Source organism: Staurois parvus, unplaced genomic scaffold (assembly GCF_062004578.1).
Source record: "Staurois parvus isolate SC_StPar_1 unplaced genomic scaffold, SC_StPar_1.0 ptg000715l, whole genome shotgun sequence".
Taxonomy (NCBI): Eukaryota; Metazoa; Chordata; class Amphibia; order Anura; family Ranidae; genus Staurois; species Staurois parvus.
In genome coordinates, this window is record NW_028318511.1 from 12128138 (window position 1) to 12265780 (window position 137643).

Genomic DNA, 137643 nt, shown 5'->3' on the forward strand with positions numbered 1-137643 from the left:
GATGTATATTATCACATTATGTCATTGCTTTGCAGGGTATTGTTTTTTTTTTCCTTTTTTTTAATGCCAGAGTTTACTAGCACTTTAAACAGTTATATAGATAGGCTCACTACAATTTCATATACCTCTTTGGCTTGGTGGGAAAATTGATGAGCCTGATTGGACTGTTTGTTTGAGGGGTGTTTTCCTTCTATTACCTCCACTTCTCCTTTCATAAACAGGCAAGATTTTGAGTGCACATGTTTATGGGTTTTAATCCATAAAAATCTTTTGGTAATCAAAAGACCGGTGGAGTAGAATGTCAGTAGGCCAAGATTACTTGGGCTCTCCATTTTCCTAAGCCATTATTGGAAATATATAAACATAGGCCCCAGTGACCATAAAGTAATTCACCTTTCCCTTACTCCCACACCACTTTTCCATTGCAAAAAGCTCAGCCCCTCTGGGTATGGGGACCATGATGTAGTTCTTCACACTAGCAGCCAATCACTAGACCTGAACAATGTCACATGATGGAGATGAGCTCCACATGATTAAATTAAGCATGGTAGTTAACCACCTCCCATCCGGCTGTTGTATATAAACGGCCGGACGGTGGCAGTGCAGGGTCGGGTGGCCGTTTATAAGCTGCCTCCCCGCACCCTGCTTGTGCGTACTCCCTGGGAGTGCGCACCACCGCGATCTGGTGTCTGCTGTGTCCTCCGGACACAGTGAAACACCAATCGTCGGACGGGACCTCTGTGTGAGGTCCCGATCATGTGATCACTGATTAGCCAATCAGTGATCACATGCAGAGTAGTAAGCAAGATGTCACTTGTGATATCATTGCTTACTACGTGTGAAATCTGTGAATGATCACATGGTACACAGCTATTCACAACAGCCTTGTACCATGTGACAAGCTGTGACTAATCACAGCTCACTCAGTAGTTCTCAATGGCTGCAAGAATGCAGCTAGAGAGGAGAAATGATTGCTTTTACATCCTTTATGGGTGTAAAAGCAATCAGTGTAAAAATAAAAAATCTTCATCACCCCCCACAAGTAGTACAGTGTCACCATGGTGACACTGTACTGCTAGGGTGACAGTATGTAAAAAAAAATAAATAAATAATATAAAAAAATAAAAAAAAATGTTTAAAAATTATAATTATAAATTAATTTGGGTTATTTTTTTTACTAAAAATATAACGGAATAAATTTTGGCCAAGATTTATGATGAAATAATATTATTTGCAAAATTTTATAAGAAAAACACTTTTTTTTTTCAAAAATTTTGGACTTTTTAATTTACATAACAAAAAAAATAAAAATCCCAGTGGTGAATAAATACCACCAAAATAAAGCTTTATCTGTCTAAAAGAATGCTAAAAAATTCATATGGGTACAGTGTTGCATGACCGCACAATTGCCATTCAAAGTTTGATAGCACCGAAAGCTGAAAATTGGCCTGGACAGGAAGCTGGTAAAAGTGTCCAGACAGGAAGTGGTTAAGTAAAGCTGGGCACACACTGTTTTTGCAGTCTGAACAAAAAAAAAATGTAAAAGATCCCTCCATCCACACTATACAGCACTGATGGATAAATCTCCCTCTGCAGCTGTTGTATTTTGACCTAATTGGGTGCAGCTGATCTTTGGCCAACAATTTTCCACCCAGGCTCCTATGGTTTTAAATACAAGGATTTTGGACCAGGAGTGGGAAAACAGGGCCATCCACTAAGCAAACTGTGGCTGGTTCATTAGAAACAAGCCAAAATTTGTACAGTGTATGGGGAGCTTAAACATTTGGTACCAAATTTTTGCCTGACATTCTTGTCCAACGACTTTGATTATGCAGATCTGTAGTTCTGGCATCACTCTGATTTTACTGACTGCACACTTGATCTGGTTAGCAACTCAAAAGTTGTAAAAGCAAATGACAGCCAGACAACTAGGTTTATCAGAAAATTATCAGTAGCATGCATTTCTTACAGACAGGTTTCCTAGAAATCTGGGTGGGGATAGACTACAAATTATTCTGGTTTGGTCTGGTTTAGAAGATCAGTTATACTGTGTATTAGCAGCCCTCCCAGGTTTTTTTTTTAGTAAATCTGTTTTAATATTTTGCACTAAGTAGTGCATAAGACACATAAAGTGGGCAGACACGCACATTTTGCCCACGCAGGGGCACTATCCTGCAGAATCAAAAAGGTTCAGTATAGGTATTATACACGTCTTGAACAATATAAAATATAAAAGTAAACAAAAAAATAAATAAATTGTAAAAATAAAAACAAAACCCTACTACCACAAATGAGGTACAAAAAAACAACAAACTTTTGCCAGTGGTGCAAGGCTTCAACACAGTAATACTTTATACTACGCCCATTTTGAATCCCACATCAGCCTCAACATAGTCATGAACTTATAAACATAGGATATAAACAAGAGCAAGGTATAAAGCTGCTAGCATCAAGGTAAACCTCCAACCCTCTAAAAAGTCTGATAAAACAGGGATGCAGCACTAAAATTATACAAGTGAAGATATGTGCAGGCGCCTATAGGCATAAAGGTGAAATCACGTGAATCGTCCAAATGTGACGTAAATACTGTAAATGCTATCCAATAATAAATGTACTATAGTCATGTGACTATGGTGATGACTATGAAGTCCACTGAAGTGATAATCCAATTCCGTCAATTCCGTGAGTGCTTACGGAATGGTAATGTGAACACACTAACCAGAAGCGCAATCTTTTTGCGCTTTTGTGTAAATGGTATAACCCATCATGGTCATCTGGATGTTGACAGGACCTAGGCAATCATCTGGCACACGTCAGCATACAAGTAGATTAGCGGATCCTACGCACACTTTCCAAGGACATCTCCTCACATGTACATGACCAAATGGAAAGGGACCCTCAAGGCATGTAGTGGTATCCACCCTGGAAGGCTCGTGGAATAACAAGCCAAGAAGGTACTTGATAGTGCAGTATTTTATTTAAAGAATGGATAATTCATGTATATATGAAATGCACTCATATCTGGCTGAAAACAGCAAATACACAGATTTCCAAGAAACAGATTTGAATGGGGAGAGAGCATTCCTCGGTCTCAACTTCGGTGCTAACTTGCTAAAGAAGTCCGATAACTGCTTGTATCTCCAGCCTGAGAGTGGCAAGTTTTCATATGAGGCCCAAAGCATAGTCAAGGGCAATAATTTACCAAGAGGAGCAAATTTTTGCGCAAGATATGTACCCAAGAGCGAAAAAATTTAAGATCTTCCCCAGGAGGGAACCAAGGAAAACCCCCCAAGGGCGCCAGCGGAGATGTCATTGGGGCTAGGTCAGCAGTCAAGTTCATTCTGTCCCAGACCACCAAGGTGTTCCACGTCAATGGGGAAGTTCAGTCTGAAAGGCCTCTAGAGGCTGCAGGGAGCCACGGGGCCCCCCGCCAGGTCTTTACCAGCCATTGATTTCTCCAAGGGGACCCGAATTGGAGATATCATGGCGCCAGTTCAAAATATGCACTAGAGTCATGGCCTTGGTAATACAAGGCGATGTCTGGAACACCAATCCCACCATCCAACTTATGTCTACGCAACAAATCATAAGATAACCTCGGTCATTTCCCATGCCATATAAAAGTAAAAAAGGCCCAGGGTACATTTGAAGAATAAGTAAGGCAGTGAAATTGGCATCGCATACAATAAATACATAAATCAAGGAAGGATCGTCATTTTAAGTGTATTTACCCTCCCAGATCATGTCAATGGATAGGTCTACCACAGTGTCGGGTCCCCCACCACTCTGTCCAGCAAGGCCCTATAATTGAGTTCATAAAGAAGTTTTGGGTCCGGGAAGATGTGATTCCCCAAATACTGCAAAGATCCCTTTTTCCACACGAAAGAGAAAGTGAGATGTAGGGACTACATCATGGGAGAGGAAACATAGATAGACAGAATAAAGATTTATTATAATTAATTTTGAAATTGGACAATAGGCCGAATTTACGAGGTTCGTCCATGAGGACTGGAAGGGAAGTTTGGGAATGGGAGAGGTAAAAAAGGAGATCATCAGCGTAGGCCTACCATTTGTGTTTAGTAGAACCAATATTGATCCCCTCAATGTGCCTATTACTACGGATTTGTCGTAGGAAGGGTTCCAGGACAAGGGCAAATAGCCGAGTCCCATTACCAAGACTAAAGTAGTCAGACAGCGAGCCATTTACCTTCAACTGAGCCCTGGGTTTCTCGTACATAGCCCAAATCCAGCCCAACATCTGTTTACCAAGCCCCAATTTATGAGTTTCCAGCATATAAGTCCAATTCAGCCTGTCGAATGCCTTTTTCGGCATCCATCAGGACCACACTGGATATTTGAGCAGGACCATGTTGGACCCAATGTAAGATATGTAAGGAACGGATGGTTTTTATCTCTGGCCTCGTGGCCTACCATGAAGCTCGTTTGGTCTGTGTGTACAAGGGCCGATACATGATCATGAAGTCAAACAGCCAAGATGTCAGAGTTCACAATGATATTGGTCTGTAGTTAGCACAAAATTGGGGGTCTTTCCCTGGCTTCAGAAGCACCGTGATATAGGCCAAAATTGCCTCCGGAGGCAGGGGGTTAGCAGAGGTAAAGGAATTGAAATAATGACATAGGGCTCAGCCAGAATGGAGAAGAATGTTTTATAGTATTGACCAGAAAACCTGTACCGTCCTGGACTTTTGCTCAATGGGAGGTAAGTAAGCTCGAGTCTCAGCAATCTGGGTCATATCATTCTCAATAGGGGAGCTGGGCGGGAAGCGTAAAAATGCTGAAACGCATCGGAAATTGACCACGTGTCCACTATTTGTTTACCTTGTACTGTCAGGCTAAGAATGTGACATAGTGCTTGTCGTTTTCTCAACTATCTGGCCATAAGGTGGCCACACTTATTCCCGTGTTCATAAAAACGGTTGGGCATAAAATCTAAGCTTGTTGCGGGCCCTACGGTCTAGGCTCTGAGATAAAGACGTGCACAAAGCCTCCAGCTGCTGAGAGTCTACTGTGGTAAAATGGGCCTTATGTTTAATTTCTAAAAGATGGATCTGAGCTAACAAGTCCGCTTTCTCCTTCTGCTTCTCTTTCTTAGGTCTGGAACCATGGGCAATCTATTCCCCTCTGATCACTGCGTTATGAACTTCCTATAAAGCAGTGTGTAGAAACCTCCCCGGATGAGTTGGTTGCAAAGTAGGACTGCAAAGAAGTTGTCACAGCTGCCACTATAATGCGGTCATCTAAAAGATTATCATTCAGTCTCCATACTCTCTCCATCTGGTGGGCAGTCGGGGGACAGATGGAAATCGTCACGGGAATGGTCTGATATCGTAACTGATCTATGGAAGAAAAAAGAGCATTGCTTAAGTAAAATCGATCCACAAAGATAAGATCAAGACCGGAATAAGTATCAAACATCTTTGAGTAATAACTGAAGTCTTTGACCCGGGCATGAGATATCCTCCAGCTGTCCACCAGATGTAAATCGTGCAGAAGCTTCTTGACATGTTTAAGTGCCCGGAAGAAGAACAAAGTTTTACCCGATGAGGTGTTTAGGGAAGGATCTAGAGTAATAATAAAGTCACCTCCAAGAATTACCATACCTTCTTTGAAAGTTAGCAATTGCTTTAGAGTAGTCAAAAGGAAATTGATAGCACAGGAGTTTGAGGCATAAATTGTGGCAAAGGTGTACTTATGACCATAAATCAACCCCTTGAGAATAGCAAATGGCATTCTAGGTTAATGCAGACTGTAGGGAAAAAGGGCAAGATTTGCAAATGGCAATGGACACTCCTCTCGCTTTAGATATGGGGGATACACTATGATACCATTGATCAAAAGGCTGAAGAGGCAGGCAGGGAGTTGAAATGCGTCTCCTGCAGAAATAAAATATCCGGAGACAGGTGATGCAGTTCTTGCTAGAGTCAACCCCTCTTCTGAGGGGAACAAGGTTCCCTAACATTATAAGACATGATTTTCAGTTTGGAAGCCATGGTGAAAAGGTACCTGATAACCCGGACAGAAAACACCCAGAAAAGTAGTCAACACTATAACACACCCCCAGGGATAGCAAAAAAAATTACCAACAAATAAACAATGAACTGTGAAAAATAAACAACAGCATCCAAAAAAGGATGGGTCTAGTAGAGGGTTGACAACCTTGAGGAGGGGGGAGATTCCCCTCCCCCCTCCTGCAAGGGGGTCAGCCCTGCTGCAAAATTGCAGAAGTCAAGTCCTGCAAAAGTGGACCGTCCTACATGGGAGGTGGTGACTGACTGCATGTAGTCCAAGACGCTCAATACCCTGACCAATGATAATAACAGTCAGTAGAACAATGATAAAAATGTAAATATTCAGCAACAAAAGAAGAGAAAAAAATACATCTGAATGTGTCCCTGATATAAGAACAACAAAAGATACATCAGCTCATAGGGGGACACAATGGCTAACAATCTCCATACCCACTGCTTGGAACAAGGTGGTAGTGTCAAAGTAGCCTGACAAAATATTCAGGTAAGAGTGAAGTAGAAGCATGGCTCCTGCTGCCCATGCGGTTCTTCTTGCGAGAGCCCATGGAGACTTGTTGCCAAAGTTCTGGATGTTGCAGTAGAGGGACATCACTGTGAAGCCGCCAGTCAGAGATATCAGTCGGAGGGAGATCCAAAATATCAAGAAAGTGGGGTAAGTCATCTTTGGTACGCAGTGTCGCAGTCTAACCATTGCGCGTGGCTGTGAGGCAAAAGGGGAATCCCCAGCAGTAAGAGACTTCTACCTCATGCAGGGCATCCAGTAGAGAGCGTACTGTTTGTCTCTGCATGAGAGTTCTCTGAGACAGGTCTGGAAAGAGGGAAATATAAGCACCATCGAAAATAATTTTCGGTTTGTCATGGGCCAGTCTCATAATCGCCTCCTTCATCAAATATTTATGTAGCCTACATATGAAATCTCGTGGACGTTCCGTGTCTTGAGGGACCAGTAGCAAGGCTCTGTGGACCCTATCCACATGGTCTCTGGTGCCAAGTCTCCCAGAAGTTAGCAGAAAATACCTTGAACCTGTTTTCATAATCATCAAGCTGGTCTAGTAGAGAATTTAACACTCTCTCATGACACTTAGAATTTTCATGCAGAGCACCAATAGTATGAAGAGAGTCAGAATGTCTCATCTCTTAGACCTCCACTCTGTTTCCCAACTCTACTGTGTCTGCAATGAGACCCTCAATTGCTTGTTTAAAGGAGGTCTCAACAGTTGCTAATAGTTTCTGCATGTCCTCTCTAGTGGGGAGGGTCTGAATGTGATCCTTCAAATCCCAATCCTGCTCCACCGCTTCTATCTCCTGTATAATAATAATAATAAACTCCGAATATGGGGAGAGCGAGGGGCTATGGCACTGTACCTGAGAGGTGGCCAGTGATGCAGGGGATCCACCACTGCTGGCTAATGGAGAACCCTGGGTCCCCTCATGGCTGGGCACCATCTTGGCAGGAGGCCTGGAGCTGCCCGTGAGCGGGCCAAAGAAGGAATGTATCCTGCTCGAGCGGGAGCTGCCACTGCCAGGTGGCTGAGAGGATGGGCGGCGTTTGGGAAGCATGCCTGGTGTGGTAGCTGAGGATGGAGAGCGTTGCTGCCGTGGTGTTGTACCCAGGGGTAGCGAAAGCTAAGAGAAGAACGTCCTCACGCCATGCCAGTCAGACCACGCCCCCTTTTGGTCTGTTTTAATCTGAATATTAATTTTAAAAAATTTTGTATTTTTAATAACAATTCTTGTAGTGTCATTTTGGTGTCTCAACAAAGCCCCATTCCATATGTTATGTAATTTATAATACAACGGAGGAGTTAAATCTGATCATCATTCTCCATAAACAAAAAAAATCAGCTCTAAAGAAAAGTCATACTTGTTAGATGCTATTTTCAAAGGGCCAATCTTAATCAAAAATGGGTAAAAACCACTGTGGGACCACATATTGGAAATGTGGAACAAACCAATATTGGTAAAATAAAATGGGTGAATGTTGAGTTAATTTCTTGCCAAATCACTGATAAATGCACCCCTTGTCTTTTTGTAAAAGACGATCTTTATTATAACAGCAAATGTTAATAAATAGGATAAAATGCAGCATCAAATGTAGCATTAGCTAGCTTTCATGCTGTATGTTTTTTTCACTTTGGGTTTTCTTAACTTTACAAAAATATGTAATCAGTTTTCTGAATAAATAACCAATTACAACCCATATGAGGGCTGTTTAACACATAATCACATGGATCAAAGGTAGAAATTCTTGTATACAAATCTACATGGTCTTGAAAATCCTAATTTAATTGGTTTATAGCAGTATTTTTTTATACTCCCTTGTAAAAGATGTCACTCATGGTACTGAATAATATTACATCTGTTGGTATGTGCTGCACTGTGTAACCTCTGTAGCATTTTATCAGGTTCAAAGCCATACCTAATAAAAATTAACAATGTCCTACAATAAATGCTGTAATATCTTTATCCTATTCTAGCAGACTTACTTTGGGCCAAAGGACAGATTTGATCACTAAGACTGCCAAAAATGCTTTACAGCTCAGTTTTGATAATGTGTAACATACCTGTTATAGAAGGTGCTGAAGACCATACTCCATAATCTAGAGGCGGGTCAGGGCACAAGGTCACAGCAAGATTGTACTTTATAAAGTGTCCTGAGCCCTGAAGATGTTCTTTCCTTAGTTACCTTGGATCATCAAAGAACCATGAACCTGTGGAAGATTGTAGTTGGCATAGTCGCTGGAGCTGTAATACTGGCCAGTGGATTACTCATTGGTCACTTTGGTATCTCAAAAACCCCATCCTGGGCCAAAGATCTTTCTCAAGATGTAGATGAAAAGTTTATCAGGGAGTTCATGAAGGAAGTTGACAATAAAGCAATAGAAGCTAATCTGAGGTAAGTGCCAAATAGTACATGAATAGAATGAGTTTCTCTTTAAAAAGGAACTTTAGTCAGAAAATTAAGTCCTGCTAGATAACTTCATGCTGACCCCTTTTGCATAAATAGCTATGTAAAACATAAAAAATAAGTGCCTATACTGTTTAAAATCAAGTAACACATTGTATCACCCTGCTCTGCACATGCTCAGTTGCTTTATATTTTTTGGCACTGTGCCTAAAACGTAGCTTCAGCAAAATGGCAGCCACTGGCAAGAAGAAACAGGAACAATGCTGGAGGCAATTTATAACACACCCGAATTTTGGTAGCATAATTATTAATGTCAAATGTATGTTCCTTGTTAAGGAACATTATTTTTTATCAAGTTGTTATGAGTAAAGTTCTGCTTTAAAGTCTAATTCCAGCCAAATCCTCCTGTGACCCGTTTTCAGCTGACAGCGAGCTAAAATCTACTGTTGGCTGACGTCACACAGACAGTCCAGGCTGGGGAAAGATCGCGACCATATACTATAGTCAGGAACTAACCAGGAGCCTACACCGCCACCTGGCTCAGCCTCTCAACGATACACATAGATATGCTATAACTGGCCATATATGGATGGAAATTCAGCTGGTTGAGCAGAGACCGGACAAATTTTGATCAATGTGTCGCTGTTCCTGTTTGACAGAAACAGATCATTAAACCAACGTCTTTCAAATGGGAATGTTGGAAAAGTATTGTCAATCAGCGTCTGCAGGCAATGGGATGCAGCTGCTCATTGGTATATTCTGACTACAGAGAGTCCAGAATACAATGTCCCAGCAGAAGGGACAACTCCATCCACCTTACTTGTGAGGAATCTGTTCATTGTTTTTTGTTCAGCCTGCGGACTGACCAAAAATAAAAATGATCCGTCTATGGCCAGCTTAACACACAGTGGGGTTTTCACAAACCTGAATGCAAAAGGGTTAATTCAGAAGTAGACTTTTGCTCAAAAGATAAAAAGACTATTTGCTGAATGATCATATTAACTGATAAGATAAGAAACAACTAATAAACAGACCTTACCAACAAACTGCTCTTAAGTGTAATATTTAAAGGGCAAGTATTTGTATTTTCAGCGTGCACACAGAGTATATTGAGCTATTGTTGCAGTGTATATTTTAAAGTTATTTTTTATGTGGGTAACATTTTAAATCCATGGTCTTCTATATTTTTGCTTTCATACTAAATATAGCTATAACTAGTTCAACCAATGGATTGAGCAAAAAAGTTTCAGTCGCTCTGCTTCTTAAAGTATATCTCCAGCCAATTTTGTTAGCTTTGGATAGAGTGTTGAAGGGTTGGAACTTCTGCAACTTTTCACTTTTCTATTGTGGTCCCCTACAAAGAGATTTTCCCTCACTTTCTATGCCAGCGACAATGTTTCAACAGGATTGAAAGATAGAAAAAATCTCCTGAAGTGAAACACAGATAGCAATATCTTTTTTTATTTGATTAGGAGAGGACTGGAAAGAATGCCAGCTTTTTACAGCTCTCTGTGTCCCTGTTGGAGGTTTTCCATATCCTTCCTATTATATATTTATAATCTGAAGGGTTGCATAACAAGAGGTTTACAGACAGCGATAAAGCAATATTTATAGCAGTGTGGGGAAGGTTTGGAATCTCTGTTAGGTTTTTAGTGCAGTCTTTATCCAGTTTAAAGATGTAAATGAAAACAAAGTACCCCATTGGGACACAATCAGAAAAAAACTAAAAACCTGATTGAGGTTCTAACCCTCCCTTACACCATCCAAAACTAAAAATAAACTTTTTTCTGGAATTGAGCTTTACCCACTTCAATACCGGGCACTTTTACCCCCTTCCTGGCCAATTTTCAGCTTTCAGAGCTCTCACACTTTGAATTACAATTGCGCGGGCAAGCAATGCTGTACACAAACTAAACTTTTCTCAAATTTTGCAAATAAATAATTCTCCGTTATAAATTTAGGCCAAGATGTATTTTGCTACATTTCCTTAAGTCAAAATAAACCCAATCAGTATTTATTATTTAGTCTGTAGGAAAGTTATAGAGTTTACATACTATGGTATATATCTGAAAATCGATCAATCCTGAAGTAGACAGTCTGAGGTATTTAGTAAGAGGCATGGCAAGTTTTTTTGAAGTTGAAATTTTTTTGTCATAATTTTTTAGAAAATGTAGAAATTACAAAAACAATTTTTCCCAATTGTTTTGTACATACTGTCACCAGTGCAGTACAGCATCATTATATACCTGGTGAGGCAGTGATCAGGGACGCTGATTGGTGACAGTAAAAAATAAATAATAATCCATATTTTTTAAATTTTTTTAAATTTATTTATTTTTAATTAAATTTTTTTCTTTTTTAAAGATTTTTTTTTCATAATAAACTGTGATCAGAGTAGTGTAATGTTACCATAGTAACATTGTAGTACTCTGGGAAAGTGATCAGTATTTTTTTTTTTTTTTACACATTATGATTGCTTATAGCAAAGGATTTCTTTGCTATAAGCAAGCATTTAACTGAATGAAATCAATTCATTCAGATTTTTTTGTTGTGATTAGCTGTGATTGACCCAATCTGCACATATGATCACTGTGACCAATCACAGCTAGTGACAAAATTGTATACAACAGATGGCATGAAAGGAAGCCATCCATTGTTTACAATTATGTAACCTGCTATGATTGGTCACAGCAGGTCACATGGTACTGGCAACGGGTCGGTACACAGATCTGTCATCGGCTGTGTCCAAGGTACACAGCCGGTGACAGATCTTGCCACTGCACGGCCCCGTAGGCACGCGCAAGGTGCGATCTGGGAAGGACGTCATATGATGCCACCCGCTTGGCCGTCATTCTGCTATTGACCAGGCGTGAACAGGTTAAGTGTTAGGGTTAATGTTTAAAATGTTAAGGTCTTAAGGGTTAGTTTAGAAGTTGCTTGGCCTAGGTAAGATTACATTTTAGAGGTAGGGTTCAATTTAAAGCTAGGATCTGCATTCGACATGTCCAGGAATTTTGGATGCAAGGTATCCCCCACAGAGCTTTGTGGTTTCACCCTCAAGCCCCTACTTCCCTACAGAGCACTGCAGTGATGGAACCAGAACCTTAGCACGCAATGGGGGACCAGGCATATTACACACCCAGTTCAGCAGCATGAGCAGCAAATCATGTAAGTATCATCCATGTGCTTTGCAAAGAAGTTTTAATTTCATCTTTTCAATATAGGGAGAGAGTTGTTTTTCATATTGGGGGGAGGTTGGGGGTTATGGGCTTGTTTGATGGTTTAAGATGGGTGTTATAATTGTTACAAGGGTTTGAGTAGGATGAAAGTTAACTGTTAGGTTGCTATTTGGTTTTACAAATATTTCAGACGTTAGGGACACTTAGTGGAACTTTGACATTTTGACTTATTTTCAGCACCACAAGCCCCATGTAAATAATGTACCCCAGCACCAGGCTCCCAGAACTGAAAAATCCTTCTTATTTGAGGCTTTTTTCGGTTGGCGGATGATATTTATTAAGATTGACACTGGATTTACGACAAGAGACATTTTTTTTTACTTTTCTTTCAAATAAAGGACTTGTCAAAAACTATCTCTGTTCCTATTTACTTTGCACATTTTTTTGATGAATGAGTAGGGGGTTACATGGGGGGGGCAGATTCTGATAAGTCATCGTCCTGAACCCCCCACAGCTGCTGGGCCAGGGTTGTGGGGAAAAGGCCCTTGTCCTCATCAACATGGAGACAAGGTGCTTTGGTGGAGGAGTTGCCCCCTCCCAAAGCATCCCCTCCAAGTTGAGGGCATGTGGCCTGGTATGGTTCAGGAGGGGGCATACTCATTTGCCCCCCTTTCCTGGCCTGTCAGGTCTGGTAAGGATTTTGGGGGGACCCACACCATTTGTTAAAAATCATTTTGTCATGGGGTTTCCCTCAACCTCCGTACCAGACCCAAAGTAGGCTCCTGTGGCTGTCAGAATGCCCAAACTATGCAGACACTGTTTGGCTGAGAATTTTCTGTCCAGCTTTTTTTACAAAAAGCCAAAATTTCAATTTACTTTTGTCAAACTGGGTGGTGCCAACAGGACCCCCATGGAACAACTTCAATATGTGTATAGACAGCTTTAGGAAACCATAGCTTGATAGGTATTATTGATACACATATACTAGAATAGTGAATGGTTTCTACAGTATCTCTATGTAAGTTCCTGTAACCATACACTTAATAAACAAAAAATAGCTTCTAAATATTTTACATTTAGGTAGGTGGCTTGCCTTGCGTTCTTTATACTGCATCCTGGTGCCATCTCTTCCCCAGGTCAGCAATGCACATGCACCTGGCCATCCACATGATGCAGAAGAAAATGTGATTCTTCAGACCAGGTCAACTTCTTCCATTGCTCCGTGGCCCAGTTCTGATGCTCACATGCCCTTTGTAGATATTTTTGTTTGTGGACACGGGATAACATTGACACCATGACTGGTTTGCAACTACGCAGCCCCATACACAACAAACTACAATGCCCACTTTTTTCTGCTTTCAATACAACTTCAGGAACAGCATGTTTACTTGTTGCCTAATATATCCCACTGACTTTCAGATGCCATTGTAACAAGATGATATTCACTTTACCTTTCAGTTGTCATCTTGGTATGGTCAATCAGTGTATATCCCATCAACCTAGTACTTATTTGAATGAATCTACAAAAATTAGAACATTATTTTATAAAACATGCCCATATTGCTATACTTTGCTCTGTGTTTACAGCACTAGGACAGTGTTTCTCAACCTTTTTACGTTGGACTAAGCCCTGCAAAAACTGAGATCTCGCGGAAGCCCCCCCCAAAAAAATTTCAGAGCTAAAGCTCACGAAACATTGGATCTGATCAGCAAGCTATAGATATACCAACAATTATTTTACAAATAGCCTTAAATAATAGAATAAATATTAGAAAAAATGTACCTCCTTAATGTAATAATTGAGCTTGCTTTTTTATGCCCACATATTTTCTATCAATTTTAATGCGCATATGCTGTGAACAAGGTCTTGCTGAACATGAACAAAACTCCCAAATATTGTGATTCACAAATAAGGCAGCAGAACATGGGAACAATTGGCCCTTGTTCACAACATATGCATAAAAATTGATGGAAAAACAGTGCAGACTTGGCCGGCAAAAAATACTTTGGGTATAGCAAGTATTGTCAGTACATATTGATACCTTCTGTAGTTCCAGCTCCTGTGAACTCACAAGGTGGTGCAAGGAGGAGAACAGAGAGCAGGAGCACATGACTGAATGTTGCTGGAGGCCAGATCCTGTGTATGGTAGCAGCTGAAAGCAGAGTGCAGGGGTGGGGAGCACAGAGCGGGACCGCACAGTTGGATTATGCTGAATATAGCAGAAGGTCAGATTATAATAGCACTATGTACAGGTATGGCATAACATAAAGTTATTATGATCTCACCTCCTGCTACATTTAGTCTGATCCAGCTGTGTTGTCCCACTCTCTGCAGTCTTTATTCAGTGCTGCTATACACAGGATCTCATATCCTGATCCAATCATGTTCTTCTTTTCTCTGCTCCTCCATCCACAGTGTGCATCACTGCTACTATTCAGACAGTATCTCACCACCTCCATGGTCTGCATTCCTGTCTACTGCTCTGTGCTCCCCACATCCATGGTCTGCATTTATGTATACTGCTCTGTGCTTCCCACCTCCATGGTCTGCATTCATGTCTCCTGCTGTGTGCTAACTTCCTCCATGGTCTGCATTCACGTCTCCTTCTCTGTGCTCCCCACCTCCGTGGTCTGCATTCACGTCTCCTGCTCTGTGCTCCCCACCTCCATGGTCTGCATTCATGTCTACTGCTGTGTGCTAACTTCCTCCGTGGTCTGCATTCATGTCTCCTGCTCCTTCCTCCCTACCTCTGTGGTCTGCATTCACGTCTCCTGCTCTATGCTCCCCCCTTCCATGGTCTGCATGAATGTCTCCTGCTCTGTGCTCCCCACTTCTATAGTCTGCACTCATGGCTCCCACTCTCCGCATTTCTCCCGTTGCCACTCTCTTAGTTCACAGGAACCAAAACTACAGAGGAGGCATCTGGTATTAATATGCACTGACAGTGCTCACTGTCAGTGCGCATTGAGGACAACACTGGAAACAACATGGGGTGGATATACATCTGCCACAATGTTGATTTGTGTCAAAACCCCTGGGACTTCTTGCAGAACTCTAGGGTTCCAATTACTTAATAACAAACTTGTATTTATACTACTCCATGCCTAGCTGGTCAAGAAAGTTTTTGATAGTAAAAATACCTTTATCATGGACTTACAGACTGATATTACTGTTGTGGGTTTAGTAACACTTTAATAAATAAGGTGGAGCTCTGATTACTTCCATCATCCAATCATGTGCAAGCAAAAATACTATTTTATTATATTTCTGTGCTTGTGTGGGGGATTCTTTGCAAAGTGAGTTTTTACCACATTCCCCAGACCTGCAAAGTGAAAATTCTTTTTTGCAATGTGAATATGCTTTTCCCCTTCAGTAAATCAACCCCAATGGACAGGTCAAATATACTCCTTGGAACAAAATTTGTGCCTAGACTGGAGGTGCTCTTTTGTCTTAGCTCCAGCTTTCAATTCCAATGAGAACTTTTTTATGGCAATCTGAGGAAGACATAGTGGGTTAAATCTACCATTTTCAGTCTGGCTTCATAAAATATCCAATATTTGATTTATAGATCTCAAAGACATCTATTTGTGTAAACCTCCTTTTCTTTTACTTTGACAGAAAATGCAGAGAACACTGGCACTTGCATTGATAACAGTAATATTGCCCCAATCTCTAACAAGACAAAGGACAATATCTCTGTCTTTATAGTTAAGGCACTTCTTTTATTAGAGACGACTGCTGACAAGAATAGAGTGCTGCACATACAGGAGAATTAAAGTGTAGTTCCACTTTTGCAGGCAAATTGGGATAACACCTACTTTAAAGTTGTCACAAATGCTCATTCAGATAGCATAACTTCAATTCAAAAATTGCTGTTTACTTTTTACTTTCTCTTTTCTGAAAACTCCAAAAAGAATTCCAGCATACACTAACTAGTCTTAAAAATGTTCCCTTCCCCCTGCAGCTACCTATACTGCCTACCTTATGGAAAAACATATGTGACCAGAACAGAGCAGACTAAAAATATGTGGGTACTGTATACAAACCTTAAAGTGGTTGTAAAGGCTCAAGGTTTTTACCTTCATGCATTCTATGCATGTAGGTAAAAAAAACCTGTGTGCAACGGTGCCCCCAGCCCTCTCAATACTTACCTGAGCCTCATCGTGATCCAGCGATGTGAATGACAGCCTTGGCTGCCCTGGGTCTCTGTTTCCTCAGTGGCTGAGACAGCAAGTGGGAGCCATTGGCTGTCAATCACAGCCAGTTAGCCAATGAGGAGAGAGAGGGGGTAGGGGCAAGCTGCGACTCTGTGCGTGAATGGACACATGGAGCAGAAGGTGCCCCCATAGCAAACTATTTGCTGTAGGGGCACCAGACAGGAGGGAGGGGCCAGGACAGCCTGCGAAGAGGAGGATCCAAGCTGCTGTGTGCAAAACTACTGCACACGGCAGGTAAGTATAAACATGTTTGTTATTTTCCAAAAAAAAAAATTAACCTTTAGAATCGCTTTAATTACACAGCACAGGTAGCAGGAGGAAGGAAGAAACATTTTTAAGCACAGTTAGTGTTAGGCTGGAATTCTACTTTAATGTTTACCATAATTAACCCTAGCTGTACTGTGCTGGAAGATCTCAGTATCAGTTGTAAAATGGATTTGAATACTGTGGGGGAGATTTGCTAAAACTGGAGCATGCAAAATCTGGTGCAGCTCTGGTTTTATTGTAAAAGTTTTATTTGAACAAGCTGAAGTTAGAAGCTGATTGGTTACCACGCACAGCTTTACCAGATTCTGAGTGCTCCAGCTTTATTAAATCACCCCTGTCTGTCCTACCAAAGGATTAAAAAGAGCTGAAAACTGGGTTGCTTGTTATATGTTAATGAGGGGAAACTCGGTGTATTCCTCTTCGTAAGTGGGGCATAACAGAGTTTCCTCTCCTGGAAAGATAAGACATATTTTTAAAAAATAGTATATTCTTAGGTATGCCACTGATGGCTGCTACTGTGAATGGCTCAGAGCAGAAACGCTTATTTACTAGGATGGTAGATTATGTTTCCATAATACATTTTTGAAGGTCTTTTTTGCTTTGGTGTTCCTCATGCTGTTTCTCACTCTGTGTCTATATATATATATATATATATATATATATATATATAAAAATAATGAACCTTTCTTTCCAACAGGAAACTCAGTGAATCTCCTCACATGGCCACAACAGAAGGGGATGAAGAATTAGTGAGGTTCATACTAAGTCGCTGGAAAAATAGTGATTCTGGTCTTGATGATGCTAAAGAGGAAAGATATAATGTGTATTTATCATTTCCTAATGCAGAAAGGCCAAACAATGTGCAGATAAGTAAGTTTGATTTCTGACATCATTTTGTTAGTAATCTCCCTGACATAACCCTGACATACTCATTGAGATTGATTACAGCTAATATTTAAAGTGGTCACCACTATGAAATGAGTACTAAAATTGTGCTTGATATATCAATAATTTGTTGCGTAAAATGTAATATAAGCTGAGCGAAAGCAGACAGCAGGATACAATTAGACCATTTTGCTCCTTTGATGGTCATACTCATTGTGTTTTATAGAAAACCGCTGGTCACTGCACTATATGTGAACAAGCACTTAAAATATGTTTAAAGCCAACATTTTATTTTTTTTTTTTGCTACCTGTATCCCATCTGAGAGATTTCTCTTCACTTCACACAACAGTTAGTGGAGGGGTTCGCTCCAAAATGAGGGAAATGCCCTCTTCGTCACCAAAACAAGTATTCCCATAGGAATATTTTCCTGTCCCTGCTGACCTTTCCCATACTTTAATTTCCAGTCAGAGTGGTCACCAGGACAAGCAGAGACAGTATGTCTCCCTTTATTGAAAACTATAAAGAGTCACTGTTGCCCATGTAAGAAAAAGTGGAGGGTCCCCTGTCTCCCTCACTTTACCTGGGTTAACCCACCAAATCTTCCTTCCTCTGGTGACAATAAGCAACACTTTTGGGATATGGAAAATCATGTGACCTCCTCCCCTGTGAAAATACTTGGGTCTAGCATAGGTCAAGGCAGTGATATGACCGGTGGTGTGACATCACCTTTCGACTGGGTCACCAAAACCAATGATTGTATAGCAATGTTATAGCTAGAGATGAGCGAATCGAACCAGGCGAACCGGAATTCGAGTCGAATTTCAGGAAATATTCGATTCGCGGCGAAACCGAAATTTTGCCTACTTCGGGTGCGCGAATCGAACATTTCCCGATCAGCCGGCAAAAGTGTCCCTGCAGTGAGCTCCGCTATTTCTGACAGTTCTCTGACAGAAGGAACACATGTTTAGCGGTTGAAACATTGTATCTATTAGTTTACATTTAGGATACAGATGTTTCAACCACTGTTCATGTGAAGAAGCTGTGAGAGAACTGTCAGAAATAGAGGAACTCTGCACATACACTTTTTGCCGGCTTGGAATTATTCTTCTTTTCATCCTACTTCTTCTTCTTCTTCATCTTCATCCTCAGAAGAAGAGGATGAGGATGAAGAAGAAGAAGAAGAAGTAGGATGAAAAGAAGAATAATTCCAAGCCGGCAAAAAGTGTATGTGCAGAGTTCCTCTATTTCTGACAGTTCTCTCACAGCTTCTTCACATGTACAGCGGTTGAAACATCTGTATCCTAAATGGAAACTAATAGATACAATTTGTATCTATTAGTTTCCATTTAGGATACAGATGTTTCAACCGCTGTACATGTGAAGAAGCTGTGAGAGAACTGTCAGAAATAGAGGAACTCTGCACATACACTTTTTGCCGGCTTGGAATTATTCTTCTTTTCATCCTACTTCTTCTTCTTCTTCTTCTTCATCCTCATCCTCATCCTCTTCTTCTGAGGATGAGGATGAGGATGAAGAAGAAGAAGAAGCAGTAGGATGAAAATAAGAATAATTCCAAGCCGGCAAAAAGTGTATGTGCAGAGTTCCTCTATTCTGCAGATACACTTAGAGGAGCTCTGCACATACACTTTTTGCCTGTTTGGAATTAATCTTATTTTCATCCTACTTCTTCTTCTTCTTCTTCTTCTTTATCCTCATCCTCAGAAGAAGAAGAAGAGGATGAAGAAGAAGAAGAAGAAGAAGAAGAAGAAGTAGGATGAAAATAAGAATAATTGCAAGCCGGCAAAAAGTGTATGTGCAGAGTTCCTCTATTCTGCAGATACACTTAGAGGAGCTCTGCAGATACACTTAGAGGAGCTCTGCACATACACTTTTTGCCGGCTTGGAATTAATCTTATTTTCATCCTACTTCTTCTTCTTCTTCTTCTTCTTCATCCTCATCCTCATCCTCAGAAGAAGAAGAAGAGGATGAGGATGAGGATGATGAAGAAGAAGAAGAAGTAGGATGAAAATAAGAATAATTCCAAGCCGGCAAAAAGTGTATGTGCAGAGCTCCTCTAAGTGTATCTGCAGAGCTCCTCTAAGTGTATCTGCAGAATAGAGGAACTCTGCACATACACTTTTTGCCGGAAACCGCTGTATGGAGGGAATGTCCCAGAACTGTCATAAATAGTCTATTTCTGACAGTTCTGGGACATTCACTCCATACAGCTGTTTCAACCGCTGTATGGAGGGAATGTCATAGAACTGTCAGAAATAGACTATTAATGACAGTTCTGGGACTGTCCTTCCATACAGCGGTTGAAACATTGTATCTATTTGTTTCCATAAATGGATCCATTTATGGAAACAAATAGATACAATGTTTCAACTGCTGTATGGAAGGACAGTCCCAGAACTGTCATTAATAGTCTATTTCTGACAGTTCTATGACATTCCCTCCATACAGCGGTTGAAACAGCTGTATGGAGTGAATGTCCCAGAACTGTCAGAAATAGACTATTTATGACAGTTCTGGGACATTCACTCCATACAGCGGTTGAAACATTGTATCTATTTTTTTCCATAAATGACATTCTGCAGATACACTTAGAGGAGCGCTGCAGATACACTTTTTGCCGGCTTGGAATTATTCTTATTTTCATCCTACTTCTTCTTTTTCTTCTTATGAGGATGAGGATGAAGAAGAAGAAGTAGGATGAAAATAAGATTAATTCCAAGCCGGCAAAAAGTGTATCTGCAGCGCTCCTCTAAGTGTATTTGCAGAATGTCATTTATGGAAAAAAATAGATACAATGTTTCAACCGCTGTATGGAAGGACAGTCCCAGAACTGTCAGAAATAGTCTATTTCTGACAGTTCTGGGACATTCACTCCATACAGCTGTTTCAACCGCTGTATGGAGGGAATGTCATAGAACTGTCAGAAATAGACTATTAATGACAGTTCTGGGACTGTCCTTCCATACAGCGGTTGAAACATTGTATCTATTTGTTTCCATAAATGGATCCATTTATGGAAACAAATACATACAATGTTTCAACCGCTGTATGGAAGGACAGTCCCAGAACTGTCATTAATAGTCTATTTCTGACAGTTCTATGACATTCCCTCCATACAGCGGTTGAAACAGCTGTATGGAGTGAATGTCCCAGAACTGTCAGAAATAGACTATTTATGACAGTTCTGGGACATTCACTCCATACAGCGGTTGAAACATTGTATCTATTTTTTTCCATAAATGACATTCTGCAGATACACTTAGAGGAGCGCTGCAGATACACTTTTTGCCGGCTTGGAATTATTCTTATTTTCATCCTACTTCTTCTTTTTCTTCTTATGAGGATGAGGATGAAGAAGAAGAAGTAGGATGAAAATAAGATTAATTCCAAGCCAGCGGCAAAAAGTGTATCTGCAGCGCTCCTCTAAGTGTATTTGCAGAATGTCATTTATGGAAAAAAATAGATACAATGTTTCAACCGCTGTATGGAAGGACAGTCCCAGAACTGTCATAAATAGTCTATTTCTGACAGTTCTGGGACATTCACTCCATACAGCTGTTTCAACCGCTGTATGGAGGGAATGTCATAGAACTGTCAGAAATAGACTATTAATGACAGTTCTGGGACTGTCCTTCCATACAGCGGTTGAAACATTGTATGTATTTGTTTCCATAAATGGATCCATTTATGGAAACAAATACATACAATGTTTCAACCGCTGTATGGAAGGACAGTCCCAGAACTGTCATAAATAGTCTATTTCTGACAGTTCTGGGACATTCACTCCATACAGCTGTTTCAACCGCTGTATGGAGGGAATGTCATAGAACTGTCAGAAATAGACTATTAATGACAGTTCTGGGACTGTCCTTCCATACAGCGGTTGAAACATTGTATGTATTTGTTTCCATAAATGGATCCATTTATGGAAACAAATACATACAATGTTTCAACCGCTGCATGGAAGGACAGTCCCAGAACTGTCATTAATAGTCTATTTCTGACAGTTCCATGACATTCCCTCCATACAGCGGTTGAAACAGCTGTATGGAGTGAATGTCCCAGAACTGTCAGAAATAGACAGAAACTGTCACAGAACTGTCCTTCTTCTCATCCTTCTCCTTCTTCTCATCCTTCTTCTCATCCTTCTTCTCATCCTTCTTCTCATCCTTCTTCTTCTCATCCTTCTCCTTCTTCTCATCCTTCTCCTTCTCCTTCTTCTCATCCTTCTCCTTCTCCTTCTTCTCATCCTTCTCCTTCTTCTCATCCTTCTCCTTCTCCTTCTTCTCATCCTTCTCCTTCTCCTTCTTCTCATCCTTCTCCTTCTCCTTCTTCTCATCCTTCTCCTTCTCCTACTTCTCATCCTTCTCCTTCTCCTTCTTCTCATCCTTCTCCTTCTTCTCATCCTTCTCCTTCTCCATCTTCTCATCCTTCTCCTTCTCCTTCTTCTCATCCTTCTCCTTCTCCTTCTTCTCATCCTTCTCCTTCTCCATCTTCTCATCCTTCTCCTTTTCCTTCTTCTCATCCTTCTCCTTCTGCTTCTCCTTCTCCTTCTTCTCATCCTTCTCCTTCTTCTCATCCTTCTCCTTCTTCTCATCCTTCTCCTTCTCCTTCTTCTCATCCTTCTCCTTCTTCTCATCCTTCTCCTTCTTCTCATCCTTCTCCTTCTTCTCATCCTTCTCCTCATCCTTCTCCTTCTTCTCATCCTTCTCCTTCTCCTTCTTCTCATCCTTCTCCTTCTCCTTCTTCTCATCCTTCTCCTTCTCCATCTTCTCATCCTTCTCCTTCTCCTTCTTCTCATCCTTCTCCTTCTTCTCATCCTTCTCCTTCTCCTTCTTCTCATCCTTCTCCTTCTTCTCATCCTTCTCCTTCTCCTCATCCTTCTCCTTCTCCTTCTTCTCATCCTTCTCCTTCTTCTCATCCTTCTCCTTCTTCTCATCCTTCTCCTTCTCCTCATCCTTCTCCTTCTCCTTCTTCTCATCCTTCTCCTTCTCCTTCTTCTCATCCTTCTCCTTCTCCTTCTTCTCATCCTTCTTCTCATCCTTCTCCTTCTTCTCATCCTTCTCCTTCTCCTTCTTCTCATCCTTCTCCTTCTCCATCTTCTCATCCTTCTCCTTCTCCATCTTCTCATCCTTCTCCTTTTCCTTCTTCTCATCCTTCTCCTTCTGCTTCTCCTTCTCCTTCTCCGTCTTCTCATCCTTCTCCTTCTCATCCTTCTCCTTCTTCTCATCCTTCTCCTTCTTCTCATCCTTCTTCTCATCCTTCTCCTTCTTCTCATCCTTCTCCTTCTTCTCATCCTTCTCCTTCTTCTCATCCTTCTCCTTCTTCTCATCCTTCTTCTCATCCTTCTCCTTCTTCTCATCCTTCTCCTTCTCCTTCTTCTCATCCTTCTCCTTCTCCTTCTTCTCATCCTTCTCCTTCTTCTCATCCTTCTCCTTCTCATCCTTCTCCTTCTCCTTCTTCTCATCCTTCTCCTTCTTCTCATCCTTCTTCTCATCCTTCTTCTCATCCTTCTCCTTCTTCTCATCCTTCTCCTTCTTCTCATCCTTCTTCTCATCCTTCTCCTTCTTCTCATCCTTCTCCTTCTTCTCATCCTTCTCCTTCTCCTTCTTCTCATCCTTCTCCTTCTTCTCATCCTTCTCCTTCTTCTCATCCTTCTCCTTCTCCTTCTTCTCATCCTTCTCCTTCTCCTTCTTCTCATCCTTCTCCTTCTTCTCATCCTTCTCCTTCTCCTTCTTCTCATCCTTCTCCTTCTCCTTCTTCTCATCCTTCTCCTTCTTCTCATCCTTCTCCTTCTCCTTCTCTTTCCTCATCTCCAAGGGCATTTAAATTAAAGGTACAGTGTTCTGCACTAATTTAAAGGCTCTCTGAAGCCTAGAAACCCTTTTTATAAGTCATCTTCGTAGCGAAGAAATTCGCATCGAATCTAATTTCACACTGGAATTCGCCGAATCAGCCGAATCGAATTTTTGAGAAATTCGCTCATCTCTAGTTATAGCTATACCCGAAGGATGTATACATTCAATTTATCTAGAAGTTTTCGTCAAATGCCATTTCTACCTACTTAGATTACTATGTAGTTTGGCATAGCAATCACATGGTTTGCTATAGCTATAGATATACCGTTTTGTGCTAGATTGAGTATATACATAAATTCAAGTGTTGTCCACACAAACCATATTCTCTCTTTTATCATTCCAGTACAGAATGGGATAACGTAAAAGAAAATTGGGTGGACTTCTATGGGAAACAAAATAAATCCTGCCTTCAGACACATTTGAAAATGACCAGTGTGAGAGGGGGTAGAAGATATAGAAGAATGCAAAGTAAAAGGTCTCCCAAGGTCAGGCTACAGTGGTCTGCCACACCTCCCATGCCTTTAGGGTCCATTTGTTATATGATCCTGCTAAAATCACAAGTATCAAATAATAGGGTCCTAATGCCCATGTGCATATTTATTTAGGAAGTTGTTCCTCCCTAGTTTTTTTTACATATATTCTGTGTCACTTCTTTTCTCATCAGTTACACCAAGTAATGAAATCACCTTTACATCACGTGAAACTGAGGAGGGCATAACACCAGAACAGAAAGACCCAGCTGTAGTTAAACCATATGCTGCGTATGCTCCTCCTGGGAATCCAAAGGTAAGCTGAGGGTAGGGTATAGAGAACATGTAAGCCCAATATTTCATATACCTGATATGTGCCTACTGTACTTATTTGAAAAAGTATCCTGTTCTCTTTGTATTGCTTCCTTTGTGTGAAAAACTTGGTATTCCTGCCAGTCCCTCTGCTTTCTTATTAAAAACTGACCACACTGGGGGTGCTTGTGAGTAGCGTCCGCAATGGCCGCACAGTAGGATCGCTCCTCGGCCACCAGACGCAGGGGGGTTGATCGCCTTCCCACCAGCCTCCCCCAGATTGCTGCCACCCACTGCCCTGATGGGCAAGAAAACAGGAGCCACCAGCGCTCAGCAGAACTTGCGGCCTACCCACCAGAGGCCGCATCTGAAGCCCAGGCTTCAATTTCGGGGCTGCTGCCACCTCTACTCATGGGTGAACCAGACCCCGCCAGCGAAGGGGACCTGGCATGAGAGGCACCCCTGCAGTCACCCGCTCTGGCTCTGAGGGTTGCTGAGCTCCTGTGTAGCTTTAAGTCCATGCTGCAGACGGAATTGTCCTCCGCTACCTCCAAGCTGGCAGACCGTCTCTTGCGAGAGATTCGAGAGCTGGGAAATCGAACGAATGATCTTGAAGATTAAATGGACACCGCGGCCACGGTCATTGAAGGCCCTGAACAGGATCTGTGCCACGTCAAGAAAGAACTGGCAGACGCGCTGCTCCGGCTTGAGGATTTCGAGAACCGTACCCACCGCGGCAACTTATGCGTAATGGTATCCCAGAAACTGTTATGGATCTCACCTCAACCGTTACTGCCCTGTTTCAGGAGCTGACGCCCGCCATTCCCATTGACCGGCTTGAATTTGACCACATACACTTTGCACTGGGCCCCAGATGACTGGAGGGGCCCCCAAGAGACGGCCAGAAACAACCCAGATCTCAGTTTCCAGGGGCATCGCTACCAGATCTTCATGGACCTCTCCCAGATCACTCTTCAGAAGCGCTGCCAATTGAAGCCCTTCACTTTGGTCTTGGTGAATCACAGAATTAAATATGCATGGGGCTTTCCATTCCGCCTCACCTTCGCCTACCAGGGTCGAAGCCACTTGGTTGCCACGCCAGAGGAGGCCCACTCTCTCCTAGAATCCCTACACCTTCTTCCACCGGGAGGCGCTGCGCAGAGTCCGGCACATTCATCTGGATCTCCAACGGGGCCGCTTCCTCTGGGCCGCCTCTGGGAGAAGACATCAGATTGGAAGTGGGCCCTCCCTCAGACCGCTCTACGATCCAGTCCATCCTGCTCTTCCGTGGGCTGAAGTTGTGTCCAGGACTCCTTCCGTTGTGTTTCACCGTTGGATATTTTTGACAGGACTGTGATTTTGGCCTTTTAGGCTTTTCCAGTTTGCTAACGTTCCATGATTGGGCCCCACCCAGCCGGCTCCCTTGGGTTCCATGTTTGAGTGGGGGGTCACCTCCTGGACTTGAGGTCCCTTACCTTTTGCCACTAAAGAATGTTACAGGTCCCGGCGACTTTGGTTGGGTTCCTGTTAGCGGACCGGGCCAATAGTTCCCTCGGGCTCCCGGGAGGAAGGTTGGCTCCGGTGGGCCCTTCTCTGTGCTAGATTGACAGCCCTGCTGGGACGCTTGTGTGGGAGAACACCTGGGCTATGTTGTTTAGGTTTCATAATGGCCTGTAGTCATCCCCCCAGAGGGGGGTTGGGCCCCCGAGCCTAGCTGGGTTTCCAATGGGGAGGCTTCCACGGATGTCACCCACTTCTGGGGACTCATGTATCTGATAATGTGGGACTTTGTTATATTATGTTTGTTGCCATTTTCTCTCTGAGGGCTTATGTTTCTGATGTATCCATTTGCAGCCATGTGTCCGGTGGTAGAGCCACCCCCAACTTGTATCCTTTGAGTGTAGGATGCACTTCACCATTGGTGTGATACGATTGTGCTATTGTACAATTTTTCTCTGTTCTTTTCCTCCTTTCTTTTCTTGTCTTCTTTTCTTTCCTGGCTTCTTTGTTTTTGTTTTATGCAGGATTTTGGGATGCCATGGTTGGACCAAACATAGATTTTATACCTGTGCTAATAAGCCGGGTCCAATGCTGGCTAGGAAACTCAAATCAGTGGGGAAACCCCACAAACTAGTCTGGTTATGAGGGGCTGCACTTCCAATCCCCAGCAGATCATTTCACGCTTCGCAGACTCTTTTTCACACCTATACTCCAAACCAGAGCCCTTCCCTGTGGCTAAAGCAGAAGCGTTCTTTCAAGATCTACGACTTCCTGGATTGTCCGAAGCGGCCCAGGTAGCCCTCAATGCAGGTGTAAACGAAGTACTTCAAACTATCAAATCTTTATGGTCCACCACAGCCCCGGGCACTGATGACTTTTCAGGCCTCCATTATAAGAAATTTGTGACCCTGTTGGCTCCCTTTTTGGCTGGTTACTTCAATGAGTTATTACAGGGTTCTCTGCCCTCTCCGGACGCACTCAGAGCTCATGTCTCAATTATTCCTAAGACAACGGTTGATGTGCAGGAACCATAAGCCTTTCGGCCCATTTCTCTTCTTAATGAAGATCTGAAGATATTGGGCAAGATTCTCAGTGTTTGTATCAATAAATATTTGCGTAGTTTGGTCCATAGGAATCAAGTCGGTTTCATCCCTGGGAGACAGGCGGGTGATAACGTTCGTAAGGTGGTCCACCTTATACACCTTCTACAACAGCGGAAAATCCCAGGATTCTTACTGTCCCTAGATATATATAAAGCTTTTGATTCCCTATCCTGGGAATACCTACAGTTCGTGCTGTCCTGTTGGGGCTTTGGAGATTCTATTCTTTCTTGGATTAAGGCCTTATATTCTTCCCCTTCGGCTTCGGTTAAATATGCAGGGTACTTCTCATATCCCTTTTCCCTAGGACAAGACAGGGATGCCCCTGTCCCCGGCGCTCTTTGTCCTGGTGCTTGAGCCGCTGGCTTTAGCGCTGATTGTAACGTATCCGGTATTCCATATGCAGGACAGGAATATAAGTTGAACCTTTTTGTGAATGATGCCCTCTTGACTCTCACTAATCTCTTGACAATGCTCCTGAATTTGCAACAGGTCCTTGCGCGTTTTTCCCTGATTTCGGGTGTCCATATTAATTTGGATAAGACCGTCGCTTTCAATATTACCTTGGCCTCAGATTTGGTTTCGCACTTACAGTTTCACTTCCGTTACAAATGGGCTTCCTCTTCCCTTGAATACTTGGGCATCCGCCTGACCCCTACCTATGGCTCTTTGTTTGCCCGCAAATTATTATCCCTTGCTTCGTTCTGTGTCCTCTCTTATACAGTCTTGGCAATTCCCACACCTGTCCTGGATAGGATGGATCAACTCAGTGAAAATGATCATCCTGCCTAAATTGTTATATTATTTTCGCACCCTCCCAGTACGGGTTCCTCCTCATATTCTCCGACTGATTCAGGTGAGGATTATGCGATTGATCTGGGCTTCTAGAAATATGCTTTTTATCCATAGACTCCAGGGAGGTCTTGGGGTGCTTAATGTAGCTAAGTGTTACCAGGCGAGCCAGATTGCCCCACTGTCTATGTGGCACACTTCCTCTGATGTTCCTCTTTGGGTCCTTTTGCAACTGCCTAACTGTGCCTCCATTGCAACATCGACACTTTTATGGCTGCCCCCTGCCTTCTGCCCACTAACACTGAGTCTGATTTTGCTCCATGGCTTACGAGTGTGCGATTCGGTACGTTATTCCAGTGGCTTGATATCTCTGTTTCTGCCTTTGCTCCCAGTTACTAATAATCCTCTTTTTCTGCCGGGTTTCGATCAACCAGGGGTGTTCTCCTGGTGGTTGGCCAATGGTTTTTCACAAGTGCGACACTTTTTGACTTCTCGGTCCTTCCCCACTTGGAGCTCTCTTCGGGAGTCACAGGATGTTCCTCAGATGGGATTTTTTCATTATCTTCAACTGTGGCACTGGCTGACCTCATTGTGGGGCAATTCCACTTTCCATATCATAAATCTGCCTTTGAACAGCTTTGCCAACAGCGTCTGGGAGCTCTGGGCCTTGTTTCCCTACTTTATTCATCCCTGTATAGGTGCTCAATGCGTACCTCTCTATCATATGTTGCCCAGTGGGAGCGTGACTTGGGGGCAGTCGTGGATTTAGAGGACTGGAACAGGGTCTGGTTGTTTATAGCTAAATGTTCATTCAAAACAGCCACGCTGAAGGCAGGATACAAAGCACTGTTTCATTGGTATTGGGTCCCGGCCCAAATAGCCCAGGCGAACCCTGCTTATAGTGATCGCTGCTTTCGGGGTTGTGGCCATCGTGGAGATGTGTTGCATATATGGAGGTCATGGTTTTTGGTTTGTGTATTTTGCCTTCTTTACACATTGTTCCATCTCTCCATATTCTGGGAGGCTCAGTATGCTTTCCTTCATTGTCCCATACCGAGCCTGTTGGCCATCAGCAGAAGTTGGCTTCCTATTTGTTTTTGTCAGCTACTAGAACAATTGTTCAGGCCTGAAAAAGCCCATCTGTCCCTCTTCAAGGGTGCGGGACCGTATGACCTCTCTGATGCTCAATGGACAGATGTTGAGTATCAGTAATGACTCCCAACAGAAATTCTTGAAAATATGGGAGCCGTGGTTGACATATGCTTTTCCCACACTCCCCCCAGATAGTCTGGGTTCATGATGCTGTATGGTATTGGTGTCCCCGGATTCCTGCTTCGAGTCTTGTTTTCTTCTTCCTTCTTTACTCATTTTTCCTCTTTCTTTTCTGTTTGAATCTGTGAGGCAGTAGATACTTGCCTTTGACTGGTATCTTGTTGGAGTTATATCACTGTTTTTGTATTTTATGTGCCTTTAATGGCCCTTATGTGGGCGTGCCTTTTACATTGTTGGTGTTCTCTTTATTTTTTATGTGCCATTGATAGTCCCTGCATGGGCGTTTCTTTTGCTCTAATTTTCCTTTGTTAAATTGTTTAAAAAGTTAATATAAATCATTGAAATACAAAAACTGACCACACTAAGCAGGAGAACTCAACATGGTTAGTTTTCTGGCTGTGGTTGGAACTCAGTCAGCTCTCCTCCAGTGATCAGACTTGACCTGACATGCCCCCATCTATACAGTCATTCACTGGGAAGATCAGTGTGCTGTTGTTTCTTCTCACCTATCTCTCTGAGCTCCTTATGCAGCTGAGAACAGAGGGTATGTGATCACGTATCAAAAAAGGGGGAAAAGGGTATTTATAATGTTTTTATAGCTATACACAAATGTTTTGTCTGTCATTTCTATTTTAAACTGAAAAGGTTGTTTTATATACTTTAACCATTGTTATAACAACAACCACCATAATGAAAATTCTATTAATAAATGTGACATTTTATCACAGAGAAAAACAGCCAATAAAAATTCAAGAAATCAACATTTCTTGAATGCTTTCAATGTAAAATTAGAACAGGTGGATTCTTGTACAATTTGAATCCTTAAGCCAGCCAATTAACTTCCCAGTAGGTATTTGGATTGTAGGAGGAAACCCACATAGACACTGGAAAAAACGCCTATCTGCAAGCGTTATTTTACACAGGAGCCGCTGCGTTTTGACAGCAGTTCCTGCTATATAATACACAGCAATTCCCAGCTATAATTTTGACAGCTGGTAATTGTCAGCAATATCAATGGAAGAATGGCAGTAGAGGGAGAGGAGCTGAACATAAGAGAGGTGCTTTAGAAACTTTGTTGAGGTTTTTTTAGGGAATATCTACTACGTTCAAAATCCTCAAGCAATAACGATGTATGAATATTGTAGAGAAGGGTTGGAACTGCTGTCAGATTTTTTTGTATGCTGTGTTTGTCCTCACTGCTGGTAAGGTTCACCCTTGTCACTTGTCCTTACAATCATTGTTACTGAGATGAAAAATTTCTGAAAGAGCACAATTTGGACACTGGAACAGGAGTTGAGGAGAAACCATCCACTGGGAACACGTTATGGTGACAACTAGCAAGACAAATTTTTCCTCACTTTGAAGAGACTTCCCCTTACTTGTTGGTGTGTTCCTGGGACAAGAAGTGAGAGGGAAACCTCTGTAAAAACACAGCCAAAAATATTCCCTATGCTATCCAAAACTAAAAAAGTAACCCTCTCACCACATTAAACAAATGCAAGTAAAAACACCAAATACTTGCAGCGTTTCCATTTCTATAAATTTTCTAGAAAATGTGACTATTCCAGGAAGAGTCAGTTCTCTAGTACAGCCCTTGAATGTCATAGTCCTTTTCTCAGAGTGTCTAATAACTCTCTGTGCTGGCCCAGCTCCTCTGTCCACACCTCCCTTATAACCTTTGTAGCTTCTGGGGGAGGAGCAAAGGGAAAAATAATAGTGTTGCTTGTGTAACAACTCTGAGTTTGTTGGGGCTGCTGACATCATATTCAAGATGGTGGTTTCCAACAGCAGGTTCAAGTCTTTTGGATGTCTACATACGGGAGACTTTTAAAGTTAATTAGTATTTATTTATTACAGGTACTTATATAGCGCCGTCAATTTATGCAGAGCTTTACATATATATTGTACATTCACATCAGTCCCTAACCCTCAAGGGGCGTACAATCTAAAGTCCCTAACTCACATTTATACATATACATACTAGGGACAATTTAGACAGGAGCCAATTCACCTACCAGCATGTCTTTGGAGTGTGCATAAAATATGTTAAATACACTTATGAATGTATAGGAAGATTTTTCTGAGATTAATGGTTAAGTGATAAAATATCCTTAAGGATAAATATCAAATGGGATTACTCCACTTGTGCTCCAGTCTTTAGCATCTTTGGGCTTTATGGATATGATCATGGACTCACTCTTAGTTTTGCAGTGTTAAAATATCAAGCCATTTGCTGTGCAATATCTTTACACTAAATTACTTTGTTGTTGCTGAATTCATGAACCCGTGTTTTTCAATGTATTTTCCAGGGAAAGCTGGTGTATGCAAACCAAGGTAGATTAAGTGATTTTGAATATCTCAACAAATCAATCAATCTAAATGGGGCCATTGCTATTGTGCGCTATGGAGGAGTTGGCAGGTCTGCTAAGGTACATCTGTGTTAAATTATTGTGAGTTGTGACTGTTTGCAGATCTAAAAGTATAGTAAGCTATTAAAGAGTAATTGTAAAACAAAACTGAGAAAATGCAGAGCCTATCATTTATAATTTATTCTTACGAAAATGCTAGTTGTCTGACCATCATGATGAACCAAAGGCTTGAATTCTTTTTGAGTGTTTACATGGACATTACATGCATGCAATAGATTATCATGGCATCCAGAGATAACCAATTGACAAGACCTGTGCCCAGTGCCCTTTCCAATTATTATTCAAATAACCTCTTTAGAGGTGTTAAAAAAAAAAGCACAACAAGCAGGCCTTTACAATTTACTTCAAAGTTGTAAAATGGAATGCTCACTGTCACTTTGAAATTTCCTTCATCAGTTGTTTTACATGACTAAATTACAGAAATACTTAACTCTTTGGTTTCCACAATTAGGAAAGTTTCACGGTCACAGAAAGTCAGGCAACTATATTTTTAAGAAAGAGATCATTTTTCACTGAGTAAAAATATCTTTAAAAGACCTACTTTTGACAAATGTTTACCTTTTGTTTACCGATCTAATTTTGTAGAATTTATTCCCGAACACATATATGCATTTATTCCTGAATGCATTGGGTAGCTTAGTTTACATAATGACTGAAAAAACACTTTTCCTTTTCTTATTTTATTCTGAATATAAATGTACACCTAACATGATTTTGGATAGTTTATAGTTTTTATAGTACTATATAAATATATAAATTCATGCCAGGGGCCTGATTTACTCACATTTAACTTTATTAAATGAGGCCCTGAGTATCTAATTGCCAGAAACACATCTGTCATGTACAGTGCTATTGCCTATAGGAAAAACTGGATGCTGTCTAACTCATCTAATCAGCTTCCAACTGGCATTTCTGTAGTCCAGGTTTCAAAATGTGAAATGGATTTCTACAAGTAACAAGAAATCTTCCTATTAGCACAATTTCCATACATTGTCTTCTTTCCAGAAACAGGCCTCTGTGAATTTTTACATACTTGTGTACCTACTCAATGTTGCTGCCAACAGTGGTCATTATACACAATTTGTCAAACACTGTGTTTAACCACTTCAAGTCTGGACACTTTTGCCCCCTTCCTGTCCAGGCCAATTTTCAGCTTTCAGTGCTATCACTCTTTGAATGACAATTGCACAGTCATGCAACACTGTACCCATATGAGTTTTTTAGAATTTTTGAGACAGATAAAGCTTTATTTTGATGGTATTTATTCACCACTGGCATTTTTATTTTTTTTTTCTATGTAAATGAAAATGTCCAAAACATTTTTAAAAAAGTGTTTTTCTTATAAAAGTTTGCAAATAAATAATATTCCATCATAAATCTTGGCCAAAATGTATTCTTTTATCTTTTTAGTAGAAAGAAATAACCCAAATTAGTTTATAACCAAAAATTATAATTTTTAAACATTTTTTTTATATTATTATTTATGGGTTTTTTTTTTACATACTGTCACCCTAGCAGTACAGTGTCACCATGGTGACCCTGTACTACTTGTGGGGGGTGATGAAGATTTTTTTATTTTTATTTACACTAATTGCTTTTACACCCATAAAGGCTGTAAAAGCAATCATTTCTCCTTCTCTCTGGCTGTATTCTTGCAGCCATTGAGAACTACTGTGTGAGCTGTGATTGGTCACAGCTTGTAACATGGTACAAGGCTGTTGTGAATAGCCTTGTAGCCTTGTACCATGTGACCTCTGTGATCATTCACAGATTTCACATGTAGTAAGCAATGATGTCAGAAGTGACATCTTGCTTACTACTCTGCATGTGATCACTGATTGGCCAATCAGTGGTCACATGATCGGGACCTCACAGAGAGGTCCCGTACGACGATCGGTGTTCTCCCAGGGAACGCGCACAAGCAGGGGGCGGGAGACCATTTATAAACGGCCACCTGACCCTGCACTGTCCGGCTGTTTATATACAACGGCCGGATGGGAGGTGGTTAAACTGAGGCTACATTAAAGTTTCCCAAACCAGTTACATTCAAGGTATGCCGTGAATGATAACTGTCACAGTTGCTTGTGCTCTCAACCAAATTGTCAAATGGCTGGTGTCATAACTGACCACAGATACAGGATACATCAAAACAATGTGATGTAAGAATGCCATTGAAACCAGCCCACATCTTGGTACTAGAGACAAAGAGGAAGGGGTATTGGTTGTAACAAGACCACAACTTAAACCAAATTTCATGGTGTTTACATTTATAAATGTAACCCATAGTCAGTCCTTAATCTTATGAAACTAATCTCTCAACCACTGCCATAAATCTGCCAGGGAAGCAAATTTGTGTCTAGGATAGTTATTGAGCCTCTGAGATTAGATCTATTTTTATTACCCTTGTTGTTGGCATGGGGGAATTGCATGTACTGTTACATCTGTATTACTACTCATGAGGGTTAGTGCGACCTTATGACCAGAAAGTTTTTTTTTCAGGTCCCCCCACACAGAAGGATCATGTCATATCACCTGTCTGTGACCCCTGTCCCGCCACTGATTACAGAGTTATTTTGAGGGAATAGCACTGGCAAAGAGTGAAGCCACCACACTTAATTTGCAAGGGCCTGCATACATGTCATTTCAGGCCCAGTCCCTAGGAGGGTTCTGTTCTGAAGTGAGCCCTAAATCAGGGACCCTTCTGCTCAGTAGGGATAACCAAGTGCCAGGCCTCCCCCACTTATGGTACCTCCATCACCGGCCACCAATGCTTCATCTCCCGAGCTGGTTGATCCTCCTTCTTGACACTCCTCACCCCATAACTTTAAGGGTTAACCATATTACACACTTTGTTCCATAACCTCAAGGGTTAACTTAATTTGTTACTCTTCGTTCCTCAATACACTGTAAGCACACACTCTCTTCTTAGATAATTTATACCAGATGAATCACTTAGCTATTTATTTTGTTTACTGAATAAAAGTTAGGTTTGCAGTTCTTTGGCAATTCCATGACACTACATCCAGCATAGCATCCAGATAGATCTTTACCTGCTCATTACCCTCATTGACATGTTATTCCTTACAACCACCTTAAGTCCATTCCCACAAAGTGTCAACAATAGCCAAACTCCCAGAATCCATTGCGGAGTCACGCTAAAGGGTTGCTCCTTAGCTACGGCATCAGTCACCTCAGAAGCTGAAAGTGACTTTTGCAGGGGAAGGTACATCACAGCACTAATGTTTAACCCCTACAGCACCAACCATTAATCCTTTTTTGTCAGTACATAAATTTACCTTAGTAGGCACCTGCCTACAGCCTAGATTTCATGTGTAGGTAAACGATAACAATAAATATGTCTTATTTGCTCCCTTTTGGTCTGTTAAAGTAGAACTATAGGCAAAACCTTTTTTTCATTTTGAATAGAGTATAGGAGGGTTATAACCCCTGTCAAATTTTTTCTCGCTATCTGTGTCTTATTGTGGAGATTTCACTTTACTTCCTGTCTCATAGCCAAACTGGAAGTGAGAGGAAAGCCTTGCAAATTTAAGGAATTCCTTGGAACCCCCAGATCACCAGAGCTAATGTTCCCGTTGAAAGATTTGGGATTTGTTTTACTTTCACTTCCAATGATAATAGTAAAAAGACAACAATAAAAACTGAAATAAAAAACAATAAAAAGTGTTCTAATACCTCCCCACTCTATCCAAAACTAAAAAAAAAAGTTTTTCCTTCAGTTATACTGTATCTGTTCAACAAGTGCGAGAAAAAAAAAGCTGTTCATCTATCCAGAAATTGTGTGAGTTGATAACTTGCCATACTCTCAGCCTCTGGACTGTTATTAGTTGGCATTGTTCTCTGCTATTTCTGTAGACAAAAAAACACCTCCATTTTTATAGAAATGAGAGGGAAGTGTTATGTAGTCCTAAAATACTTCTTGTCTTAGGGTGGCAATGCTGCTCGATATGGTTGTCACCCTAGAACAGTAAAGGCAAATCTTTTAGAGACCGAGTGCCCACACTGCAACCCAAAACCCACTTATTTATCGCAAAGTGCCAACACTGCAATTAATCAGAGCTTCCACTGACCACCAGCACAATGGGGCAAAGTTCCATTGACCACCAGCACAAGGGGGCAAAGTTCCACTGACCACCAGCACAAGGGGGCAAAGTTCCACTGACCACCAGCACAAGAGGGCAAAGTTCCAATGACCACCAGCGCAAGGGGGCAAAGTTCCACTGACCACTGGCACAAAGGGGCAAATGTTCCACTGACCACCAGCACAAGAGGGCAAAGTTCCACTGACCACCAGCACAAGGGGGCAAAGTTCCACTGACCACCAGCACAAGGGGGCAAAGTTCCAATGACCACCAGCACAAGGGGGCAAATTTCCAATGACCACCAGCACAAAGGGGCAAAAGTTCCACTGACCACCAGCACAAGAGGGCAAAGTTCCACCGACCACCAGCACAAGGGGGCAAAGTTCCACTGACCACTGGCACAAAGGGGCAAAGTTCCACTAACCACCAGCACAAGGGGGCAAGGTTCCACTGACCACCAGCACAAGCTAAAATCATGTGTTAATAAAAATGAATGTATTAAACCTCACAGCCAGTCCAATATATATATATATCCTTGGCAGAGCACTGACTGGCCATGCAAAAGCTCGGATGAGTCACTGCTAAAAAAGTTGTGACTCGTGACGTCATCGCCTGGTGCCACTATCCGATGCTCGGCTGCTGGGGTGACTTGGCTCGCGTGCCGACAGAGAGGACCCTGTGTGCCCGCTGCGGCATCTGTGCCATAGTTTCACCACCACTGCCCTAGAACAAGATGTCAGTTATTGGGAGCAGCACCAGCTTAAAATAAAAGAAAAAGTGTGAAAAAATAATGATTTAGTTGGAATGCTTAAAAATGGTATTATTGGATAAAAAATCACTTTCTTAACAAATAGATTTCTAAACATTTTTGTCTATAATTTCTGGTGTCCCTGTGTTTCCTAGGCAATAAATGCTGCTAAATTCGGAGTAGTTGGTGTCATTGTATATACAGATCCTAAAGATATCAATGATGGCTTTGCTGACAAATCTAAAACATACCCATACTCCTGGTACATGCCCCCATCTGGTGTAGAGCGGGGGTCCTACACTGGAGACTTTGGAGATCTGCTTACTCCATATTATCCAGCTAAAAGTAAGTATTTTCAGGTTATTATTTAGTCTAGTATTATCTGGTCTTTTCTTGCTGATACGCCCACCAATATTCTTCCAGTTTACAGCTAAACACACAGTTGCAATACATACAGTAAAGACAGAACTGTTTCACTTACCAAAGGATTTGTACTTTTCTTCAGCCATGCTTGTGATTTTTGTGTCCTTCTTGCAGGTTTTCCCTCACTTCCTCTCTAGTGAACGTTTATCCCCAAAACACAAAGTGAGGGTGAATCTCTCTAACGGAACCCCAGATAGCAGTAAAACCTGACAGGGGTTCTAATCTTTTCACATTTTATCAAAAAATAAAAATAAAAGTTTTGGGAATACTATGAATACACGTAAATGCTAGCTGTGATTTTTTTAATCAAATTATTAACCAATTAAAATGTTGTTTTATATCTGCCTGAAATATACCTTAAACCAAGTACAGTCAAAACTGAAATTACATGCAACAGCACAGCCTACCTGCAAAGTACTTTAATTTCTCATCCAGGCAATGATGTAGTGCATTGGTTCATGTCAGTTCCTTCATTGGTAATATATTGGCCTGAAAACCCCAGATTATGATGTGGGAGAGGAAATCCCAAACATACCCACATCAGATCTTTGCAGTCTCACACACAGGGCCGGATCTAGCTTGTCTTATATGGGGGTGCAGTAAAAAATGTCAGGGGGCAGAGGATAGGAGGTCAGCAGGGCAGCATACAAAAACAGGAATCACATAGCGGAGTGTTCTGGGGGTCAGCAGGGCAGAGGACAGGGTCTAGCAAACCAAAGGGCAGGGATCAGAAGTTGTAGGGCAGTGTACAGGGGGTCAGCAGAATGGAGGACAGGGGTCAGTATGGTAGTGTATTTGCAGCAGTCAGCAGTTTGTAGGCCAGTGTACAGGGGGGCAGTAGGGCAGAGGATGGTCAGTCAGCAGAGCAGAGGATAGGGGTCAGTATGGTAGTGTATTGCAGCAGTCAGCAGCTTGTAGGCTGGTGTACAGGGGGTCAGCAGGGCAGAGGATGGTCAGTCAGCAGAGAGGAGGACAGGGGTCAGTATGGTAGTGTATTGCAGGAGTCAGCAGTTTGTAGGCCAGTGTAGAAGGGGTCAGCAGGGCAGAGGATGGTTAGTCAGAAGGGGAGTGGACAGAGGTCAGTATTAGAGATGAGCGAATCGAACTTGGCGAAGTGGAATTCGTTTCGAATATTAGAAAAAATTCGATTCGCGCCGAATCCGAAAATTAGCAGACTTCGGATGCGCGAATCGAACTTTTTCCAAAAATGGCGGCGACATGTGTGGCGACGGAGCGGGGATCTCTGGGAAGGCGCGCAGACAAGGCGCGCTGACCCATAATGCATTCATTCATGACATGTGATCGCATTAGCCAATCAGCAGCCAGCCAGCCAGCACTGTGTAATGGTGGAGCTATAAATTGCGGCCATCTTACAATTCTCCATTTGCCTCTGGTCATTCAAGAGAGACAGACCTCTCTGTATTAGGGACAGAGTTAGGGCCACAGATACTTTAGGGACACAGAATCATTACTTAGGGACACAGAATTGTTACTCAGGGACACAGAACTGTTACTCAGCGACACAGAACTGTTACTCAGGGACAGACACAGATTTGTTACTGAGGGACACAGAATTGTTACTGAGGGACACAGAATTGTTACTGAGGGACACAGAATTGATACTCAGGGACACAGAACTGTTACTCAGGGACACAGAACTGTTACTCAGGGACACAGAACTGTTACTCAGGGACACAGAATTGTTACTCAGGGACAGACACAGAATTGTTACTGAGGGACACAGAATTGTTACTGAGGGACACAGAATTGTTACTGAGGGACACAGAATTGTTACTCAGGGACAGACACAGAATTGTTACTGAGGGACACAGAATTGTTACTGAGGGACACAGAATTGATACTCAGGGACACAGAACTGTTACTCAGGGACACAGAACTGTTACTCAGGGACACAGAACTGTTACTCAGGGACGGACACAGAATTGTTACTGAGGGACACAGAATTGTTACTGAGGGACACAGAATTGTTACTCAGGGACAGACACAGAATTGTTACTGAGGGACACAGAACTGTTACTCAGGGACACAGAACTGTTACTCAGGGACACAGAACTGTTACTCAGGGACACAGAATTGTTACTCAGGGACAGACACAGAATTGTTACTGAGGGACACAGAATTGTTACTGAGGGACACAGAATTGTTACTGAGAGACACAGAATTGTTACTGAGGGACACAGAATTGTTACTCAGGGACAGACACAGAATTGTTACTGAGGGACACAGAACTGTTACTCAGGGACACAGAATTGTTACTCAGGGACACAGAACTGTTACTCAGGGACACAGAATTGTTACTCAGGGACAGACACAGAATTGTTACTGAGGGACACAGAATTGTTACTGAGGGACACAGAATTGTTACTGAGGGACACAGAGTTGTTACTGAGGGACACAGAATTGTTACTCAGGGACAGACACAGAATTGTTACTGAGGGACACAGAATTGTTACTGAGGGACACAGAATTGTTACTCAGGGACACAGAATTGTTACTCAGGGACACAGAATTGTTACTGAGGGACACAGAACTGTTACTCAGGGACACAGAATTGTTACTCAGGGACACAGAACTGTTACTCAGGGACACAGAATTGTTACTCAGGGACACAGAACTGTTACTCAGGGACACAGAATTGTTACTCAGGGACAGACACAGAATTGTTACTGAGGGACACAGAATTGTTACTGAGGGACACAGAATTGTTACTGAGGGACACAGAATTGTTACTCAGGGACAGACACAGAATTGTTACTGAGGGACACAGAATTGTTACTGAGGGACACAGAATTGTTACTGAGGGACACAGAATTGTTACTGAGGGACACAGAATTGTTACTCAGGGACAGACACAGAATTGTTACTGAGGGACACAGAATTGTTACTGAGGGACACAGAATTGTTACTGAGGGACACAGAATTGTTACTCAGGGACACAGAATTGTTACTCAGGGACAGACACAGAATTGTTACTGAGGGACACAGAATTGTTACTGAGGGACACAGAACTGTTACTCAGGGACACAGAATCGTTACTCAGGGACATAGAATCGTTGAATTAAAGAGTATGTCAGACAACACGCAGAGGAGTGTCAGAGGAGGCCATGTTTTAGGAGCGAGCAGACGTGGCAGCAGAGGAAGGGGTCGAGGCAGCACTAGTCGCAGCCAGAGGCCAGTGCTCCCGGTGTCATCCAGCGGTCGTGTCTCCACCGACAACCCTGCCGTCATCGATTGGTTGGCTCGGTCGTCTTCCTCTTCCCAGGTCACCTCTGACACCTACAGCCAACGGTCGGTGGGTACGTCAGACACAACCGTTAGTTGGCATGGCCCGGGAGCAAGCCCACTGAAATCACGTGTCCTCGACCTGCCCCTGTCCTTTGGTGTTCCCTCACCAAGCGAAGTATCGCATGCTGTGGGCTCAGCCCCACTGTACAGTGAGGAAGAGCTAACAGAGGGCGGTCAGGAACGGGGGGAGACATCCGCCTCTTCAGCAGCCAGGCGAAGAAGTACTGGCGAGGAGAGTGGCTCGGTAGCCGGTCTAGAGACAGGTCTGTCTCCTGACCCACACGCAGCCGAGGGGGCTAGTAGTGAGGCGGAGACCCTAATTGATGATGATGAGGCTGATCGCACTTGGCAGCCTCGTCGTCATCAGGCTATTGCTTCCGCATCATCAGGAGAAGAGGGTGCCAGCTTGGCAGCGAGCAAAACAGTCGGTGAGTTGCCCAGGAGGCAGCAGGGTCGCAGCAGTGTCAGTGGAGGCAAACGGCCACGGAGTAGAGCACCAGCTCCACTGCAGCCTACCACCACAGCCAGTAGTGGTGCCGGTGTGCACGGAGGAAGTAGCAGTCAGCCAGTGAGGAGTAGCGGGGGCAAAGTTTCCTACTCGGTGGTGTGGCAATTTTTCGTCAAGCCGCCCGAGGAAGTAAACGTAGCCGTATGTTGACTATGTGGCCAGAAAGTCAAGCGTGGCCAGGGGGCCCATGTCTCCATCGCCACACTCTGCCATGTGCCACTTTCAGGTCTCCTCACACTGCTGGTGGGTTCCATTTTGTCATAGGGTGCTGGCAGATTACGGGCCTCCCATTGCTGCTGCCAGGCCCGTAATCTGCCATGGGCCCCTGTACCGCCTCCTCATGCTGCTGCCAGGCCCGTAATCTGTCATGGGTCCCTGTACCGCCTCCTCATGCTGCTGCCAGGTCCAGAGTCTCTCATGGGTCCCTGTACGGCCTCCCATTGCTGCTGTCTCCATCGCCACACTCTGCCATGTGCCACTTTCAGGTCTCCTCACACTGCTGGTGGGTTCCATTTTGTCATAGGGTGCTGGCAGATTACGGGCCTCCCATTGCTGCTGCCAGGCCCGTAATCTGCCATGGGCCCCTGTACCGCCTCCTCATGCTGCTGCCAGGCCCGTAATCTGTCATGGGTCCCTGTACCGCCTCCTCATGCTGCTGCCAGGTCCAGAGTCTCTCATGGGTCCCTGTACGGCCTCCCATTGCTGCTGTCTCCATCGCCACACTCTGCCATGTGCCACTTTCAGGTCTCCTCACACTGCTGGTGTGTTCCATTTTGTCATAGGGTGCTGGCAGATTTTGGGCCTCCCATTGCTGCTGCCAGACCCGTAATCTGTCATGGGCCCCTGTACCGCCTCCTCATGCTGCTGCCAGGTCCAGAGTCTCTCATGGGTCCCTGTACGGCCTCCCATTGCTGCTGTCTCCATCGCCACACTCTGCCATGTGCCACTTTCAGGTCTCCTCACACTGCTGGTGTGTTCCATTTTGTCATAGGGTGCTGGCAGATTACGGGCCTCCCATTGCTGCTGCCAGACCCGTAATCTGTCATGGGCCCCTGTACCGCCTCCTCATGCTGCTGCCAGGTCCAGAGTCTCTCATGGGTCCCTGTACGGCCTCCCATTGCTGCTGTCTCCATCGCCACACTCTGCCATGTGCCACTTTCAGGTCTCCTCACACTGCTGGTGTGTTCCATTTTGTCATAGGGTGCTGGCAGATTACGGGCCTCCCATTGCTGCTGCCAGACCCGTAATCTGCCATGGGCCCCTGTACCGCCTCCTCATGCTGCTGCCAGGTCCAGAGTGTCTCATGGGTCCCTGTACGGCCTCCCATTGCTGCTGTCTCCATCGCCACACTCTGCCATGTGCCACTTTCAGGTCTCCTCACACTGCTGGTGTGTTCCATTTTGTCATAGGGTGCTGGCAGATTACGGGCCTCCCATTGCTGCTGCCAGGCCCGTAATCTGCCATGGGCCCCCGTACCGCCTCCTCATGCTGCTGCCAGGTCCAGAGTGTCTCATGGGTCCCTGTACGGCCTCCCATTGCTGCTGTCTCCATCGCCACCACACTCTGCCATGTGCCACTTTCAGGTCTCCTCACACTGCTGGTGGGTTCCATTTTGTCATAGGGTGCTGGCAGATTACTGGCCTCCCATTGCTGCTGCCAGGCCCGTAATCTGCCATGGGCCCCTGTACCGCCTCCTCATGCTGCTGCCAGGTCCAGAGTGTGTCATGGGTCCCTGTACGGCCTCCCATTGCTGCTGTCTCCATCGCCACACTCTGCCATGTGCCACTTTCAGGTCTCCTCACACTGCTGGTGTGTTCCATTTTGTCATAGAGTGCTGGCAGATTACAGGCCTCCCATTGCTGCTGCCAGGCCCGTAATCTGCCATGGGCCCCCGTACCGCCTCCTCATGCTGCTGCCAGGTCCAGAGTGTCTCATGGGTCCCTGTACGGCCTCCCATTGCTGCTGTCTCCATCGCCACACTCTGCCATGTGCCACTTTCAGGTCTCCTCACACTGCTGGTGGGTTCCATTTTGTCATAGGGTGCTGGCAGATTACGGGCCTCCCATTGCTGCTGCCAGGCCCGTAATCTGCCATGGGCCCCCGTACCGCCTCCTCATGCTGCTGCCAGGTCCAGAGTCTCTCATGGGTCCCTGTACGGCCTCCCATTGCTGCTGTCTCCATCGCCACACTCTGCCATGTGCCACTTTCAGGTCTCCTCACACTGCTGGTGGGTTCCATTTTGTCATAGGGTGCTGGCAGATTACGGGCCTCCCATTGCTGCTGCCAGGCCCATAATCTGTCATGGGCCCCTGTACCGCCTCCTCATGCTGCTGCCAGGCCCGTAATCTGTCATGGGTCCCTGTACGGTCTCCCATTGCTGCTGTCTCCATCGCCACACTCTGCCATGTGCCACTTTCAGGTCTCTTCACACTGCTGGTGTGTTCCATTTTGTCATAGGGTACTGGCCGATTACGGGCCTCCCATTGCTGCTGCCAGGCCCGTAATCTGTCATGGGCCCCTGTACCGCCTCCTCATGCTGCTGCCAGGCCCGTAATCTGTCATGGGTCCCTGTACGGCCTCCCATTGCTGCTGTCTCCATCGCCACACTCTGCCATGTGCCACTTTCAGGTCTCTTCACACTGCTGGTGTGTTCCATTTTGTCATAGGGTACTGGCAGATTACGGGCCTCCCATTGCTGCTGCCAGGCCCGTAATCTGTCATGGGCCCCTGTACCGCCTCCTCATGCTGCTGCCAGGTCCAGAGTCTCTCATGGGTCCCTGTACGGCCTCCCATTGCTGCTGTCTCCATCGCCACACTCTGCCATGTGCCACTTTCAGGTCTCCTCACACTGCTGGTGTGTTCCATTTTGTCATAGGGTACTGGCAGATTACGGGCCTCCCATTGCTGCTGCCAGGCCCGTAATCTGTCATGGGCCCCTGTACCGCCTCCTCATGCTGCTGCCAGGTCCAGAGTGTGTCATGGGTCCCTGTACGGCCTCCAATTGCTGCTGTCTCCATCGCCACACTCTGCCATGTGCCACTTTCAGGTCTCCTCACACTGCTGGTGGGTTCCATTTTGTCATAGGGTGCTGTATGGCCTCCCATTGCTGCTGCCTCCACCGCCACACTGTGGCTCCACACTCTGGTTTTGGCCCCGTGACTGCCCAAATGAGTGAAGTGTGCGGTGATTCTAAGATCGACGGCACTCATCTGCATGTCATACTGACTGACAGTATTATTTCTCTTCCCCAGCAGACTCCAAGGGCATTTAAATTAAGGGTACAGTGTTCTGCACTAATATAAAGGCTCTCTGAAGCCTAGAAACACCCTTTTTATAAGTTAAATTCGCAGCGAATATATTCGCATCGAATCGAATTTATTCCTCGAATTCGCCGAATCAGCCGAATCGAATTTTTGAATACTTCGCTCATCTCTAGTCAGTATGGCAATGTTCAGAGGATCAGAAGTGCGCGGAAAAAATGTTTTTAAAGGCGAACTTAGCCTCTAAACAGTATAAACAATATGTAAATGTTTACAATATTAACAATACACATAATAAGTAGCCTGACTGGCTTTACAATTAAAAAATCAAAGTAGGATGACAAAATGTGAGCAAGACTGGGATTATGAAAGACATGGGGCACCCTGGGAAAGAACAGAGAAATAAGTTCTGTGGCTGGCCAGTGGGGAGGTCTTAAGGGGGATTGAACAGAATCTGTGTTTTCTGTATACAATGCACATCTATACCACAGTATTCTTACCCACAAAATACTAAATACTGTGCCACAACTGGCAGTCTCAAAGACACAAACGTCAAGACAAAGGAACATTTTTTTAAATTATATTTTTCCAGTTCATATGTTTTTATGCACACAAAAAGGATATTTTTTCATACATGGATCAAAATTCATCTGCCTCAGTAGGGAACGGTTGAATTCCGATCCATGTATGGGCAGGCTGGTTGTACAGAAGTCAATGTACCGATCGACTTCTGTAAAATCAGCCTCTAGGAAAATTTCTGCACTATCAGCGCCCCCAACTATAGCTGGCAGAACTGATCAGTGTATTCTGGCAGCCTTGAAGTCTCTACACTGTCAGAACACATTACCTCAGCGGGAGTGATTCCTCCATCCACGTTGAAGGAGGGGAGAGAGAATTAGGGAGATGGAGGGGGAAGAGAAGAAGGGAGGGGGGAGAGAAGGAGGGAGATGGAGGGGGGAGAAAAGGAGGGAAATAGAGGGGGGAGAGAATTAGGGAGATGGGGGGGAGAGAAGGAGGGAGATGAAGGTAGAGAAGGAGGGAGATGGACGGGGAAGAGAAGGAGGGAGATGGGGAGAGTTCAGCTGTAGTGCAGAGCTCATCTCACTCACCCAGGCTGGTCTCTGCAGGATCAGGCAGAGGAATCAATCTTGCAGCCAAGATCTAGTTGTCGGCTGCAGTGCTTTAATAAATTTGCTGGCCACACATCTTCTCAGGCTGAGCACTAGTTAGGAATTGGAGTGTGAGTGGGGCAGACAAGAGGAGAGGGGTGGAAGGAGGCAGTGTACATCCATCTCCTCTCTCTCCTGTCCATGCAGGGAAAAGGAGGGGGAAGTGTGCTGTCTGGGCTATGTTAGCGGCTGCAGACAGCTTCTCTTGGATAAAGTCTGCCTGGGGGGGCGCAGTTAAACTTTGGGGGGGCATAGCCCACTCCAACACCCCTGTACATCTGGCCATGCTCACACACAGAAAACCTCATGTAAAAAAATGTCGACACCATGTTTTTCACAAGTGAAGGGATGAACCCTGCTCAACAGACCCCAGGAGTCCAATGGGTGTCACGTCAGAGGGCGTGGCCAGAACAGCAGTTGAGGCCATTCCTCAACATTGGATTCCTGGGGTTGGTTGAGTAGCGTCCATCCCTTCACTTGTGTTGGCTGACACTGGAATCGCTCAAACTCATGCTCCCCTCTTCTCACTTGCCGGTGGGGTGATCCTTTTCCTTCCATCCATAGCTTGGAGCGGCGCCACAAGGTATACTTTTCACTATGTTTTTCACAACCACTATGGTCTGTACAGTAACTTATCTAGTGTACCATTACCAAGCTTCCTGTTATATCCACACAATCATGCATGTTTGTTAAATTGCATAAAAAATGGTGGCAAATATGAGATAACTTTGGGGTGATTTTACAAAGAGGGGTCATTTTTTAGGGGGGGTTGTTATACTGTCATGGTATTTTTATTTGCTATGGTTTAGAACAGAAATAGGATGATTTGCTAAAGCAAATAAGCTGTTCACTTTTCAAGGAAAGTTGCACTTTGCAAGGAAATTTACTCCACAGAACTCGGTGACATTTCACTTTCAGAATACCCAAGCATGTGCAAGCATTTTTGCTTGCACGCGATTGGATGATTGAAGTCAGCAGATCTTCACCTCATTCACTAAGCTCTGGGAAACATGCCCTTTGTAAAGTGACAACATTGCTTGCAAAGTTACCAGTCTATTTGCCTTTAGTAAATAAAACACAAAGTAAGGGTAACAGGTTTTTTTTTTTAAACATTTTGGTCTTTTTTTATAGTAAAAAAAGAAAACATCCAGTAGTCATTAAAGTGGTATAAAACCCAAAAGAAAACATTTATTATATTGCAAGTTACCAAATCTTAGATGTGATAGCTGTATTAATTTCTTTTTCTAGGCTTTATTTTCTTTTAGTTTCACCTGGTGATCTGGCCTGTAAGTCTGTTGTTTTACAAAATAAACAAACTCTCTTGCAGATGTAGCAGTTAGAGAGATAAGACAAAACATTTACCACTGTCAGGGGTGATTGCATTGATCAGCTTTTATTTATTTATGTAAAACCTTTATCTCAAGAGGAAAAAAAGTGCTGTAACTGCTTATGACGTGTTAGCTGGAGTTCAGCTTCAAATTGTAGTACAAACACTCCCCTTCTCCCAGACTGACAATGCCACTGTTCAAAGGTGCTCTTTCATCTAGAGTGGAGGCACTGTAATACAGGAGGTAGATTACTGGTCAGATCAACAGATGAAAACAGAGAGAAAAAAGCCTAAGAAAGGAAAATGAACAATTAACAAGAAAAATACAATATTAAAAATGTTTGGTTTTGGGTTTAATCTTGCATTAAATATCATCCGAGAGAAGGCTCTATCTGTCTAAAAATGGTAAAAAAGAATCATTTCTGTACAGTGTTGTGTGAGCAAATAATTGTCAGTCAAACTATCCCAGCACTGAAAACTGAAGAATAGCCTGGCAATAAAGGGGTAGTACAGACTGGAGCACAAGTGGTTAAATGGTTAAACAGTCCAAGCTTCATGAATCTGACTGATTACACTGATACCTTACTATATGAGTTAATGGTTTAACTTTTTCTCTGGAATAGTTTTTAAAGTACACATTTGTATTCATGGGGTAATCTATAAGTACAAAATGTACTTACTTTGGCATTTATTTCATGGAAACATTGCTTCTGACTGTATCACCCTATGTTTGATCAAAGGTCATTTTTGCCAGAGTCCTACAAAGGTGAAATATTCCATCAAAATCTGTTATCTTTTTTTAATACATCACTGTTTAAATTACGACAAAGTCAGTTTTATAGATGGATATTTCTACTTTATCTTTGCGTATATCTGTCATAATCTGTTGTTCTCAATGAGGAGGGGAAGGGGGGTGCTAGAGCAGGAATATGTTCTGGATGGGGCAATTGTTTTACATTATTTTTACATTCCTTTTTTTATTTATTTTGCCATTCTGTCCATTTTTTACACTTCACTTAGATCAGCCTTTCTCAACCCTTTTCAATACAGAAGAACACTTGAAATAATTTTCTTGTCACAAGGGGCCCCTGCTAAATTATTACATCTCTAGTTCATGGGACATTTGCATAGTCAGTAAGTTGTAAATATAATATTACATAAAAGATTAAGCAATGTGGTGTATCTAGCATATCTGACTTCTAGAGTAGATCCCTGTTAGAACATTTCCTTGCTCTATGAGAAAAAAACGTTTCAGCAACAACTGTGAATTTGAACAAATAAAAATAGCAGCCAGAAAAGAAACACTAATGGTGAAAATTGTAGCGTTCCTTACTTTGGTGGTTAGTAGAAAGCTACCTTCTTAACTTGGTAGTCAGTGTAGTGGTCCCATACACTGGTGGCCAATGGGAGAAGAACCCCTTATATTAACCACTTGATGCCCAAGCCAATTCTGCCATTTCTCACATACATATAAAAATCAGCATTTTTTTTAAACTAGATAATTACTTAGAACCCTCAAACGTTATATATTTTTGCAATTACAGGTCCTAGAGAAATTTTTTACAAATCTCTAAATCACATGATAATTTTTAAAAACACAAATTCATTGGAACAAATTACACTTTGATTAATTTTAGAGGCAATGCTTTAAAGGCCTTTATGGGTTACCAATTTAGAGTTAAACAGGAGGTCTGGTGGTAGAACTATTACTCTCTCACTCTGACGTTCGTGGCAAAATCTCAAATGTGTGGTGCAATCGGCGTTTACATACATGTGTGAGACCTATGTATGCCTTCACATTTGTGCGTGAGCATGGGGGCAGGGGTGCCCCAAAATTATTTTTTTATACTGTCTCTTTACATTTTTTTAATAACTTTATTGGTATCACAAGGGATGAACACCTATTCTTTACTGAGAGACCTGGGATCTAATTAAACCCCAAATCTCTCCTCTGCCCTCAAAAAGCATTGGAGAAACTCGAGCTCGGTTTGATCAGATGCTTTACTAAACCTCGAAACTGCAAGTGGCAAAATCCTCCTTGCTTCCAGTTTCATACACCATAGAAATGATTAGAGAATGAAAGTTCTTTCTGCATGTCTATGGTGTGCTGCCTTGACCGCAGGTCTCAATCTCAGGCTCCCCGGTAGAATGGGAGAGATCTGGAAGGCGAACGGGGTGGAGAGGGTTTCGGGGCTGTAGGACAGGGAACCAATTTCCACCACATGTAAAAGTGATCTGACAGCTGTATAGCTGCTCAAATTCCGTTTACACTATTTTAGCAACTCAAAAAAGAAATACCAGGGTCATGACTGCAGCTGCAACCATAACCCTGGTAGAACTACTGAAACCCCGAGGATGTATAGGTCTGTCCATTTGTGGGAAGTGGTTAATGGTCAGTTGGAGAAGAATATTTTTACATTTTTGACCAGTAGGAAAACTGCCCCCCCCCAAAAAAAAAGAAGATTATTGATATCAGGGGTTATTGGTAGTCAGAAACTCTTCATTGATCAAGGAACCCCTAGCAACCTCTGAAAGAACCCCCAGTTCCACAGAACTCTGGTTGAGAAACCATGACTTAGACAGTACAACTTTTCATGTAAAATGACAAGGTGAGAGCAGGTTAAAGCTTTGAGCTTATTGTGATCCCAGGGTATTGATTTTTCCATTTCTCAAATGCTTTTTAGGTAATACCTATAGAAGAAATGAGAGCGACATCACAGGCCTTCCCCCAATTCCAACCCAGCCAATAGGATTTGAAGATGCCCAGACTCTAATATGGTAAGTGTGACAGCATACAGTGCACTTCACTAAAGTCAATCCTGGAAATCCTTTTCCTTTTGGCCTCCATCCATTACTACTCAGCATCAAAAAAGGGTGCCACATGACCTCACTCACCTTATTTACTGATCTTCCAATTATTTATGTTATCAATAATAAGGGAAAACTTTCTTAATAGGAAAGTAAAGGCTGCTATCGCTGACTGCTATTATTACAAATTCTGCTGGCCTGATTAATAGAATTTTTATGTTACCACCTTTTTTTATTTTTAGAATTATTATTTTACCACTTCAAGTCACAGACCCAGAACAAGCATGCAGATAAGAACTTCTGGTTTTCCTGATCAGTATGCCAGTATTTTTTTTATCCCATGTATTAAATTGGGGAGATTTCTCCTGACTTTCTGTCCTAGAGACATACCAGGAAGTGGGTGAAAATCTTTCAAAATAAAGGGAAAATCCCCAGTTAGACCATTATCACAAGTACATGTCTCACCAATAGAAGGGTGCCTCTTACCTCCTGTTTCAGTAACAGCTCTAAACCTTTAGATTTTAGAATCGGTGACAGCAGTGAAAGTGGTCACCAGCTCCAATAGGAAGGGTTAATCCTCTCAATGGGCACACAGATAACAAAAAAACTGGCAGAGGCTCTAACTCTACTATCTAAAACTTCTATGTAGATATATGTATTAAACAAGAAGAATAGCAGGTTCCTATAGTTAATGTGGACTTAGGGGGGATTCATATACTAGCAACTAAATGGGGTTAGTTTCAAAGATCAGGTTTATTTCAGTGGTAAAAAAAAGTAGTAAAACTGCCTCAAGCTGGGCATACAGTACACTACTAGATTTCTGAATGAACGGTCGTATATGTATAAATTCTCATCAGTACATCTGATGCCTTGGTGAATGTTGTTTGAAAGTACTTCAAAAAATGTTTGCTTTTAAAAATTGATTTTGGAGCGAATTGACTTTCCTGAAGGAAAACCACATTAACTATTAGAAAATCATTCCTTCAGGAAAACATTTTCCATCCTACTCCTTTGAATTTTCTCTTCACTGTGGTCGAAAACAAATGTTGATTTGACCCCACTAGTGAATAGAAAATTGAATGAACTTTTTAAAATGAACATTTTTTAATGAATATCTACTAGTCTATGGCCAACTTTAGACTGCTCTGCTTAATGAGGTCCAACAAATGGTAGTTCCCTTTGATCTTGCTCCAGGCAGTCTCTGTTTTATCTAACTACCTATCGCTGTTTGTTCCGAAAAGCTATTGAAAAACAGTATTTGACTTTTTATGGAACATCGACCTGTATGTGAATGCTTACTTCTCGATTTTCACATTTTTCTTAGTTTATTATTAATTCTTATATTTGAATGATGTCCAAGCTTATTGAGGTCAGAGGTCTGTTATGACAATGTGTATATATATAAAACAATTACCGTCTGCTATATTTCTACTCACAGCGCACTCAGTGGTCCTCCAGCTCCAGACACCTGGCAAGGAAATTTATCATGTACATATAACGTGGGCCCCGGATTCCAAGCTGATGGAAATTTTAGAGACAGGTTGGATATTCAGATATATTTTATGTATTAAGTAATTTAGAAAGTAGCTAACTTGTAACAATGAGTGATAGATGATGGATGGTGTGGAGTTCATAATTGAAAGCTGACATTTTTTCGGTCAGGTAGGGTAACATGGACAGTGTGATTATTATGAATGGTCACTTGATATTATTTGTTCAACATTTTTGTAGCTGTGGGAATGTACTAGTAGAGATTGACTACAGAGCTTCTGTACTGGTACTCATAAAAATACATTACATTACTACTAGCAGGGGCGGACTGAACATTTGGAAACTCGGGCACTGCCCGAGGGCCCAGGGTCAGTAGGGGGCCCCATGAGATGCCCCTGGTACCTTTTTCATAGGCTTTTTTGAGTTTGGGCAAGGACACAGGGGCCCCATGATCCCCTATTGCCTGAGGGCCCCATGAGTTGTCAGTCGGCCCCTGGTTATAAGTATAGGTATAGTTATAGGTAGAACCAGGTTAGAGCAGAATCTTGGGAGCCAAGTCAATGGAGTTTATTGAGAAGGAGTGGGTGGTCAACAGTATCAAAGTCTGCAGAGAGGACAAGTAGTAAGAGTATGGAGTAGTGGCCATTGGTTTTAGCAGTTAGTAAATCGTTGGTGAGTTTTAGTAAGGCAGTTTCTGTGGAGTGCTGTGAGCAAAGTCAGACTGTAAAGGGTCAAGAAGGTTGTTTACAGTGAGGAAGGAGCTAAGATGGTTGCAGACCAGGAGTTCTAAAGGTTTAGAGGTGAACAGGAGCAATGAGATGGGTCTTAAGTTGTTCAGGCTGGTGGTGCCCAGTGAGGGCTCTTTAAGTATGGGAGTGATCTGTGCATGCTTTAAGGGGGGAGAAGAAGGTAACAGTAGATAGGGAGAGATTGAAGGTGTGAGTGAGAGAGACTTGCGTTTTGTACAAGCCATAGTTCAGGTACAATCTGTATGCATGTTTCCAGTGTTGATTGTGTAAAAAATAAAGTGATTGCTAATAATATTAAAGCTCTCCATATGTTCTCTCCTCCAGTGATGTTCAAGTCAATGTGTACAATTATGCAACAATTAAGTCCTCAGCAAATGTGATGGGCATTATCCGAGGAAGTGTGGAGCCTGGTGAGACCATTAACATGTCTTTTTCATTATATTGTATTTGTAATTCTAAATTATTTCATTTAAGATTAATCACATTTAAAAGTGTTTCTGAATATGCCAAATATAATAAAACCACAGTAATTACTTTTTTAGATTCATGTAATACGAAATAATATTATAAGGATTTGTAATGCGCTGTTGGTTCATATCAGGCAATCTTCTATTAGATCTGTTCTAGATGCAGCCGCTTTTCAGCCATCAATTTTCTGTTCGGCTACTGTGGGGGCCACCCACAGTGAATATTCCTGATGAACCGCTGGTGCATGGCTAGCTTTATACTCTTGCAGATGCATAGATGTTAAAATGTAAATATGTTTCCATTTTTATTTGCAGACCGGTATATAATGTATGGAAATCATAGAGACAGCTGGGTCCATGGCGCAATAGATCCCAGCAGTGGAACTGCAGTCATGCTGGAAATCAGCAGAATCCTTGGGGAAAAGGTCAAAAAAGGTAAAAACTCACATAATGGAATTGTCAGCTAACATATTTTTACATATGGTGAACATTTGGTGTCAGTCTATATCAGCCTTTCTCAACCTTTTCAACACAGAGTAACCCTTGAAATACCTTTCTGGTCTCAGGGAAACCACTGCTAATAATGTCTATATCTACAGCTCATAAAACATTAGTGAGATGGTCAGTGGGAATAATGCTCCATACACTATTGGTCATTGGGATGAATTACCCCCTTAGGCTACTTTCATGCTGAGCTGCGTTTTTACTACATTTGCACTGCATTTTTACAAGACATGCGACTCAAAAACTGCACCAAAAACACAACGCGTTGGAAGTTGTTGATGCTGTTTTGCCTTGTTTTCCATTGATTTCAATGGGATGATGTGCTTTGGTGCATTTTTTTTTCTCACACCAAACCTGTACTAAAAATGCAGCAAGCAGAACTAAGGAAAATGGCACATTCCTGAAAGGAAACTAATGGGCTTACTTGTCCATATAGTCAGTTTAGTTTAACATTCCTTTGGTATGAGTCAGCTATGGTAACCAGACTAATCAGTATATTAGAGGTTTTATTAGATATTTGTGAGACCAACATTAACAGGGAAATATGTAATATGCAATTTCCCCATCAACAACATACATAAAATACATTAAATGCACATATCATTTAAGGGGAATATTTTTAGTGAAATGAAAGCTCTGGTGACAGAGTCTGATTAACACTCATTTGCATTTGTTGCACTAAAAACATGACAGAGGGTCTAATGCTGACAATTTTTGCCACTTCTTTTTGCACATTGGTCAGACAACAGCATAGGGCAGCCCATTCAGTTCAACGGACTGCCCTATGTGTGACAAACGTGCCGAAGTAGCCCATGCACCTTTTTATGGCAGTGAGCCTTGCTTGTTTTTGCAATGCATATTTTTGACAAAAAGTGTGACTGCTAATCATGTTTGGGTGGCATTAACAATTAATGGCATCACAAGCATGAAGTGCGTTTGGTACTTTTTGTGCGTTTCTGGGAACACGCACAGAAACCCACGTTTCTGCACACTTTCCCAAAATGTGAAGGTGTGAATGTGGCCTAAGACTAAAAAGTGGTATGCAAAACAGTTGCAAAGTTATTGAGTTGCAGAGTTGAAGTTAGTAAATAATTGTTTGGAGGAGTAAGATTAAGGCCTCCTACTCACTGATGAGTAGATACAGAGAGGCACAGACAACAGACAGGTACAAGGTTTTTTTTACCATAAAGAGCATGTAAACACAACATTTCATATTCCTGATATGTGTCTGCTGTACCATGTACTTGTATGAAAAAATATCCTATTCTCTTTGTATTGCTTCCTTAGTGTGAAATCCCTAGGGTTTCTGCCAGTCCCTTTGCTTTCCTATTATAAACTGACTACATTAAGCATGAGAGCACACAGTGGTCAGTACTCTAGCTATTCTAGAACTCAGCCTTCTCTCGTCCAATGATGACACTTTTCCTGACAAACCCCACCTGCACAGCCATTCAACAGGAAGATTAGTGTAATGCTATTTCTCCTCCCCCAGCTCTCATGCAGCTGAGAACAGAGGGAATGTGTTTATAATGTTTTTTTACATCTAAACACAAGGATTTTGACTGTCATTTCTATTTAAACTGAATGGGTTGTTTTAAAAGTGAGTGTTTACATATACTTTAATGCATTCTATGCATTAAGGTAAAAAACCTTCTGCATGAAGATCCCAGCCCCCCTTATACTTACCTGAGCCAGATCTCGATCCAGCAATGTGCACAAAAGCAGAGGCACTCTCGGTTCTCTCTCTCCTCATTCTACAGAGTGGCCACAGCGGGAGCTATTGGCTCCTACTGCTGTCAGTCACAGATAGTGAGGAGGAAGCGGGAGGATGGGGCCGAGCTGTGCTTTGTGTATCAATTGACACACAGACCCAGCTTGGAAGCAAGCATGCATGAGTGCCCACAGAACACTTGGCAGGGGGGAGAAGCCAGACGCTTCAGCGGGGGACATGAGAAGAGGAGGATCGGGGCTGTTCTGTGAAAAACCACTGCACACAGCAGGTAAGTATAACATGCTTGCTATTTAAAAAAATACTTTTATAACCACTTTTAATAGACTCTGTTGTTTGTGTAGTTTATCCCTGTTTAAAGATACTTATGCTTAATAGGAAAATGGCGTCCACGGAGAACAATTATTTTTGGGAGCTGGGGAGCTGAAGAATTTGGCTTAATTGGATCCACTGAATTTGCAGAGGTAATTCAGTTACATCTGAAGCACGGGCGGTCTGACCATTTGGAAACTCGGGCACTGCCCGAGGGCCCGGGGTCAGTAGGGGGCACCATGAGATGCCCCTGGTACCTTTTTCATAGGCTTTTTTGAGTTTGGTCAAGGACACAGGGGCCCCATGATCCCCTGTTGCTCGGGGGCCCCATGAGTTGTCAGTCCGCCCCTGATCTGAAGTTTATTCTGCTTCCCTGGTTTCTCCTATATCTTTCCATCAATATGCTAATTACATTTTAAATAAGATATTTCCATTTTTATTACCTACATCAGTGGTGTATCTTGGTTGTGTGCCACCCTAGGCAAGAGTAAAATTGTATGTGGTTAAGGGGGGGGGAGATTCCAGCACCCACGGCCGGGCCGTGTTCCTTCTGTGCTGATCTCTGACAATGATCTGGGAATGAGAGTCAGACACCATTCAGCAGCCCGTACTGCTGTGCTTGTGCCTCACCTACTCCCCATCCTCAGTCACTGGCTGCCATGTATGTCACTTCTGCCGGGGGGCTGCCCCGCTCCCCTGAAAAGTGCCTCCCTAGGCAAATATGTTGTTTGCCTCGCGGTAAATATGCCCCTGACCTACATAACTTATTTTGGATGCAGTGATGTCTTTGCTAGGTGTTTGTGCTTCTCTATGCAATGCAAGGAGATCATGTTTGGTGGGAGGGGCCATCAGGGTGCTGTACATAGCTCACTGAAAACATCACAGCCTACCTCAGTATTCCTTTCAACAGCCCTCTGCCCTGATGCAAGCAGTGGGCTGGCTCTTGGGGGTAATTATGCAAATAATAAAATGCCTTGATGGGTGGATGATAGTCTGGAGGAATGGGCATTCATTGACAGAAGTAGGGGATGCTGGATGCCCTCCAGCCAGGAAATTTAAATGGGCTTTATCTCAGGCTTTCTGCAACTTTTAATGGGAGATTAATGTGAGAAGGTCACAGTGTGCAGTGAAATCAGAGTAAGCAATTTCAGTGCAAGAGAGGAGCTGGTACAACTGTGCAAGACTGGCTGTAGGGTTGGAGTTCAGCTTTAAATTGTATGTAAACCCTAATAATTAACTCTTGGATAAGTGCATAAAACCTGTTGAGCTTGTCAGAAATTCAGATTTTTCCTCCTGTGTCTTCTGCACATGTCCTTCTCTCCTAGTTCTTATCTTGGAAGACAGAATGATTAACTTGTATTTCATAGAGATCTGACTATAGGAGTGGTTGAACAGTCTAGCTAGCAAAAAAGACTGTAACAGTTCTTGGAAACAGCTTAATTGATGGGTTTAGTTCTGCTTTAAGAGTTGAGTGCATTTCTGGTAGAGGAACAAGTATTTTTCTGCACTTGTGGGGTCTTTAAAGGGATAAAACATGTGGAAATGTGCATGCACTGCAAATTTGTACTGCTTATTTTTCTTTATTTTACCCTGACATACACTTTAAAGAAACTGCTGCTAGGCCAGTATGTAAGTTGATCATACATATGTGTAGTGAACCTCTGGGGTCACTGGGTAAAGGGGATACCCCCAGTGAAGGGGCAGACTGACATTACCCAAGGGTGGCTCCATGGCCACAGTGGAGAACTGAAGCAGGGAAGGGCACCAGTCACTTCAGTCTTCTTCCAAGATTTTATTGCTCCAGCTCACAAGGAGAGAGGGTTAGGGCTTCAGATCCCTCCAGTCAGTGGTGTAAGATTGATTTTGTGCTGCCCTAGGCAACAAAAAAATTGGATGCCCCCCCTATAACTGGGGAGAGAGCCTGACACCGACCAACACCCCCCCCCCTTCCCCCCCGTGCGTGAAGAGAGCCTGACATTGACCAACAACACCCCTGCCCCCCACCCAAGAGAGCCTTCCACTAACATACAACCCCCCCCCCCTCTTCCTGGTGAGAGATAGAGAAAGACACTCACCTTCACAGCTCCAGACATCCCTGGGAACAATAGTCGGGCTCTGCATACACCATTAAGCAGCCTGCAGCCTCTCTCAGATTCCACCTAGTCCCTGTGCTGCATGTGTCCCTTCTTCTGTCCCTTCTTCCGGGGGGTAGTGCTACCCCCCTGAAAAATGCAACCCTAGGCATATGCTTTGTTTGCCTTGTGGTAAATATGCCCCTGTCTCCAGCAGCATAGGTTCTACACTCTACGCTACTTCTCCTCCATTCAAGGGAGTACCAGGACCCTCTGTGGGTCAGACTTTCCACCTTTAGTACTGTACCCACCTCGACCAAGCAGGGCAGTTTGAGGAACCCTGCTAGGCTCAAACAGGCTTCTGGCCTAGTCAGCACAAATCAATTCACAACACCTCCTAAGTCTGCAGCCTGGGGAGAAAGAAAGCTCTTCAAGCCCAAATATTTATATCCTCCCCAAGCATTCACCACTGGCAAAAACCTCCTAGTTGTTGACCAGGGGTGACAAACATTCATAACTCAAAATTGTTACAGCTCCCTTGTCTATTGCCCTAAGTGCCAGTGAAACCTAAAGGCAGTAGTCAAGAACAGTGACAACCCTGAAGTGAGAGACAAATTAAAGACTTTAAATTAACCTGGGTAAATTACCACCTGGCAGGGCTAAATTTACTAGTCACCTCAGCTTGGCAGGGTGGGTTCACGTGGCAATCTTATATTTTGAAAATGGCCCTCCAGTAATCCTCCCTTCACTGGAAATGTACATCAACAAGCTAGCAAATATTGGTTGATCTGCCAATCAAGAAGTAGCACAGTGTGCTGCTGGAATTTTCTGCTATAGGACCACAGATTATCCTGGTGACCTTGTTCCATATGACATTCTCAGCACAGATTATTTTGGTGACCTTGCACCATATGACATTCTCAGCACATGCCTTGAAAGATTTTCAAGGAATCTCCCAGGACAGAAATAGAGAAACTGCCATTGCTGACTTGTTTCTGAAGGTTTAGGATCTGGAGCTTTTATCTTGATCCTAGCTTCACTTGGTAGTTATTCACTATGCTACCCTGCCTTGTGCAGTAGGTGTCCTAACAATTCATATGTACATGTTTGTTCCAGATCACTGACTTGCTAAGTATAAAAGGAAGGACCAGGATAATAATTCCATAGCAAAAAATATATCGCAGCTATCTCATCGCTTTGCTTGCAGTTTTATTAGTACTAATAGTAATAATCACAGTTTTTATCAATAGTAATTATAACCACTAAATTAACTTTTATTTTCTTGTAGGATTATTATAGCAAGCTGAGAGACAGAACAGCAGTATATATCAATGTGGACATTTCAGTATTTGGTAAGGCTGTGAGTATATAGTAGATCTGAAGAATATATTTAAAAAATACATATTTTAAAAAAATATGTATTGTTTAAATATATTCTTCATATTTTGTTTAACATATAAAAAAGTCATTTTAACATATATTTTTACTTATATTTGTAAATGCATTCCAAAAATGTAGATTTGTATTTTTAAAGACATACAGTATATTTGAATAGTATTTTTAAAAATATTTTTTAATAATTTTGTAATAAAAACACATTTCAACATGCCGTATATATATATATATATATATATATATATATATATATATATATATGTTTATTGAAATATATTTTGAAATATATTGATATATTGAATATGGCCAAAATTGTAGCATTTCAAATATATGGCAATATAATTGGGAAGAATATTTATAAAATATATTTATATATATAATATATATTTTTCTTCCATGTGGAGTACCAAAAGGTAGTATCCCTAGAGCCAATGGACAGCGACTGTCAGTTCTGCACCCAGTCACTGTATGTGCAGATGTGCAAGCACCATCACTCTTAGCCTTTGGGGTTGATTTACTAAAGGGAAACAGGCTGTTCACTTTGCAAGGGAAGTCGCACTTTGCATGGGAATTTTCCCTAGATCTTGTAAATGCGGTGAAATTTCACTTGCAAAGCGTACCCAATCATGTACAAGGAAAAACCAGCACTTTTGCTTGCACATGGTTGTATGATGGAAGTCGGCAGAGCTTCATCTCGTTCACTAATCTCTGGGGAAAATTCCCTTGCAAAGTGCGTCTCTCATTGCAAAAGGAACAGCTTGTTTGGCTTTAGTAAATCAATCCTACGAGATCAGTGCAATTAAAATCAGATGCTCGTGAGTTTGCAATTTACAGAAGTCTGGCCAATAATAATGCCACCATAAAGATATGATAAAGCATGTTACTGACCATGAGTATGTAAATGACCCATTTATAGAAAATCAGTGCAGGGGCGTACCTAGGCAGGTGCGGGCGGTGCGCGACGCACCGGGTGACACCTATCGCACGGGGTGACACCGGACCCACTCCACGAAAAGGTACATTTTAAAGAAAGCCGACGATCCCCGCAGGATGGATCGGATCTGCGGATTGAACATAATGGATCGGAGTCTGTTCCATTATCCTCCCCAATCCGCAGATCCGATCCATCCTGCAGGGATTTTCGGTTTGCTTTAAAACTTACCTTTTTGTGGAGAGATCAGTTAACCCCGTATAGGTTGCAAGCTGACAATCCCTGCAGGATGGATCAGATCTGCGGATTCGGGAGGATAATGGATCGGACTCCGATCCATTATGCTCAATCCTCAGATCCGATCCATCCTGCGGGGATCGTCGCAGGGGGTGTCACCAAGTGTTACCGCACCGGGTGACACCAACCTTAGGGACGCCCCTGGATCAGTGTCTTTTTATATGGTATATTTCATTGTAATATTCTTATATTTCACTAGCAAATGCCACACTTAGAGCACAAGGGACACCTCCGGTTCAGGATGTTATATTCACTGCTGCTAAACAGGTACAGTACACTGTCATATTTAAATCATGAGTTCAAGCAATCCGTGTTTTGCTCAGGAAACTGGTAAAGTGTTTCAAAGCCTGTCCTTCCTTTGCTCCTGAGATTGCACGCTCCCTGTCCCTGGATGACACCATATTCCTGATGGGAACTGCAGGGAAATTTGCTTTAATATTACAGGCAAGAATCTCTGACCACTGCAATGTTATAAGTGAAAATGGCAACAAGTATAACTGTTAAAGACTAAGTTCCATCTGTCTAACAAATGTTCAGTCCTTTCTAACTGTCCCTGTGTGAAAAGAAATGGAGTCTAGCATCTTCTAGCATTACTCTTCTCTTGCGCCACCATCTTTAAATGAGATCCACTCTGCACCTGCACAGACCACCGCAGATTTCTGCCAGTTTATGGAACGTGGCCGAGTGTTAACCCTTTCACATATGTGCTTACCACAATGGGGTTCTACGGGTTCCATAGACTGGCACAAGAGGATCAGTACAGCAAACATACCATGAGCCTTTGCCAGATTCGACAGTCTTGCCGAAAATCTGTGCCTGGGGGAAAAGGGGGTTGCACACCTGAGTCATTCTTTCCCAGGCAAGGACTCCAGAAGAAGCAAAAATAATTAAAAAAAAAATATTTACATGTAATAAAATGTAAAAGTTGAGTTGAAAAGTGAAGGTCCATGTGACAGATCGTCCTGTCACCCTGATTGGGTGATTCCATCAGAGAACTGCTTCCTCAATGGTGGGACACAGGACCAAGGTATTATAGCATCGTATTGTATTTGCAAATGTGTGCTAACTAAACCCCTGTTTTTAAACGCATGTTTCTAAATAGGTTAATTTGGTTTTTGATAGTTGGCCAACTGGCTGGCAGATTGAACTGGCTTTTCTTATCCCCCTCTGTTGATAAGTTATACATATCCATGTTCCTTGCCGACAATAGCCGTGATTAGACTGGGGTAGGCTGGCAAGTTGAACTGGATAGTTCTATTTTTTGAATCTTTCAGATAGTGACGCTCTCCATGTTCACTGTTTAAAAAGCTAGTTATAGACCTGGGCAGGTGATCAGTTTTTTATATTATAGCATCGTACCCAAGACTAGACGACACTAGCTTAGATGCCAAACTGGAACTACGTTTTTGAACAGAAATACAGGTTTTTATACATTTCAGAAATAGGGGCAATCCCTACAATAAAAACAAATATTACATATTGGGATAAATACCCCACACTGATTAGGTAAGAGCTTGATCACATTATCCTAAACACTGCAAACAGTAAACAGTACAGCCAACAGCAAACAGTGACCTAATTAATAGTAAGCTAAGCCAGGGAGCCCACCCCAGACAGCCCGCCAACAAGCCCACACCCCTGGATATACAAAGTACATTACACATGCTGTCTTTCAGGTGTTTGCCTTTCACTTGTATAATCTGTCCACTAGAAAAGTCATTATAAGACAAAACTCATATAATATTCCAACAGTCTGGAAATCTTCATAGATTTCTTGAGGGAGATTGTTGTTAAATATTTCTGTCCCAAGTGCAGGAGGTTCCCCAACCCAGTCTGCATGAAGCCCCATATTTTCTCTGACCCTTAACCTGTATAAGATTAAAGTGGTTCTAAAGCCTCAAGGTTTTTTACCTTCATGCATTCTATGCATGAAGGTAAAAAACCTTCTCTATGCAGCATCCTCCCCAGCCCCCCTAATACTCACCTAAGTCCTCTCTCAATCCAGCGATGTGCACTGGAGTCTATCCCGTGACTCTCTCTTCTCATTGGCTGAGATAGAAGCGGGAGCCATTGGCTCCCACTGCTGTCTATTGTATCCAGTGAGCCAATAAGAAGAGAGAGGGGGCCGAGTTGTGGCTCCATGTATGAATGGAAACATGGAGCAGCAGGTGCCCCCATAACATGCTGCTTGCTGTGGGGGCACCCGACAGGAGGGAGGGGCCAGGAGAGCTTGCAGGGAGCCTGAGAAAAGAAGGATCCAGGCTGCTCTGTGTAAAATCACTGCACACAGCAAATAAGTATAGACATGTTTGTTATTTTTTTCTAGATAAAAATAAGCTTTTAGAAACACTTTAATAGTACACCTTCCTATCCACTCCAGAACGGAAGCTGTATTGTCTTTACGCAGAGAATGAATCCAAGCCTCCCCTCACTTTTACACAGGTTACACCCTCTATAAGAGAAAGAGGGGGCGCTCTGGCACTCTGAATTTAATGAGCAACCAATAGCCCCACCCTGCAAAGTGTTTTTTCATTGCTCACTCATCCCTATTCATATTAATACAGCAATTGAATGAAGCAGAAAAGAAAACTTTGATCAAACTACTGATTGATACTGAAAATATAAAAAGGATATAATCAATTCAAATGTAATTATATTTCTGCAACCCACCTGTACCAGACCATGTGGTATCTCCCAAAGGGGCATGAGGGAGTGACATTTAGGCAACCAGTGTATGGCACTGCCTGGCCTTCTTTGTTGGCACAGACCACATGGACAGTACCTTGGACAAAGGTACATTTTTATTCAAAGTTTGTAATACTTTTGTACTTTTTCACATGGGACTCTTATCATGCCACCTAGATGTTACATTTAAGTACTTCTGCTTTAAAGCTTTGTACATTTGGGCTTCAGCTTTTGTAAGAGCAATATGGACAGAAGGCTTTTTACAAAACATTCAGGTAGCTTCTAAATAGAAGTACTACCACATTAAAAAAGCTGCTAGCAAGATTTATTAGGATTCAATAAACATCAGCACTACTTTATATAAAAAAAATTTAAAAGTGCAAATAAACAGGCTTTTCATAGCAGAAGAGACATACTATATGGTCTATTAAATGTTTGTTGGACAAATGTTCCACACATTCATGTAGGTTGTATGAAATTTGGCTGAAATTTCTGTAATAGATTGATTTCTGTAATTGTCAGCTCCATCTAGTGGCCATAATGTAGTATATTTCTCATTGAGGTATTTCAAAAAACTGTACTGCATTTTGGTCACTAGATGGAGCTGACAATCATAGGAATTAATCTATTACTGAAAAGTATCAATAGACCCCCATGTCTCTTCTGCAAAAAAGGAGTCTTACCTTTCTGTTCACAGACTTCTAGGCAATACACACTAAGCTGCACATGTGCAATTCAATGTACAATTTCAGCATATTCCAGGTAGCTGGGTGAATGAACTCCCACAAATGCATTGGAGTTATGTCATCCTGCCATGGCTAATCAAAGTGGTCAAAGATCCCAAAGCTTGAAGAACATCTGGAGAAAATATCTGCGCCAATGAGGAAGCTCGCAGATGTCACATCGCTGGAAAGGAGGTGAGTACAGTTCCTTTAGGATCTGCCTCAACTAAGCTGTTTAAAGCCTGCTGAAAGCCTTGCAAATACTATGTGAAGTTAACTATTAAATTAAGCCCTAATTGTAAATCATCATCATCACCATGTGAAGCTGAGCAAAACTTCCAGCCACTATGTAACCTATTTTAATTCTTTATACTCCTAACGAAGCTCTGTTTTTTGGCGCAAAACATGTAGAGTTTCTTTTTTTTCTTTAGCTCTTTCTTTGGGAGCACTTTTTGAATGCACATGGTCTGTACTGCACTTTATAGTGCATCATTTGCATTCCTCCAGAGGCATTTTTGACTGGATATGGTGATGTATGGGGCTTGTCTATTAGAGGCTGACATTAAGGCCTGTGGATGAGTGTACCCGTATTACATATCTGTAGCAAGACAGATTATACTATCTAATTAGTCTTGTCCATGGGGTAACTTAATTTCCTTAATAGAGATTATATATTCAAGCTGATAGGCTTATGATCGAACTATAGTGTCTTCCTTATGCTGTCACTTCATCTAAAACTGTATGGTATTTGATCTGGTCTGGTGTTATTAACCATTTGGATGTAAGGTAAATAATTGTAATGGTATCCAGTCATATTGTTGTGTGCAGTACATTCCACTCCAATAGGCATTAATTACAGCTTAGCATACATTTTAAATATATCTGAATAAAGGTTATATTTTAGATTCATCAATTGGCCAGATTGTGCGTAGGGACACACACTTTCGTCCGGCATAGATTTACTATGTACAGTTATCTGAATTCATTGTTCTTACACAGGCTGAAGCTCATATGTACAAGGCCTAGGCTAAAGGTCTCCCTCCTAGTAGCTGTTTATGTTCTTACATATTTCATATTGTAGGTGCAGACCCCTGTCAGTTCTTCTCTCAGTGTTTATGATAACTGGATCCGTCATTTTAACCGTTCCAGCTCACTCTATGGAGGTCTAATACCAAGGTAAGATGCCATTCTGATTCAATTTATATGCATCCATTTTTTATCATTACCCAAATTATATGTAAGCCAATGAATTATGGATTCATATTGTATTTACATTATTGTTTAACAAACAGACCGAATGTCAGTCTTTACTTACATATATTTAACCACTTGCACTCCAGAGGATTTACCCTACTTCCTGACCAGGCCATTGTTTGCAATATGGCACTGAGTTAATTTAACTGACAATTGTGCGGTCATGCAGCGCTGCACCCAAATTAAATTTACTATTTTTTCACACAAATAGAGCTTTTTTTCGGTGGTATTTGAACGCCTCTGCATTTTTTATTTTTTGCGCTATAAACAAAAAAAGACCGACAATTTTGAAAAATAAAAACCCCATATTTTTGACTTTTTGCTATTAAACATGTCTAGTAAAAATTAAAAAAAAATCAAATTTCATCATAAATTTAGGCCAAAATGTATTCTGTTACATGTCTTTGCTAAAATAAATCTCCATATATTCAGGACCCACATCCCATAGACCAGCTATTTTTGTTGCCATTGTAGTTGCTCCTAATATTTTATTGGAGTAATTTCATGCCTTCATTTCAGTGCCACAGTCAATGGATAAACTCAACACATTAAGCAGCTTTTAGCAAAAGCTGCTTCCTCAAGAGGTCTATCTGCAATGATCACAGATATACACTATATTGTCAAAAGTATTGGGACACCCCTCCAAATCACCTAGGCATGCATACTGCTTCTACAAACAATTGTGAAAGAATGGGTCACTCTCGGGAGCTCAGTGAATTCAATCTCCTTGCTACTAAATATTCCACTGTCAACTGTTAGTGGTATTATAACAAAGTGGAAGCAACTTCGAATAACAGCAACTCAGCCACGAAGTGGTAGGCCATGTAAAATGACAGAGTGGGGTCAGACCATGTTGAAGCGCACAGTGAGCAGAAATCACCAACTGTCTGCAGAGTCAATAGCTAAAGACATCCAAACTTTGTGTGGCCTTCAGATTAACACAACAACAGTGTGTAGAGAGTTTACTGGAATGGGTTTCCATGGCCGAGCAGCTGCATCAAAGCCTTACATCGCCAAGTGCAATGCAAAGCGTCGGATGCAGTGGTGTAAAGCACGCCACCACTAGACTTTAGAGCAGTGAAGAGGAGTTCTATGGAGTGATGAATCATGGTTCTCTGTCTGGCAATCCAATGAACGTGTCTGGGTTTGGTGGTTGCCAGGAGAATGGTACTTGCCTGACTGCACTGTACCAAGTATAAAGTTTGGTAGAGGGGGATTATGGTGTGGGGTTGTTTTTCAGGGGTTGAGCTTGGCCCCTTAGTTCCAATGAAGGGAGCTCTTAAGGCGTCAGCATACCAAGACATTTGGACAATTTCATGCTCCCAACTTTGAGGGAACAGTTTGGGGATGGCCCCTTCCTGTTCCAACATGACTGTGCACCAGTGCACAAATCAAGGTCCATAAACACATGAATGAGTGAGCTTGGGATGGAGGAACTTGACTGGCCTGCACAGAGTCTTGACCTCAACCCAACAGAACATCTTTGGGAGGAATTAGAACTGAGACTGCGAAACAGGCCTTCTCGTCTGACATCAATGCCTGACCTCACAAATGCGCTGTTGGAATAATGGTCAAAAATTCCCATAGACACACTCCTAAACCTTGTGGACAGCCTTCCAGAAGAGTTGAAGCTGTTATAGCTGCAAAGGGTGGGCCAACTCAATATTTAACCATACGGACTAAGACTGGGATGGCATAAGGTTCATGTGTGTGTAAAGGCAGGCGTCCCAATACTTTTGGCAATATAGTGTATCTGGGGCTGTTCACACAGCTAGCAATTACCTGCAGTGATCTCAGCTGGATGCACACAAAATGCGCAAATAGCTGCTGCCACTGGCGACCTGTCACTAAAGTGTACAAGCTTGGTGACCATAGCTACAGTAGCTGCTCATGGGTGGTAAAACTATAATATAACAACTAAATATAGTGTATGTTACAAAACATCACATACTATAACCAAACTATGTTAGTTTATATTCAGTTATGAAAATGTAGCGTTTCCCCCGAAGGGGGCACTGGAAGTACGTCTGTTGAGGCCTAATAGAAGTAGTACCTCTGTATCACACACAAGCTGCCTCCCAGGGGGGGAGAACCCAGGAGAGAAACTTCTGTTCAGACTCTTTTACATTTACCTTCTCCCCAGCCAAACCTGGGCCTCCCTCCCAGGGATTGGCTATGGTCAGATAAATATTCATAGTCCAGTTAATAAATTGTATGTGAAAAAGACCTATGCGCTAAATGCATACAAATATTAAAAAAACAACATAAGTGAATAAATAAGTGAAATATATGCAGATTAAAAACTGCTGCCACCTTAAAATGAAATAAATCATATAAACAATAAATGAACCCTAAGTGATTCACAGTGGCGCTGTGAAAAAAAAATCAATCTTAAAGTGACAAAAATTAACAAGCCACTGATAAAATTAAAGTCCAAAAATTCAGTCCATAAATTCATTCGAATGTGATAATCTTCTATTTACTTCCCAAAATCGAAATCACCACGTGTTCAAGAAAAAAACGTTCCCCCTTCTGGGTGTGCATTCACCAAATTTCCATGCCTCCCACTCTCATGGTCGGCATATGTCGCTTTGAAAAACTCCAAATTACATATTTACATAGTAAGTCTGGCTGAAAAAAGACAAAAGTCCATCCAGTTTAACCATAAAAAAAAAGTTATAATCCTATACCCACAGTTGATCCAGAGGAAGGCAAAAAAACCCCAGCAAAGCATGATCCAATTTGCTCCTGCTGGGAAAAAAATTCCTTCCTGATCCCCCGAGAGGCAATCGGATATTCCCAGGATCCACCTTACCTATAAATGTTAGTATCCAGTTATATTCTGTGTATCTAAGAAAGAATCCAGGACTTTTTTGAAGCAATCCACTGAGCTGGCCAGAACCAACTCTTGAGGGAGTCTATTCCACATTTTCACAGCTCTCACTGTGAAGAATCCTTTCCGTGTTTGGAGATTAAATTTCTTTTCCTCCAGACGTAAAGAGTGCCCCCTTGTCCTCCGTGATGACCTCAGGGTGAATAGCTCTACACTGAGTTCACTATATGAACCACTGATGTATATACATGTTGATCATATCCCCCCTTAATCTCCTCTTCTCAAAAGAAAATAAATTCAGTTCCTCTAATCTTTCCTCATAGCTGAGCTCCTCCATGCCTCTTATCAGTTTGGTTGCCCTTCTCTGTACTTTCTCCAGTTCCCCAATGTTCTTTTTGTAAATTGGTGCCCAAAACTGAACTGCATATTCCAGATGAGGTTTAACTAATGATTTGTACCGGGGGAAATGATATCTCTCTCTCTGGAGTCTATACCTCTTTTAATAAACAGAGGATTTTGCTCGCTTTAGAAACCTCAGCTTGGCACTGCATGCCATTATTAAGCTTGTGATCTACCAGAACTCCCAGATCCTTCTCCCCCAGTATGTAAGATGCGTGCATATTCTTAGCCCCCAAGTGCATAACCTTACATTTATCTACATTAAACCTCATTTGCCACATAGTTGCCCAATTAAACAGTGCATTGAGTTTGGCTTGTAAATTGCAGATATCCTGTAAGGACGTTATTCCACTGCACAGCTTGGTGTCATCTGCAAAGACTGAAATGGGATTTTTAATCCCAGACCCTATTTTGTTTATAAATATATTAAATAGTAAGGGTCCCAACACTGAACCTTGGGGTACACCACTGACAACTCTAGACCATTCAGAGTATGAATCATTAACCACTACTCTTTGAATACGATCTTTTAGCCAGTTTTTTTATCCATTTATATGCAGATTTTTCCAAGCCCATAGACTTTACCTTACACATTAGCCGTGTGTGGGGAATTGTGTCAAATGCTTGTGCAAAATCCAAGTACACCACGTCCACCGCCACCCCTCTGTGCAAGGTTTTGCTCACCTCCTCATAAAAATAAATCAGATTTGTTTGACAACTTCTGTCTTTCATGAATTCATGCTGTCTGTTGCTTAAAATATTTTTTCCAGCAAGGACTCATCTTTGTGGTCTTTTATTAAACTCTACAGTAACTTCCCAACTATAGAAGTTAAACCAGCAGGTCTATAATTACTTGGTAAAGATTTTGACCCCTTTTTAAATATAGGCACCACATGGGCCTCACGCCAATCCAGTGGTACTATGCCAGTCATTAAAGAGTCCCTAAAAATTAGAAACAATGGCTTTGAAATGGCAGAGCTCAATTCTTTAAGGACACATGGGTGTATGCCATCCAGTTCAGGTGCTTTAATAACCTTTATACAATCTAAATATTTTTGGATCATATCAATTGTGAGCCAATGTGGATCATCTGGAGCTGTGTCAATACCATGCCCATTATGGATATGCGCTCTCCCATGCTCCTTTGTATACACAGAGCTGAAGAAGGTATTAATTAAAATTTGCCTTCTCGTTGTCTCTAGTCACCCACGCTAGATTATTTTGTAAAGGGTCTACATGCTCTGACCGGACCTTTTTACTATTAATATATTTGAAGAATTTTTTGGGGTTGATCCTGCTATTTTTTTGCAATCTGTCGTTCATTTTCAATTTTTGCGGCCTTGATTTCCTTTTTGCATATTCTGTTATATTTTTTGTAATGTTTAGACAATGATACTTTTCCTTCATTTTTATATTTAATAAAAGCTCTTTTCTTATTATGTAACCTTTTTTAACTTTGGCCGTAAGTCACATAGGTTTGATTTTTAGCTATTTAAAACTTGTTGCCTATGGGAATATATTTTGCAGAGTATTCACATACAGTCTTTTTGAAGAACTCCCATTTCTGTGTTGTGTTCATCGATGCCAATATTCCCTCCCAGTCTAAGTCTTAGAGAGCAGCTCTCAGCCTTAGAAAATTAGCTCTCTTGAAATTGAGCATTTTTATTTTTCCCGTGTGTGCTCACTGTTTACAGCTAACAATAAATGAAATCATGTTATGGTCACTGCTACCCAGATGTTCTTTTATATTGACATTCGTAATAAGCTCTGCATGGTTTGAGATTACCAGGTCCAGCACAGCATCATTCCTAGTAGGGGCTTCTATGAACTGTACCATTAAAATTGTCCTGTAGTAGGTTTAAAAATTTTTGCCCTTTAACTGTTCCCGCAGTACCATTACTCCAGTCAATTTCTGGGTAGTTAAAATCCCCCATTGTTATTACTGTTCCAGCACTTGCAGCCCTTTCGATCTGTGCAAGGAGCTAAGTTTCTACCTCCTCATTAACACTGGGAGGCCTTTAACAAACTCCAATGATTACCTTTGTAGTACGCACCCCCATGTGCAGTTTCACCCATAATACCTCAGCCTCATCACACTCTCCATCAACTAGGTCCTCTTTAACACTCACTCTGAGATCACTTCTCACATAGAGACAGACACCACCACCTTTCCTATTTATCCTGTCTCTCTGAAAGAGAACATAGCCAGGAATATTATTGGCCCAGTCACGTGAAAATGGGAAGGAAATGTGACAATATCAGCATATCCACAATTCTCCTTGCTCATCTCCCCCAGATGCAATGGCCATGAAAGAGTAAAAGATAAAAACTACAATGGTCCAGTACAAATTACATCTTTTATTAAATGAATGCAGAGAGGCACTTATAAAATAACTGACAAAAACATGCCAGTAGATAATATGTATGGTAGTGTGATGGATTGCAAGCAATGCTCTCACCACTGCTGGATCCTAAACAATGGGGCTCTCACGTCACTTCCGGTTCCAGGCCCAGGCATCACTTCTGGTCATCGCACAGCCTCACTGTGACGCATTCGTCACTTTTGACTTAGTCATAGGAATGGCTGTGCGGTGCGGTGCGGCGCTCACCTTATATATCCATCCCATCGCTGGCATTGGTCGGTCACCGCCCCAAGAGAGGTCATTCCAAATCCTCCCACTTAAAAGATATATTCACCCATCAATCCAGTGAAACAACTCCTCACTTTACCAAAAATGTCAGCCATGGGAGGAAATAACTCAATATATCCTGATCAATACATTTTAAAAATACTATTAAACATTACACATCAATATACCACATAAATCATGACGATATAATGGTTTAACCATAAAATTATACAGTTATATATAAAACATTACGAATGAGGAAAATGGACCAGAACAAATAGATTAAATTAAAATCAGTTAAATACAAATACACAATAAAAATTATGTAAACTTTAATCAGCTTGAAATTCCTCTGGATGGTGTGTCTATAGATTGCTAATAAAGCAATTGATGTCCAATTCAATGTTAAGGCCCCCTGGTGTTAAGGATTGAAGCAGATAAATCCACTTCGTTTCCCTCCTGGAGAGGCCCCTCACTCTGTTAGACCCCCTCCAGGATGGTGAAACCCAATCCACTCCCCAAAAAGTCAGTTTAGAAGAATCTTTCCCATGATATCGTGAAAATTGTTCTGACACAATATGGTAGCTATATCCTTTTTCAATGTTTTTTATGTGTTCAGCTATTCTTACTTTCAAAGGACGTTTGGTACAGCCAATATAAATTAGCCCACCTGGGCACTGCAAAGCACACACTACATGTGTAGTGTCACACGTGATGAACTCAGGGATGGTAAATTGACGTTCCACCCTTCCCAAAAAGAAAGATTCATGTTTAGTTGTGTAATGCCTATGAAATGTGTTGGCCTTGGACCCTTTGTTTCTTGGGTAATTTTTACAATAAAGCATTGTTGCCCAAATACCAGGGACATGAGAGGCGACTGATGTAATTTCTCTAAGCCAAAGGAACAGAGTCACAAGATATTCTGCTGAGAGCAAGATAAAAACTTGTTTATGGAATGGAATGTGTTTATTACATCTAGTAACCTCACATTAAAAGTAAAAACCTGTTTAAAGACGTCTACTTGCTTGAGAAGTTAGAAATCTTTAAGTTTATGGTATATGAGAAGAAGTTTGAGGTAGATGAGAAGATGTTTAGGGTAGATAAGAAGCAAAAGTGTGACTTTTCAGATAACAAATATGGTGGCTGAGCGTGACTCTGTTATCCCCATGGGACTTTTCTGCTAGCTCCTCCTGTGGTGGGTGTGGCTTCCGCCCACTATTGGAAAGCTTCCAGAAAAATGGTTTAAACAGCCAGAAGTCCAAGCGAGATTGAGCATTGAAAGCCCCTAGTTACCAGGGGACGCTCTGACGCTGGGATTTTTGCCAAGGCTATATTGGCTCATCGATTGGTCGCACTTACGGCTTCCCCGTGACCCCATGGGCAGTATGGTTCCGATGGGATTTGTTCCTTCCAGCTTCTAACATAGCTTTGGTAATGTATTAATTTTATGCTGTGATGCTGTCAAATGATGTGTCTATTTCATGATTGTGATGACTATAAGATATATCCTCCTGTGTGTGGTGTGATAATAAAAGTGGAGGTTTTGACAGTGCAAGAGTATTGCAGTTGGATTCTGTTATTTCTTGGAGTGCCGAGTGAATGCTATGATGTGCCAGGGCAGGTATTCATTTGGTAAAGGGTCTTTCACATGCGTTAAATATGTAATGGTTTAAATGTTGATTAAAAGGTACCTGCATGACTACATGTTGATTGTGTGTGTGTATATGACTTGCTTTTAATTATTGCACCTAGCATTTGCCGTTACAAGTTGCATTATTGATTTCAGTGCAGCAAGCTCTACATTTTTTACATGCTGCAAAGTCTTTCCTCTGAGGAAACAATGAAATTTTTTTTGAGGTATCCAAAATCTTTTTAACGACCATCTCCCCAAAATTACGTGCCCTTCTGTACACAAATCTAGATACGTTAGGAAAAACTGGTCCCAGTGTTTTATCCATCAGCAATACATGCCAATGCTGTTATATAATGGATTCTACTTCCCTATACTGGCAATGATAATCAGAAATGTAATTCCATCAGTGGCTTGTTCACTTTTGTCACTTTAAGATTCATAGTCCAGTGACTGACCCTCCCACAATATTTCTGGAACAATCTTTCAAAGGCAGTCAAAAGCAATCCGCCACCAGGTATAGGGATGAACCTGATCAGACCTAAAAAACAGATGACAGCTCAGCTGGTTACAGCAAAGCCATACACTAAATTCAGCCAACCCAGGGCAGGGGAGCTAGAGAAATATTCATAGATTCATTGAACCCTTATTCCTAAAGTTGTTTCACAGGTGCTGCCATAAGGTCACCCACAGGCGAATGTGAGGACAACAGGAGGAAGATGAGGGACAACCATGCTGGAAGTTTTGAAGAAGTTTTTGTAAATATCGCAAATGCATAAGGGGGATTAAGACTCCTCCAGCTACAGCAGTAGGGGTGAGACTCCAAGACATAAGAGCAGAGTCAGGATTATTGTGGAGATGTTTCAAATGCAGAGAGGTAAAACAAACCAGTGGGATACTAAACTTACCAGTATCTAGCTAGAACTGAAATATGATTTTTTTGCGCACTAAGAAACTCTTCTTTCCATCATCTACACTGCATATACAGTATTTATTCTATGATGTCCTTTCAGGCTGGGTACACTTGGAGCTGGGAGTGACTATGCCCCATTTCTTCATTATTTGGGTATCACGTGCATGGACCTTGCCTACACCTATGACACGGTAATGCATTTCATCCATAGTTCATGACAGCCAGTCACTTTAGCAACATAAAGCATAGTATAGCTCAAGTGTGAATAAGCACATCAGTAAAGTTCTTGAAAAAATCTGATTTATTCATAAATTTAGCATTTTGATAAACGTGTACAGGATTTTTTTTTCAATCACTTAGGCTCCATGATCACTAGCGTTTTTTAAGCTCCTAGAAGCCTTTATCAACATTTTTATTCTGCTCCTAAGGCTAAATTGTATTATAATATGTGTCCATGCACACTATTTTAGTTTAGCTAGCTTTAGCGTTTAGGAGCAGAAAAAAAAGAGTTTTTGGGAGTGTTTTTCTAGCAGAAATAAACGCTAAATGCTCCTAAAAGCTAGCCTTTTTTTTCTTTTTCCTACATGTACTGTAGAAACACTTCTAAACTGTACTAAAAACACTATCACCAGTGTTTTTTATCCAGCATTTTTTTCAGCGTTTTTAAAGCTTAAAAAAAAGATAGTGTGCATGGAGCCTTATACTATAAACATGCTGACCCATGCTGCCAGATCTATGGCAAAAGATATATATAGTGCTATATACACATTTTCTGTATTTATGCTCATGGAAAAATGAACTTGAATATTTAGTATTTATCATGTTCAGCCAACAGATGGAGCTTTGATGACTGCAGATTTCCTGCAGTTCTTTACTTCTTTGCTGTAAAGAGATTTAATTTGACCCTCTGCTGTTCAGCTCTGTTCTAAACTAATTAAAGAGGAGTTCCAGTTGAATTTTAAAAAAAACGTCAGCAGCTACACAGCCGGGTGCCCACTGCAAATGTGCGAGAAGCGCTGCGCTTTTGTTAAAAGCCCCGTAGTCTTCTGGGACCTGTCACGTGTCCCAGAAGACTATGGAGAGGGAGGAGGACAACTTCCGCTTCCGATCACCTTAGGCAATCACATCGGAAGTGGGAGCAGGTACCTGTCAAATTCAGGTTCCCGCTCCCTAAAGGTCAGAGGAGAGACAACCCCTATCTTTGTTACAGCCATCTCTGTATAATATCAATTAGAGGTAGACAGTCCAAAAGTGTGCAGCTACTTATGGGATGTCTGTCTGGAAAATCATGGAGCAGCACTGTCATGGAAACACACTGTATTCAATATTTATTTCTAAGACTACATGCTTTATACATGTAATGAAATACTGACATTAAAGATCAGTTTATATACTTGTAAACCTTCAAAGATGATGAATTAAAGCTGACCAGATCATTATGGTTTCTTTTTAAAATGGTGGGCTAGTCTAGTTGTGATTACCCATATTAGGCTGCTTTCACACTGATCCGTTTTTCCTTTGGTTTTTCGTTAAAAAAAGTGAAAGAAAAACGTGTGACCATGTAATCCTATCTCTTCACACTGATCCCATTGCAGGTCCGCTGATTTTCTTAAAATCCTGCTTGCTGAATCTTTGGTGCAGGTTTGGTGTGGTAAAAAAACGCACCAAAAACACACCTCCCCATTGAAGTGAATGGAAAACGTGGCAAAAATGCACCTGCCTTGCGTTTTTGGTGCATTTTTTGAGTCTCAAGTCCTTTAAAAAAAAACACACCACAAATGCGATAAAAAACACGGCAAAAACACATATGCGTTTTTGCTACAGATCGGTGTGAAAGTAACCTTACTAATATATTACTATATTATGTTTACTTATATTACTTAATTGATATTACTTGTTGATTTACAAGCCAGTACAAAGTATAGTAGTGTAACACCCTGCTACAAGTTTTGATGCAGGATGTTAAAATGAACACAATATGGCAGTGTCTGCAGAACAGTGGCATTTACAGAACAGCCCCATGGAACTTGTATACTGAACCGTGGAACTTTACTAAGGAGCAGTGTAGTAAAGAACTACATTTCCCAGAGGAGCTTGCGAGTTGATGGAGGTGTATATATATATACAGTATATATATATATATATATATATATATATATATATATATATATGAAAGACAGGGAGATAAGACAGGAAGTGAGAGGGGAGAGATCTGCAGAAAGGAGTGTGCTGACTGCTGGAGGACCAGACCAGGCCATGGAAGGAGAACCTGCTGATTTCAGCCCTTGCTGCATCATGGAGGAAGCTAATCTGCTAGCAGGTGACCAGACAGAATGCTGCAGGTGGGACCAGAGAGTGTGTCGAGGCCTTATTAAAGGAGAGAGAAAGACTGCCAGAATTCACCAGATGCCATCCCTCGGGTGAGAGAGTCCCAAGCCTTACCAAGGACAGGGAACACTTACACCTTTGCTATTCTTCCGCACACAGTCGCGGACATTGCACTTAGTTATTAGACGTTTCAGCCTAGTTCCTTCAGCCGCTATCGTTTGTCCACACTTAACACAGTCTTATCATCAGAGCTGATAGCAGGACAGTCTGTCCACAGGCTAAACCTTCACTGTGTCACCACCATCATCACTTCACTCTGTTAAGGAGGTCTTTTCCTATTGTGCCAATAGTACTGCACTCCAAAGAGGAGTTGCCCTATGCCAACAATCACTTTTGCCAGCCAACCACTTATTACTTTAGATTCACCAGTGACTAATGCTTTAAAGGAACATCACGCCAGTCAATTGCTGCTTTCAGGGGGAGTGCTGTTCTGCCTTTCCTTTATTGCATTGTTCTTTAGAGAACCACAATACATACTTCTTCTCACTGTTCACCAACTGGGCCCCATCACGCGTGCAGAAGACTCTCCACTGACTTTAAAGAACATTGGTTGTATTGGAGTAAAGAGTTTTTTTCTTTTCTCCTTGCCATCAGGTCCTGAGGGCCCAAAGTGAGCTAGTCTACCTGTTTGATAGTTCTCGCTGCTCACTGGAGACTGTAAAGCCACCTCAGGTTGAAGGTATTGGGATAGTTTCTGAATAGTAGGCCTGCTAACACAAACTGAGACTCTATAATAGTTGTTATTTCCTTTCTTTGCTTAAAGTTGATACAAGTAGTAACGGACTCTGCACTTACTAATTCTGTTTATGTTGTGTAACCAAGCTACATTGAAGTTGCTATAAATATTTTACCTGGTCATCCCAATTTTGAGGGTGATTCATTCGATTAAAAGTATACTGTGGTGTTGGCAGGGGTCGGGCTTTCAGAGAGGGGTCCAGAGCAAAAGGGAGCCCGAAAATCATCCAGCAACTCCTAAGGGGGTAGTGCTATAGTAATATACAGCAAACAGCTAGATGATGCTTTTGTGTATCTGGATATTTGTTTGTTAATAACATTGATTAATATCCTTTACACATCCTTGTCCTAATAAATAAGCCTAGATTTAAATAGAGGACAGCATCACTGTGGGATTTTGACTTTGTGTCTGTGTTTAATATCAAACTTCATGGAAATTAATATTTTTCCATCCTACAGAGCAAGACGTCAGCACGGATCTATCCAGCTTACCATACTGCATTTGACACATTTGATTATACAGCTAATCACATTGATCCAGGTAACAATGGAAGGATTTGTTTTTCTAGCATACGTGGCCTCAGTATCATGTGTCTGTAGTGCATAAGTGAAGGCAGCATCTATACTCTATTTTTCTTTTATAGGTTCTTTACACACTGGCCTAAAAAACGCCAATGCTCTTGGCGGAAAAAAATGCTAATTTTGAGCATTTTGTTTGTACTAGCGTTTAGGGGCGTTTAGTGTTTTTTCTTCCAGAAAACTGCTCTCAAAAACGCAAAACAGAAGTTTTTTTTTCTACCTCCAAACACAGAGCTTTAAATATGCACATCCTAATGTGCATGAACACAAAGGATAACACTGAGCTGCATCTACAGGCAAATTGCTAACTCCTTTAGAAGCAGCGTATTTTTAAGCCAGTGTGCATAGACCCTTAACATCATGAGCTACCAAAGAATAATTCCCGGTTTGCATATACCTAACATTGACTGTTATTAAAAAAAAGTGGCCATCCATGTGCTAAAAGGACAAGATAGTTTAGTTCTACTTTACCTTAATAGCAAGTATAGAGTTCTTGTTTCCCATATTTATTTATTTATTATTTATTTCAGGTACTTATATAGCACCGTCAATTTACGCAGCACTTTACATGTATATTGTACATTCACATCAGTCCCTAACCCTCAAGGGGCACAATCTACAATCTAAGGCCCCTAACTCACATTCATACATATACATACTAGGGCCAATTTAAACAGGATCCAATTCACCTACCAGCATGTCTTTGGAGTGTTGGAGGAAACCGGAGTACCCGAAAGGAAACCCACGCAGGCACAGGAAGAACATGCAAACTCCAGGCAGGTGGTGCCGTGGTTGGGATTCGAACCAACAATCCTAGTACTGCCAGGCGGAATCGATAACCATTTAGCCACTGTGCTGCCCGATTGTATGATCGTTATGATCATATGATTGTTAATCCTCATGGATATTGTTCGAGCAGTTTGTAAAATAATCACAGGAACTTCATCACCATGTTATCCTTCGTCCCCAAATAATCTGAAAGTTGGACAGATGTAGTTAACCGTTGCCAGCCTTTGGGCCAAGAACATATAAAATAATATAATTTATTCCCTTACAAGTAGCTATATACAGTATCATCATGCTACACCAACCTATCTTAAACTGCCTACAGTATTAACTAGTAGAATTTTATGCAAACTTTTGTGTTGTAAAAATTTTAGATTTTCTAATCCTTAGTAGGGTCAAATCGCCATTACTTTTTGACCATAGAGATGAGAAAATTTGAAGAAGAATGGAAAAATATTTTTGAAAGTGTTTCTAACGATGAATTTGGTTTTTGTTAAGGAAAGTCTATTCATTACAAAATCGAAAAATTAAAAGCAAACAAAATTTTGAAGTATTTTTAAACAACATTTGTCAAATCATTGAATGCACTGAGAATTTTCTTACAAATATTCATTGGAATGGTTGTTTGAAAATCGAAAATGTGTTGGCCAGCTTTAGGATTAGGTGGCCAGGTGTTAAAGTGGCAGTTACCTACTTGATTAGAGCTCATCCATATAATAACCTGTTCCCAAGTCCCTCAATCACCACCAAGCACACAGTGCCGGAATTATCATCCTGAAACAAAAATTTAAAATTTTCTAAGGGAGTTATTGTAATTGTAGGTTACCACACTACCTACCCCTTCTGAAGGAAGCATACATACCTTTTCTGACTTCTGAGCTGTCACTGTGCTGAAAAGTAACAATGCGAGCTTGGTATTGAAAACTAGTGATCTGAAAATAATATAAATGGACAAATATATCTTCTGTGATGTTTTATCTTGGAAATGATTTACTTGTTCATTCTTAAATAAAGTGAACTGTAATATTAGATCTGTGAATAGTGCATACATGTATAGGGCACTATATTTACCTCTTCTATGATATGTATTTGTAGGATTCACCAGCCACCAGGCTGTGGCACGTACCGCTGGAAATGTTCTACTACGACTTGCAGACAGTCTCATTCTCCCGCTGGGACCGAGAGATTATTCAGAGACCCTGGAAACCTATTATGACACTGCTGTCTCAACCTTCTCCACTGAGCTTACAGAAAAGAAGATCTCCTTAGGTTATAAGATACTTAGATTACTATTAAGGTTTGATCTAGCACATTATGGTGTCTGCTATCCAGAAGTTAGGATAGTGTGGTCCTTTATTTTCCACTACAGGTGTACTCTAAGTCCTCATGCACATGGGTGTATGAACATATTCTCCAACTATGCTGGACTTTTTTCTGCCAGAACTTGGCAGAAAAATGCTTCTAATGTTGCATGTGTATGCACTCTACTTTATTAGGCACACCTGTTCAATTGCTTGGTAACACAAATTCCTAATAAGCCAATCACATGACAGCAACTGGTTGCATTTAGGCATCTAGATGTGGTGAAGAAAACTTGCTGAAGTTCAAGCCGCACATCAAAATGTGGAAGAAAGGGAATTTAAGTGACTTTGAATTTGGCATAGTTGTTGGTGCCAGACGGGCTGGTCTGAATATTTCCACAACTGCTGATCTACTGGGATTTTCACACACAACCATCTCTAGGGTTTACAGAGAATGGTTTGAAAAAGAGAAAATATCCAGTGAGCAGCAGTTGTGTGGACGTCAGAGATCAGAGGAGAATGGGCAGACTGGTTTGAGATTATATGAAAGGCAACAGTAACATATGTCAATATGGACCAAAATCTCAGAGGAATGTTTCCAATACCTTGTTGAATCTATGCCATGAAGAATTAAGACAGTTCTGAAGGCAAAAGGGAGTCCAACCCGGCACTAGCAAGGTGTACCTAATAAAGTGGCTGGTGAGTGTAAATTGTCACTTGAGTAACAGCTCTGAGCCTGCTGGGGCTGCTGACATCGCACACTTTCTGATATTTATGCAAGAGAAGCTTTTACAGGTAAATAGGGTGCTTAAAATATATTAAATGTACATATAATCGTATGGCAAGATTTTTGTGGAAACAAATGGTCTGGTGACAAGGTCTCTTTCACAGTACATACAATAGCTAAAAAATACAATATAAACATTCATTATTTTTTTCTGTGTTATATCTGTACCCATGAGATTAGTCATTTTATATCTATCAGTGTCAATGGGGTTGATTTACTAAATTAAATTTGTACCTTTTTAAGGGAATTTTCCTCCATACTTAGTGAATGAGATGCTCTGCTGACTTCTATCATCCAGTCATGTGCAGTCAAAAAGCTGTTCTTTTATTTTCCTTATATAATGTAAGATTGGGTATCCTTTGCAAAGTGAAATTTAACCACTTTCACTAAGTTCTGTGGCAGATTTCCTTGCAAAGTGCAACTTCACTTCCAAAGTGGAGAGCCTACTTGCCTTTAGTGAATAAACCCCCATGACTATGTTTATGGATAACATGTGGTGTCATGTTTTGAGAACTAACTCAAAGAAGACAGTGCAGGCCACTAATCTACTCTTTTAAGATCTATTACCAAAGAGGAAAAAGGGTCTGCACTTTCAGTAATGGACAGAGGCATATGGAGATGAACTGAAAATTACAACATGCAGGTTTTTTGAAAAGTGAGAATTACTACATCATGTGTGGAAGTCAGCAGAAAATTCATCAATCCTATTAGACATAAAAAAATTCTGGAAAAGGACTGGAAACGTCCAATGGGACTCTAATTTACACTTTGTATTTCAGACCCATTGAAGAAAGCTGTAGACAGGTACAAGATGTATTCTGAGGAACTCAACAACATCATTAGCGAACTGAAAAATGCAAAAGAGGAGTAAGTTACAGTTAAAATTAATATTCTTTAATTCTATTACATAATTCTGATTCCCTTCAAAAATGTCAAAGCATTTTAGCATTAGGGACACATTGGCCTAATAGCAAGGTAAACTTTGGCAGCTTTACCGCCTTGAAAACTGAACAGATGACCTCCTTCAATATTATTCTCAGGGAAACATTTGTCCATGTATGACCACCATACGAGGGAAGGGAAATAGGGGTAAGAGGAGTCTAAAACTCTGTTTTAGGGTACATTCAGATGGACAACTAGCTATGGCATAAATGGCAGCGGAAAAAAATCTGCTGATTCCTTCTACTGTTTTTGCCACCCATGAGTGGCTAGCTGCAGCTGCCATTCCTGTTCACTTTAATGAAAGATTGCTGGTGGCCACAGCTACACTATATTGCCAAACGTATTGGGACAATCCCCCAAATCATTAGATTCAGGTCTTCCAATCACCTGGACACAGATGTATAAAATCAAGCACCTAAGCATGCAGACTGCTTCTACAAACATTTGTGACAGAATGGGTCACTCTCAGGAGCTCAGTGACTTCAAGCGTGGTACCATGATAGGTGCAATAAGTGCATCCATGAAATTTCCTTGTTACTAAATATTCCACGGCCACCTGTTAGTGGTATTATAACAAAGTGGAAGCAAATGGGAACAACAGCAACTCAGCCATGAAGTGTTAGGCCACGTAAAATGACAGGGCGGGGTCAGCGCATGCTGAAGCTCACAGTGTGCAGACGTTGCCAACTGTCTGCAGAGTAAATAGCTAAAGACCTCCAAACATCGTGTCCTTCAGATTAGCACAACAACAGTGCGTAGAGAGCTTCATGGAATGGGTTTCCATGGCTGAGCAGCTGCATCCAAGCCTTACATCACCAAGTGCAATGCAAAGCATCAGATGCAGTGGTGTAAAACACAAAACCACTGGACTCTAGAGCAGTGGAGACATGTTCTCTGAAGTGATGAATCACGCTTCTCTGTCTGGCAATCTGATGGACATGTCTGGGTCTGGCAGTTGCCGGGAGAATGGTACTTGCCTGACTGCATTGTGCCAAGTGTAAAGTTTGGTGGAGGGGAGATTATGGTGTGGGATTGTTTTTCAAGGGTTGGTTTTGGCCCCTTAGTTCCAGTGAAGAGAGCTCTTAAGGCATCAGCATAGCAAGACATTTTGGACAATTTCATGCTCCCAACTTTGTGGGAACAGTTTGGGGATGGCCCCTTCCTGTTCCAACATGACTGCACACCAGTGTACAAAGCAAGGTCCATAAAGACATGGATGAGCGAGTTTGGGGTGGAGAAACTTGACTGGCCTGCACAGAGTCCTGACCTCAACCCGATAGAACACCTTTGGGATGAATGAGAGCGGAGACTGTGAGCCAGGCCTTCTCGTCTGCAAGCAGTGCCTGACCTTACAAATGAGCTTCTGGAAGAATGGTCAAACATTCCCATAGACACACTAAACCTGACCTACTAACCCTTGTGGACAGCCTTCCCAGAAGAGTTGAAGATATTATAGCTACAATGGGTGGGCCAACTCAATATTGAACCCTACCGACTAAGACTGGGATGCAATTAAAATTCATGTGTGTGTAAAGGCAGGCGTCCCAATACTTTTGGCAATATAGTGTATCTGGGGCTGTTCACATAGCTAGCAATTACCTGCAGTGATCTCTGCTGGATGCACACAAAGTGCGCAAATAGCTGCAGCCACTGGAGACCTGTCATTAAAGTGTACAACCTTGGCAGCTATAGCTACAGTAGCTACTCATGGGTGGTAAAACATCAGCAAATTCCTGCTGCTGCCATTCACACCATGGCTAGTTGTCTGTGTGAATGTAGCTTAAGGGTCTGTGTTGTTGGGCTTTGGCAGCTTGCATTCAGGTGCATTTTACATCCGTTTGAAGTGCTTTGAGATCAAGATCCATCCATACTTGTCCATTACTTAACAGGCATTGTGCCAAGGCAGCCCATGCAACACACAGTAATTCGCTACCATGTGTTATGGTGCGCTGGATTGCATGTGCATCAGAGCTGCCTTGCCTAGTGCATTGGGTATCATTCAAAATGACTGGCACTGCAGTGCACTAACATGTTGCTGTAACATGTGCTTTACTGAAAAAGTGTGTTTCAGACCTTAGGATTCATTGACCGCTACATTAGATCTAAGCAAAACTAAACAGAGCAATACCTACCTTTACCCTGCCAATGGCCTCAAGCTCCCTCACCAACGCCAACATCTTCTTTTGGGTTCAACATCTTCAGGCATCATAATTGGCTTAGAATGACATAACTCTCGCACATGAATGCACAGAATGACATAATTGTCGCACATGCACCCGCATTTCGCATTCACAGCTCGGTGTACACTCTAAACAAATTTGCAGACAAGTAAGCATTTTATTACAGAAAAACTTAGGGCTCCATTTTTAAAGCAGTTATTGTTACATTCGCCAAGCATTCACTGCAGGTGAATTGTCCTGTTGAGTGTGTTTAAATATAGAGTGAATGATTCACCACCAGTAAATGTTTGGAAAATTTCACATGCACTGCTTTTTAATTATTCCCCATAGTATGTCTTTTTTCCCAAAAAAAGGCCCCTTTCACACAGATGTTCTGATCGGATTGGAACCTCTATTCTCTATGGAGTGGTGGGTATAAATGGACATGTGTCCATTTACACCTGCCTACATCCATTCCAATCTGATCCGCCAAAAAGAGACGGATGGGGATCCATTCCCCTTCCGTCCGTCGGATGGGATGGCAGTCGGATGGAAATGGACAGGTGGTCCGTTTCCATCTGACCACCCATAGAGGACAGTGGGCTGTGTCTGTGTCCACTCTGCAGCAGCAGGGCAGACATGGACCTGTCATCCACTTGCTCAGCAGTGATCAGCGGAGAGATCCTCTACTGAGCAAGCAGATCCACTGATGGATCTGCCCCATGTGAAAGGGGCCAAAGTCTTTTTGCTAGCATTTTTTTCAAATACAAGCTGGCTTTACAGTTTTTTATTATTTAGTCAGTAGGCTGATTCCTTAATTCACACAAAGGATGTAGTTGGAGGAAGCCCTCCCATTGGGATATTGTACTTGTACTCTGACAGCGGTACCTGCCACTGTGAGAATACACTGATCAGCGGCTGCAGCTGTTGATCAAGGATAATTTTCCAACACATCCTTTGAACAGAAGTTGATCAAACAAACAGGTTCTGATGAGTCAGGAGGACAGGGCCACACACTGATCAAAACTCGGCCTTTCCCTGCTCAACCTGACCAGTGGGATGTGTAGTTTAAAGGAAATCTGTACCGGGTGAATATTGCTGACCTCTCCTTCTGTGTATAGTTGACCTGACACAGACCTGAAACACTGTATATGGAGACCAGGAGCTCTAACTTCAATCTGACTTTGTAATCTGAATTCTTGTTCTGGGTCAATGATTCAGAATATAATACAGCCAATAGTGGCTGGGGCTCTAGTATTGTTTCAGCAATGGCAACCCCCACTTTCCTCTCTATATTTTTCTATGAAGAATTCTGCTTAGAATTCTGGACAATCATAGAAACTTGATGATAAATAGGTAGCTTCTGTAAAGCAGGACATTGTCATTCTTATGTGCCCATGACAAAGACAATACTGGGCCCTTTACCACCAGATCTTTCTTCAGTATGATTCCACTCTGTTTTTACCTCCAGAGATAAGAACATCCAGGGTAACAACTGTGTTTCTCTCTCTCCAGGCCACTTAGAGTTCGAATGATCAATGACCAGTTAATGTTGGTGGAGCGAGCTTTCATCAATCATTATGCTTTCCCAGATAAGCTTTATTACAGGTATAGTACTTTACAAGCTTGCGATTGCTAGAATAGAGAAAGCCCTTTTTTTAGTTTTGAATGGCAAAGCATACAAAATAGAATATGGTTTTATAAAATAATTACCGTTTCCTATACACCAATCTTTTATATTTTACTGAAAAACTTTGGTATTATATTGTGTGTATTTGCATTAAAAATTAATTTTATTACATTTCTCCAGAAAAATATGCATTGGATATCATGCAACACAAAAAATTGCAACTACTATCTTTTAATTACAAATACCGTGTTTGCATGTGTATATATATATATATATATATTCATGCCTGGCCTTAGAAAATATTTTAGAAAATATATAATGTTCTGGGGATTTTAAGCAAATTTATGGGCAAAAATGCAGATTTTTAGATGTGTGCAAAAAATGAAAGAATCACTTTAGAGCCCAACTGTAAAGTTGAAAAATAATACATTTGGCCACTAGATGGCATTAAATACCATAGGGAATTTCTGTAATACTTACTGCCATCTACTGGCCAAATATTGGTATTTTTCTGTTTAAATCATTAGATCAGCACGTGAAATTTGCATACTTTTCACAGAATAAATGTACATGCACTTTATCTGGGAGAAATGTTATGTATTATTTTTTTTATATACATAGACCCCTTTGTGTATGCTCTGTCCCACAAGCAGCACAATAATTCACCTTCTATACAGGACTGTGACAGCGGGTTATGCTCATAATGTGTAAACAGATAGTTTTTTTCTTTGTACTTGAGTTCTATAAGTTCAGTGTTTCAGAGACTAAAGTATTGGTGGAGCCACGGCAACCAGTGTAAATGCAGGCACATAGTGATTGCAGAGGTCACTGTACTAGTGGTAAAAGACCATCCAAAAGTGATATTGTGAATGCTGTTCCATAGGCCTAGTTTTTTTTTTTTTTCCAAAGTGTGAGTAATAAGAGTAGTTAACCATTTCACTTGGATCCAATGTGCAAGATAATCTTTTTTTTAGCCATTGCAGGTCTTGATGACACATTGGGGTTTATTTACTAAAGCTGGAGAGTCCAAAATCAGACTCCCTTCTGCATAGAAACCAATCAGCTTCTAACTTCAGCTTGTTCAATGAAGCTTTGGCAATGAAACCTGGAAGCTGATTGGTTTCTATGCAGAAGGGAGTCTGATTTTGGACTCGCCAGCTTTAGTAAATAAACCCCATTGTATACTCCTGTGAATCTTACTTTGGCAAATAAAAATCAACTGGACCTATTACCCATCCTTGGTGCTCTCATTTTCCTGACTGTCCTTTTATAAATCTTATGTGACATGTAACTGTATTGAATGAAATATTCGGACTGCCATTGCTGAGGACCAGTAATATATTTTGCCTGGATGTTACATCAATACTTTTTGAGCCGCTGACCCATAACAGGCTCAGAAATTCAGAACAGCAGACCTGCATACTTGTTCAAGGTCACTGCCTCAGATAGTATCGAAAAATCATTGGATCAGCATGGCAGCCAGGCATCTAGCATCAACAATGACAGTCTCAATATTCTTTTATTACGTTTCTTTTAAGTCAGGAGCCTAAAAATGACAAAACTTGTCATTTTTTAAATATAAACTACTATCTCCGAAGACACCTGTGGTTATTACCATAAGCGGCGTGAATATTTAATATACCAAATTAATAAAGAATCCTCTTTATTAACTACCAAAAATGTTATTTTATACTAAACCTTTCATCCAACCTCTAAATTATTTAATCTTTTACTTTAAAATGCCAATATGAAGGTAAAGTATTGGTGAAAAAGTCACTTATGGGCTGGATGCAAAGAAAGTGCACCCAGCCGTGATCACTGCAGGTGATCACTGGCTGTTCAAACAGACAAGAATAGCTGCGGCTGCCAACAGCCTGTTATTGAAGTGTATGGGCTTGGTGGCTGTTGCTATCTAAAGGATTATAAGTTTTTTATTTTCTTTGATGGTTGCACTGGATGGACTTTTGTCTTTTTTCAGCCAGACTAACTATGTAACTATAGCTGTCAATCCCAACTGCAGGAATCAGTATATTTCTGCCGATGGAATTTGCAGCATGGCAGAACACTCATGCAAATGAAGCATTAGTATAGGTATAATTATTTAAACATAAACACTGATCTTTCTAAAAACTGTAGGGGTACTATGCATTTATGGATTCTAAATCTTATTCTTTCTACAGTCATGTCATTTGGGCATCTCGGAGTTCCAGCGTGGTCACCTTTCCAGGTATAGCTGATGCCTTTAGTAAGGCACAATCTACTGGACTGCAAGAGGACTGGGACCAAGTACACCATCATATCACTGTAGCTGCTACCGCTATTGATAATGCTGCATCCACTCTGCAAGCTGCTGCTTCTATTTAACAAGCTTAATAATTGTAAAAAAAAAAGAAACATTTTATAAAAGATCAAATCAGTAATGGGCATTTGTTAAAATCTGAATTTCCAGTTTTATGTTGTTATAATAGTGCAATCTCTGAGGGATATGTGTGATCTGTTATTTAGCTGTACTATCTTTATTGTCAGAGCAGAAATGTCAGCCCAGCGTCAGGGTCTTGTGGATGGGGAGGATGACCTGTCTGTTGTCTGAGCTCAGAGATGACACTCTGTCTAGGCTTCTGGGGAGTTGTAAAAATATCAATCAGTAAAGGCTACAGTGCTCTTTAGGGCTCATACACATGGACACATTTGCCCATACAGTGTAACAATTTTCAGCCCCAGTTAATCACAGGTGGTACATACTGCCTGTGGCTAGCAGCCTATCAAAATCAATTACAGGCTGAACAAAGCAGTAGCTAGACTCACATCGGAGAAGTACTCATGCACAAGACTGTCTACATACAGGGATGTATTCCCCAAATGCAGATTTCCTGCATTTAGAGCATATGTCCCTTTATGCAAATACCGCTTGCATGTGCATACAAATGCTACATTTTACAGCCTATCATTGATTTTGACAGGCTGCTAGCAATAGGTTGTATGCACCACCTGTGACTCCAGGGTACTGAAATATGCCTGTTTTTGCACTGTACAGGAAAATGTATCCTTGTACATTAGCCCTTAATGTAATTCTGACAGCACATTTGGAATATTTCTGTTCTCTGACTGTCTGTTTTAGCACTGAACGCAAGTAGGAGACGAGGTGGCCTAATAACCTGAAAATTACAGGGAAAGTAAACTCGACAGTTGTCAATTGTTTATTCAACTGCTGTGGAAGGAACATGTTGGAAAACTGAGCATCAGTCAGTGGCTGCAGCTGCCAAAGCACAATGGTGTGGTGCGAAGATTCCACTGTCCACCAAATTTATGTAGTTACATATGTATTTTGTGTCATGTCTTAGTCCTATCTCTAATAAAAAAATAAAAAAAACTGTGAAGTCTGTTCATGTTGTTAAACATGGATATCTGAATTTAAAAATAAAGGCTCCAAGGGAATCTATAGAGGCCCATTAAAGCCTAGAGCATACGGGCCTAATGTTGGGCGGCATCGGCTAGTTCAATAGAAACCAGTGAACATTCGGCCTGTGTTTAGGTAGCTGGTCCGACAGAAGGGGCAAAAAGGACTGCCGATTGGCTCCTGATCAGCACTCTCAGCCAGTGGCTGAGAGCGTGACCGGAGTGTTCTGGCAAGGGGGCCATTCCCACCATCAGAACACAATAGCACAGTAGGGAGATCGCTGTACTAATATGGGATAGTTAGTATAGCGGCTTCTCCTAAGCTGTCAGGTTTTTTTAATTCAGCCCACCGGGCTGAATGAAAACAAAACTAGAAGTGTGTACAAGGCTTAAGACCTGATCATTCTGGCACGTTGTAAGTAATGTGCATTGCATTAAGACCTTTTCAAATGAATAGTCGGCCAATGCATGAAAACGGACAAATATCAGACATGCACTATTTTTCCCAACACTGCACACCACAATGCATGGTGGTGCTTTAACTTGCCTTGAGGTGCGCTGCAACGCATTTGTGTTGGAGGTGCGTTGGGTTTCTCTGTTGGGGAGTGGCTCCGATGATGAATGACACTGTATTGTGCTTGTGGACACAACATGCTTTAATGCACATTGTGGAAATGTGTGCGTTATCAAGTAGAACTGTTGCCAATAAAAAAATTATGCTGCAGCACCTAATTATAAGAGCATTTGCACTTACCATTTTCTCTTAGTTCCTTCAAAGTCTCACAAATACATGTTGAACTTGCCAATGAAGTCCACCAAATGCAGCTTCCTCTGATGGGGTGGTAACAGTACTGCACTGCTCCTGAATTCAGAGCATAGTTGCCACTCTCGTGCTTGCACTAGAATGGGAGAAAAATGTGCAGGGGTGTGGCTAGCAGCATTGTCACTGCAGATTTCTAAGTCTGTCGCTTGTCAATCACCTGGCCACACCTATTCCTGCCCACTGCTTTCTGGATTGACATCACTGCCTCTGTTGCTGAAACCCCCTGCAGTGAGCTGCAGTGTCTGAGAGGGGGAGAAATGCCCCAAAACACAATGTATTCCCTTTAAACTAACTAAATACTTAGTGCGCTGTTTATTTCTAGGGAGAAGTGCCGTGCAGATAAACACTCTAAACACAGCACAGGATTTAGTAAATACATATTGCACTGAATCTGGCTTGTGCATTACCTGTCATGAGATCAAATGGTATAATGTTCAGAACCACGGAAGTATGAATGGACCCCTTTAAAGTGCAATTGCCAACTTAACAATCTATTTAATTTATACTATCCAAAAATAAAACACTGTAACACTGTGATTTCACATATTAATTCAAGTAAAAGCACAGGCCATGCCAAACGTGTATGTTTAGATTGTTGGTTCATATAGGCAGGATTTTCTTTCCTATTGTATCTAGTTATTGCTGGATTCATTTTTGCTCTATGTACTTGCCTATGAAAACTTTTTTCAGTAGTGCTCTCTCTTGTTTTTACCACTTTGTACAGCACCACAGGTGATCACAGTGCTATAAAAGGATCCTGTTTAAAAATAATAATCAGCTGTAAAGAAAGTAAAAGAATCTATTATACTTTAACATATTTCATGAGCAAATGTAATTAACACACTCTTATTATAATGTCTTGGGATACAGAAAATCTGTTGTCGCTGCATTGTTATTTTAAATAATCCTGTATATGCAAATCCAGCATCATTATTGTAACAGGAGATCAGAAGATGCTAGAAAGCACTATGAACATGTGTATGTGATTATGTAGAAGGCTCCCACTCATATCCAGGAATATTTCATTACGTTACTACTGTATAGATAGGACTCTCCCACTCATATCCAGGAATATTTCATTACATTACTATAGATAGGACTCTCCCACTCATATCCAGGAATATTTCATTACATGACTATACAGTAGATAGGATTCTCCCACTCATACCCAGGCATATTTCATTGCGTGACTATAGATAGAACTCTCCCACTCGTATCCAGGAATATTTCACTACATGACTATAGATAGGACTCTCCCACTCGTATCCAGGAATATTTCACTACATGACTATGGATAGGATTCTCCCACTCATATCCAGGAATATTTCATTACGTGACTATGGCTAGGACTCTCCAACTCATATCCAGGCATATTTCATTACGTGACTATAGCTAGGACTCTCCCACTCGTATCCAGGAATATTTCATTAGGTGACTATAGATAAGACTCTCCCACTCGTATCCAGGAATATTTCATCACGTAACTATAGCTAGGACTCTCCCATTGGTATCCAGGAATATTTCATTATGTGACTATAGATAGGACTCTCCAACTCGTATCCAGGAATATTTCACTACGTGACTATGGATAGGACTCTCCCACTCATATCCAGGCATATTCATTATGTGACTATGGATAGGATTCTCCCACTCGTATCCAAGCATATTTTATTACATGACTATTGATAGGACTTTCCGACTCGTATCCAGGAATATTTCATTACGTGACTATGGATAGAACTCTCCAACTCGTATTTACGAATATTTCATTACATGACTATGGATACGACTCTCCCATTCATATCAAGGAACATTTAATTACATGACTATGGATAGGATTCTCCCATTTATATCCAGAAATATTTCATTACGTGACTATGAACAGGACTCTCCCACTCACATCCAGGAATATTTCATTACGTCATTAAGGATAGGATTCTCCCATTTATATCCAGGAATATTTCATTACATGACTATGGATAGGATTCTCCCACTCGTATCCAGAAAAATTTCACGGACGTGACTATGAATAGGACTCTCCCACTCATATCGAGGAATATTTAATTACATGACTATGGATAGGATTCTCCCATTTATATCGAGAAATATTTCACTACGTGACTATGAACAGGACTCTCCCACTCATATCCAGGAATATTTCATTACATGACTATGGATAGGACTCTCCCACTCATATCCAGGAATATTTCATTATATGGTTATAGATGGGACAGCCCCACTCATATTCATGGAATTTCATACCTCTACTGTTGCTTCAGAAAATCATACAGAAGTTAAAATGAACTGTCCAGGTGTTAAAAAGAAAATAATGCTTATTTATCTCAGTTACACATTTCTTGCTGTACACATTGCTCTACTGTTGCAGGATAATACGTTTATGCTACTGCATATGAAGATATTTTAATCTCCCTAGAGTTAGCCCTGAACATCACTTGGGCTTGGAATTCAGTGTTAAAAAGGTTAATCTTGAGCGTTAGATTTTACATAGTACCCCCAAGAGTTTCTTGGGGTAAATGCTAATGAGGCCAGATTTCAGAATGGGAGACCACTTTGATGTGAATCCCGGATTGCCAGATGACAGCAAGAACTGTAAGCAAATAAAAAAAAAAATTTAGTACTGCTCCTTTGTTTATTTATTATCAAGTAGTGCTGGGGAGACATCATAGACCACTGGCATCTCTATAAGGCTGCATTCACATCTGAGCGTAGAGATTTACTGGCCTTTTTTTTTTTTTTTTTTTAGAGTTTTTAAGCATTTTTAGAAGTGTATTACCAGCGTTTTACAGCTTCAGGCGTTTTTGTTTAGCCCATAGAAAGCACTGGGGGGGGGGGGGAATTAGGGGTTTTGCTTCAGACGACAGAACACGCATATGTGAGCAGGGGCCATTGAAATAAATGGGATTTGGCTTGTTAAGTGTTTTAGAGCTACAAGCTTTAAGTAGAAAATCGCTCAGGTGTGAATGCAGCCTTAGTCTAGGTTCACACCTATGCGTTTTCTGCTGTGTTTTGCAGAAACGCACAGCAGTCCATTTAACATGATTTCCTATGGGACAGGTTTACATCTCCGCGTTTTCACCCCGTGCGTTTTTTGAAAAGGGTCAGGGGCGTTGTGTTTTTGATTCTATAGACTTCAATGGAGACACTGCAGAAAAGATGTAGTGCGTTTTTGATGCGTTTTGCATTTTAATCTGCCCTGCAACAAGTAAAAAAAAAACACAAATACACGGCAACAACACATGTGCAAAAAAGCACCACAAAACGCACTGCAGAAATGGATCAAACGCAAACTGCATAGGTGTGAACCTAGCCTTATGAGGGTCTGTCATTTTAAATATACTATGACCAAGGGGCTTGCCAGTCTCTTTGTAAAAGTAAGAAAAACAAAAAATAAAAACTAATAAAAAACACTTTAAAAAAGCAAAACCATTTTAAAAAGGACCCCTGCCCCCTATTTGCAACTACAACCTTTCATTCCAATGGCTTTCTGCTTTGAGAAAATACAGAATGTTTTGGGTTTTTAAAGACTAAAATTGTGCATTTTAATGTGCAATGCATTTTAAATTTAACTTTTTGAATTTTATTCTGTGGGGAAACATAACATTAAAAGAAATAATTGTCTACTTTCAGCCTCTTGGCGACAGTTTGGTGATGGCCCTTTTCTGTTCCTCCATGTCTGCACATCTCTATCAAGACATGTTAAGAAGTTTTTCATAGAAGCATTCAAATGGTCTGCATAAAACCCTGACCTCAACCCCCTGAAACACCTCTGGGATGAATTGTACGCCACATATTTTGAGTTATTTTTTATATGCCTCTATAAAGTTTACATAATCACTTTTCCATATTTTTGTTACTGTATTATATGCAGAGGTTTGTAAATTAGCCACTGGGGCAGAGCAGATTACTATAATGACTTCCTGTAGAAAAGCGTAAGTTCGCCTTCTCACAAAACATGAACAGGTGAACTAATTCCAAATATTCTGGCCACCCCTCTGGACCTTGCTGCATATAGCAGTTGTGATTCCCTGTGCTGCCAGTGTAATGGTCCATACACCACAATACACAGTCTTGGAGTGACTATCCATCGTAATGGCAAGCGCTTAGTGGTCAGCAGGACCATGTGACCATGCAGACCAATAGGAAGTGTTTTTTTCCAAGACACCTTAGTGAAAAAAGGAGCTACGGCTTTGCTTCTTATTGGTCAGCACTGTCATTATTATTATTATACAGGATTTATATATTATTATTATTATACAGGATTTATATAGCGCCAACAGTTTGCTCAGTGCTTTACAATATAACGGGAGACAATACAGCAACAATACAGTTCAATACAAGAGGGATAGGAGGGCCCTGCTCCTTGGAGCTTACAATCTAGGAGATGAAGCTGCGCTGACTGCTTGTCATTGCAAGCATTATACTCTCTCCAGGGCTGCTTATGGACCTTTACACCAGCAGCACAAGGCATCATGTGCAGTGCAGTCCAGAGGAGTTGGCAGAATATATCAAGTTATTTTGCGTTTTAATTTTTTGTGAAAAGGTGAAAGTAACCTTTAACAACTACAGTTGCAAGAAAAAGTATGTGAACCCCTTGGGATTACGTGGAGTTTTGCATGAATTGGGCATAAAATGTGCTCTGAACGTCATCTAAGTCACAACAATAGAAGAACACAGTCTGCTGAACATAATACTACACAAACATTAGATGTTGCCATGGTTTAATTGCACATAACATGTACACATTCACAGTGCAGGGAGGAAAAAGTATGTGAGGCCCTAGCTTAATGACTTCTCCCAGAGCTAATTGGAGCCAGGAGTGAGCCAACCTTGACTCCAATCAGTGTGATGATATTGGATGTGTTGCTGACAGCTGTCCTGCCCTTAAAAAACACACACCTGTTTTGGGTTTACTGGTTTCAAGAAGCACTGTCTGATGTGAACCATGCCTCGCAGAAAAGAGCTCTCAGAAGACCTACGATCAACAATTGTTGACTTGCATGAAGCTGGAAGGGGTTACAAAAGTATCTCCAAAAGCCTTGATGTTCATGTGTCCATGGTAAGACAGACTGTCTACAAATGGAGAAAGTTTAGCACGGTTGCTACTCTCCCTAGGCGTGGTCGTCCTGTAAAAATGACTGCAAGAGCACAGCGCAGAATGCTGCATGAGGTAAAGAAGAATCCGAGTGTCGGCTAAAGACCTACAGAAATCTCTGGCACATGCTAACATTTTTGTTGACACATTTACAATAAGGAAAACATTAAACAAGAATGGAGTACATGGGAGGACACCACGGAGGAAGCCATTGCTGTCCAAAAAGAATATTGCAGCACGTTTGAAGTTTGCAAAAGAGCACCTGGATGTTCCACAGCACTACTGGCAAAATATACTGAGGACAGATGAAACCAAGATTGATTTGTTTGGGAAGAACACACAACACTATGTGTGGAGAAAAAAAGGCACAGCACACCAACATCAAAACCTCATCCCCACTGTGAAACATGGCGGAGGGAGCATCATGGTTTGGGGCTGCTTTGCTGCCTCAGGGCCTGGACGGATTGTTGTCATTGATGGGAAAATGAATTCCAGAGTTTATCAAGACATTTTGCAGGAAAACGTACGACCATCTGTCCGCCAACTGAAGCTCCGCAGAGGATGGGTGACGCAACAGGACAATGACCCAAAGCATACAAGTAATTCAACAAAACAATGGCTGCAACAGCACAGAATACACCTTCTGGAGTGGCCCAGTCAGAGTCCTGACCTCAACCCGATTGAAATGCTGTGGCATGACCTTAAGAGAGCGATTCACACCAGACATCCCAAGAATATTGCTACACTGAAACCGTTTTGTGAAGAGGAGTGGTCCAAAATGACTCCAGATCGTTGTGCAGGTCTGATCTGCAACTACAGGAAACGTTTGGTTGAGGTTATTGCTGCCAAAGGAGGGTCAACCAGTTATTAAGTCCAAAGGTTCACATACTTTTTCCTCCCTGCACTGTGAATGTTTACATGTTATGTGCAATTAAAGCATGGCAACATCTAATGTTTGTGTAATATTATGTTCAGCAGACTGTGTTCTTCTATTGTTGTGACTTAGATGACATTCAGAGCACATTTTATGCCCAATTCATGCAAAACTCCACATAATCGCACGGGGTTCACATACTTTTTCTTGCAACTGTACTATATCAGCCATCAAACCAATACTATATTTTCAGTATGCTGTCTAACTCAAACATGCATTGTGTGGAGGATTGGTAAAACACAACCATTGTGTAGCACTGTAAAGCAGGAAGCAGAACTTGAGTATGTAATGAGCAAATATAGCTGCACCAAAGGACATATATAATCACAAAGCCATATATAGAAAAAAGTGTTGTTTTTTTCTTCTAAAGAGTAACATACATTGATAACATTATTTACATCAAGATGATCACTTTTACAGTTTAGGTAATATAAAACGTAAACTCTGCTTTTATCAGCAGAAATCACTTTTGCTTTATAAAGAGATGTTTCCAGTTAGAACATTTACAGCAATCACTAAACAAGAAATCACATCATTAAATAAAAGTCATTGCAGAGAGGAATGCCTGCAGGGTGACCACAGTTTTCAAACACATGGAAGTACTTGGTTCTACCTTTTGCTGTAAACTAATGAAGAAGTAAAACAAAGACAATTTGTTCATTTGTATTCATGTGCAGTAACTCTCACTGCACATTTCCAGGGCTTTAAAGTAAAAGAAAACATTTTTTTAAATAAAAAGTAAAAAAAAATAAAAAAAAGTCATTTACAGCTATATTTATGGAGCTTTTTTGTGCTCATCTGATAAACTTCCATCCATGTGCTCCTGAAAGATCTTCTCTGCATGATGGAGATATTCTGCTGTTCTACGTGCAACGGCCTCACGACGCTCAGGACAACAATCATCTAATATGAAGAAAAAGCAGAGCACATTTATAAGCTCCAGTAAGATATCTAAATCATGATCTGCCAGCCTCAGCCTAGTAATAGTGTCATGACTTCACTTTTGTTTTTTTTTATATTACAAGAAATTTTGTCATGTTGTGTCAGAAATCTATAATAAAAGCTACCATGCCCATACTCACAGGCTGCAAAGAAACTTAAAGCTGTAATAAACCCCAAACCAAAAGTGTAATACATTGAAGCTAACTAATCATTAGATGGTAGATCTGGTGGATGCATTCATTTTCTTATTTTTAGGCTTTTTTCATAAGCTAGCTGGTGCTCTGCGTGTCTATGGACACACACAGCCTGGCTCTGGAGCATGCCTGCATGGGTGGCCCCTTACCAAACAGCTTGCTGAGGGGGAAGAAGTGGACACTGATTTTAGGAAAAAGGTTTGTCTTCATTATCACTTTAAAATGTGGTAGCAGCATTAGTTTTCTTTTTGAGTTTTTTCCTTTATTTTCACCTGCTGCAAATAGGATGTTCACTGTGCAAGGGATTCACTTACCATGAAGTGTTACTAAACCCACAACAGTAAAATCAGTCTGTATATTCAGTAAAGCATACTTGTTATACTCACTGTGGAACTTAAACAGAGTTCCAGTGAAAAGAAGAGGCAAGTCCTCTAAAAGCATTGGCCTGTTGCATATCCATTTACCCTGTGATGGCATGTGATGTTCTCTGGATTTGATGGTGCTGCTGTTAATGCCGAGCATTTGTTTCACTCATCTTTTGTGAGTATATTACTTACCACTTTTATACAATAAAATCAAGGTTAATGCACTAGGCCAGTGCGCCCTTTTTTGCTTTTCGGTTACAGTGTTTTTGGACATCCCCGGTCCTTTGAGGGCAGCAAGGCGAATGTCATCTATGAAAGCCAGGAGTAAGCCATAATTCATTGTGACCTTTGAGCCCACTCCCTAGCGCAGGAGATTTTGCATTTTGACTTTGAAGCTACAAAAACTGTAGCTGCTGACTTTTAAAAACCAGCCCTCACCTGTCCCTCGATCCCACGGTGTCTCCCCTGCAACCAGTTTCACCGGCTATCCTGTGTTCCCAGCGCCAGCATCTTCAGTGTGGGCACCCAGCTGTGACAGCTTGCACCTTCACAGCCAGGTGCCCACTGCACATGTGCGAGTAGCGCTGCACTTTGTGAATGGTCCCGTAGTCTTCTGGGACCTGTCACATGTCCCAGAAGACTATGGGGAGGGAGGAGGTACCTGTCAATTTTGGGTACCCACTCCTCAAAAGGTGCCATTCCTTAACAGGGAGCGGGGGACCAGTCCTTAAAGCGGAACTTCCCCTTTTGGGTGGAGCCCTGCTTTAAGAGATTAATCCTCTGCATTGTGCAAAAAATATGTTTGATCCTGTCTTCTCTGATCCTCCCTTTCTTCCATGTTCCCCATTTCATCTCCTGATAGGACACAGCCTCGGGGACACTCTGCACATGCTCAGTTTGGTGTGTATCGCTAGAGAGTTTTTTCTTTTTCTTAGGAGGGTGCATGTGGTCAGCACAGGTTATGCAATCTCATAGGGCAGTGAGAGGAGAATGAAAACTCCTCCTACAAGCTTTAACCAGTGTTCAGATGGACACGGATAGAAGTCACAAGACTGCTCTAACCGCTAATGAGAAAAATTATTTAGCAGTTTATATTTACTAAAATAATTGCACTTCCATGTTCTGTGTACTGTGGAAGACTAGAGCTAGTGAATGCAGGGTCCTGGGTTTAGTAACATTTTAATGAATGTGGTAAAAATTCACTTTTCAAATAATACCTAGCACTTGCAAGAGAAGTAAAAAAAAATAAAATAAAAAAATAATAGTATTTTGGTTGCCCATTTGGACAGTGGAAGTCAGGAGAGCTTTATCTCATTCAATAAGCTATGGGACAATTCCCTAGTTTGTCTATATGTCTTTAGTAAATCAACCCCCTTGTGTCTAGCAGTCCTGCCCCTTAGTTTTAATGCTGAACCCCACTGTTCTCTCAGCTGCACCCGGCAAAGGACAACATGGAATCAAGTGTCAGTAACACATTAAACTCACGTCCCACTGCTACATTAATTCTGCATATAATTCCTGGAGATTTCATTTAAGGTTCTTAGTATTTGAGGTCAAGGTTAGCAACACTTGTGTCCTAATTCAACATTTGCAGTTTATGGATAAGTTATAGCTCAGGTCTCAGTGTACGGTGATGATATGATGTTCACGTTGACCAACCTCAGGATTGCTATCCCCAACCTGCTCCAAGAATTTGAGCGATACGGGGCCCTCTCTAATCTTACAATTAACTTATCTAAATCGGAGGCGATGGGGGTGTTACTACCACACTCTCTTACCTGCTCCCTACAGTCCGACTTTAATTTAGGTGGACCACCACGGCCCTGAACTATCTAAGAACTTTGATTCCCCCACTTGGTTTGGGTGGTGTAATATCATTAAAATGTGCATTCTACCAACATTTATTTACTTATTTCCAGCTCTGCCGATCCCCATCACCTCAGCATTTTCAAAACAGGCCCACTCTTTCCTATATGGCTTTATTTTGGCACATAGGAGACCCAAGATCCATTGTTGACTACTTCTCTTGCCCAAGCAATTTGGAGGCTTGGCAAAACATTTGTAAAAATATTATCAGGCAGTACATCTTGAGAGGTTAGTGAACTGGTGCCATCACAGTGATATTAAACTGTGGCCACGCATTGAACAGGCCGAAACCCCGATACCGCTTCACCATGCCCTGTGGTGCTATGTGGATCTACCTCTCACATTTAAATTCCATCCGCTCATTGGCACAACATCGCACATTCCCCAATTTTCTCATTGATGTCTATTGCCCCTGGGCACTCTTCCATATTTCTAATCTTGGACAAACCGTGGTTTGCATCTGGCCTCAAAGAACACTCTTATAGGAATCAACTTCAATCTGGTCAGCTCCAATCATCTCACGTTTTGAAGTCTGGTTCATGGCCTTCTATGTAGACTTTCATGAACCCACCAGGCATCTATAAATTACATTTTTGGAGGGCTCTGCAAATTAATCACTTTCTTCATTCTCTCCTTCTTTCCCCCAGATAGCTTTCAGTGTAGAGGGACTACCTTGGAGGAATATTGCTTGGGCCAGGATGCACTTCTTCATGCACTTTCTAAAATGTATTCGCTTTTATTCCTACCTCCAGAGGATTTCTCATTGCCATACCTTAACACCTTCCTGCCCAACCTATAGCAGATTGATGGCCTGGGTGGGACGTTCCTCCCTCTGCATGTGCATCCTTTGAGAAGGCACCGCGCAGCGGTGAGATCTGTCACTAGTTGCGTCTACCAGACACAGCCGATAACTGATCACTACCCGTATGCTGCCAGTGTCATGTGATTGCTGTGACCAATCACGTTGTAAACAATGGATGGCTTCCTTTCATACCTTCCATTCTATACAATTGTGCTGTTAGCTGTGATTGGTCAGTGATCACATGGTACAGACAGGGTCAATCACAGCCCATCTGTACCATTTGTTTAGCTTTGGCCAATCACAGCAAAAGACACAGAATTAATCAGTTTCATTCAGTAAAAATGGTTTCTTAGAACAATGAAATACAATGCACCATCTCATGCTGCAAATAATACCTCTGCATCAATGGCTGTTATGGGGATAAAAGGAGAGAAAGTCATGGTGTGGCCTCCGTCCTCCCCTGACCTCAATCCTATTGAGAACCTTTGGAGCATCCTCAAGCAAAAGATCTATGAGGGTGGGAGGAAGTTTACATCCAAACAGCAGCTCTGGGAGGCTATTCTGACATCTTGCAAACAATTTCAAGCAGAAACTGTCCAAAAACTCACAAGTTCAATGGATGCAAGACTTGTGAAGCTGCTATCAAATAAGGGGTCCTATGTTACAATGTAACGTGACCTGTTAAAATGTTTAAAAAGTTAAAATGTTGTTAAAAGTTTGATTGAAATAGCTTTTGATTTTAGTAAATATGCTGCAAACACAACAAATGACAATTTTCAGTTCTTTACAACCTATAAAGTGTTTTAAAACTTACTGTGCATAATAATTTGGAACAGTGCATTGGAAGTGTTTTATGTTTAAACACTTGCCGTCCGCCTGCCAGTTATAAACGGCAGGACAGTGGCACTCCAGGGGCGGGTTGCCGTTCATAAACTGCACCCGCCATTTCTAGCTGTGCGCGCTCCCTAGGAGCGCGTAGCTCCGCGATCTGGTGCCCGCTGTGTCCTCCGGACACAGTGAAACACCGATCGTCGAACGGGATCCCGATCATGTGATCACTGATTGGCCAATCAGTGATCACATGCAAAGTAGTAAGCAAGATGTCACTTGTGACATCATTGCTTACTATGTGTGAAATCTGTGAATGATCACAGAGGTCACATGGTACAAGGCTATTCACAACAGCCTTGTACCATGTGACAAGCTGTGACCAATCACAGCTCACTCAGTATTTCTCAGTGGCTGCAAGAATGCAGACAGAGAGAAGGAGAAATTATTGCTTTTACATCCTATATGGGTGTAAAAGCAATCACTGTAAAAAAAAAAAAAAAATAATTCATCACCCCCCACAAGTAGTACAGTGTCACCATGGTGACACTGTACTGCTAGGGTGACAGTATGTAACAAAAAAAAACCAAAAAAAAAAACCACATAAATAATAATATAAAAAAATAAAATAAAAATGCAAAAAAAAAAGTTTAAAAATTATAATTTTGGTTATAAACTAATTTGGCTTATTTTTCTTTTTTACTAAAAAGATAGTGGAATACATTTTGGGAAAGATTTATGATGAAAGATTATTTATTTGCAAAATTTTATAAGAAAAACACTTTTTTTCAAAATTTTTGGACTTTTACATTTACATAGCAAAAAAAAAAAAAAAATCCTAGCGGTGAATAAATACCACCAAAATAAAGCTTTACCTGTCTCAAAAAAATGGAAAAAAATCATATGGGTACAGTGTTGCATGACCACACAATTGTCATTCAAAGTGTAATAGCACTGAAAGTTGAAAATTGCCCTGGACAGGAAGGGGGTAAAAGTGTCCGGACAGGAAGTGGTTAAAAAAAATACTGTTATCATTAGGAGGTTTGTTCAATAAAATTTGAATTGTACTCTTAATAGTTGATAACATGAGAATAATGCTGACTGTTATTTGCATCAATTATGTAGGCAAATGAGAAAAATATAATTTGCATAATAATTTGGAACACGGTGTATGTATATACAGTGGGGATCGAAAGTTTGGGCACCCCAGCTAAAAATTTGTATTAATGTGCATAAAGAAGCCAAGGAAAGATGGAAAAATCTCCAAAAGGCATCAAATTACAGATTAGACATTCTTATAATATGTCAGCAAAAGTTAAATTTTATTTCCATCATTTACACTTTCAAAATAACAGAAAACAAAAAAATGGCGTCTGCAAAAGTTTGGGCACCCTGCAGAGTTAATATCTTGTACTGCCCCCTTTGGCAAGTATCACAGCTTGTAAACGCTTTTTGTAGCCAGCCAAGAGTCTTTCAATTCTTGTTTGAGGTATCTTTGCCCATTCTTCCTTACAAAAGTCTTCCAGTTCTTTGAGATTTCTGGGCTGTCTGTCACGCACTGCTCTTTTAAGGTCTATCCATAGATTTTCAATTATGTCGAGGTCAGGAGATTGTGAAGGCCATGGCAAAACCTTCAGTTTACGCCTCTTGATGTAATCCCCCGTGGATTTCGAGGTGTGTTTAGGATCATTATCCATTTGTAGAAGCCATCCTCTCTTTAACTTCAGCTTTTTCACAGATGGCATCAAGTTACCATCCAAAATTTGCTGAAATTTTATTGAATCCATTTTTCCTTCTACTCGTGAGATGTTCCCTGTGCCACTGGCTGCAACACAACCCCAAAGCATGATTGATCCAACCCCATGCTTAACAGTTGGACAGAGGTTCTTTTCATTAAATTCTGTGCCCCTTCTTCTCCAAACGTACCTTTGTCCATTCCGGCCAAAAAGTTCAATTTTAACCTCATCGGTCCACAGAACTTGTTTCCAAAATGCATCAGGCTTGTCTATATGTTCATTTGCAAAGTTCAAGCAATGATTTTTGTGGTGAGGACGTAGAAGAGGTTTTCTTCTGATGACTCTTCCATGAAGACCATATTTGTACAAGTATCTCTTTATAGTGGAATAGTGTACCACAACTCCAGTGTCTGCCAGATCTTTCTGGAGGGATCGTGCAGTCAAACGTGGGTTTTGAATTGTTTTTCTCACAATCCTGCGAGCTGTTCTGTCTAATATTTTTCTTGGTCTTCCAGATCTTGCTTTAACTTCCACTGTTCCTGATGACTGCCATTTCTTAATTACATTCTGAACAGAGGATATTGACATCTGAAAACGCTTTGCTATCTTCTTATAGCCTTCTCCAGCTTTGTGAGCGTCAGCTATTTTCATTTTCAGTTTTCTAGACAACTGCTTAGAAGAACCCATGGTGCTGATTGTTGGGGCAAGGTCAGATGAGTCTGGGCATTTAAAACCTTTGAGATTGACATCACCTGGTCTTCCCAGACGATGATTGAGAACAATCCATGACACTGGCAGGTCTTAGCTTTGCAAAGGGGGCAGTGCATGCTATAAATTCTGCAGGGTGCCCAAACTTTTGCAGACGCCATTTTTTTGTTTTCTGTTATTTTGAAAGTGTAAATGATGGAAATAAAATCTAACTTTTGTTGACATATTATAAGAATGTCTAATCTGTAATTTGATGCCTTTTGGAGATTTTTCCATCTTTCCTTGGCTACTTTATGCACATTAATACAAATTTTCAGCTGGGGTGCCCAAACTTTCGATCCCCACTGTATATATATATATATATATATATATATATATGAATGAAAATAGATTAATCCTGAAGTACTGATGGCCAATCTAATTTTCTTAGGGCCCGAAAACACCTAGTACAAATATAATTTTTTGATTATTTTCACTAAAGAAATGTAGCAGAATACATTTTGACCTAAATTCATGAAGAAAGGTTATTTATTTGCAAAATTTTATAACAGAAACGAAGAAAACTTTTCCCCCCCCAAATTTTCAGTGTTATTTTTTGCTAAATAAACAAAAAAATAAACTTAGTGGTGCTCAAAGTGCAACAGCATTGAACGCTGAAAAGTGGCCTAGGGCTAGGCAGGAAGGAGGTAAAAGTGCCCGGTATTGAAGTGGTTAAAAAACGGGAAGCAGATTTGGGAAGGATGTTCACGAAATCACAAAAAACTACCATAATTTGAGTTGCCTTAAAATCCCCACTTTGCGCAAGAATTCAGGAGAATACATTTTAATATCATGGTGGTGTAGAACCCCTTCAATTTTGCATACGTTTTTCCCCAGAGACTTTGGATAGATGCTGACGGTGCTAGGAGGAGCAGGGGAAGCTTTTACACATCTTCTGGTCCTGCTCTAAACTCAGATGCTATTGGTGAGAGGCCTGGCGGATATTTTAAAACATTTTCAATTATCCTGTTCCAAATGACCCAGCATTCTTTCTCCTTCATGTTACTAATGTACCTTCTAAAATCTACAAAATATCAATAGTGTGTCATCTTCGAAATGCTGCTAAATCCTGTTAATCCTTTAGGTGGAAGGATCCACAGCCCCCATCCATTGGGCTCTGGCTCCACAAAGTTAAGGATTTGAATTTTAAGGACCTTGTGTTGACGCACCAACACAAATGTGAGGTGTATACTAAAATATGGTCATTATGGAACATGTTCATATATTCTGAGGAAGGAAGATCTCTTCTCGTGGTTAGTCCCTCTGACATTTGAATACAGGAGTTGCTTTTGCACTAGATGTGAGTGTAGTCTCTCGTGATACCTCCTCTTTTTTTTCTCTAGCCCCTCCCCGACATTCCTCCATACTTCCTCTTTCCCCTTCTGTTTGTCCTCCTTTTATGTCCCTTCTTCTTGGACTCTCTCCTTTCTAACACAGTCTAATTGAAGGAGAACAAAAGTTCAGCAGTGTCCTCCATTGTCCATAAGTGGTGGGAAGACCTCTATGAGGTATTACTCCCAGACCTTCCAACTTCCAGAGTTATTCAGTATTTTATGGGTCTTTGCACAAGATGTTTCTGGTACACTTGTTGAGGACACCCCCTGTTCATCACCTCACTCACCTTGGTTACATTGTACTGGTATTATTGCAACGTTTTACATAATTGGAACCTGCTGATATATTTTGTTTAAAATAAAAAAAATATATATATATGTATATCTCTTACAGGACCGTGATCCAAATAGTTTACCTTTCACTCCCTTTAATAAGATATCCACGGCATTTCGGAATAATTTGAAGGCTTCAGGGTAATCTTCAGCCAATTCTGACTCCATTGCTCTCTGAACTTCTAATGTGGCTTGTGACAGGTAAATGCCACCATCTTCTAGGCTAGCAGAAGGATGATCCTCCACTTCACACTTCAGAGATAGCAGATGCAAAGAGGTTTCGGTTTCTTCAATTGCACCTTCTGGAATTATGATTAACACAATAGTTTAGAATTGGCAAGTGCAGGTGGGATCTACATTGCCAAGAATCCCCCTTCAACCAGCAACTCGATATTAAATATCAGGGGGCACAAAAAACATTTTAGCAAAGTAAACACTGCTCCACCATCCACAGCTCTTGGTTTGCACAACCTGCTTTCTGACCTCTGCAGATCTCACCTCTGCACCCCCCACCCTTTCCCAGGTCTCCACTCTGCACAGATCCCCACCACCATCCACTTTCCCAGCTATCTTCTTTGATAAAATTCCCCCAGCTTCCCTCTCTACACAAATCCCCCCCAGCTCTCCTCTCTGCTAAAATTCCCCCCAGCTCCTCCCTCTGCATAACCCCACGAAACATACATTTTCCAAAGTTCTCCTCTCTGCTACCCCCCCCCCCCCAATACACACACACACACACTTTCCCAGTTCACCTCTTTGCAAAATCCCCTCCTGCCAGCTCACTTCTCTGCTAAAATTCCCCTCCTCCCCAGCATTCCTCTCTACTACAATTCCCTTAAAGCCCCCCTCCCAATCTCACCTCTTTGCAAAGTTACCCCCCACCTCTCCTCTCGTCTAACATTTCCCCCAGCTCTCCTCTCTGCACAAATCCCCCCTCGCTCTCTTCGTTGCACAGATTCCACTCCCCCCTCCACTTTTCCAGTTCTCCTCTGCACATATTCCCCAAACCCCCACTTTGACAGTTCTCCTCTCTGCACATATTCATTCTCTCAAAAACCCTGCTCCTCCCTCCCTTTCACAGCTCTCTCACCTCTTCAGGAAAGCCGCCACCGCTGTATATGGTGTGTGCGGGCTCTTCTCTTTTAAGCTCAGCAGTGTGATGATCGGAGAGCTCCATGCTAAAATGTCAGCGGAGGAGCGGCAAGCAGGGATGGAAGCTGCCTCCTGAACCACCACAAGCAGCTGCTGTGCTGGGACCCAAGAGGCTTGCTACGGCTCACTAGTACAGAGAAGCCGGTAGAGAAAGTGAGCTGTGCAGAAATCTTCCTCTACCAGTTAATGTGTTACATGACAGGTTGGAGAGGAGAGGACTGCTGAAGGTACCGGTACACACAAACACACACACACACACACACCTCAAAAAAATTGATTAATAACAGGTGCACTAGATGGGCATCAATGAGACGACCCCCAAAACAGGAATGGTTTTACAGGTGGAGGCCACTGACATTTTTTTCCCCTACTCATTCTTTTCTGACTGTTTTTCACTAGTTTTGCATTTGGCTAGGGTCAGTGTCACTACTGGTAGCATGAGGCAATACCTGGACCCTACAGAGGTTGCACAGGCAGTCCAACTCCTCCAGGATGGCACATCAATACGTGCCATTGCCAGAAGGTTTGCTGTGTCTCCCAGCACAGACTCAGAGCATGGAGGAGATTCCAGGAGACAGGCAGTTGCTCTAGGAGAGCTGGACAGGGCTGTAGAAGGTCCTTAACCCAGCAGCAGGACCGGTATCTGCTCCTTTGTACAAGGAGGAAGAGGATGAGCACTGCCAGAGCCCTACAAAATGACCTCCAACAGGCCACTGGTGTGAATGTCTCTGGCTAAACAATCAGAAACAGACTTCATGAGTGTGGCCTGAGGGCTTCACGTCCTCTGTTGGGCCTTGTGCTCACTGCCCGGCACCATAGAGCTCAATTGGCATTTGCCATTGAACACCACAATTGGCAGGTCTGCCACCAGCGTCCTGTGCTTCTCACAGATGAGAGCAGGTTCACCCTGAGCACATGTGACAGACGTGAAAGGGTCTGGAGAAGCCATGGAGAATGTTATGCTGCCTGTAACATCATTCAGCATGACCGTTTTGGTGGTGGGTCAGTGATAGTCTGGGGAGGCATATCCATGGAGGGACGCACAGACCTCTACAGGCTAGACAATGGCACCCTGACTGCCATTAGGTATCGGGAAGAAATATTTGGACCCATTGTAAGACTATGCTGGTGCAGTGGGTCCTAGGTTCCTCCTGGTGCACGACAATGCCCGGCCTCACGTGGCGAGAGTATGCAGGCAGTTTCTGGAGGATGAAGGAATTGATACCAATCAATGGCCCCATGCTCGCCTGACCTAAATCCAATAGAGCCTCTCTGGGATATCATGTTTCAGTCCACCCGACACCGCTAGGTTGCACCTCAGACTGTCCAGGAGATCAGTGATGCCCTGGTCCAGATCTGGGAGGAAATACCCCAGGACACCATCTGTTGTCAGGCATGCATCAAGCACATGGGGGCCATACAAACTACTGAGTACCATTTAGAGTTGCTGCAATGAAATTTCAGCAAAATAGACTAGCCTGCTGCATCATTTTTTTCACTTTGATTTTCGGGGTGTCTTTGAATTCAGTCCTCTGTAGGTTGATACTTTCTATCAAACGATGGGGCATCCTTATGTTCCTAACACATTACCCAGTCCATATCAGTATAGATATCCAGCATGAGATTTTTTCCCCATTGAGATCTGATGTGTTTTCAAAGTGTGGCTTTAATTTTTTGAGCAGTGTGTGTATATATATATATATATATATATATATATATATATATATATATACACATACACACACACACACACACAGTTGCGTTAAAAAAAATAGCAGTCAGACATCACTAACCTGATCAATCACTGTTATTGGTAGAAATTATATTTCTACATGGCAAATAATTTACTAGCAGGTGCATGCTGCTGATTCTGTGTAATTGAATCACTAATTGAAAGGGGCATGTTCAAAATAATAGCAGTGTGGAGTTCGATTAGTGAGGTCATTCATTATTTGAAAAACAGGAGGCAATTATTGCCTTTATTTAAGGAAGGAAGGCAGCAAATATTGTACATGCTGGTTACAGTGCATTTCTCTCTGAAATTCTGAGGAAAATGGGTTGTTCCAGACATTGTTCAGAAGAACAGCGTACCTTGATTAAAAAGTTGATTGGAGAGGAGAAAACATAAAGAAGTGCAGAAAATTATAGGCTGCTCAGCTAAAATGATCGCAAATGCTTTAAAATGGCAACCAAAACCTGAAAGACGTGGAAGAAAGCGAAAAACTACCATTCAAATGGATAGAAGAATAGCCAAAATGGCAAGGACTCAGCCAACAATCAGCTCCAGGAAGATCAAAGAAGGTCTAAAGTTACCTGTGAGTACTGGCGCAACATTTTGTGGACTGATGAAAGTAAGATTGTTCTTTTTGGGTCTAGTGGCCGGAGTCAGTTTGTCAGACGACCCCCAAACACTGAATTCAAGCCACAGTACACTGTGAAGACAGTGAAGCATGGTTGCGCAAGCATCATGATATGGAGATGTTTCCCATACTACGGTGTTGGGACTATTTATCTCATACCAGGGATCATGGATCAGTTTGAATACATCAGAATACTTGAAGAGGTCATGCTGCCTTATGCTGAAGAGGAAATGCCCTTGAAATGGGTGTTCCAACAAGACAGCGACCAACAAACACACCAGTAAACGTGCAACATCTTGGTTCCAGACCAACAAGATTGACGTTATGGAGTGGCCAGCCCAATCCACGGATCTTAATCCAATAGAAAACTTGTGGGGTGACATCAAAAATGCAGTTTCTGAGGCAAAACCAAGAAATAGAGAAGAACTGTGGAATGTAGTCCAATCATCCTGGGCTGGAATGCTTGTTCACAGGTGCCAGAAGTTGGTTAACTCCATGCAACAAAGATGTACAGCAGTTCTCAGAAACAGTGCTTATACAACTAAATATTAATTAAGTGATTCAAAGGAAAGCAAAATCTTCAAACATTTTTCAGTTTCTATAGTGAATGTTTGAGTTTGTAAAGAAGAATACAAACACTGCTATTTTTTTGAACAGTCTAATGTTCACTTTTCTTCATTTTTTTTAGAGAAACAACACAAATTTGATATATTTTTCTTCATGTTTTGATTTGGAATAGAATGTGTAGTGTTCCCAATGCATTTGTGTGTATGGAAATAAAAGCTATTAGAAGGATTTTGAGCTTTATTCACTTTTTTCAACACACTGCTATTATTTTGAACACAACTGTATGTATAATATAGATAGATAGATAGATAGATAGATAGATAGATAGATACCCACAATATATAGCCAAACGTATTGGGATGACTTTACACGCACATGAACTTTAATGGCATCCCAGTCTTATTCCGTAGGGTTTAATATTGAGTTGGCCCACCCTTTGCAGCTATAACGGCTTCAACTCCTCTGAGAAGGCTGTCCACAAGGTTTAGGAGTGTATCTATGGGAATGTTTGATCATTCTTCCAGAAGCGCATTTGTGAGGTCAGGCACTGATGTCGGATGAGAAGGCCTGGCTCACACTCTCCATTCTAATTCATCCCAAAGGTGTTTTATCGGGCTGAGGTCAGGACTCTGTGCAGGTCAATCAAGTTCCTCCACCCCAAACTTGCTCATCCATGTCTTTATGGACCTTGCTTTGTGCACTGGTGCGCAGTCATGTTGGATCAGGAAGGGGCCATCCCAAACTGTTCCCACAAAGTTGGGAGCATGAAATTGTCTAAAATGTCTTGGTATGCTGGCGCCTTAGGAGTTCCCTTCACTGGAACTAAGGAGCCAAGCCCAACCTCTGAAAAACAACCCCACACCATAATCCCCCGTCCACAACAAACTTTACACTTGCCAGAAGAACAGTACTTGCTTGACTGTATTGTGCCAACTGCCAAACCCAGACCTATCCATCGGGTTGCCAGACAGAGAAGCGTGATTCGTCACTCCATAGAACACGTCTCCACTGCTCTATAGTCCAGTGGCGGCGTGCTTTACACCACTGCATCTGAAGCTTTGCATTGCACTTGGTGATGTAAGGCTTGGATGCAGCTGCTCAGCCATGGAAACCGATTCCATGAAGCTCTCTACGCACTGTTGTTGTGCTAATCTGAAGGCCACATAAAGTTTGGAGGTCTTAAGCCATTAAATCTGCAGACAGTTGGCCACTTCTGCTGCTCCTGCTCTGTCATTTTAAATGGCCTACCACTTTGTGGCCGAATTGCTGTTCTTCCCAGTTGCTTCTACTTTGTTATAACACCACAAACAGTTGACCGCAGAATATTTAGTAGCAAGGAAATTTCACAGATGGACTTATTGCACAGGTGGCAACCTATCATAGTACCACGTTTGAATTAAGGAGAGAAGAAGAAGCGCCCTAAGTGCACCAGACCACTTTAATATATAATAAAAGGTAGGAACACTCACATGGTAGTAGAGTAATAAAAGCATGTAGGGTATTGTGGTGTAGAAACACCATGTGGAACGGCTGTCACTGGTGCCTGTATCGTCCGCGTCTCAATGGTAGGGAGCGTGGTTCAGGAGGGAGATAGATGTGGAGCCGGCAGGCATGCACGTACTCCTAAAGATGGCGGCTGGAACGCATGCTGGGCCGCAACGTCGGCGTAGGCGTGATGTAGTCAGTGACCAAGATGCAATGCTACGCGTTTCAGAGCATGTGCTGGCTTCTAATGGCGGAAGCGTGCTCCTTTCTCAAGCAGGGGAATGACATGGCAGAAGGACCTTTCCTTTTATAATGGCTGTGCCTTAATTGGCAATCAACAATTCGGGAATAACAATTAGCATAATTGGAAACATGTGGGTTAGTGATGAGGAACATGTGGGTCTTACAATTAAAAGCATACAGGTGAAACTCCAAAAATTAGAATATCGTGCAAACATTCATTTATTTCAGTAATGCAACTTAAAAGGTGAGACTAATATATGAGATAGACTCATTACATGCAAAGCAAGATAGTTCAAGCTGTGATTTGTCATAATTGTGATGATTATGGCTTACAGCTCATGAAAACCCCAAATCCACAATCTCAGAAAATTAGAATATTGTGAAAAGGTGCATCATTACAGACTCAAAGTGTCCCACTCTAATCAGCTAATTAAGCCATAACACCTGCAAAGGGTTCCTGATCCTTTAAATGGTCTCTCAGTCTGGTTCAGTAGGAATCACAATCATGGGAAAGACTGCTGACCTGACAGTTGTGCAGAAAACCATCATTAACACCCTCCATAAGGAGGGAAAGCCTCAAAAGGTAATTGCAAAAGAAGTTGGATGTTCCCAAAGTGCTGTATCAAAGCACATTAATAGAAAGTTATGTGGAAGGGAAAAGTGTGGAAGAAAAAGATGCACAAGCAGCAGGGATGACCGCAGCCTGGAGAGGATTGTCAGGCAAAGGCCATTCAAAAGTGTTGGGGACTTTCACAAGGAGTGGACTGAGGCTGGAGTCAGTGCATCAGGAGCCACCACACACAGACGGATACTGGACATGGGCTTCAAATGTCGTATTCCTCGTCAATCCACTGCTGAACAACGTCAGAAGTGTCTTACCTGGGCTAAAGAAAAACAGACCTGGTCTGTTGCTCAGTTGCATCTCATTTGGAAATCAAGGACCCAGAGTATGGAGGAAGAATGGAGAGGCACACACTGCAAGATGCTTGAAGTCCAATGTGAAGTTTCCACAGTCTGTGTTGATTTGGGGAGCCATGTCATCTGCTGGTGTTGGTCCACTGTGCTTCATTAAGTCCAGGGTCAACGCAGCCGTCTACCAGGAGATTTTGGAGCACTTCATGCTTTATGGGGATGCTGACTTCATTTTCCAGCAGGACTTGGCACCTGCCCACACTGCCAAAAGCACCAAAACCTGGTTCAATGACCGCGGGATTACTGTGCTTGATTGGCCAGCAAACTCGCCTAACCTGAACCCCATAGAGAATCTATGGGGCATTGCCAAGAGAAAGATGAGAGACATGAGACTGAACAATGCAGAAGAGCTGAAGGCCGCTATTGAAGCATCCTGGTCTTCCATAACACCTCAGCAGTGCCACAGGCTGATAGCTTCCATGCCACGCCGCATTGAGGCAGTAATTGCTGCAAAAGGGGTCCAAACCAAGTACTGAGTACATATGCATGCTTATACTTTTCAGAGGTCCGATATTGTTTTATGTACAATCCTTGTTTTATTGATTGCATGTAATATTCTAATTTTCTGAGATTGTGGATTTGGGGTTTTCATGAGCTGTAAGCCATAATCATTACAGTTATGACAAATCACAGCTTGAACTATCTTGCTTTGCATGTAATGAGTCTATCTCATATATTAGTTTCACCTTTTAAGTTGCATTACTGAAATAAATTAACTTTTGCATGGTATTCTAATTTTTCGAGTTTCACCTGTAAGTGGGGAAGAAAACACAGTAACGGGAAAATTACGATAATAGGGGAAAAGAGAGGAAACAAACGACAAACAGTACCATGATACAGGGAATGGGGGAAGAATTAAAATGATATAAAAAAAGGGGGGGGGGTAAGAATAAGACTAAAATAATGAATAAAAAGATAAAAAAATTAGATAAAAAGCAAAAAAAAAAAAAAAAAAAGTTATAAATCTATGCATAATCCTCCCTGGGGTGCCATAATGGAGTATATAGTGTATAAAAATAGAAAATGGAAAAAATTATTAAAATTAAATTAAGTAAATAAACGCATGACGTATGGAAATAAACGCATGAATATGGAAAAAACATAATATGGGAAAAAGGATGGGAAAAAAATTTAAATTGAAGATTAAAAAAAAGTAATAAAATAGAATATGTTGCGAATACTTGTGAGAAAAAAAACTGAAAAAAATCATGAAAAAAAAAAATTATTAAAAAAAGTGGTAAAAAATTAAAATGAGTAAAAATTAAAATGATAAGATAAGGTGGAGTAAAATGTGTTAGAGAATAGTGTTAACATCTAATTCCTCATTTAGACCACCTGGGGACAAAGTGTCCAATATAAAAATCCAGTATGTTTCTTGCGAGCAAAGTTTAATGAAACGTTCAGACTCTGAGAGGTTTCTGGATATGGATTCTAAAACCCAAACCTGTAGACCATCAGTGGATGATTTTCTGTTTTTTTTTGATCAGCTGGCTGGCTACTGAAAAACAAAAATGGATGCCTTCATACATAAATTTGGGGTGGAGGAAGGAAATCCTCCCTCCTGTGCTATTGTATTCTGACAGCGGGGACTCCTCAGTTAACTTTTCAAAATTTCCAAACTTTCCAACATTACTGATCGAGACGTGTTAATCACTAGCTTGACTCTTCTCAAACAGAACAGCCATAGATGGAAAAAAATTTGGCCAGTCTCTGCTGAACTTCAATCCATCTATGGCCAGATTTAGACTTTTCTTCAGTTATTGTTTCTTATAGGCACTCACCTTCAGAATAACAAGGGTCGAACATTGCCAAGTCATTGGCAGTTAATGTACTAGCAGATGGCAGGGGGTCCTGGATGTCTTCAGCTTCTAACTGACATAAGTCTTCATTTAGGCCAAACAGTACATCAAGCTGAGTTTGAGTGCTGAGCTCTGGAAAGAGAATGACAGATTAATTACCTGAATTTAAGAACCTGCTGCACTCGCCTCATCATGAGAATCTCAGGGGTGTATTCATAAAAAAAAAAAAAAAAATCTGCAGAAAAATTCTCCCATTGTAAGTGCATGTACATTCATTCTGTGTAAATATGAAAAAAAAAATGTTATTAGGCCTTTTCCTTTGCTTACCAAATGTTTTTTCTTCAAATAAACCAGAAAATACCACATTTGGCCACTAGAAGTGCGTGTGTGTATATTTTTTTTTCCTCTTTCATTAATATTGGTTAAAAATAATTTTTAAAAAAAGATTCTTTTTTTATATAAGTTAGTATAATAATATTAAAGGCTGTTTATCTAGATTTCATCATTTTTTAGCCAGCATATGGAGCTCTCTGTTTCTTTTCATGGCTTCCCCAGTCTCTGTATAGGCTGTTGGAAATAAGAACCTACTAACAGTAATTAGTCAGATTAACCCTTTCAGACTCAAGTCTGCACTAGAAAAACAAAGAAGCTGACTGGTTTCTTCTCAAGCATTACAAAACAATGAATAGACCCCAGTGTGTTAGATTCATTATACTAGGGAAGAATCTGCATAGTTTGGGCCGAGTCTTCAGTCATTTAGATCTTTTTTCATTTCAGTAACTGTTCAGGGTCTATTACAAAAGAAATGACATTTGGTCAGACTGAGCAGTGCAAAAAAAAAATTTGAGCCGCAGATAACCCTGTTGCAGTTCTGGGTGGGTGTCCAATGACGTCCTCCCAAAATGTGTCCTCAACGGCATGCACCCGGCGCTGTCTGTGATTACTGTGTCCTTTGGACAAGCTTATCACAGCACATGGTAAAAGTCCAATTCTTAGGCTAGTCAGAAATCAATTGGTAGCAGATATGTATACAGGGTTATTCCTATTTTATACCTTTATTGGCTGCCCTGGCCCCTGGTGTACCTCTCTTAGCCTTTGTATTGGCCGCTTGTCAGTGCAGCATCATCAGTGCCTCCTCATAAATGCCTACCAGTGCTGCTTCATCAGTGCAACCTATCAGTGCTGCTTCATCAACACACATCAGTGAAGGAGAAAAATTACCGGTTTGCAAAATGTGTACTAGAAACAAAGACAACTGTTTTTTGTTCCGGATCAACTTTCTTTCAATGCTTACACCAGACAAAAGGTGAGGTAAACTCTGCAATAGGGACACAGACAGTAATAAACATCTGACAGGGATTTAACCTCCACTACTCTACTGTAGAAAAGTATTGTTATTATTGTCTGTGTTGCTGCTGAAGATTTCCCCAATGTCCTTATCTGGTAGAAATGTTGTCACTGGGGAAGAGGTGATGGATAGGAGTTTTAATCTTCCCCTACTCTATCCAAAAATAAAATAAAAAAGTTTTGGCTGGAATTACACTTAAATTTACTTTCAAGCTCAAAAATAATGCTTCATAAAGCAGTTAAAGCGGAGTTCCACTCACCGGTCAAAAAGTAAAAGTCAGCAGCTACAAAAACTGTAGCTGCTGACTTTTAAAAAACAGCCACTTACCTGTCCCTCAGTCCCGCGGTGTGTCCCCAGCTGTTGTGAAACTACAAGTCTCATCATGCCTCTGCCTTTCAGAGTTATGCTTGTAACTGTCAATCTTGCAATGCGTCATGAGACATGTAGTTTGGGAACAACTGGAGGGCCGCCAATTTCACACCTGTGATACAGACATAGACAGTTTTCATCTTACCTGCATTGGCCGTTTATTGGTAGTGAACTATGCTTTAAAGTCCAACTCTGGGCAGGGTTACCTACATGGGAGTTCAGCAGGCAAACATTCTTGTTCCTCGGGAGCACCTCACTGTCAATGTCACTGTCATATTTCTATATTCTGCAAACCAATTAGTTCACATGCAGGAGAAAGTTCCTCTCTCACTAGGCTTCCTGGTCGCTCCGGCTGTGAGCACTACAAGTCTCATAGACCCCAGTGCAACAGGTGCTTCTGCACCTCCTCTCCTCTAGGCCATTCACAAAACAGAGTCTGAGGACATGTGTTTTGTGAATAGTCAGGAGGAGAGGGGAGTGTAAATGTGACCACAGCCCTGGGGTCTATGAAACATGGAGCACCTAAAGTTGGAGCAGTCAGGAAATACTGCAGGAGGTGGACTTCTCCTTGTATGTAAACTAATTGATTTGCAAGATGTTGAAGTTAGGCTGTCAGAAACACTGTAAAGTACGATGTACAGACCATTCTAGTAATTCATACAGCTTACTCTGAAAACTGTTATTTTCCAGTCTGCAAGACAGTACCATTACTGCTGATGTCTTCATCGTGCTCAGCTGCCTCTACTGACTCGGACACGTCTGAACCATTCGTCACTTCTTCTTTCATTTCAAGTGAAGAACTTCGTATTGGCTCTGGAACCAAAGGAGGGGGTAAGACAAGGGTTTCTGTTGCATCTGGGCCATCTGATCGCATGGTGACCTCTCCCGCCTGTGGATAGTACACATAGCTCTATTATGAATATAGAGAATGCAACCCCCTTCTTATACTCCACATAACCATCTGTGTTACCCTGAAGAACTCCTTTAGTTGGGGGCTGTTATTCAGTGCTGTGATGTTCACAGTGAACCTTAGCATATCTTCTGCAGCTTTTCTGCGTTCCTCTATAACCGGTGCTTCAAAACGCCCTGACAACAAAAAGGACACATGCGTGTTAAAAGGTGTTAAAAAAAAAAAAAACACAAACAATTTTACAAAGGTTATTTTTTTTAATTTGCAATTTATTGAACCAAACCGCACCTAAGCTCTCCTATCCTTAACAGCCAAATAAGCTGCTATTTTAGCCTCTGTTTGATCTGCAGTTGCCATGGTGTTGCACAAGTGATCAGTAGTTAGGTCACTGGCCATTTGGTGGCTTGACAGTTCAGTTGACAGCACAAGCAACTGTGACCTATTCACAGCATGCCTTGATTGTAACGGTTTTGGGAAGCCATTAAATCAGTAGGTTTAGTCCCGCTTAAACAGAAAGATCTAATTGTTTGCTAAGGACTCCATATGCATCTGATACATGAAACCCTGTATTATATGGCATACCTTACAGGCATCAGAAGGGAAATGTTACTCATGAGAGGAGGAGGTGTAGGCAAACTTAAGTTCACCTTTAAAATAAACAAATAAATAAATGCACATCTTTTTGCTATTAAAAATTTTTTTTCTTTTTTTTCTTTCTTTTTTACTAACTAGGAGCCTGGAAAGTATTGCACCAGCAATCAACAGATTGCGGGTGTAATGCAGGACTCCTAGAGATTGTCAGTGTATCTGTCTGCTCGTACCTCATATGAACGGGCAATTACACACTGTGTTCTGGTAATTCATTGGGAACTATAAGCCAACAGCCACAAAGGCTGTTGGTACTTGCAGATTTCATTTCACAGAACTCTGTAAATGAATGACTCAGCCGGGTGGGCAAAGCCCCCCATTGCCCTGTTTTTTTGGGGGTTTTTTTAATAGTGGCAGCGAGTGGGGGGAGAAGATCCCTCCACTTGCTGTCACTAGATGCCACAGATAGGGGAGACACTGCAGGAGTGGGAAAATGTTACATGCTTCACTCTAAAAACGGGAGGAATATGAAATATGTTCCCAAAGGTGAACTTATCCTTAATTTCTAGATGCTGACACAACACACTCAATATAGGGAGGTTGGGTTAGAATGTGTGCTATTTCTTTTCAATTGCTGTCTGACAGACTTCGGCAGGTGCAAAAATTGGATACTACAGGATGTAACCAGTTCCAGTTGCTTCTGATGCACTTTGCGAGTGATCAGCACAGAGAAATGAAGGAATAGTGTTCAGGACTTACCAAAAACATGAGCCTTGGCGAATGCTGGAAATTCCTGGGTGCGCTGGAAGAGATTCCGGTGAGTGTAGGAGAGCTCCCCATGAAGTTTTTTGAAGTCGCTGTAACGTTTCCAAACCACAATCTGGAAGATGAAAGACCTTTATTCTTCAAATGATGGTTTTCAATCACTGTGAACACATCTAAATACAGTAGTGAGCATAGAGATAATGGATAAAGGTGTAGTGAAACCTCGTGTAGAAATGTATTGCTAATAGTGGTTACCAAACTGGAGGGCACAACTGCAACCTTGAAAAAGGGAGTGTAACTACGCCCATAACATGGGGCTGGGGTCTCCCTCATTCTATAAAACAGGGGGAGACTTTCTTGCTCCTAACTCTTTGCATTCAGGGACAGATAGGGATTGAATAAGCGCTGTCACTCACAAATCTGTTTCCTAGCAGCATTGTTGGATAGCAGGGGGGAAACTGAACATGATTCTTAACAAGGCAGGGCGGATTCTACTTGGCCCAAGTGCAACATACAAATAGGTGAAATGGAAAATCACACATGTAGGCAGTATGTTTACAAACGCTGCTACAGTATCTATACGTACAGTATATAGGCATTATTTTATACTGATATTTGTAAACCTATCTTGTTGTGGCTATGGTGTGCTTACTCTTTTTTTATATACTAGTGTTGTAAGTCAGTTGAATAGAGTGGGGTGGATTTACTAAAGGTAAATACATTGCAAACTTTGCACTCATTTTCTCCAGCGCTTAGCCACTTGCCCTCCAGAGGATTTACCCCCCTTCCATTTTTTGCGATACAGCGCTGCATTACTGGAACTGACAATTGTGTGTCATGAAATGCTGCACCAATATGAAATTTATGTCCTTTTTTCCCCACAAATAGAGCTTTCTTTTGGTGGTATTTGATCGCCTCTTCGTTTTTTATTTTTTTGCACTATAAAACAAAAAAAAACTGACAATTTTGAAAGAAAAAACTACTTTTTGGTATTAAACATGTCCAGTAAAAAAAATAAAAATCAAATTTCGTGATAAATTTAGGCCAAAATGTATTCTGCTACTTGTCTTTGGTAGAAAAAAAATCCCAATATGTGTAAATTAATTGGTTTACGTGAAAGTAATAGCATTTACAAATTGCAGTGTATATATACTGGGATTTTTTTGTTATTTTTACTAGTAATGGCGGTGGCAGTAATGCTCCTTGATCACCGGGTGCCGGCGAGTAATGCAAAATCTCGTGTGTATATATACACATGATTTTGCGCACCCCTGCTGCCCTGTAACAGTATATCCGCTATAGGGCGGCGGGAAAGCAGTTAAAAGGATAAGTTAATGTTTTGACTAAAAATAATAAATGCACTTTTTTTGCAGGTATTATCACATCACTGATAAACAGATTCTTACTGGAAGGACTTTTTGTTTATTATCATATTGATTGCACAGAGTTGTATGTATATTTAATTCATACTTTTTTTTATGTATTCTGCGACATGTCTTTGCTAAAAAAAATCCCAATACGTGTAAATTAATTGGTTTAAATGAAAGTTCTAGCGTCTACAAATGGCGGTATATACACTGGAATTTTTTTCTTTTTTTCAACTAGTAATGGTGGTGATCAGCGACTTATAGCGGGACTGCGGTGGGCATTCTGACACTGGGAGGAAATGACTTGGTGTCACTGACATCCCCAGTAACAATACAGTGAACAGTGCTAATAAAAAGCACTGACACTGTACTAATGGCACTGGGCAGGAAGGGGTTAACATGTGGGGTGATCAAAGGGTTAACTGCGGGTGCCGGTGTGATTTTGAGCACCAGTGCCGCCCTTTAGCAGTATTTCTGCTATAGGGTGGCAAGGTGGAGGCTAGTAAATGTGGTAGAGCTCTGCTGATATCTATGAGCCAATCATGTGCAAGAAAAAATACTGTTTGTTTTTTTTTAATTTTCCTTTCACCTGATTGGGTATTCTTTACAAAGTTAAGCTTTGCCACGTTACATTTACTAAAGGAAAATTAGTGCAACTGCACTTGCAGAGTGCACAGTCTATTTGCCCTTAGTAAATTCACCCCTTTGGCTTTAAGTGGAAGCATTCATTTTTATATCTAGTTGAAGGTAAAAAACCTCCTGTCTTTTTAGAATTACTTTATGTATTCTATCCATGAAGGTATGAAAACCTTCTGGGTGCAGCACTCCTCTCAGCCCCATCTTGATCCAGCGATGTGCATGAGAGCTGGGTCTCTCTCTCTCTTCATTGGCTCACACAGCAGTGGGAGCCATTGGCTTCTGCTGCTGTCAATCACAGCCAGTGAGCCAATAAGGAGAGAGCCAGGGGTCGAGGCTGAGCCATGCTCTGTGTGAATGGACAATGTCCATTCACTTAAGCACAGCTCTGGAGTGAGTCTGCTTGCGTGCCTCCATAGCAAGGGGCTTGCTATTGGAGGCACTCAGCAGGGGGGGAGGAGCCAAGACCACCCGCACGGGACCCAATAAGAAGCTGTTCGAGGCAAAACCACTGCACAGAGTAGGTAAGTATATCATGATTGAATTAAAAAGAGAAAAAAAAAAAATCACAACCATCTTCAGAATCACTTTAAGACTCAGCATACAATTTACTTATTTGTAGTACTAATAAATTATATATAAACCTGTCATTTAAAGATCTGGCAATGACACCCCCCCCCCCCCCCCCAATTCTGCAGTGCTGCTCCTCCTTCCCTTTCTTATCTGTCACTCATAAAAGACAATGACAAGTAGAAGAAGAGGACCAAAATTGTTCTGCAAAAAAATGTTTTAGAGACAAGAGGGGTACTAACTCTGAACCAAAGAGCAGTTAATGCAAAGCCAACAATAAACTCTGTACATACCTCTTTAACATCCTGAGGGTTCTTCTTTGGTATAAACTAAAAAGAAAAGATAACATGAATATTAAACACAAAAAGCATTTAGAAAAAGTGGCCCTCCTGAAATGTACCACCATTCAGCCCAAGGTTCTGGCTACAAATTAAAAAAAAAAAACCTATAAATGGTTTGAGGTCAGTTTTTTATTTCTTATTTTTTATTGTTGATACATTTTGAAAATGATACCCTATATCTTTCTATTTTTGTTATTTAGTTAAAAAAAAAAAAAAACACATTATTTTATAAATATACATTCAATACAAGGTGCACCCATGGCACAGCATCCAATGAACATTATAGGTTTTCCAATGAAGAAGCAAAGAAGCTGTTTGACTTTACACTTTCATTGAAACTCCAATGGGCTCCTTAGGAACAGAGCCCTCAGAGAGGGGAAATGAAAGCGTGAGTTGCTCTAGTAACTCAATCACCCTTGCATGTAAATCTGAGCTTGAGCTATTAAGATCTGTGAACAGATCTTTTTCAGAAAAGCAATCACGATTGGTGCAGAAAGCAAAAAGACTCAGATACCACCCTGTGGACAGAAATGTAAAAATAGACATGTAGGGGTTTATTTACTAAACCTGGAGAGTACAAAGTCAGGCTCACGTCTGCATAGAAACCAATCAGCTTCCAGGTTTCATTGCTAAAGCTGAGGTTAGAAGCTGATTGGTTTCTATGCAGACATGAGCCTGATTTTGTACTCTCCAGGTTTATTAAATAAACCCCGTAATGTCTAAATAAAAATAATTTAGGTATTTTTAGTCATGGGCATAATAAAGAAAAAACATATAAAACACTATACTTTCCTTTTAAGGAGATTTAAGGACACTTATTGGTCAAAACACCTAGTAAAACAACTCATTCGGTTTAAAACAGAAACAAAAAGGGAAAACATTTGTGTATAGATATAAAATACATTATAAATACATTTTTTCCCCTTTTCTATTTGAACCTGAATGGGTTCTTTTACAAGGTGAGGGCTCACATATACTTTAAGACAAGGACTAATGCCATGGAAGGTATCTGTGATATGAATTCTGCTTTCCACGTTAGACTCTCTGATATCAAGTGCAATTTATTTATTACAAATATGTATACAGCGCTGACTTTTCTGATGTGCGCCAGTCTCTGCCCTTAAGGAGCTTACAATCTAAGGTGCCTACTTTACATGCATACATAAACATACTAGGGCCAATGTAGACAGCCAACTGACCTACCAGCATGTCTTTGGCGTGTGGGAGAAAACCCACACAAGCACATGGAGAAGATGCAAACTCTATGCAGGCAGTCTAATGGGAAAGATGGATAGTACTAGTCTAAAGTCATACAGGGGCTGCATGTGTTTAGCTGCATGTGGTCTCCAATGGTTACATATGTGCACTGCATCATAAAAAATTTTATTTAGGTCCCCTGGCAGTAAAGACGTTATATCAGAATTGTATATGAAACAGAAACCTTCCTTGTTCTTTTTTCTTATCTACAGTTACAGTACAGACACACAGAAAGCAAACAGAGCAAGGTTTACCCTAGTCTGGGCCGGAGGAAATGTTAGAATTACAAAGCTCATTTTTATGCCTTGAATCATTTACAGGTCTTTATGTCGGAGTATGCAATAACAAATGTTATGGTAGGAGAATGTTAACCACTTGAGCTCCTGAGGATTTACCCCCCTTAATGACCAGGCCTTTTTTTGCTGTTTGGCGCTGCACTAAGTCAAATGATAATTGCGCGGTCATGCAATGCTGTACCCAAACAAAATTTACGCCCTTTTTTTCACACAAATAGAGCTTTCTTTTTATGGTATTTTATCATCTGTGCACTTTTTATTTTTTGCGCTATAAACAAAAAAAACACGAAAATTTTGAAAAAAAACCCAATATTTTCTACTTTCAGCTATAAAAAATATATCGTAAACTCAAAGTTAGTCATAAATTTAAGCCAAAATGTATTCTGCTACATGTTTTTGGTAAAAAAAATCCCAATAAGTGTATATTGATTGCTTTGTGTGAAAGTTATAGCGTCTACAAACTATGGTATAGATACTGCAATTTATGCCTTTTTTTGCTATACAGCGCTGCACTAATTCAAATGATAATTGCGCGGTCATGCAATGCTGTACCCAAACGAAATTTACCTCCTTTTTTTCACACAAATAGAGCTTTCTTTTGGTGGTATTTGATCACCTGTGCGCTTTTTATTTTTTGCGCTATAAACAAAAAAAAAAAAACACAAAAATTTTGAAAAAAAACCTATATTTTCTACTTTCAGCTATAAAAAATATATCGTAAACTCAAAGTTAGTCATAAATTTAAGCCAAAATGTATTCTGCTACATGTTTTTGGTAAAAAAAATCCCATGCATTAGCGGGCAAACTGGCGCTATATGGGAGGGGCGCTAACACTATTGGAAGTCACCAGTGACACTAATACAGTGATCAGTAAAAATCTGTTCACTGTAATCAATGACACTGGTGACAGGGCAGTGAAGGGGTTAACTGGGGGGGGCGATCAAGGGGTTGGACGGGATTACTGGTGTATTAGCGGGAAATCTGGCGCTATCTGGGAGGGGCGCTAACACTATCGGAAGTCGCCAGCGACACGGATACAGTGATCAGTAAAAATTGGTTCACTGATCAGTGACACTGGTGACAGGGCAGTGAAGGGGTTACCTGGGGGGGGGGCGATCAAGGGGTTAAACGGGATTACTGGTGTACTGGCGGGCAATCTGGCGCTATCTGGGAAAGGCGCTAACGCTATCGGAAGTCGCCAGCGACACTGATACAGTGATCAGTAAAAATCGGTTCACTGATCAGTGACACTGGTGACAGGGCAGTGAAGGGGTTAACTGGGGGGGGGGGGCGATCAGGAGGTTAAATGTGTCCTAGGTGTGTTCTAACTGTGGGCATGTGCTGTTTTACTCACTATTTGGATGTCTTCTTCTCTGTCTGGAACGGAATGTGTCCAGGCAGAGAAGAATGACATCATATCCTGTCCTGTGTAAATGTCAACACAGGACAGGATAGGACAGGGACCGATCATCTGATTTCAGCCAGACATCACTGGTGATCAAATGGTGTCACCCGCGAGTCGGCGGGAGCGCGCGCCCCCTGCCGGCGAAAACATCGGGAGCGCGGAACCCGTTTTAAAACGTGGTTATGCGCCCCAGTGCCAACCTGCACACGTATATATACAGTGGCAGGGCGGCAAGTGGTTAATATCAGTTTATATTCGTCATCTACAGTATACCATTCAGGTGAAACAAATCAGTGCCTGGTCATACTGGTGCGATTTCAGGTGCAATTTGGGAATTGAAATCTCAACTGAAATTGCATCTAATGAATGTGAATGTCAGTGCCTTAACATTTGCGATTTGCTGCAGCGTGATTTCTAAAGTAGTTCTTGCATTACTTTTTCTGCAGTTTTGTTGCATTTTACATACATAGAAAATAATGGAAATCACATTGCAAATGTTATTTAAAATTGAAAGAAATTGTTGAAAATCTTTGCAAGTAGCAATAAAGTCTTCAGAAATCGAACCTGAAATCACGCTGAAACTGCACACAAATCTCAGCGGTGTGACCGGTGACTAAGTGCATGCGAAACCAAATAAAAGTAGAAAAAGGAATTACTGAGCTCAGGATAAATAACAGAACAAGCTGCCAGCACTGGGAGTTAAGATACTTAAACTTAATACACATATATAAAAAAGAAGTGCAGCGCTATGAAATCCTAAACTCACTAGATCAGTGATATAAAACCACACTTAAGTGCTGAAAATGTCATACTCTAAATAATAATGAAAACAATATTTAAAAAAATAATAAATCTAAAGATAAAAACTAAAGTGTCCAGTGAAGTAACAAAAGGAAAAAATAAAAACAAACCACATAAAAAGTATATATATATATATATATATATATATATATATAAAACACACACACACACCAACTCTTCCTAATCCAGAGACAGAAAAACACCATGTGCTTTTGAAAAATTAGATGCCGCAAAGTCGTGAATAGTGCACCTGATCCAGAAATCGCACTGTAGCTCCTTACCAGATCACACACACCACTGTATCAACAGATGGTCTAACAGCGCTTAAGGGGTTAAAAGCTCCCATCTACTTGCTTGCTTCCTCCGATGCGTTAATATGGAATGTACCACCAAATTTGCTCAAAAAAAAAAAAGCTGAAAAGAGCACTCTCATAGCATAAAACCAGATTTATTTAAAAAGGTAGGAGTACACACTCACAGTTAAAAAGCAGCCGACAGCATATAACTGATGTATGGCGTTCCTATATGTGGAAGCGGATCGGACCCGGCTGTCTGCCAAACAGGCTCCACATGCGCGATGACTTCACCATTGAGGCCTACGATGGTGACGTCATCATATATTTATTCCTGAGGTTGGAAAGAGGGCACCTTCAAAATTCCACACCATTCAATGTTTTTTCTTTTCGGTTCATGTATTGGGATGTGGTGCTGCGGTTATTCAATTGTACCTAAATAAATTTTTCTAACCCTTCTTAGGTTGTCACCTGAACAGGTTTCCTTCATTGGAAGATTTCCTATCACCCTCTCTTACAACTTTAGGTGTCCTTTCAGATGAGCATTTCAATCAGGCGGATATGAAAATAAGCTCAATGTTATTCTATGGGTAGGGAGAAGTAAATGGACATGTGTCAGTTTGCATTAGGTTACCTTCAAATATGTTTAGGTCACATTAAACAAAAAGAAAGAAAATGGAAAAGGTTTGCATCCCTTTCCATCTTTTTTGGACCAAACTATGGAAGATCAGAGGTCAAAGGATGTAATCAAATGCACATTTGTTTACATCCAACTTTCCAAAGACCTAACATGGGTCTATTACAAAATACAGGAAAACACTGAATGGACATCCCACATGTGAACCATATCTGTTCATGGATCCCCTGAAAGGGCCCTACAATATTGGATTTCCTACCACTTTTTGTACTGAAGACAAAGTTCACCAGAACCAATAATGAGGATAAAAGTCACTAACAGGTACGCAGACAGAAATTTCAAACAAAATATGTTTTAACCCTTCCACATTCTATCCAGCAGAAAAAAAGTTTTAGTTCTGCACACACTTTGATTTCAGACTGAAAAGATGAAGAAGATGTATTTTCTAGAATTAACAATCTCTGTTTTCAGTTTCATAATCTCAGGTTTTCATTAACTTTTTAATGAATTCTGGGGAAACAGTTAACTGGATAATTATTATTATTATTATTATTATACAGTATTTATATAGCGCCAAAGGGTTTGCTCAGTGCTGTACAATAGCAGGGTGACAGAACATGAGACAAAACACTAACAATACAATACAGGAGGGGTTCGAGGGCCCTGCTCTTTTGAGCTCACAATCTAGGATAATATTTAAGGCTTCCTAAGCAGAATGCCTCTTTTTAAGCAGTGGATTTATTAAAATGTCTTTGTCTATGATGGAATAACTGAGGATCAGAATCCGTGACTAATCAGTCCTCACAAGTTCTAAACACACGTGTCAAGACTGGACGGTCCTACAGGTCACATGGGGGTTTATTTACTAAAGCTGGAGAGTCCAAAATGACTCCCTTCTGCATAGAAACCAATCAGCTTCTAACCTCAGCTTGTTCAATGAAGCTTTGGCAATGAAACCTGGAAGCTGATTGGTTTCTAAGGGAGTCTGATTTTGGACTTTCCAGCTTTAGTAAATAAACCCCATGGTGTCTAATCCATGCCATGGTACATGTCTCTAGGCTAACAGTATGATTACTTGTGGTTAGATCTTCTATTACTAAATATTTTTCAATTTACTTTTCCCTCATCATTATCGTTAGTTTAGGATTTTCTTTGTTTAGAGCAACTAGCATCAGTCTTGTGAACTTGGTAGTTTTCTGATCATGACCCTCACAAAAGTAAGGACGTTTTAGGTTCATGTCTTCATTTTCAAAGCCAAATGCCATACTATCATTATCTATATTTGGGTACGGTTGGTATGGTAGGAACCTTTAGGTCCTTATTAGTTTCCCATAGATCAGATGTATGTACATCCCCCTTCCTGTCCCATAGATCAGATGTATATATCTCCCCCCTCCTGTCCCGTAGATCAGATGTATATATATCTCACCCCTCCTGTCCCGTAGATCAGATGTATATATATATCCCCCCTCCTGTCCCGTAGATCAGATGTATATATCTACCCTCTCCTGTCCCGTAGATCAGATGTATATATCTACCCCCTCCTGTCCCATAGATCAGATGTATATATCTACCCCCTCCTGTCCCATAGATCAGATATATATATATATATATATATATATATATATCTCCCCCCTCCTGTCCCACAGATCAGATGTATATATACCCCCTCCTGTCCTATAGGTCAGATGTATTAAATCCACCCCTCCTGTCCCATAGATCAGATGTATAACCCCCCCCCCCGTCCCATAGATCAGATTTATATATATTCCCCCTCCTGTCCCATAGATCAGATGTATATATCCCCCCTACTGTCCCATAGACCAGATGTATCCATAGATCAGATATATCTATATATATATAACCCCTCCTGTATTAAATCCCCCCTCCTATCCCATAGATCAAATGTATATACCCCCCCTTCTGTCCCATAGATCAGATGTATATACCCCCCCTCCTGTCCCATAGATCAGATGTATATACCCCCTCCTGTCCCGTAGATCAGATGTATATATCTCCCCCCTCCTGTCCCGTAGATCAGATGTATATATCTACCCCCTCCTGTCCTGTAGATCAGATGTATATATCTACCCCCTCCTGTCACATAGATCAGATGTATATATCTACCCCCTCCTGTCCCATAGATCAGATGTATATATCTACCCCTCCTGTCCCATAGATCAGATGTAATTACCCCCCTCCTATCCCATAGATCAGATGTATATATCTACCCCCTCCTGTCACATAGATCAGATGTATATATCTACCCCTCCTGTCCCATAGATCAGATGTAATTACCCCCCTCCTATCCCATAGATCAGATGTATATACCCCCTCCTGTCCCATAGATCAGATGTATATATCCCCCTCCTGTCCCATAGATCAGATGTATATACCCCCCTCCTGTCCCATAGATCAGATGTATATACCCCCCTCCTGTCCCATAGATCAGATGTATATACCCCCCTCCTGTCCCATAGATCAGATGTATATACCCCCCTCCTGTCCCCTAGATCAGATGTATATACCCCCCTCCTGTCTCATAGATCAGATGTATATACCCCCCTCCTGTCCCATAGCTCTTCTCTTCCTCCTGTGTCGGATGCATACAATGACAGCTCCTCTCCTCTCCCTCCTCGTGTACTGATCAGTGATGTAGTACAGCGCAGCGCTCTATTTCCTGCTCTCCCCTCCCCCGGAGTAGCACCGTCCAGGGATGGGTGTAGCGGAGTGTTTAGCAGTGATGTTTCTATAGAGGAGCTGACATTGGGGTACACAGAACACACACACACTATGGGGTCTCACCATACAGGGGAGGGTTCGCTCACCTCAGCGACCACCTTGTACTCTGTGAATCCTTTGGGATTTGTCCGGGTATCGGTCACGTGATACCTCCGGTCATACTGATCCCGGACAGCCCGGGACATCTTGCCCCGGACACAATGTCACTTCTGCCTCTTTAAGAAAGCAAGTTTCATGTGACTACACCGAGCATGCGCACGCTATTGGACTTGCCATCCGGTAGCTGTATAGTACAGAGCGGCTCACAGATACAGAGAGATAGGTGGCTGCCAACCAAGAGTTCTGCGCATGCGTGCTTCACCTTGTACGTACAACTTAGCCAACCAATGATCGGGCAGGCTAGTTGGTACTTCTACTGGACAAAAGAGGAGATGTAGGTGGGGTTTTATGATGGGGCAGATTATAACGGTGTATTAACCCCTTGCCTTCCCTTGCCTTCCAGAGGATTTTCCCCCCTTCTTGACCAGGCCATTTTTTGCATTATGGTGCTGCGTTACTTTAACTGACAATTGAGCAGTCATGCAACGCTGTACCCAAATTAAATTTACATCCTTTTTTTCCCACAAATAGAGCTTTTTTTCAGTGGTAGTTGATCACCTGTGTTTTTTTTTTTATGCTATAAAAAAAATTACAATTTTGAGGAAAAAACAATATTTTTGACTATTTGCTATTAAACGTCCAGTAAAAAAGTTTTAAAAATCTAAAATCATCATAAATTTAGGTCAAAATGTATTCTGCTACATGCCTTTGCTTAAAAAAAAATCACAATATGTGTACATTAATTGGCTTACATGAAAGTTATAGCGTTTACAAATGGTGGTATATATATTGGATTTTTTTTTTATACTAGTAATGGCGGCGATCAGCAACTTATAGCGGGACTGTGGCAAACATTCAGACACTGGCGAGAACTGACTTGGTGTCACTGACATCCCCAGTGACACCAATACAGTGATCAGTGCTAAAAAAAAAAAAACTGACACTGTACTAATAGCACTGGGCAGGAAGGGGTTAACATGAGGGGCAATCAAAGGGTTAACTGTGTGCTGGGTGTGTTTTACTATGGGGCTGTGTGTTGGTGCTTCACTGTAAGCACACTGCTTTGTATGGCTGTGCTGTGCACAGCCATGCAAAGCAGTGTGCATGAGCTGACAGGGAGGAAAACTGTTTTGTTTACAAACCTTTCTCCTCCCCGTCAGAGATCCTCTGCAATCACTAGGCGCCGGCGAGTAATCACCGGCTGGGACCCTGTGATTGAAAGCTTCAGCATGCGCCCCCTACCCGGAAATGCAAAATCACGTATTTATACATGATTTTGCGCACCTGGGCCACCCTGTAGCAGTATTTTTGCTATAGGGCAGATGGGAAGCGGTTAAAGTATAACTAAAGGATTTTTTTTTAGTTTTGGAGTAGAAGGGGATTAAACTTATCAGGTGTTTATTGCTGTCTGTCCATTGTTAGTGAGATTTCACCCTGTTTACCAATATCACTGAGAGTGAAAGAAATCCCACAACTTGGGTTTACCCTGGATAGCACATGAATAGAGAGGAAATCTTCCAAGAGGGACACTATTTCAGGTGACACCCTGAGATTCCTTTAACTTGTAGGGATTTGCTCTCATTTTCTGTTTTGTCTATGGGGCAGGAAGTGAAGGGAAATCTCCCCAATGTAGAAACATGAGTGGGGTTATAACCCTCCCTGTACTCTGTACTATGCAGAATGAAAAAAAAACAATTTTGCCTTCAGTTCTACTTTAAGACGCCCAATCCAATCCACTGAGCCCTGTGCTCTCCTTCATTACAGTAAACCTGGAGATATAAGAATCCTGTCCTCAGACATTATGTAGACGTTCATAGATTCAATTTTTATTTCCCTTTCAATAGTTGTGATAGATTTTACAATTGGGAATATTGTAAAGTCATTGTTAATAATCTAACAATATAATGACATCAGGATTTATTTGAAGATGAAAGAATCATCAATATGGAGAATATTGTTTCTGAACAGTATTTAAGAGAAAAAAACCATGAAAGTGCAGTGAGGGATATAGCAATATGGACAGAAGTTTATTTTTGTAAATATTGTATCCAAGGTTTCCAAACTTTCAGAGCTGAAACATTTGAAAATGCTGATTGTCTGGCTGCAATGCTAATGAAATGCAGAATTCATCCTTCAATTCGCTTAGGGATGTAAAGTGGGATGAAAGCCTAAGGCAGCCCATACATGGGTAATTTTTCTGGTTTAAAGCAGAGTTCCAGCTGAAAAAAAAAAATAAAAGCAGTTACAAAAAGCAGTTACAAAAACTGTAGCTGCTGACTTTTAAAATACAGCCACTTACATGTCCCTCGGTGTCCTCACCACGGCTGGTTTCCAGTATATATACTGGAATTTTTTTTTACTTGTAATGGCGGTGATCAGCAACTTAGTGGCACTGCGGTGGGCATTCTGACACTGGGGGGAACTGACTTGGTGTCACTGACATCCCCAGTAACACCAATACAGTGATCAGTGCTAATAAAAAGCACTGACACTGTACTAATTGCACTGGGCAGGAAGAGGTTAACATGTGGGGCGATCAAAGGGTTAACTGTGTGCTGTTTTACTATGTGCTGTGTGTGAGATTTACACTGTAAGCACACTACTTTGTATGGCTCTACTATGCAGAGCCATACAAAGCAGTGTGCAGGAGCTGACGGGAGAGATCTGTGTTGTTTATACACAGGTGTCTCCCCTGTTGGAGATATTTGTCGATCACCGGGTGCGGTGATAAATCACTGGCCGGGGCCCGGTGATTGACAGCTGAGGCCGTGAATGGCTGCATATGCTATATACGTGATTTTGCACACCTGTGCCGCCCTGTAGCAGTATTTCTGCTATAGGGCGGCGCAGAAGTGGTTAATGTGAAGAATCGGCGTATACAGTGACGCTGTGAGTAAACATTGCAAAAAACTCCTTCCACAGTAGTGCTACGAACAGTAAAACAAAACTGCTGATTATGAGAAATCATTCATAACATAAGTCCATCCATTTCTGTAAGTATTAAAGTCCATCAAAATAATGTGAATATCACTTTCAGTGCTTCAATCATCCTAATACTTTATATTCCAAGCCAAAATCACCACTTGTTTGTGCAACAACCTTCCCTTCTAGGTGTGCACTCACCAGACCAACATGCCTCCCACTCTCATGGTTGGTATGTATCGCTTGTTAGACCTCCAATAGAAGTATCGCTGTGTAAACCAGAAATCTCCTTAATTCTCTCCATCAGGTATCATTGCAATAAAAAAAATAAAAGATATTCTCCAATGATACAGTAACCAATGCTCAAAGTTTTATTCAATATGATTAAAAAGCCACTCACAAAGTGTATAAATTAAAACACCTTTCATGATTCAGTGGATTGACATCAGATGTAGGTATTGTGTGTGACGATCGCAGCGTCAGACCCCAGCCTTTCTCACCAAACTTGTGACCGAAGGACTAGCCAATCTAAAACCGTGCTGTCACGTGCGTAACAATGCCACGCCCAGCTGCACCCTGCACACAGATTTTCCAGCTAATGGTTTACAACCTGTGTGTCGGCAGCCTGGGAGCGATTGTTACTGGGTCAGGTTAATTACGCAATTAACCCTTCACACTGCCACCACCTCCTTTTTGTACAGAAAAAGAGGAAATTCGGCAATATCAGCAATAACACTATGATGTTTGAATAATCGTCAGTATACCACTGTCACCACAGGCAGAGATATACTGAAGTTTAAAACACACACAGAGTAGCGTCTTCAGAGGCGGGGGTGCTTAGTTTGCATTAAAGAGCTTTAGAAACAGTTCAACACTTTCAGAAAGTAAGATTTATTACTAAAAGATCAAAAGGGTGCAATAAAAATATTTACAGAAAAAGATGTAGCCTATATATATATATATATATATATATATATATATATATAAATATACATATACAGAAAACAACAGCACAGCAAAGAGATAACAGAAAGAAGTTTAGAGGGATAAAGTACTTGCCGTCAGCCTTGGGTTAAGCAGATCAGGTTTCAGAACCAAAAGGGTCTTATCTACCAAAGTTAGTTCCGATGTTAAAAAGGGAACCCAGTGCAGGAAGATTGCATATTAGTGTGAGGTCAGCGTCCAGGGGTTAAGGGGGAGCGGTTGGGGGATGTAAAAGTACAGCTCAACTGTGTTCCCCCGATCACAAGTGTAAACAAGCTCAAGTGGGTAAGGAAGGATATGGGGGGGTTCTTTCAAGGGGCACTGTATCCTAAATGGGAAAAGTGACAAAGTCTTGTGAAAACTTTCTTAGTCCTGGAAGGAACAAGGAAACTGGAAGAATAGAGATCAAGAATTTTGACTTCAGGAACATCATGCTTGTTTCAGGCCAAAGTGTTAAAGTATCCAGGCCAGAGACAGCCAGGTAATGGGTATGTTCATCAGTCAGCAGTGACAACCTTCATATTTCTCCAAGTCTAGTCTAAGTTTATGTTGAGAGTAGTTCACCCCTACCAAAAAAAACTGCATATGGAGATAAGGGGTGCCTGTAGATAACAATCTGTGCAGCTCTGACTAAAGTTGGATAATGATCTTGGTGCAGGCCATTTATGTACTTCTCAAAGCCTGGCTGAAAAACTCTCAGAGATGGCATCATTCTGTTCTGCCTAGTTGCCAAGACACTTCCAGCTGTTATGAACCTATTATCTTCTCCATATCAGCATCGCTGAGCTCAGAGCTACTTCGACAAGGGAGAGAGGGCACATGCCAGGGGGCTTGAATCGGCCAGAAGTGTCTTAGCAACAAGACAGGATGAGATGTCATCTCTGGGAGTTTTGGCCAGGCTTTGGGAGCTACATAAATGGCCTACTACTACAGCAAGGACATTATTTAAAGGGTTAGTACATCATTACCAAAAAACCTGCCTATGCAGATAAGGGACATCTGTAGATAAAAACAAACTGCATCTCTGCCTAAAGTTTCCCTTGCTATAGGTATAGGCCAAATGTCCAACACCTATAGCAAGGGAAACATTAGGCAGTAATGCAGTTTGTTTTTATCTACAGATGTCCCTTATCTGCATAGGCAGGTTTTATGTAAATACATAACTTGTGAAGCCTGACCTGAAAACTCCCAGAACGCTGCTAGGACATTGCTAAGTGAGGCCCAGCTTTTACGGTTCACCATCAGGAGCGAGCTTTCAGATGCTTTTTGGGTGAACTAACCCTTCAAGTTGAGTCAAAGCTGCAGTTTGTTTTTATCTACAGGAGCTCCTTTCCTGCATAGGGAGTTTTTGGTAAAGGTGAACTAACCCTTTGGAGTAAGGGCCTGCATCAATGGGATTTCAGCTTGCGTTGATGGAATCAGTTTGAGAAGCTTCTCAGATCTTTCAGTATTTATTGACAAGTGCATTTGATTTGCAGTTGTCCTCCTCCTGATCCGCATTTGACCTGTTTCAAGTGGGTTGTGCACTCTATTACATTTGTGTGTGATTGCAAACCTGTTTGATATGAACGGACAGCCTGACTGCACTGGCCCTGTTGAACAACATTGGCCAGTGTATAGAAAAGACAATTTACCTGTCCCATTGTTTTCATTTACACCAATGCATTTTGTGACAATTCAATAAAGTAACAAAAAAAAAGTAAACAGTATGTTGTGATAATGCATTGCACCCCACCAACACACAGAACATGTGTATGCTAGTGTGAATGTTCCCTAAACTTGCTAGAACCCCCCCCCCCCCCCCCCAAACACCCAGTGCCTATACTTACCTACACTGCTCCTCAGAATCCTGCTGAGGCACTGCACAATCACTAAAAATTGACAACATTTGCACATCCCTTCATCCACGTTACAGTGCTGGAGCCCTGCAAAGTGCAGAGCCTGTGTATTGCCTGCCCAGTGTCACCCATACACCCAAGAATGGATATTTTATATATACAGTTGATATAGAAAAGAATCACCCCTTTACAATCATCACATTTTGTTGCTTTGCAGCCTGAAATGAAGAGTTTTTGTTTTATCCAGCAGTGATCGCCACACTTATATTCCATTCCAAGTTATTAATTTACAGATCATTGAGAACAATCGACGAAGAAACCTCATACCAGGTCAGAGGGGGCCATTTGGGTGCGTGGGGGGGTTCACTTGGCACGTGTTACATCTCAAATATAGGTAGATCATTTAACATGGCCTTAAATGTGGAGTTAGCCTTTAAAGTATATTCTAGAACAGGTACAGAGGAGGACCTTTCCAACACACCCACCTGTTCCAATGTCAGCTGTCTAAGTGGGGACTACCCCTCACTTTGGCTTGCTTTCAGTGCCTGTTATGTTTGTCCAGGACAGGGGCTGAAGGGAGCACTCTCGAATGAGACACACAAAAAAGGTGTTGAGGCTTCTGAACAGCAAGGGAGAATGTAAGCAGCACACCGAGGATCACCAATATGGGTCCAAAGGTTTTAATCAACGATCACACAGTTACAGCAAGGCAACGTTTTGGAGTATCGCAGGACCCCTTCATCAGGCATGTGACATTCACATGCTTGATAAAGGGGTCCTGCGAGATTCCGAAACGTTGCCTTGCTGTAACTATGTGATCGTTCATTAAAACTTTTGGACCCATATTGGTGATCCTCGGTGTGCTGGTGACATTCTCCCTTGCCGATTCTGTTCGGTTCCAGTCACTGCAGCACCCACTTATACACACAGCAATTTTTAATGCAGGAACGTGTGCATTTGGATTGTACACTTGCATTCGGGGCTTCTAAACGTTCCCTGCTCAACTCTAAAAAGAAAAGTTTGGCTGTAGAGATACTTTAAGATTGTGGAGACAAGTTAGTGGAGATAGAATGCAGAAAACCTTTTGAAACCAACAAAATAAACTTCAAATCTATACACTTTGCTGGTATTGTTATAGATTTGTATGCTGGAATTAAAGTAGAACTACTGACAAAACCTTTTTTTTTCATTTTGGAAAGAGTAAGAGGGTTATAAACCCTGTCAGTTTTTTGCCATCTTTATCTCATTAGGGAGATCTCCCTTCCCTTCCTGTCCCATGGCCAAAACAGCAAATAAGAGGAAATCTCTCCCAAATCAGGGAATCCCTAGTTGTCACCAGAACTAATGTCGCCATTAGAGGACTTCTCTATTCCTATTCTGGCGACAACCCCAAATTTGTGATTTTCCTTTGCTTTCACTCTAGGTAATAATAATAATAAACAGGACAAATAGAGCGGGTGAATCTTCCAAACGGGGGCACAGACACCAATACAAACCTGACAGGTGTTCTAATCTCTCTCCACTCTATCCAAAGCTTACAAAAAAAAAAAGTTTTGCCTTTAGTTAAACACTTGTCTACTTCAAGTATACAAAATAAAAAGGAAAAGTTACATCAATGACGTGGCATGCCCAAACTTGCAGACCTAGGATACCCATTTCTCCTGATTACATATGGTTGTGCAACAATATATGAAACTGCAAAGAGATCTGCATTAAACTGTGAAAAGCAAGCTGCAGGCTTAGCGGACAGCACTAAAACTGCCGGAAGCACCTTGCTCTTAGTTTCCTATCATGGCACTTTAACCTCTTGCCGTCCGCCTATTGTTTTTAAACGGCCGGGCGGTGGCATTCCAGGGGCGGGTTGCCGTTCATAAACGGCACCCGCTGTTTCTAGTTGTGCGCGCTCCCTGGGAGCGCACAGCACCGCTATGTCCTCCGGACACAGTGAAACACCGATCTTCGGACGGGACCTCTGTACGAGGTCACGATCATGTGATCACTGATTGGCCAATCAGTGATCACATGCAAAGTAGTAAGCAAGATGTCACTTGTGACATCATTGCTTACTACTTGTGAAATCTGTGAATGATCACAGAGGTCACATTGTACAAGGCTATTCACAACAGCCTTGTACCATGTGACAAGCTCTGACCAATCACAGCTCACACAGTATTTCTCAATGGCTGCAAGAATGCAGACAGAGAGAAAGAGAAATGATTGCTTTTACATCCTATATGGGTGTAAAAGCAATCACTGTAAAAAAAAAAAATCTTCATCACCTCTCACAAGTAGTACAGTGTCACCAAGGTGACACTGTACTGCTAGGGTGACAGTATGTAAAAAAAAAAAAAAAAAAAAAAAATATAAAAAAAATAAAATAAAAATGTAAAAAAAAGTTTACAAATTATAATTTTTGGTTATAACTAATTTGGCGTATTTTTTTTTTTACTAAAAAGATAACGGAATACATTTTGGCCAAGATTTATGATGAAATATTATTTATTTGCAAAATTTTATAAGAAAAACACTTTTTCAAAATTTTTGGACTTTTTCATTTATATAGCAAAAAAAAATTAAAATCCTAGCGGTGAATACCACCAAAATAAAGCTTTATCTGTCTAAAAAAAATGCTAAAAAATTCATATGGGTACAGGGTTGCATGACCGCGCAATTGTCATTCAAAGTGTGATAGCGCTGAAAATTGCCCTGGACAGGAAGGGGGTAAAAGTGTCCGGGCAGGAAGTGGTTAATTATTTTACAGCAGACCAGTGAACCTGTATGCTTTTTAAAGTGACACTGCCATATTTTCATTTGCAGTGTTTAGCAAATATGTTAACATAAATCTGCACATTTTATAGAAACTGTATATTTATAGATGCAGCCATCTTATTCCCCCAGAGAGACCATTTTGATATAGTCAGCCAGCCTAAATATACATTGCAAAAAAATGCAAACCTGGCTTCCATGCACAAAATTGTTACTAGAACTGCGCAGAGCGATCATTGAAAAAATATTGGCAGCTGTATATCTTGTAGGCTTAATAATACCCAAATGGTACGTATTTTGGTGCATTTTTTGTGGTTGTGCCTTATGAGTTTTCTATTAAAATTAATAGAAATGTGTGTTGCAGTGATCATTATACAGCACAGCATGTGTGTCAAATACATCTGACGTGTTTTCACCGATTTAAAAAAAAAAAAAGGAATTAAAAAATGCAGCAAAAAGTAAAAAAGGTGTGGATCCAGACTCCCCATTACTTTGTCTGATATGTACACAGCACAGGTTTACTTTAAAACAAGTGAAAACACAAACTAACCAATAGAACACATGTATAAACAGCATGAAGGACACCGCCCCTATGAGACAACTGGTATAACAAGTGTTCATGTTAATGTTTGCCAGTATTCCTTATACTATGGCTTGTAAATAGTTCCATTAAAAAATATTTGGAACCTACTGCAGCATTTTTGTGTTTCATCTTGTCAGGTATCAACTCTTATCTGTTGAAGGTGACAGTAAAGGAATTGGCAATATGTCTCATCAAAAACGTAAGGAATGATCACCTTTGGCATTTTTCTATTAGGTAGAGGTTGTCACATTTTTCAGAGAGATGTAATTATAATTAAAATGATTACTTAAGCTGTTCTATTATTTAGGAGGTTTAAAAAGAAAAGGAAATCAGTTGTTTTAAAGTTTGGAATTGCGTCCGATGCTCCACATTTTTCTGTTGAACGGTCTTTGGGAATTTTTTTTTTCTGCAGGTAGCTTTTAGACTCAATAGAACTTCACTATCAAATGTATAGAAATGTATCAGTTACTAAGCAGTTGTGACGATTGATGGTTCATGGAAAGAGAAAAAAAAACACATACAAAGTTTTCCAAAAATGTTTTTTTAATAAAAGAAAAATGTTTTGTCAATTTATATAAAGTTAGAAAATATTAACACTGTTCCAATTATTAATCCAATTATCAATATTATATTTTTTTTGGTGTATTATTTATGCTGTAAATGTAATCCTTAAGCCTTTCCTGTAGATAAAGAACATGTGAATAAAGGAATTTAATTTTTTTATAGTACAAAAAAAAAAAAAATACAAATAATATCAGCTTAGTAGTTTCTTGCTAGACTCATTTGTCACCAGACTGTTTATGGTGATAATGAAACAAATAGCATTAACTAGAAGGTAAAAGGAGTCATTGTCATATTTTGCATATGATGATATGACATACTATACAGTTTGTTTGTTTTTTATCTGTCTGGAGGATCTGGATTCCTGGACTCCTTATGAAATGAGTAGAATTACAGCAAAACTTTTTGGAGGTGGTTAGAACTTCTACTGGGGAGAAAGTCACTGGCACAATCTCCACAAAAGAGAGTCAATCAGCATTAATAACCTGACAAAGGATTTATCCATTGCCTACTCTAGACAAAACTGAAAAAAGAAAAAAAAAAAAAAAAGTTTGCTTTCCACTTGAAATGTTTGTCAGATAGAAAAAAAAAAAAAAAAAAAAAAAAAAAAAAAGAAGAAGATGTTGACTGCAGTTTCTTAATTTCCAAATAAGTGGAGCTTAAAGTAAGAAGAGCTAAAGCCCCAACAAACTTTCAAATTAAAGCGGAACTAAACCCATCAATTTAACAGTTTCAAATACCGTATTTTTCGCTCCATAAGACGCACCTAGGTTTTAGAGGCAAAAAAACAGGAAAAAAATATTCTGAACCAATGGACTGCAGACACAGTACAGGAGATGACCAGAGACTGCGGACACAGTACAGGAGATGACCAGAGACTGCGGACACAGTACAGGAGATGACCAGAGACTGCGGACACAGTACAGGAGATGACCAGAGACTGCGGACACAGTACAGGAGATGACCAGAGACTGCGGACACAGTACAGGAGATGACCAGAGACTGCGGACACAGTACAGGAGATGACCAGAGACTGCGGACACAGTACAGGAGATGACCAGAGACTGCGGACACAGTACAGGAGATGACCAGAGACTGCGGACACAGTACAGGAGATGACCAGAGACTGCGGACACAGTACAGGAGATGACCAGAGACTGCGGACACAGTACAGGAGATGACCAGAGACTGCGGACACAGTACAGGAGATGACCAGAGACTGCGGACACAGTACAGGAGATGACCAGAGACTGCGGACACAGTACAGGAGATGACCAGAGACTGCGGACACAGTACAGGAGATGACCAGAGACTGCGGACACAGTACAGGAGATGACCAGAGACTGCGGACACAGTACAGGAGATGACCAGAGACTGCGGACACAGTACAGGAGATGACCAGAGACTGCGGACACAGTACAGGAGATGACCAGAGACTGCGGACACAGTACAGGAGATGACCAGAGACTGCGGACACAGTACAGGAGATGACCAGAGACTGCGGACACAGCACAGGGATGACCAGAGACTGCGGACAGCACAGGGATGACCAGAGACTGCGGACAGCACAGGGATGACCAGAGACTGCGGACAGCACAGGGATGACCAGAGACTGTGGATAGTACAGGGGATGACTGCTGACCTTTGGGGGGGGGGGGGGGGGAGCGGGTACCTGAATGTAACAGGTACCCGCTCCCACTTCCGCGGAGTTGTTCTTTCATCTTACCTGTTCCTCTATCCAGCTGCGCGCTGTCTTCCCGGCTTCTGTAATGGCGCTCGGCATATCAGCCGGGTGCCCAGTGCGCATGAGCGAGAAGCACTTGCGCTTTGTGATTGGTCCGGCGGCTTCTGGGATCTGTCATGTGTCCCAGGTGCCGCCTTACCATTCACAAAAAGCACCGCTTCTTGCGCATGCGCACTTGGCACCCGGCTGTCATGCCCACGCTACAGAAGCCGGGAAGACCGCGCCGCTGGATAGAGGAACGGGTAAGATGAAAGAACAACTCCACGGAAGTGGGAGCGGGTATCTGTAAAATTCAGGTACCCGCTCCCCCCCCTCCCCAAAGGTCAGCAGTCATCTCTATAAGGTCCCGCTGTACAGCTGAGCGGCCGGCCCGGTATTCTGACACGGCGGCAGTGGAAATACTGGACCGGCCGCTCCATAAGACGCACTGACATTTTCCCCCCTTTTTTGGGGGGAAAAAAGTGCGTCTTATGGAGCGAAAAATACGGTAACAGTTCCATAAAAAGCATGCCAGGAATGCTGTCGCATTTACTTGTGCTCTCTATCAAACTGTCAAACCATCAAATGGCTGGTGTCAAATGATCACATGTGCAGAACCATGGCA

The 137643-nt window shown here is 41.5% G+C and overlaps 2 protein-coding genes across 2 annotated transcripts; one reads left to right on the plus strand and one right to left on the minus strand.

Annotated features, from left to right (window-relative positions):
- The first annotated feature begins 8715 nt into the window (after positions 1 to 8715).
- Positions 8716 to 88319, plus strand: NAALADL1 (N-acetylated alpha-linked acidic dipeptidase like 1). Its single transcript, XM_089653614.1, has 19 exons — positions 8716 to 8943; positions 17317 to 17489; positions 24047 to 24168; positions 31138 to 31257; positions 36261 to 36450; positions 48783 to 48876; positions 50345 to 50446; positions 51471 to 51556; positions 51929 to 52048; positions 54225 to 54310; positions 57519 to 57582; positions 59053 to 59120; positions 63342 to 63436; positions 72020 to 72110; positions 75502 to 75583; positions 77503 to 77676; positions 79275 to 79362; positions 83112 to 83204; positions 85407 to 88319. Exons 1-19 carry the CDS (start codon positions 8753 to 8755, stop codon positions 85588 to 85590), a joined length of 2223 nt encoding a protein of 740 aa, XP_089509740.1. The 5' UTR covers positions 8716 to 8752; the 3' UTR covers positions 85591 to 88319.
- Positions 88320 to 93831: 5512 nt separating this feature from the next.
- On the minus strand, positions 93832 to 125788 carry SNX15 (sorting nexin 15). Its single transcript, XM_089653615.1, has 8 exons — positions 125629 to 125788; positions 118064 to 118099; positions 115192 to 115312; positions 113905 to 114020; positions 113640 to 113823; positions 111200 to 111349; positions 102723 to 102941; positions 93832 to 94395 (listed from the first exon to the last, which is right to left on the minus strand). Exons 1-8 carry the CDS (start codon positions 125725 to 125727, stop codon positions 94268 to 94270), a joined length of 1053 nt encoding a protein of 350 aa, XP_089509741.1. The 5' UTR covers positions 125728 to 125788; the 3' UTR covers positions 93832 to 94267.
- Positions 125789 to 137643: the final 11855 nt, after the last annotated feature.

Coding starts and splice junctions, on each gene's coding strand:
- NAALADL1 (XM_089653614.1), top strand. CDS start 8,753: ATGAACCTGTGGAAGATTGTAGTTGGCATAGTCGCTGGAGCTGTAATA. Junction 54,311..57,518: donor GATCCACTGAATTTGCAGAG/GTAATTCAGTTA, acceptor ATTTTCTTGTAG/GATTATTATAGCAAGCTGAG. Junction 77,677..79,274: donor AGAAAAGAAGATCTCCTTAG/GTTATAAGATAC, acceptor TTTGTATTTCAG/ACCCATTGAAGAAAGCTGTA.
- SNX15 (XM_089653615.1), bottom strand. CDS start 125,727: ATGTCCCGGGCTGTCCGGGATCAGTATGACCGGAGGTATCACGTGACC. Junction 114,021..115,191: donor CGCCAAGGCTCATGTTTTTG/GTAAGTCCTGAA, acceptor TTTTGTTGTCAG/GGCGTTTTGAAGCACCGGTT. Junction 113,824..113,904: donor AACTAAAGGAGTTCTTCAGG/GTAACACAGATG, acceptor TACTATCCACAG/GCGGGAGAGGTCACCATGCG.